Raw genomic sequence first — 144,179 nt, forward strand, 5'->3', positions numbered from 1 at the left:
TGCAAAGTGTATAAGTAATGAAATTTTAATGGTAGCTTGGAGTCATATGATAATGAGAGTTGTGATAGTGAAATATAAGATATGCAGAAAAATGTATGTGAAAGTTTCTATCCAGAATGGTGGAAAGAGACAAGAAACGCTGCAGAGAACTTAGTAAAAACTGGTGTGTCCATGAGAGCCATTCATCTGAAAGTAGAAACACACATAAACAAAGATGAGGTAAGAGATATGGGATTTAAAGAAACTGACAAATATCTTTTGCATAAAGCAGGAAACAAAGATGATTGTGATATGCAAGGAAGTCTATATATATTCATTTTGAAAGGGATAATTGTGACAGTAGCAGCCTGACAAAGGGAGTACGATATGTACTGTGTCTGAAAAATTAAGAAATGGAACTAAACACACTCAACATTTTGTTATCTTTAATAGGTACTAAGATTAGAGGAGCTACTGGATGACATAGTAAAATTGTGAAGTGACAATATTACTGTCAATCTAATACACTCTTGGAAATTGAAATAAGAACACTGTGAATTCATTGTCCCAGGAAGGGGAAACTTTATTGACACATTCCTGGGGTCAGATACATCACATGATCACACTGACAGAACCACAGGCACATAGACACAGGCAACAGAGCATGCACAATGTCGGCACTAGTACAGTGTATATCCACCTTTCGCAGCAATGCAGGCTGCTATCTCCCATGGAGACGATCGTAGAGATGCTGGATGTAGTCCTGTGGAACGGCTTGCCATGCCATTTCCACCTGGCGCCTCAGTTGGACCAGCGTTTGTGCTGGACATGCAGACCGCGTGAGACGACGCTTCATCCAGTCCCAAACATGCTCAATGGGGGACAGATCCGGAGATCTTGCTGGCCATGGTAGTTGACTTACACCTTCTAGAGCACGTTGGGTGGCACGGGATACATGCGGACGTGCATTGTCCTGTTGGAACAGCAAGTTCCCTTGCCGGTCTAGGAATGGTAGAACGATGGATTCGATGACGGTTTGGATGTACCGTGCACTATTCAGTGTCCCCTCGACGATCACCAGAGGTGTACGGCCAGTGTAGGAGATCGCTCCCCACACCATGATGCCGGGTGTTGGTCCTCTGTGCCTCGGTCGTATGCAGTCCTGATTGTGGCGCTCACCTGCACGGCGCCAAACCCGCATATGACCATCATTGGCACCAAGGCAGAAGTGACTCTCATCGCTGAAGATGACACGTCTCTATTCGTCCCTCCATTCATGTCTGTCGCAACACCACTGGAGGCGGGCTGCACGATGTTGGGGCGTGAGCGGAAGACGGCCTAACGGTGTGTGGGACTGTAGCCCAGCTTCATGGAGACGGTTGCGAATGGTCCTCGCCGATACCCCAGGAGCAACAGTATCCCTAATTTGCTGGGAAGTGGTGGTGCGGTCCCCTACGGCACTGCGTAGGATCCTACGGTCTTGGCGTGCATCCGTGCGTCGCTGCGGTCTGGTCCCAGGTCGACGGGCACTGGCGACAACATCGATGTACTGTGGAGACCTCACGCCCCACGTGTTGAGCAATTGGGCGGTATGTCCACCCAGCCTCCCGCATGCCCACTATACGCCCTCGCTCAAAGTCCGTCAACTGCACATACGGTTCACGTCCACGCTGTCGCGGCATGCTACCAGTGTTAAAGACTGCGATGGAGCTCCGTATGCCACGGCAAACTGGTTGACACTGACGGCGGCAGAGCACAAATGCTGCGCAGCTAGCGCCATTCGACGGCCAACACCGCGGTTCCTGGTGTGTCCGCTGTGCCGTGCATGTGATCATTGCTTGTACAGCCCTCTTGCAGTGTCCGGAGCAAGTATGGTGGGTGTGACACACCGGTGTCAATGTGTTCTTTTTTCCATTTCCAGGAGTGTATAATTGGACAGTTAAAAAATCTATTCGCCAAACAGTTACAGGAAAACACACATACAAAGATGTAAAAGTTTTCAGCTTTTGGAGCCTTTGGTTCCTTCTTCTGGCAGAAAGGTTGAAGTGGAAGGGCAAGTGGTGAAGGAAAAGGACTAGTCAGGTTTAGTAAAAGGGGCAAAATTCAGAAAAGTCACCCAGAACCCCAAGTCAGGGGAGACTTACCAGACAGGATGAGAAGGGAGACTGATTGTTGAGGACTGCACCAGATGAGATTTGGAAGCCAAAGAGCTTAAAGATGGAAAACAGGGTAATATGCAAGACAGAGATTATTGTGAAAACATTGTGCATGTGTTAATAAGAGTGGGTGGGGGGAGGAAGCACAAATAAAGGATAGATCAGAAAATGAAAGACATAAAAAACAAAAAGGAAGTGAAGAAAGGAATAGTTACCATGAATAAATGTTGAGACCAAACAAATTAAAGTAAATTATTGCTGAGTGGATGGCGAGAACCAAGGATATGTTGTAGTGCCTCTCCCAGTCTGTGGAGTTCTGAGAAACTGGTATCTTGGGAAGAATCCAGAATGCACATGCAGTGAAACAGGCACCGAGGTCATGACTGTCACAATGTACAGCATGCTCTGCAAAGCGATATTGTCTGCTTCTAGTATACACCCTCTGCTATTCCCATTCATCTTAACTGATAACTTGGTGGTAGTCATGCTACTGTAGAAGGCCGAGCAGTGTTAACATAATAGCTATTATTGAAGTGTTGTTTCACATCTGGCTCATCAGTTACAGGACTGGTATGGTTGGTTGTATGAGAGAGAATAGAGCAGTTCTTACAATGGACACTTTCACAGGGGTAGGAGCCATAGCCTAAGGAAATGGGTGGAAAAGGATCATATGATCTGACAAGTATATTGCAGAGAATTTGAGGGCGAAGGAAAGATAGTCTGTGTGTGGTGGGCAAAATGTCAGGGCATTATTTTGGGAAGTCATAACCTTTTCAAGGTAGCAGGTAAACACATTCAAGAACAGAATACTACTGAGTGACGTTTAGTATACTCAGAAGTTGTTTTTTGGAGGGATCAGAAGTACTAGAATTAGATGTGATGGCTCGGGAAATCTGTTTTTGAACTATGCTTTTGGGGGAATTGTATCTAGCCAAGGCTGAGGTGAGAATGGTATTGTATTCCTGTAAAGAGTCTGCATCTGAGCAAATACATTTGCCTCAAATGCCAAGGCTGTATGGGAGGGAACGTTTGAAATAGAAAGAATTGCAACTGTCAAAATGAAAGTACTCATGTTTGTTAGAAGGTTTAATGTGAACAGAAGTGTGTAGCTCGCTTTCAGTGACTATGAAATCAATGGCTCCTATCCCTGTAACCATCACTGCTGTAAGACTTGCCTATGCACCCACCTACCACCACCTACACCAGCCCTGTAACTTGCAGAAGATATTCTGGGTGTCCCACATGAATCTGGTAAGCCTGACATCCGAGATCAAAGTAACAATGAACTAACCAAAAAAGAATAAATAAGTGTAATAATAATAATATTTAAAAGTGTAGTTCCATGTTTATAAGAGATGCTGGAAATGTTGCCATGGGTATTTTAAAGGCACAATTGCAAGCTGAGCTTTTATTAGCAGGAACCATAATAATAAGTAATGAAATAAAGAAATAATTTGAGCCATAGGTACAGTCCATGTCTGTATAAATATTACATGCAGCTGCTGGAAACATTTGAAGATTTTTGATCATCAGGTTATTGGCAGAATAAGAAGCACCTTTTTGTTTACTAATGGTTGTCCAGATTGGACGAATTTTGTTACACCACCATTAATACTACATTAGTTTATTAATATGTTCACGAGTTGCAGAATGCAATTCTCAATGTGAGTGTCATAATTTAATTGTGCTGGTTGTGGGAGTTTAGTACCAGGATATTTCACTTGAAATATTTCTTTACATTTCTTGATGGAGCCTGTCTTTATACAACACTCCACAATATCACTTCACTATTCTAATGCAAATTGTCCCATCTCTATAACAATTCACTAACATGAACTTTTGACAGCAACTTAAGCACAAACACACAGCTGCACTCATCTTTCTGATAAATTGCAGTGTAACCAACTATCGAGACAGGGTTGTCACTTCGCAAGAAATTTGACAAGAGATGATTCCTAAACCTCACCAGTCCTTTTTATTCATCCCTTGTCCTACTCCTTCAACATTTCTGTCTGAAGAAGGAGCCACTAGCTCCAAAAGCTTGAAAACTTTAGTACCTTTGTATGTGTGTTCTCCTGTGACTGCCTGGTGAGTAGATTTTTTAATGTATCCAATTTCATTATATTTTCATAAACTGATTATTACAGTCCTGTTGAGTTAACAACATACCATTTTTTTTGGTGTTGCCCTGTGATTCCCGAGAGAGGCAAGAAAATTATTTTGGACATGGGCATGGATACAATTGTAAAAGTTAAAGTAGGATTCTGTTGCACAAATATGGAATTGTTTTTCACTGAACCTAGATGAAAAATTTCACAACCAACAACACTTATTACTGCAAATAACATAAACAGTATTAATCGCATCAGGAGGTTTAGGTGACAGAGGATACTTTGAAGAAGGGGATGATTATCTTGAATAGAGGGGAGATCTAGAATATAATAACAGTTTAGTAGAAGCCAAAGTAGAGGGTGCTAAGAAACTTAATCAGATTCAAAAGGAGGATTTAAGTAAATTTTTATGGGTGTACTGTGATGTGTATGATGAGAAACTGGAGAGAGTAAAGAATTACTAGTGCAAAGTTAAGCTAAGAAGCAGAGATTCTTCCACTCTCAGTTCAAAAAGAGAATGTACATATTTCAACAGATAAAAGTTAGTAGAAATTCGTGTGCCAGTAAATAGATCAATACATGAATCATACAACGACTATAACTGTCATAAATAAACAAAAGATCTTGTCGAGAACCCAACATGGGAAAATTCTAGTCCCACATAAAATCATCAAGCAGGTGAAATGTTTCTGTCCAGTCACTCATCAACCAGTGTGTTGTGGCAACAGAAAACAGCAAAGAGAAAGCTGAAATTTTAAATTTTGCATTTAAAATAATCATTCATGCAGGGCGAGCATACAAACATTGTTGTTCTAACCTAGGATAAGTTTTCCTGAGTAGCTACATTACACTGAGGTGACGAAAATCTCAGGATAGCGATATGCACATATACAGATGGCGGCAGCATAATGTACACAACGATAAAAGAGCAGTGCACTGATGGAGCTTACATTTGTACACAGGTGATTCATGTGAAAAGGTTTCCGACATGATTATGCCATACAACAGGAATAAACATACTTTGAATGCAGAATGGCAGTTGGAGCTAGATGCATGGGATATTCCATTTCGGAAATCGCGTGAGAATTCAATGTTCCGAGATCCACAATGTTAAGCGTGTGCCAAGAATACCAAATTTCAGGCATTGTTTTTCACCACGGAGAACTCAGCGGCCGACGGCCTTCATTTAACGACCGAGAGCAGTAGCATCTGCTTACAGATGTCAGTTCTAACAGATAGGCAACACTGCATCAAATAAACGCAGAAATCAGTGTGGGGCTTACAATAAATCCATCCGTTAGGACAGTGTGGCGAGATTTGGCATAATGGGCTATGGCAGCAAGTAACAGGCGCGAGTGCCTTTGCTAGCGGCACGAATCGCCTGCAGCGCCGCTCCTGGGCTTGTGACCATGTCGGTTGCACTCTAGACGAATGGAAAACCGTGGCCTGGTCAGATGAGTCCCTATTTCAGTTGGTCACAGCTGATAGTAGGGTTCAAGTGTAGCGCACACTCACGAAGCCAAGGACCCAAGTTGCCAACGATCAATTTGGAAGCTGGGGGTGGCTCCATAATGGTGTGGGCTGCGTTTACATGGAGTGGACCGTGTCCTCTAGTACAGCTAAAACGATCATTGATTGAAAATGTTTATGTTCTGTTACTTGGAGACATTTGCATGTTCCCAAACATCGATGTCATCTCACTGCGCCACAGTTGTTCGATACTGGTTTAAAGAACATTCTGAACAATTCAGACGAATGATTTTCTCTACCCAGATCGCCTAACATGAATCCCACTGAATATCTATGGGACACAGTGGAGAGGTCAGCTATGGACAACGTCCTTCAGTGGCAACACTATCGCAGTTATGGATTGCTGTAGAGGCAGAACGGCCCAGTATCTCTACAGGGAATTTCCAATACTTGTTTGGTCCATTCCACGTCGATCTGCTGCACCACTCCTGGCGAAAAGACGTCTAACAGAATTTTAAGAGGTATCCCAGAAATGTTTTCACCTCATCGTAGTTTATGATACTGCACCCGATTTCTTGTCATCTATAACAGTTCTAGACAAGCCTTTTCCTCCCTTGTACCCAGCTCTTGTCTAAACCCAAATTGTGAATCACGTATCTCTCTTTAGCCTTCGGTGTATTACATTTAGTTTATGAGTGCTCAAATAAGGTTATAATCTCTGCCTTTGATACGTTAGTCTTCAAAGGCAAGGAAGTAAAAGTGAACTTAACGACTGTTCGGGGTAGCGACCTGTCTCATAAAAGATGTGAAATAGTATATGTATGTATGTAACACATTTTCTTTATACAATGTGCACACACACACACACACACACACACACACACACACACACACACACACACACACACACACACATACACAAAGTAGTATCACAAGCTAAAGACAAATTAAATTAGAGAAAATGATTTAACCGATAATAAGGTACTGAGTCTTACACGAGCCTCATCCTTTCCACGTACAGCTCTTTTAATTGTGATATGTTACACTCAGTCTGTTCCCATGTATCCGCTACTCATACCACTGCGGAATCAGAAGTGTTCTTAACAGGTCGTAGGAGAAGGTCGGGTAGTGCTGGACAGCGCACTGCATCGGACGAGGTCTGTTTCTGAACGACAGCACGAGTGGCGGCACCTGTCGCAACGCCACAATGTGAGCCACGGTGGACCAAGACCGCTGACACGATTTTGAATAAAAACAACAGTGCCTTTCCAAGTGGCAACTTACCTGTTCCTAGCGAGCTTTTCGGTGCACTAACGTAATTAGGTTAGATTAGGTTAATACTTGTTCCAGGGGTCATGAATACGACACTTCGTAATGATGTGGAACGTGTCAGGTTAATAAAAGATGTTACATTACACAAAATACTTCATGACACTAATGTTTAAGGTTTTTTATTTTTTCCCCCTTAATTTATATCTAAACATCAGCCAATGAATAGAAGGAGTTGTCACCTAGAAATTCTTTTAATTTATTTTTAAATGTTAGTTGGCTAACTGTCAGGCTTTTCATGCTGTTTGGTAGGTGACCATAGGCTTTTGTGGCAGCATAATTTACCCTTTTCTTTTCTCCTGGTGTTATAGCTATGCACACTGCTGTTACTTTTGAACTGGGTTGGATTATTAACAACAAATTTCATAAGTGAATATATATATATATATATATATATATATATACATATATATATATATATATATATATATATATATATATATATATATATATATATATATTGTGAGGTTACTGTGAGGATCCCTAGATCCATAAATAGATGTCTGCAGGATGACTGTGGGTGGGCTCCAGCAATTATTCTGATTACATGGTTTCGAGCAATGAATACTTTTCTACTCAACGATGAATTACCCCAGAATATGATGCCATACGAAAGCAGTGACTGAAAGTGGGCGTAGTAAGCTAATTTACTGAGATTCTTATCACCAACATTTGCAATAACCCTAACAGCATACGTAGCTGAACTCAGAATTTTCAGCAGACCATCAATGTGTTGCTTCCAGTTTAACCTCTCATCAATGGACACACCTAAAAATTTTGAAAATTCTACCTTAGCTACAGACTTCTGTTCAAAGTCTATATTTATTACTGGAGTTGTGCCATTTACTGTACGGAACTGTATATATTGTGTTTTATCAAAATTTAAAGAGAGTCTGTTTGCTGAGAACCGCTTAATAATTTTGTGAAAAACATCATTTACAATTACATCACTTAGTTCTTGGTTTTTGGATGTTATTACTATACTTGTATCATCAGCAACAGAACTATCTTTGCATCTTCATCAATGTGGAATGGTAAGTCATTAATGTACATCAAGAACAGTATAGGACCTAAGACCAAACCCTGTGGGACCCTGTTCTTGATAGCCCCCCCCCCCCCCCCCCCAGTTTGAGGAATCAGCTGTTGTTTTAACATTACATGAACCACTTATTTCAACTTTCTGCATTCTTCCAGTTAAGTATGAATTAAACCATTTGTGCACTGCCCCACTGAAACCATAATGATTTAGCTTATCTAAAAGAATCCCATGATTTACATAACCAAAGCCCTTGAGAGATCACAAAACATACTAATGGGTGATATCTGGTTATTCAGAGCATTTAATATGTGATCAGTGAAAGCGTATATAGCATTTCTGCTGAAAAGCGTTTCTGAAAACCAAAATTACATTTTGTTAGTACTTTATTTTTACAAATATGGGAGGCTACTCTTGAATACATTACTTTCTCAAAATATTTTGATAGAGCTGTCAGAAGAGAGATTGGGCGGTAGTTGTTGACATCCGACGTATCCCTTCTTTATGCAATGGTGTTGCAATGGCATAATTCAGTCTATTGGGGAAAACGCTCTGCTCCAAGGGGCTATTACATACGTGGCTGAGGATCCTACTTATCTGTGGGGAACAAGCTTTAAGTACTTTGCTGGAAATGCCATCAATTTCGTAAGTGTTGTGTGTTGTTGCAAGTCTGTAATATTACTTTTTAATTCTATCTTTAGATACAACTGTTATATTCCCTATATTGCGAGCTGTGACAGTGTCTAGGCCAAATAAAAACATTGGGAATGTTAAGCTAAAACGGCGGTATCGGATAAAACAATTTCGGGTTGCATCAGACAAAACAGATTGCAAAAGAACTTAGATTTTTAATATTTGCTTTTAACTAGCAAAAATTCAAAAGTCAAATATAAATGGGGTGAAAACAATATAAAGGAAGCCGTAGAAAAAGAGTTCCTGAAACGACATTCCAGGAGAGATATTCAGATTCAATAATAAGTTGGATGAAAGACTTAAAGCTGATATAATTACATTTTCCGTGGCACATCAGAGTCTTACCTTTATCTATGATAATGATAGAAGCAAAAGAAACGAATTAAAATATTTGGCACACACCTCTCCTTGCTTACTAGGTACGTGGGCTAACCATGACACCAACGCAACGTAGCTAACACACTTGCATGGACTACCTTAGTCTAATGCGCCCCCCCCCCCCCTCCCCCCGACCCAACGTGAAGACAGACGCGAACTGGAGTCTGTGTTGGGGAGGGCATCGGACTAGGGTGGTCCATCCAGCCGTGTTAACTATGCTACCGCGGTGGTGCAATGGCTAGCACACTTGCCTAGTAAGCCAGAAGCACCAGTTGAAGTCCCAGCTGTGGCACAAGCTTTAACTCATTTCTTCAGCTTCTGTCAGTACCGTAGACTTGAAGCTATATGTGAAAACAAAGAGACGCCCACAAACTCTGTTTTATTTACTAATATGCTTTTTTTGATGATGTCCAGTGATGTAGAAGCACCATTGACTGGCCACGCGATTAGGTAGATTAAGTAGTGTATAAGTCTAGGGACCGGTAACCTCACAAGTCTGGTGCCATAGGAATTGACACACACAGAAAACAATGTTGTACGATCATGGTAAAAATTTTGGTAACCAACTTGTGCCTTAGAGTAAACACGAGTTCTTAAATTTAGTGCACAAATATGCAGAGCAACGGAAAATGAAGCACTGTCTATATGACAAAAATGAATACAGGTAAAGACATTCACTAAGTTTGTATGAAAAGACATGGAAACTTAAGGCTGAGAACAGCTGAATCCACGTGTCTGCAGCTGGCAGTAAATGGTTTCAGCTAGGAACAAGCCGACATATTCTTTGACAGACTCAAATTTAGAACCATTCACGATCCAAGTAGTTCCTTTTGCAAAATAAAAATGAGTTTTCTGTACATTCACCTCAATGTACGATATAACCCTCAAAAATTGAAATGTCCGACAGACAAAGTATTCTAAAAACATCAAGTTTCATAATTCTGCTAGCTGAAAAACACCCGCTTCGCTTCAACTTTCTAAAGCATTTTAAAACATTATTGAACCTTCCGTAAGGTTGTATACTTTATGGAACATTCTGTAACATTCTAGGAGGAACATTTTGGCCTGTCAGCCACTTCGGCACTCTATTTCCAACGCGCTTCATCGACTTCCCGTAAGAAATCGAAAGGTGTGATACGCTCTTTTGACACCCATATCCTTAAAACTAACCCCTGCAGTTCCGAAGTATAGTGGATGGAGTAAGGAGGGCTACCAGACCATATGATCCCCATAGGGCTGCGGGGACGGCTTGCAGAGTTATAGTGGCGTGCACAGTCATGTCACACTTACGTTTATTTTATACACTAAATAATCAAAAATATCCAGAGACCACTACGTAATGCTAAACTGATTTCTGGACGTCACAGAGGGCGGAGTGATTAGTGTGAGAAATGTTTCAGTACAACGTTCAGCAAATACTCGTATTATAATTTCGGAAAAGCGTATTCAATACTTCGACCTTCTTCTAAGCCGAAAGATCTTCGTAGCTCCATTGCTAGGCTCGTGTCTCTCTCACCGGATACTGCAGCAAACAGCAGCAGGGCGACCACCAGACTCTTCATCATTGTGGACTGGAGGCGGTAACTTGGCACATACTGTTCCGCAGTCTCCTTTAAACGGTGCTGATACTTCCTGCTTCGGTGGAACAGCATCATCTCTAAAATCTTATCGACAAAATTGGTAGTGAATGTTGCGTACTATATTCGCCCCACCTTCGGATTAGATGTCACATACAGCATTTGCCTTCCTTAAACAAGGCGGAAACTGAAGCCCAGTGCTCGCACTACAATGTGAGGTAAATGACGTAACCACGTTTTCTGATACGCTGTGCAAACTCGGCGATAAGAACAATGCCGCTCTACTATCACCTCCTTTCTGAGAAAAATCGGTAGCGTATCGAGATCGTGACATTTTCTAAAATTAAATGGAATTCACGCAAGTTTACTTTGGCGCTTTCAGAGCAGGACAGTGAACGGTGCTGGCAGGAGGCAAGGGACAAGGTGACGCTCACCAGGGAGTTGGGAGGGGCGGAGAGGGAAGGGTGCTAGGGGGGACTGTGTGGCAGATCTACGTTTCTGAGCAGCGGACGACCGAAAGTGACTTGCCAGAGTGGAAACCAGAAGGCAGACGCAGGTTAAGGGAGGTTGGGGGGGGGGGGGGCGGAGCGTGTGGTCATGAACCCCCTCCTCACCTCCCGCAAGCAACTTTTAATAAAAATGTTCATATTTTTACAGTTGACACTTTCAGATTTTGCATCTAACTTTCGGAGAATACAGTTTTGTGAGAACAACGAGTCTCGTAACTGGCGAAAAATTAAAAAAAAAATGCAAGCTTTCGTTGAGAAAGGATACCTTTAATTTGTGTTCATGAGAGTTTAGTACGCATAGACTGGGTTTCGGCCTTACTTGCTGAAGTGCTCAACATAATGAGGTATCTCGAACGGATTCCAGAAACATCGATCATGTGAAATTAAATTCGCACTCTGACGTACTGATAGCTTTGGTTCAAGACAGTCAGGTATATGCAGTATTTATTGATTTCCGAAAAGCATTTGGCTCAGTACAAGACCTCCGCTTACCGTAAAAAGTATGATCATATGGGGTATCAATTGAAATTTGTGACTGGGTTGACGAGTTTTTGGTAGGGAGGACGCAGCTTATTATCTTGGATGGACAGTTATCGTCAGGTGTAGAGGTAACTTTAGGAGTGTCCCGGGGAAGTGTGTTGGGACCCTTGCTGTTTATGATGGACGCTAATGACTTTTCAGACAATAGTAATACTAATATCACACTTTTTGCAGATGATTCAGTTATCTGTAATAGAGTACTGTCTGAAAGAAGCTGCATAAATATTCAATCAGATCTTGATAAGTTTTCAAGGTGGTAGAATGATTGGCAACTTGCTTTACATGTTCAGCAATTGGAAACTGTACAATTCACAAAGTGAAGAAACGTTCTATCCCATGACTATAACATCAGTGAGTCAGAGATGGAATTGGCCAACTCACACAGGTACCTGATTGTAGCACTCTGTGGGTATATGAAATGAGTATAACAGCTGGGAGACTTAAGTTTATTGGTAGAATACTGGGGAAGTGCAATTAGTCTTAGACATCACTAGTGTGATCAGTTATAGAATATTGCTCAAGTGTGTGGGACACATACCGTATAGGACTAACAGGGGATATTGAAAATACACAGAGAAGTTCAGCACGTTTGTGTGACCTGTGGGAGAGTGCAAGAGGGATGCCAGAAAAACTGAACCGCCGACCTTTGAAATTGACGTGAGTAGTAGGGCGTTGGCATTACAGGTGCAATTTTGATATCAAATTGATATGCAAAATAGTTAAATTGATCAATTAATCATCCCACCCCCGCCACGCTCAACCTAACCCGATGACCTCCGCGTCCGAACACGCCCACATCACCTATATATGATGTTACACATTTTTCTCAGCCTGCAGGTGTGCCCCAGGCCCTCCCCCTCCCCTCCCCCACTTCTCCCCCTTCCCCCTACCTACCCTATTGGTAGAAAATTTGAACTGTGGTGGGAATTGTGAATGTGGTGGAATTTTCGAACTTTGGCGAGAATTTCTTTGTCCCAGGGTTGTGCTGACATCCCACCCTACACCCCACCCGGGAACTGACAGGAAATTAAAATTGGTGGTGCCCTTTCTTAGACTCAAGCCCTCATTCTAGTAGATGGAAAGCCCAAGTGCACCCTCGAACACATGGGAACTGTCCAGATGCGGGAGAGGAAGGTTAGGTTAGTATACTTTGTTTATTGTGGTTGGGAAACTAACGCAAAAATCGTTCCAAATTACGTAATTAATCACAAAGATTGAGCCTAATTACACAACTATATGCATAGCACTACACAAGGACGGCATAAATGCACAATACAACTCAAAAACTGACGATACCATACAACTGGTGTTATCGTGCTGGGAAAAATTTTCGCAATATCACTCTAAACTAGTGACCGACACACTTAAACTCTACCCTACACCTACAAGCTGGCATAAATAAAGCACGGGTGTAAGGCACTATCTTTATTCTTTTTAGCAGGAACAATGTTCAACTGACGAGATGCTGGTGTAGGTCAGAGAGAAGTTTAAGGAGTGCAATATCTGTAACCATACAGTATCTATCGGTGTTTGACATCAGAGTTCGCTACAGACGCCTGCTCAAAAATCACCTACAGCCAAGGTAACCGGTGACAACACACCATACCACAATGGAAGGAAAAAAGAACGTGTTACAGTTGTAAATACACTTCGAAATTGTTGTGAACAAAACCATCACTCGTAATGAATGGGTCATAATGCAGCACATGTTCAGGGGAAAATCGTCGTCCTGAAAGACTGCAAGGGGACGGTAGTTGAACGTACGTTTTCCTCGATAGGCGTCCACAAACTGCCGGAAACCAAGGCCCTCTTCCTCCCTCCACCCCTCCCCCACCGCCCGTGCCACCATCCACTTATGGGGGGGACACAAGCTTCTCGAAACAGCCAGATGCCCCGCCGAGCGTCTCGCGCCCCCGCTACCGCTTCTCTCAGGCTGCTGCCAGCACTAGGCTTTCCACCATCTAGCTGCCACCTGAAGGGAACGCTCCTACGCCAACACAATAAACCGCAACTTGTTCTCCTAAAACATAGCGGCAGAGCCCACAAACACCTCCCCCTAGACAGAGAGCGGCTGTGTAAAGCGACCGCTGACAGCAGACGCAACCCGCTGCCACCCCCTTTGCGTCACTCACGATACGCAGCAGGCCTCGAGCCGGCAGACCTAAACAAAACAAAAGGTAAATTAAGTGGCATAACCCCGCCCATCAGGAGAATGCTCCAGATGGCTGTTTCAAAAGTCGACTGCATGTGAAACAGGAAGCCCCTGCCGCATAAAGCGAGCACATCCTCACGCCGACGAGCACATCTTCACGCTGGCATCCCTCAGGACCATGATAAATGACTGCTATACCGAGCGAGAGAGACAGCCGTGGCCCATTAAGGAATTCGCTAGCAAAAGCCCATCGTTATTTGCTGGACTACTTAACATCATGCCGACTACTATAATAAAGAAACTATTAAAAATGAAAAACACAATTTCGAGCATAATAAATGTCCTCATTCCATGAAAATAGGCAAAGTTCATTCTCATTCAGTTTTATAGGTAAAATCAGTATAGTTTTTACGTTCGACTGCAGTCGCATCTCATTATTTTGTGATGTCCAACGAAGTGGACCGCCACCAATCACAAATGATCAGCAGAGACATGCCCACCCTGCGCAAAATCAGGAGAAAAGAAACTTCACTATTTTGCTGTGAAAACTACTGATCACCACAGAACGTCCTTGGTATTTTGAAACTGTCATCATAGTAAAGAAAAAACGATAATTTAAACTACAAAGAAGAAATTAATAATCTATACTAAGCAATTTCTCTCAGTTTGTTGAACAAATTACATGGCCTGAGAGCGTATCTTGCGTTCAGTGTCTGCAAATAAACTCTCATGCTCGTGAAATGACATTAGAGAATACAATCTTTCGTGCCATTGGCTCACAAGCCGGAAGAAACACTGTCATTTTACATTCGACAACAACAAGCTATAATTCAAGAGAATGTAGCTGTTTTGTACACTATGACTGGTCCCATTTTACCAATGCGATGCTATATCATACTAGCGTTTACGAAACAAATCGTGAGTGTCTGTCTCGTCCTATGTAGGTGGGAGATTGAAATTTCGTTACAAGATATCGCTGCAAAGAAAAAAAAGAAAAAAAGAAACGCTTGTCGAGAATCATACTGTGGCGCCCTAGTCGTTTCTCCCACCTTCCAGGCATGTCATTGATATCAATTTGATAGGCTGATTAAATTGATCATGGGAGTCACTTTGCATGGCAAGCAATTTTTGTTTTCAGCAATCGGATTACACTCGCCAATTAGGACAACTGGGAATCCATGTAGGGAACATAATGTTCTTTTCGAGGTACACTATTGATAACCGACATTTGAAGCTAACCCTACAGGTATTCTACAGCCCACACATACATTTTGCGTAAGAACTGCGCTATTAAAAACACAGTCGTAGCGGCTATATTACCATTACCCTGCATGAAAAACGGTCTTGAGTCTACAGGCACACACGTGAGTCGCTGATAGCGTTACGCTTTCGGGTGGAAATGCTGTCTGCAATTTGGAATCAAGTTTATTCATTCTACCACACATATGTGCTGGATTCTGTAGAGACGTCTTCTAATGATTACAGCCACTGGTGAATCATACTCGTGAAACTCTCGTATCTCGAAACGTGTCACCTTTTTTCGAACCCATCTGTTAAGAATCCTATACACCAAGAACTCCAATGCTGTTTTTAGACAGCCAATCTGCATCTTATAATTGCTCCCAAGTCTCTGCGCTGCCCTCCCTGCAGCTTAGTCTATGTGATCGTCCGAATTGAAGTCTGACCTGTACATCTAAGACCTTCTGCAAACTGTGGGGAAACAGGACGAGCTGAGTTAATGCTACAGCAGCGCGTTTTGGACACTCAGTGGATATGGGAACATGGTGTCATAGCTCCACCATCCGTGTACAGTGTGTAAGGCCAGCGCGAAACGAAGCTTTCCCTTGCAACGCGAGGTAGTAGAAGAGATAGTACAAGCAGGTACGGAGGTGTTTCTTGTTGAGAAAATTAAGAAGACTACACATCATACATGGCATGGAGGAAGGACGAAGATTTTGCTACTGCTTTGCGACACATCTCCAAACTACATACTGGTACTGCAGTCTGAAGGAGATCTGTGTCTCTCAGGGTGCATTCATGTCTATCACCAAAACCTAAGTAGCGAACCTATTAAATATACAGGTATTGTTTCATTGAAACTGGTGGTTCATGATCGAAGTCTCTTCCACAGACCGGTATAAAGTTTCATCACCTGTACTGTAGGATGACCATATCCAACAGGCCATTAATCACACGAGAGGGTTCCTGTATTGTTCTTCATAAGCAGTTTAATTTTTTTTCGGTTGTAACATCAAGTAAGTGTACACCGCCATACACATTGTTTTTTCTACCGTAAGTTAGAGATCCGTGCCAGCTGCTAAACCTACATTGACACGTTTCGATCCTCTGGCTCTCATAGAAAACTGAACATCACATGGCATAAACTATACAGCTACAACAACACAGGCTGGTAGAAATAAAACACAGACACGATGTTTCTCATTGACAAAATGCGGAAGACATTGCAGCAGATGGAAACTGGAAGAGTTTGCAATATTGCAGACGTTTCCAACAGCTATTCGAAGGTGATTACCTGTAAGGTTACTCTCATCTTACCATCGACAGGGTAGTGGATGTCTCAATGCTCCGTTTCGAAAAGCACTGTTGCTTCATTTTGCACGGATGTACATGATTACTGTTCCGCTGCTGACCATCGCCGGAAGGTGCTGTTCGCACTTACTGGTGAAAAAAACAGAAAAATAAAAATAAAAACCTGTGTAGGGTACCTCAGCATATGGAAATAGGACGAGTCTGTAGCAATGAGGAACGCTTCCAAATAATTGTATTAAGGTGATGACCTATATATTTAATCCCATGTTCCACAGCGACAAGTAACAGATATCCGGTGTTCCGTCAAACCTCCCTCCATCTCAACCGAGTGGTGTCTGTCAGTCATTGTGCGGGAATCAACAGTGTACACAATGGACAGTCGGGATGGGAAAGATGCCATTGATATGGGGCGACGTGCTGTAATACTCACTGTAGTTGATAGCGAGATCTATTTTACCCAGAAGTCGGAGAGAGCAATATCTGCCACCTTTTGCAACCTGTGTAGAAACAGAGTGAGCTGAGTTAATGCTATAGACCGCGTTTTCACCACTCAATAGAAATGGGAACATATTGTTGTAGCTCCGCCACCCTTGTATGATGTGTAAGGTCAGCTGCAAACAAAGCCTGTTCCTGCAACACGACATAGCATAAAAGACAGTACGAACGGGTACGGTGGTGTTTCTTGTTGGGAGAAATAGGAATACTCCGCATCATACAGGTACTGCAGTCTGAAGCAGATCCGCATCCCTCAGGGTCCATCCACGTCTATCACCCAGACATTCTATCATCGTTTTTCTGTACTATCCAACAGTGAAAAATTACGAACTATAAAAGCTCCACTAACTTCATCCGATAGATTTTGACCACATCTTTCTCTTCCGATATATCGAAAACGAATACCGACTACGTGCTGGCATCGAACATACGCAGCTATCCTATTAAATATACAGGTGTTTATCCATTGGAGCAGGTGGCCAGTGACCGACGTCACTTGCACAGACCGGTATAAAGTTTCATCGCCTGTGCTGTACGACAACCCTCTCCCACATGTTATCAGTCGCAGGAGAGGGTCACTGTTTCGTTGTTTGATACACAGCTTTTTCTGCTGTATCACGCTTTGTACACTGCCATACATTTTGTTATGTTTTTTCCCGCCACGACTTCGACGTCTGTGTCAGATTCTAAACTGACATTAACACGTTTGGTCCATGGACTCCCCAGATGATTGTCGACCATCATTCACAGTAATTGGGTAGCTAATGGCGCTGTGTGCCGTTTGTTTGCTTCCTCATATTGCTGCCATGCTCATGATCACTGTTTTGGTGTTAACCATTCCCGGAAGGTGTTGCCCCCTCCAATAAGACTCTTTATCTGTCTCAGATAAGTGATGTCAGTCAATCATTATGTGGTAATCAAGGGCATACCAGTGGACTGCTGGGATTGAAAAGACACCGTCGATTTACTGTAATAATAATCATTAGAGTTGATAGTGCGATCAGTTTTAGCAACTTTATCGTAATTTCAACACCAGCCAATGACGTGATAGCATGCTTACCAATTTGTATCATCGCTAAACAGCCCCTCCAATACTTTGCGAGTACCATCGCGAATGTAAGTAGACGACTGTGTAGTGCGTGCATTCATTGTTAATTCTCGAACATACCCAAGAAAGTATACCAGACAGCTACCTACATATGTCGAGTACTTCGATCATAGTGCGTAAATTACGATCTTTCTCATTGTGGGTGGAGTCACAAGGCATTCTCGCATTCTAAGAATAAAGTTAGAGACAAATGTTCAAATGTGTGCGAAATCTTATGGCACTTAACTGCTAAGGTCATCAGTCCCTAAGCTTACGCACTACTTAACCTAAATTATCCTAAGGACAAACACACACACCCATGCCCGAGGAAGTACTCGAACCTCCGCCGGAATCAGCAGCACAGTCCATGATATGAAACTGTTGTGATGATATAACAGATGGTTACGAGCAAGAAATTGGTAGTTTTCAGGCATGAGGGAGCTCCAGAAGGACAGTGTTTGTTGCGTTTTACCCAAATCAACTGCGCTGACCTGTTAGTTGAATGGAAATCAATACTGTTACTATCCCAATGTAAGAAATATTTCCAGCCCATGACCTACATTCTCCTTGCAGGTTTCTCTACGATAAACTATGGTGATAAACTGTAAAATGAAAAACTACTTCCTTAAAACATCGATTCTTTGTGATACACGTACAATATAGCCTTACAGAGTTATATAGCTCCCCACTATTCACATCCTACGACGGTTCCGAAATTATACTGTGTTCTCATCAGCCCTATATAAAATGATTGTTAGTGACGGACAAACCCATAGCAGCGGTGTTTCACATGTGAAATTACCCGTCATCCCGCCATTGACTCCGTAAACAGGACATCTGTCTAGCAAATGTATACACAGGGATTCTAGTCCCTCACAAACACTTGTCGCTAACTGAGAATCACCGCAGTTATGAAATTGAGGACTCTATGTTATGTCCAAGATGCGGCAGGGGTTGGAGAACGTCGTATAAATCTTCGTTAGTCTAGAGGAATGTGTCGAAACAGGATGGAAGTCCTCTGATGACAGAAGGGTTAGCTGTTAACGATCGCAAGTACACAGTGCTCTAAGCCACATACAGAAGACACAGTTGTATGAGAGTAGAACAATATAGACTGAGATTCATTGGAAGAATCCTAAGGAAATGCAATCCGAAAACATAGGAAGTAGGTTACAGTACGCTTGTTCGCCCACTGCTTGAATACTGCTCAGCAGTGTGGGATCCGTACCAGATAGGGTTGATAGAAGAGATAGAAAAGATCCAACGGAGAGCAGCGCGCTTTGTTACAGGATCATTTAGTAATCGCGAAAGCGTTACGGAGATGATAGATAAACTCCAGTGGAAGACTCCGCAGGAGAGACGCTCAGTAGCTCGGTACGGGCTTTTGTTAAAGTTTTGAGAACATACTTTCACCGAAGAGTCAAGCAGTATATTGCTCCCTCCTACGTATATCTCGCGAAGAGGCCATGAGGATAAAATCAGAGAGATTAGAGCCCACATAGAATCATACCGACAATCCTTCTTTCCACGAACAATACGAGACTGGAATAGAAGGGAGAACCGATTGAGGTACTCAGGGTACCCTCCGCCACACACCGTCAGGTGGCTTGCGGAGTATGGATGTAGATGTAGATGTAGATATAGAACGCAGGTATTATCACACAACTGGTGCGTCCCGACAGAACAACGGCAAAAAATGGTCAAATGACCTACAGCGACTTGCCCCTCTCTCTCTAGAATGCATCGTCAGTGTACCATTAAATCCTATCTCATTACAAATCCACCTCAACTGATCACTCCATCCACTCTCTTCATCCTTTAATACATATGCAAGCAACTTTAAGGGCAGATGGTACTTTTTTTTCAGGAAAGCATCAAAGACAGCAGTCAACTCGCGCATGTCACAGACATACAGTAGAATGTTGCCTCGACGAAAAATAAAAGACTGTTTCCCCGGTTCCTGGTGTTTCATCTCAATGATTTCCCGTATTCATCTTGCTGTCGTATACTCGTTCCCGTGTACAAAAATAGTTCTGCTCCAATCAGAAGACATGCAAGTACTTCCTCAATTTCCCCGCATTTCAGCTTATTTTCCCTCAATTTATACGTATTTTCCGTAATTTATCGATCTTATGTCACTTTTATCCATGTGAATACGACATCACTTACCGTTCCGTGTTACAAAAGTGCTTGTAAATGTACTACAGCTGCCAATACCTAACGCAATTGCACTATTTTTCTTGTCGAGCGGCATAGTATAGCACTGTACTCGAATGCAACCAGTCGCCTCCAACAGCAAATTCTACAGTTGCAGCACGTTTCTGTATGTCTGTAACTGTGCATCTGCCGCGGATGGCTCCCAGGTCTCATAGTTGACCCGAGTTAGCGTTCAAGTGTGGATACGCCAAGAGTTATTCCGGAGTGATGTTGGGATGTGGATTCATAATATACCACATCCGGAACAGGATTTGAAGGTGGAATCGCTGAGCATTATTCCCGGAGCTATGTTGGGATGCGGATCCACAACACACCACATGTGGGATTGGGCTCGACGGTGGATCAATCACGTGTTACGTCCGGCGATGTGTTCTGTGTTAGAAGTTGGATCCATGGTGGGAAGAGCACGTCATGCGAATACTGCATTTCCTAACGATTTTCGAAATGGAGTGTCCCGCGAGCCTAGCTCGTTGGCCTAAAGTTCGATGTTAACCTTGTTATGAACCTCTCATATATTATAACTCGGTATTTTCGTCTTTCTTTGGCTTGTATTGGGTTGTATTTTATCTTAACTGGGGAAACAGAAATAATGGAGAGGCTCCATCCCGGCCGCAGCCGCAGTGGTCCACAAACGATGACTACAGCAGTCCCCTTCACCCCCCCCCCCCCCCCCCCGACCCACACGGAACCACACTTTTAGGGTTATTGTGCGGTTCAGCCCCGGTGCCTTCCCCCCTCCCTCTTCCTCTCCCACAAGAAATGCAGGGAACGTCTCACACCAGACGAGTGTAGCTCCTATGTTTGCATGGTAGAGTAATGGTGGTGTACGTGCAAGTGTAGAACTTGTCTGTGCAGCTAACGCCAACATAGCGTTGCTGGGGCGGAGTAAGGGGAACCAGCCCGCATTCGCCGAGGCAGATGGAAAACCGCCTAAAAACTATCCACAGACTGGCCGGCTCACCGGACCTGGACACAAGTCCGCCGGGCGTATCTGTGCCAGGGACCAGGCGCTCCTTCCCAGTCCGGAAAGCCATGCGTTAGATCGCACGGCTAACCGGGCGTGCATCTTTTTTTGGCTAACTCTCAGGCCAAATTTTGTGCTCGTCAAAGTGTTCATTTCATTCAAAAGGTCTTGCAATAGTTCCTCAAGTTCACTGATGATGACAAAGCTAGGATATTATACAAATGAGGCTTTCTGTTGCATTTACGTTTAAATGATACTCATTTGATTTATCACGCAGGTTCTGAACTACGTGTATGAAGGTTGTGGCATGGTTAAATAGATAGATGTTTGCAGACATAACGCACACAGGCGTTACTCAATGAGATCAAATTTAATTAGCCTACTGGCTCTCCATAGTCAGATTTAATTCATACCAGTGAGTCTGAGTGCTGAGTATCCTAAACGTAGCGCAACACTGCGCAAGTTTCACTCGCATGTACGTTCGTTTCTTTTTCCTCCTAAGTAACACATACACACCTTTTCAGTGACTTTTTACCTTCTCATCTGGGGTGTATGTGAGTCGGGAAATGAGCTCATGTATTTGCGTTATGTGTCTTAAGGTGGTCGTTGATTGTCGGCGGTGAACAAAGAACTCACGTAGCTGTGCACCCTCTGGCAGTTCCTGCCCAACGTTAGTATTGAAGGAGATGTAGCAGATTTTCTTTCTTCTCACTGATGTTGCGATACGCGATGAAAGAATTGAATATACACATATCAATAAGAAAAAACATCTTACTATACTCCGTTACTGTGCGTCACATGATTATAACAAAAGCTGTCATCTCGTTTTGAAGGTCTACGTAACCCATTACTTCTCATAACCAAGGGCACTTTGAACTGCTGCATGCAGTGCTTCAGAATCTGAATCACTGAAAGACAAATCACTTACTTCATTGACACCGTTGAAAATATTATCCATAACCTTCAGTAAGCACTCCTCATCATCACCATGAACTAACCTCTTCGTCATGTTAGTTGTTTACTAAGTTAAGCTATCACATGATAAACATGGCCTATGCTTCGTTTTAGAATACCTGTAAGAGCTAACTACAATAGAGGGGGAGAAGGGGCTGTAACAGTTTTAGAGCAGAGGGTCCCATTGTTCTTGTTATGTAAACAAAGTGACCACTTTCTAATTCCCCTTATGTAAGCAAGCCACTTGCTTGGACTCTTGTTTTACTTATTTAGGACATGATTAATGGGCAGTAACAGTCATTATAATTAAAATTCATGGCCTTCAACTGCCGTTATAATTACTGCAATTTATAGGCAGTATGTCACTGTTCACGTTTACCCTTATGTCTGAATGCTTTTAGCGTCAAGTGACAACTGTCATCGTGAAGAAGGCACTTCATGACCCTCAAATGTCGTCTTTCCTCCCCCGCTGTTCCAGCGTCCTCCCACCACACCACCACCTCCTTTAGTGGCTCCAGCATCTTGAGACTGTCATTCATAGTCTGCACCTCGCTCCAGCGACTCCACCACCTCAGCACACTAATTCACCTCAAAGCCTTTTAGCGATTTTTCAAGGAATACAGTAGTAAATACGGAACTTAGCTCCACAGTGCACCAAAATACACTGTTTTTACTCTAATATTACAGTAGATAACGGTCCTTCACAAAAATACAGAATCTAGTAATTAACGTCACATTACACCAAAATATACCATCTTCCTACTTTGACACTATAACATTATAATAAATAACAATGGGATGGGTTAGCTATTTACTTTGTTGGCTCACACTGTACTCGGCTAAGACGAAGGGGGGAGGGGGCGGAAAGATGGGTCATGTCACAGCGCCAGGTGGCTAATGGACTGACCAGCAGTGCCCAATGCAGGCAGGCATACTGTTGGCTGTGGATAGTCGCACCTCACCCTCTGGAGTAAACATGGCCCACCGTCTCTCTATACATGATTTGCATCTTATTCAAAGTGCTTAAAGACATGCTGCTGGTTTAGCACAGTTAGTATGGTACCTGTGAACAGACAAAGAGAATGGCTATTATTAAAACTGGTTGTGTTGAATCAGGCTCACATTTTATATGAAAAAAATAAGAAGACATATTAAAAAACCATTTTTTTAGATCCCATTTGTACAATGTTCTCAACAAAGTTTCATAGGAGGTGGACCAAAAGCATAACAGTCTCCATTCAACTGAAAAAGTTTATCACAATAGTCATAATTGGAAATAAACTCGTCAGTCTGAAACACTAGTGGTACCTTGTGAAATTTATGAGTAATTCTCTAGGAAATAGATAGTAATCTGTTGCATTCAAATTATTGCATCCATCCATAAGAATTTTTTATACATTTCAGGAATCACCTTGCCCTGTCTTATACATTTAGCTATTTCAGTATGTAATATGCGTAACACTCTCCATCTTGTCGGATCCAGACTCTTCTAGTTGCACCATCATCACGTATTTTATTACAATTTGTTCAAATATGTTTATAACGGTTTTAGAATGGCTGTAGACTGCACAGTGTTGAAAGATGCTTCTGTGCTTAGGAGTTGCAGTATGCAATCGTTGCTTGCATTTAAATTAATTACTAATACCACTGCTCACTTCTTATCGCATTTGGCATCTATTGCCATGATCTTATTCATTGTATCAGGGGATAAACTGACTGTGGAGCTCTCTGCACACTTCGTCTTGCACACCTGAAACGAAAGATGATTACATACAGCTCTTTCCTTTTTAATGTTTAATACACTGCTGCATATACAATATATTAACGGCGGTTTAGAATAGCGCTATATCAGTAGAGTAAGACCTCTCAGAGTGAAGATATCAAACCGTGAGTCACAGTTTATCTCTTCATCTTGAGGCAAGTGGCAAGTAAGTATTAGTGGCGGTGGAGATTTACTAAAAGAGTGTGACCACACATATGTGTATCTAACATATTTCTTCATCTTCCCACAGGTGAGGCGAAGCCACCGGATGTTAGAGTTATGTCAATGACACCACCTACAGCTAAAATATCAGGAAGAACAAACGTGTTAGTATTGGGGTGATCGTCGATCGCGAGTTCTACCCAGTGCTGGTTTTCAAAAATTCCTTGATGTAGCGATCCTCAAATGAAATAACCATAGAGTTTCCTCATGGGACTTCCCTGTCATGATCAAGATTTATACCGAAAAGGAGAGCACTCATCTATAGTAGCAGACATTTATAAAATTAATGTATGCTACTTACGCAATTCTGCATGTTCTGGACAGGTGGCTAAGCTTACAATCATACATGGACAGATTCGACGAGAAACTGTGGAATAATTTTATGGAGTTGGCGCACCAAACTCTTAATCTGTCGGAGAAAATAACTGTTCACCTGTATGATGAATGTTGTGCAATAACACATGGGCATATGTGTGAACCAGCCATACATGCTGTGGGCACTGTATTACAAGCATACTTAAGCATGTATAGGATTATAAATGAATAAAAGTGTAAGCGCAATATGTGTTTTTCTTTTCTCTCTATAAAATCCACTGCATGCTAATGTAAACCTGTAGTCTTCGCCATGGCAGAGTGAATGAGACGTCCTCATTACAAGGACTTCGCAGTAACCAGCTGGTTCCACAGTGATGTTGACGCCGAGGAGAAGGAGGGTCAATCCTTCCCAATAGCAAATGCGATTTAACTATCAGGCCTTCCGCCTGCGGGAAGACTAATCTTGTACTGTCACCGCTAACACACCTTGGGGGGGGGGGGGGGGGGGGGGAGGATCCACTTCGGACATGTATATGTATTTTTCAAAAACGTCATTTCAGTCCAAATATCAGAATCTGCAGGTAATTCAGCACAGCATCGAGGGAGTAACACACCAGACGTACAGTGAAAGCAGTGATATTCCGCCACTTGAGAAAGTAAAACCAAACAGCGTATTCAGAACTGACAACGTTTCAATGGAGAACCAGAATGAGATCTAGAAATATATCTACTTTTGCCATCATATGAAAGTTAATGTCTTTTATGTGAGTCAGACATACTGAAGGATTCCAATGCTGTTGATTGGGGATAATGCTTCCAAATAAGTCAGCCTGAATTTATAGCATATTTACCAAGCCACAATACAAACCAAAATGTCATTCAATGCGTTCTTCACCGTATGGGAGGATTGTTGGAGTGACTCCCATATGGCTTCCTACACACATCAAAAAAAAAGTTTTGTATCACTCCGGTTCCCAGAACACCTGAGGAATGACGTTGACTGTGAATATTGTATCACAAACACAGTCCCTTTGACTGTTCAGAGATGTAACTAAATCGACCCAAAGATGTAAACAACCACACATGAGTAGCGTCTATTACACGGAGAGGGTCTGACAGCCGATCAATTCCAGTCATTCCACCCGGAAGGAGGTACATGGCTCGTCTTGCCTGTAGTTCAACGAAGCCTAGATTGTCAATACCGCGGGTCGATCGCGTCCACATTGTTACTTTGTACCAGGAAGGGCTCTCAAAAAGGGAAAGGTCCAGGCGTCTCGGAGTGAACCAAAGCGATTTTGTTCGGACATGAAGGAGATACAGAATGACAGGAACTGTCGCTGCCATGCGTCGCTATTACCGCAGTGGATGACCGCTACCTATGGATTATGGCTCGGAGGAAAACAGACAGCAACGCCACCAAGTTGAATAATAATTTTCGTGCAGCCACAGGACGTCGTGTTGCGACTCGAACTGTGCGTAAAAAGCCGCCTGATAAGCAACTTCACTTCCGACGTCTACGGTGAGGTCCATCTTTGCAACCACGACTCCATACAGCGCGATAGAGACGGGCCAAAACAACATGCCGAATGGACCGCTTAGCATTGGCATCACGTTCTCTTCACCGATGAGTGTCGCATATGCCTTCAGCCAGACAATCGTCGGAGACGGCGATTGGAGGCAACCCAGTCAGGCTGAACGCCTTGGCTTAGAAACACCGTCCAGCGAGTGTAGCAAGGCGGAGGTCCCCTGCTGTTTCGCGGTAGCGTCATTTGGGGCCGACGAACGCCGCTGGTGGTCGTGGAAGGCGCCGTAACGGCTGTACGATACGTGAATGCCATCCTCCGACCGATAGTACAACCATATCGGCAGCATATTGGCGAAGCATTCGTCTTCATGGACGACAATTTGCGCCCCCCATAGAGCACATCTTGTGAATGACTTCCTTCAGGATAACAATAACGCTCCACTAGAGTGGTCGGCATGTTCCTAAGACGTGAACCCTTTCGAACGTTCCTGGAATAGACTGAAAAGGGCTGTTTATGGACGACGTGAACCAACGACCACTCTGAGGGATCTACGCCGAATCGCCGTTGAGGAGTGGGACAATCTGGACCAACAGTGCCTTGATGAACTTGTGGATAGTATGCCACGATGAACACAGGCATGCATCAATGCTGAAGGATATATTACTGGTTATTAGAGGTCCCGGGTGTACAGAAATTTGGACCACCTCCACTGAAGGTCTCGCTGTATGGTGGTACAACATGCAGTGTGTGGTTTTCATGAGCAATTAGAATGGCGAAAATGATGTTTACATTGATCTCTATTCCAGTTATCTGTACCGGTTCCGGAACTCTCGGAACCAAGATGATGCAATTTGTTATGTGTTTAGTTATTGATAAAACTACGAAACTGAATTATGGCCGATACAGAAGAAATTCCCAGGAGTTTTTGTTTAAAAGACGGTGTAGCAATACATTATGCATCAGTGTATTGTTTGCTATGGATAGGTTCAGAAGAATGTCATGCACTCATCTCGATGGTGTGATACGCAGACCAACATCTATACGTTGACACAAAAACTGAAACTTTTAAAAGCTCTACTGAAAAATCACCAAAACTCTTAAACAACATACTGAAATGCAAGCATGGACAAGGAGGAGGAGGAGGAAGAGAGGGAAGGAGATGGTGTCAAAACAGTAACTGCAAAGGACAATGAAACTGAAGAAAAACTAGAAGCTATAAAAAAACTCCTTCTGTGAGTATTGAGGAAAGAAATGCACAGGAAGAAAGCACTAGAACGATTCTATGGTTAATCAGTAGAGTGAAGGTAAATGTTGATGAGACTGAGCGAATTTTATACATACGAAAAGAAAACCCTGTACATTAACATGCATGTGCAAATAAGTTGTGCACCATCTTGAAGCTGGTTTAGTAAGCAGCAGTATTGTTAGCAAAATGAAAAAGTCATCAGCATGGAAGGCTATTCGTCGTAAGTTACGAATTCTAAAATTAGGGGAGTTGGAGCGAGATTATTCCCTTTGAGGCGTTTAGGCCAGTAAGTGAAATTCTTAAATTGGTCTCAGACACGAGGAATGGAGGCAGAAGAAGAAGAAGAAGAAGAGGAGGAGGAGGAGGAGGATATGAACGAACATAAAGGAGAAAGAAAAATGTGAATATTATTAGACGTGAATTATAAATTGAACATGGTGTGGGCAAAGGTATCGACCTCCAGCATAACAGAATAACAATCGACCGTTGGAGCACATACTCTATGACACCCTAACAAAAAGCCGGCCGCGGTGGTCTAGCGGTTCTAGGCGCTCTGTCCGGAACCGCGCGACTGTTACGGTCGCAGGTTCGAATCCCGCCTCGGGCATGGATGTGTGTGATGTCCTTAGGTTAGTTAGGGTTAAGTAGTTCTGCGTTCTAGGGGACTGATAACCACAGATGTTATGTCCCATAGTGCTCAGAGCCATTTGAACCATTGAACCAACAAAAACATAGAACGGTTACAGCTGCTCAGATTATTGTTTGCCGTGGGGAATAGCGCTCACGAGAACGACATCGTATCAGTCATTTCAGAGCTTCAAGAAAGATGCATTATTGAATCATTATGGACATGGTCATCAAAGAGCTCCATAAACCAGCACAAAAACAAAAAGAACATCAATATGCAAGCGTGTTATTACACGTGGTTTGGATGATTTGCGGCAGGCAGACGTGGATATGAGTCAATATTCAAGAGCAAACAAAGGTTTCAAGTATATATTTATGGCTATACATACATATTACAAATTAGCATGCGTTGAACAATTGCTGAAGACAGGGACGAATAACCGCCCAGGCAAACTTCAAACCGACCATGGGAGTGAACTCTACAGTTGGTATTTTAGGGTAGTAATAGATTGGTAGACAATTCACCACTCCTCGACATTACCCACATAAAAGCAAGTATTATGGAATATTTGAATAGAGCAAATAAAAAACTGTAAATGTGACATGAAGCCACGCAGGAAGAATGCGATCATACTGCAAATTAATATGAGTTCTGCAAAATTGCTGAATTGGTAGCTAAATGAACTGCCACTGGATGAAAAACCAATGCCTTTACTTGATGCGTTTCGGGAGATACCCATCATCAGATAGTCTGTAAACCAAAATAAAACTCACAGGGAGTATGCATAAAGACACGTTGTAACTTATACAGTTGTCATGGCAGACTAATTTCAAAACTACATCATGTAGACAATTTACGCCACCAGAGGGCGGTGAAGCCTACATAGGTGGTGCTGCACATCGGCGAAAACAGGATGATTAATTTTAATTTATTTACATAAAAATTGTTGAATATAATCCATAACTTTCAGAAAGGTATAGAAAGCAAGAAAGTTAAATAACATGCCACAAAAAATTTTTACATTGACGTCAAATGTCAACAATAAAGCATTAATTTAAAATAATATGCGTAAGGTATAGAAACCAATTACACAAAATCAAAATTATGCAAAATGCTGTATTGACAAAAAGTGTGAACCATACTGTTTAGCGATATACAATAAAATGTATGAAATTCCAAAGTTGTTCATTTTTTTAAGTAAAGGAAAAGGCTGTCATGGCATATGACACGAGTACAAGCTCTCACAGGATCAGGTAATGGAACTAGTACCATTGAAAGATACCAAAATAAATCAGGGGAGAGGTGCAACACACAAAATATTGCAACAAAGCTCCAGGAATACAAAGCACCAAGGAGGGCGTAACGATACTTTGTAAATGCTTAAAAGTAAACAGTACAAAATATAATGAGAAGTAAACAAAAAATATCTGACATTTAAAGGGTATCTGGAACTCAGTTCCTCCAGAAAACACATCAAATGCGGTATGTACAGAAAGCCTACATCCGTATAATGACACATAAAAATGTTACACACCTTCTAATAAGAGATTTAAATCCCACCCCCACAGGTTAAGGTGAGGGAGATCTTACAAATAATAGGCGCTGTGACGAAGAACAGTCGTTATGAAATGCATGAAATACATTCACAGTTGTGAAGATGAACAACCATCCGTTGTATAATGGAATGATAACAATGAAAATTTGTTCTCCACCGGGACTTGAACCCGTATTTCCCGTTTATTGCGGGTGGCCGGCTTACCTTTTTTCTTATTTTTTGCTCCAGGACTTATTTTACGGACTGGTCACCTTTTTTTCTTTCGTTTGTGGGAAATGGAGTGTCTACTTCAGGCTGGTGGAGACGTTGTGGGCAGGGGTCGAACCCAGAGACCTGGCCACGATGCCTCCCCCTTCCCATGGCTGAAGGCCCCTCTGGTTTTACTTTCATTCATTTTTTATCTTTTTTCAGTTTATTTATTTTGTTCTTCTACTACAAAATTGCAGATACTATTTAATACAAATTGTTTCTGTTAGCAGGAAAGCACTTTAAACAAATTAAAGAACATAAATCATCTTAACATGAAATAAATCTATTGTCACCCACATGTACTACGACCGTCCAACTTCCAGCACACAGGTGACTCTTATTTTTACCCATATTTGCTACGGTCGTCCAGCTTCCAACACACAGACGAACGCTAAACATCCAACAACCACACGGTTAATGATGAAAAACAATACAGCATGCTATTCCACGCCCGCTTCTCATCTGGGTATAAAGTTCATTGGCAGTAAGTTGATAATTATTTCACCTCATGTCAAGGTGAATTACGGGGTGTCGCCTTTTACGCGGTACACCCCAACTGTAAGTGGGTTTATGAAGACACTGTGCAAATAGATTGAGAACAGTTGTTGATAGCAAGGAGTGTGCTCAAGTGTGCTTTGGTTATCTTGGAGATATTGTCCATAGTCAAAAACCTTCTTCTCATCATCGCAGAATAAGTAATAAATGGACATGCCTTTAAATCATGTTATAGCATGAGTCCTCACGATCGGGAAGTAACTATCCTCTGGGCTCAGGAAGAGCTGTGGGTCAATATTGTGAGGTGGAGCATGCAGGTAACAGGTGAGGATCTTCTGTACCAGCATCAATACGTCAAACGCTGTTCTGCACGTAAGATGGTGTTCGTCAGTGTCCAGGAGGTGGCAAGACGGACAGAGGTGTGAATCCATCAGCCCAATAGCTTGTTACCTGTGTCGCGTCAAGTATTTTTCAGTTGACCACATGGTACCACGTTGCTCGAATCCGTGTGTGGAGGAAGCGTTTGGTTGTTGGACTGCTCTCCAGGCCACAGGCCGTAGTGTTCCTAGGCACCCCATATTTGACGAGTAGGCAGGATACAACAGTGTGGGTTGGTGTTTACTCTCAATTACATGGCAAGGGATGTATCTCAGCCTCTCGGCTACAAAGTTCTGGTGGTGGGTATATCAGGATGCACATAGCTATAGTCATGTATGAATGCCGAGATGTGGAAAAGAGAGGGAGCAATGTGCGCAATCGTAACAGGTGGTGGGATGAACGCTGCCATCAGTTCCTCGAACAGACTGTGTTAATGGGTCCACAGTTTCGACATTGCACACAAATATGAGGCTGCTTTCCTCGTCAGTACATTTATAATTCTCAGCCGCCTTCTCACGGAGTGAGGGTGTGAGTGTCGTAGCAGACTTTGAATAGGAATTCAGCAGTAAGGTAACATCGAAATGCCATTTGTAGTCTGTGTGCCATCCGTGTTGGTAATGGAGAACAATGTGTGTCAACTTACTTGATACATAAAGGTTAAGATAATGCTGACACTGTAGGACGTCCATGTGTCGAAGTAGGTTCTGGTGGACTTCTGTGCGTATTGCCTACAGTAGTCGTCTATAGTTCATGATAGTGGCCTTTTGCATGTTGGACTCTCCTTTTTGCGTCGTCTGCTCCTTTGAAAGGGTTAGTGGCAGGACCTTCTTTATGCGCACAGGCAGTAACTGGGCAAAGATCGAACTCTGTAAGGATTGTGTATTGAAATGAGTAGTCCATCACCGAAAATAGGTGGCATGCAAAACCAAGGGAACGTTAACCCTTGGTATATAGTGATCCTACGTGTCATCGTCAGGGTGCACAAAGTGTGACAGATTCGGGCGGTAGGCTATCCGGCCTGGGCGACTTGTTAAGTGCACCCTTATCAAGCCCAGCCTCAATGTCGTCCTGCGTAATCGCCGCTAAAAGCGACGATGTTGCTGAGTAGTCGAGGATGCACGACACCTGCTGCAAATGTCGTTATCCTTCCTCTCCTCTATACTCTCCTCCTAGTAAAAACGTCGATAATGGTCTGCAAAGGCTTCCACAATGGTTGCCTGGGTGGTTAATGTTCGACCAACCAGCGAAGTGAGGTCCGTAATTAGCCATTGTCAGCGTCGACGGCTATCAAGAACGATGTCGTGCATAGGTGAGTTTTTGCCTCTTTCTCGGCCTTGACGCCGCGACCGCAGGACGACCCCTTCAATTTTGTCCATTTAACGGGAAATATGTTGGCTTTAATTAGGCGGCTTACCCTCTGTCCCTCTGGTGAGGGCAGTTGGGATGCGAGGTCGTGAAGAATCGTGCAATAAAAGCCCAAAGCATGACGATGCCATGCGGTGATGTACTTTGGATATTGAATCAGCATCTGCTGGAACGCTGGTTTTGCATATTCTGACCACCATGTCAACATCGAAACGTATCGTGGAAGACTTGTTTTTGCATTCCGCCAACGCGATGCCGATAATCTGACAGCATTCTGGGTCCTGCAGGTGTGCCACAGTTCTCTTCCTCCTACCACGGCTGCGCCATACACGCTATTTGTGGATGGTGACCATGCATAGGAAGGTACTATGGTCTGAGAATGCAAGTGGCCACCATTCGACGCCGAACCCTCCTGACACAAGATCACGCGAGACACAAATATGATCAAGACGACTGGCCGAGTGACTAGCAAGAAATGTGTGTGCAGAGTAGCCACCTTACACTCTGTCCCAAGTATCGAGGGGATGCAGGTGTCGTACCAGTATCTGAAATTCTCACAAATCGTAAAGTGCGAGACCTGGCCGTTGGAGTGGAGCCTACACTTAAAATAGCCGCAGAAGATATACTGAATGTAGTGACCAAGAAATAGGGGCGAGTGGGGAATGGAGGGGGGGGGGGGGTGATTTCCTCTGAGTAGAACTGCGACCTTTCGTGGCGTTTGTCGGTTCCCGATGGAGCATACACTTAATAATACGTGTAACTAGTGCCGTGATCGCCAGCCCCAGGCTGTGGGAAGGAAAATCACATCAATGGGAATACCGTTATGCACTAGTATCGCCGTCAGCTGCCGGCCTGATCACCCTTTATCATATATATCGCATAACCATAGAAGCCGGGGAGGGACACGAAACGCACTCTTACTGACTGTAATTGTGGCTATACGGTAAGCTTTCCGTCGAACTGCAGGTGCCAAGTAATTCATTAGATCGGAAATGTCTATTGAGTGTCGAGCTGCGTAATCGGCATTGGCCATCCCAATACCTCAGCCGGAACCATTCCTCAAGTTACGGTGCCATCGCGCCAGTCCCTGTCGGTGTAACTTGTATGGCGTCATCGTCATCGTCCTCCGCCCACGCCGTTGAAAGCAGAGCAAGACCATCTACCATGGTCTCCCCAGGGCACGGGATGGGTGCCTGCAGTCTAGGAGGAGTGGGGGTATTTGTACGGCAGCACAAATCTCGCCTATCGGTGTCTGATCGTTCAGCTGTGGGTATGTACGAAACTTTCTCAATCCCATTCTGTGCTCCCACGCTGAAGCCGGCGCGGTTTTTCTCTCTGGGAACATCATCTTGGCAGGAGAAGTCCTCGTCCTCCAGCGGCTGGTCCTCAGTCTGCTCTGAAATTGCTCTGCACCTCTGCTTACGGCGCTTTCTTCTGTGCCCTTCCGTTTCAAACGAAGGCAGCGAATGACGACGCTCTTGCACAAAGACCGCAGGTGGCACCATCAACAAGTCAATTACCATTTTACTGTTATGGACATTGTCATCAGCTGATGCGACAGTCGCTGTCGAAGTGGAGTCCGCAACGCGTAGAACGGGCGTTTCATCTTCCCGCTGAGTCAGAGTATGCTTTGTTGGGTCATCAGGGAGTGTCAGATGCCGCCATGCAGCGGTAGCAGTCGTGAGAGAGGCAATGTAAGTGGGGGCAGCCACGGCGGCGCCATGTCGGCAGGCGGTGGGTGCATGATCCGGCGATGGACGCACCTGGATCGGAAGTGGCCCTCCTCCCTACATCCGGAACAGGTTCTTGGTTGTCCGTCGTAAATGACAATGTCACGGCAGCCGCCGATATAGAGATACGAACGGACATGTTTTTCAAGTTCAGTTTAGACCTGCATGTTCAAAGGAACAGACACTGCGCCGACTGCAGCCGTTTTTGAAATACATGAAATGTACTCGCAGTTGCGAAATGGACAACCATCAGCTGTATAATGGAAAGTCGCTTGCCCAGTCTCGCCGGATAAATACGATATTGTATATTCCAAAGGAACATTGCATCGTAATTCGGAATGGCACAGGCATTGTTATATTGTATTTATCTGCAGACATAGGGCAAGCGACTTTCAAGTAAAATTTTTCTCCTGTATGGGAATGTACATAATGGATGTACGAGTACAGGTCGTAGACACATGGTTGAGAAGTATGGAAATATTGGTCTGGCCTTACGTCGTGCTCGGATGGCCTAATGATAACGCGACCGCTGGCGATACGTAGGAAATCCGGGTTTGAATGCCAGTCTGGCACAACTTCTCATTTCCATCACTGCATTTTCGTCACTGCAATTTTGTCATTGCATAATACAGCTGATGGTTGACCAAATTTTCAGTTGCCAATAAATTTCAAGTACATGTTAATGTCATAGAATTACTCAAGAGCCAACGATCACGCTAGAGAGTATACGTGACAATCTACCAAGTTACATTTTAACCTTGAATGTTCCACACACACTTGTCCCAGAGGCGTTGGTGGAGTATCAGTTACGTCGCGACCTCGCAACTTGGTCTCGTGTGTATCCTGCTCCACTGCTAACATCCCTGCGGTTTGGTAGCTCTTGAATGATTATAGATAGGACGCTTTTATTCAGAGGGCATGTACATTAGTATGTTCTGCAGAAATGATTAGCTTTTGAACCATGTCGGCCCGCATGTTCAGGGTAAACATCCGTGTCGCGGCACAACACCACCTACCGGTAAAATGTGGATGCGGCTCTCATTGTCGCTATAGACCGAAGATAATGGATCAGTGTGACCTGAGCAGACGGGCAGGATATCTCGCAGATGTAAGAACGAACCGTATCCTCAGGTGAGTGAGTTTGAAATAGGGCACGTTTTTGGCATGAGGGAATGTGATTCATCCGTCTGGGAAACTGCTGCTCGTGCAAGACGAAGAGCTCTGGCAGTGCAACGGGGGTGAGTAAAATGGATCACGGAAGGCCGTAGCACACAATGTGATGGGTCAGGTTGCACTAACTGGACAGCCCCCCCTCCCAGGAAGATCAACGCCTCATCCGAATGGCATCGCAGGACCGATCTGCATCCTCCGGCTCTAGAGCAACAGTGGAACAGTGTAACTCACCGCACACTATCAGGTGTAACAGTCCGTTGCCGTATGTTACGGCATGGGTTACGTGCTCGTAGGCCACTTCTCCGCCTACCTTTGACGAATGTGCAGACACTTGCTAGACGGCAATGGTTTATCGAACGACGTCACTGGGGACACAAATGGCATCAGACAGAGTTTTTGGACAAATTCAGGGTCTGTTTGTTTGAAAATGGTGGCCGCGTTTTGGTTTGCCGCAGATAAGGGGAGTTGCACAATGACTTCATTCGCGCAAGACATACAGCGCCAACTTAAGGCCTCATGGCATGGGGTTGCTTATTGGGTACACATCACAGTTGGTGCGTGACCAGGGCACTGTGACCAATGTGACCTACGTGAATGACATCCTGCGACCCTGGAATATGGTGACACGACGGGTCCAGTGCTGTGATCCAATGTCAACCACTGCAGATGAACTTTGGAACCAGGTGAATACAGCAAGGACGCCAATCGCGCCTTATATATCCATCACGCATGGAACAAGTTATCAGGGCCCATGGCACACCCTGTACCTACGAGGCAACAGGGTACATGCTGAGCGGAGGTGACTAAAATGCTAATTGCGTCCGTAGAACATATTAATGTACAGTCGTGGACAAAACGAGCGAGACCCCTCGCCTTTTCGTTATGCTGATCCGCACACATTTAATGTCTGCTACACAGCATAACAGGCAAGGCGACGAAGTGCTAGCAACATACTATGCACATGAGTGTAATTGAAAAAACATCCGAATTTTTTCAAACTGTTTTCAATCATGTGTAGGACTATATTAATGCTGATTAGTGAGTTAAACACAACAAGTAAATGTAAGATATAAATGAAAGAAGAAACGCTAATCAGTATGAACTGTACTAACAAAAATGAATTTCAGCTTATCGATATAACATAACTGTTTTAGTAAGAACAAGTACCCAAAATCGATACAAATTAGCAAAATGTTACGCGCATTCCACCGCAAAACGGTCTGTGTCAATGTTCAGACCAGTCATACTGGATTACCGTTGCTGACATTCCACGAAAGTGTGCAAATTTAGCAATGCGTGAAAATTCATAACGAAATTCAGTTAAAAATCATTCAGTATCAACTGCCTCATGCAGGAAGATACTGAAAACGCACCTAGAGGACAGAGAGCTTGTGCGTAAGCGCCTCCAAGTTTTCCTTACTAAATGTGAAACAGTTGCGGCGAGAGATCAACTTCTTCGGTTACCGTGACGCAGATCTCTGAAGGCAGAGGGAAACTGGAGAACTACGCGCACAGTGATCCGTTGTGATACAGAAACTGTGAGAGGGAAAAGCCAGTGCTTCCACGTAGTGTCGAATGTGATGCTTCCTTCAGAGCGGATGCTATTCATTAAAAGAAAAAAATAAAAGTGGGTACGGCATTATTGGCGGAGAAATCACATGTGGGGTGTTCGATCGTCGTTTTACTTGGCGCCACTTCGGCGATTTGGGCGTCGATGATGAGCAAAAGACACAGGCGCACTTACACACACAAGCACACACACACACACAAAGTCCCGAGCCGAAAAATCCTCAACCTTCCCTTGGCCTCGTGATCCAGAGCTATGCTAACCACGTGACCACGAACTGCTTACACAGTGAAGGAGAACTTACGTTACAGGAAGATCCTTCTCCTGTGCATAACTCCACATTCGTTCACCAGCAGCTATCCAAACAACGGCATCAACGCTATGGATTGGCCGCCACAGCCTGTTGATACGAATAAAGAAAAACATAGATGCAAGGAAGTCAAATGTGAAGATACTATGCGTAACAGAAGAAATGCTTCAGTTGATCGACGAAAAAAGGAAGTACAAAAATGTTCAGGGAAATTCAGGAATACAGAAATACAAGCAACTTACGAATAAAATAAATTTAAATTGCACAGAAGCTAAGGCGAAACAGCTGATGGAAAACGTGAAGTCAAGGGCGGTAACATTAAAGAGTGCTGTGGGAATTCCATTGTTCAATGCAGAGGAGAGAATCGATAAGCAGCAAGAGTGCATTGAAGGCTTCTATGAGGAAGAAGACTTTTACGATGACGTAATGGAACAAGAAACAGGAGTCGACAGGCAAAATATACGGGATCCAGTATTAGAATCACAATTTAAAAGAGCTTTCGATGACTTAAGACCAAACAGACAGAAGCGATAGATATGATTCCATTAGAATTCCTGAAATCACTGGTCGGAGTGACAACAAAACGACTATTCAAACTGGTGTGTAGATACTATGAGACTGACGATAGACCATCAGACTTTCGGAAAAACGTCATCCACACAATACCGAAGATAGCAAGAGCCGACAAGGGAAATAATTATCGCATAATCAGGTTAACAGCTCATGGATCCAATCTGCTGACAAGAATAATATACAGAAGAACGGAAAACACAGATCTGTCAGATGACAATAAGCTGCGCTTTAGGAAAGGTAGTCACCAGAGAGGCAATTCTAACGTTAAGTTTGATAATGGAAGCAAGACTCAAGAAATATCAAGATACGTTCATAGGATTTGTAGAGTTTGGAAAAGCGTCAGAGAATGTAAAGTGGTACAAGAAAGACGAAAGTAATGAGAAGTAGCAGAAATAAGAACAGCGAGTAACTTAATAACAGAACTGGGGATCACGAAGTAAACGAAGTTAAGGAATTCTGCTACACAGGCTGGAGGACATAAAAATCAGACTATCACTGGTAAATACGATTACTAGACTAGAAAATTCTACTAGTATCAAACATAAGAATTAATTTTAAGGAGATATTTCCGAGAATGTACGTTTGGAGAACAGCATTGTATGGTAGTGAAACATGGACCGTAGGAAAACCGGAATAGAGATCATCGAAGCATTTGAGATGTGATACTACAGAAGAATGTTGAAAATTAGGTGAACTGATATGGTAATGAATCAGGAGGTCCTCCGAGAAATCGTCGAGGTAATGAACAAATGGAAAATCACTGACCAGGAGAAGAGACAGGATGACAGGACATCTGCTAAGACGTCAGGGAACAGCTTCAATGGTACTAGAGGGAGCTGTAGACGGTAAAATCCGTAGATGAAACAGAGGTCGGAATACATCCAACAAATAATTGTGGACGTAGGTTGCAAGTGCTACTCTGTGATTAAAAGGTTGGCATAGGAGAGAAATTCGTTTCGGGCTGTATCAAACCAGTCACAAGACTGATGACTTGAAAAAAAAGAATCCATTTTAGAATATTTGAGCTGAGGTAGCATGAAAGCTGTCAGATAACCGTCCACGAAACCAACCAGCTACATCTGACGCCCTCCGACACTGTGCTCTTGAAACATGGTAGAAACTTTCCTCTTCTGGCAATTACGTGCGATTCCTCACAGATTCCATGCCAAGACGCATGATTAAATTTAGAAACAATGGGCGATTCTGGACAAGATATGAGAAAACTAAACCAGAGGCAATAAAATATGAATTAGTTTCCTCTAAGTTCCCTTTTTAACTGACATGAATAATTTAAATATTATTCTTCAGTTTCTCCCGGAGCCGCGTGGGATTAGCCGAGAGGTCTAGGGCGCTGCAGTCATGGGCTGTGCGGCTGGTTCCGGCGGATGTTCGAGTCCTCCCTCGGGCATGGGTGTGTGTGTTCATCATTAGGATAATTTAGGTTAAGGTAGTGTGTAAGCTTGTGGACTAACGACCTTGGCAGTTAAGTCCCATAAGATTTCATACACATTTGAATATTTTTTCTTCCGGCGCATTTGTTCATCGAACAGTTCAAGGTTGTAACGCTGGTTCGTAGTGTACAAGGGAAAAATATTCCGGCGGTAAGTATCTTTTAAATATGTTTTTAAACACTACATTTCTCTTTCAGTCGCTCTCTGCGTACATACTTAAAAAGTAATAAATTATGAGGGACTTTTTAAGGCTATTTTTTGTTGTTTCGAATCATCTCTCTCTTGCCTCTATTGTTCCCTCCTGCATTCTCCCAAAAAAAGTAACAGATTTCTTCTAATATTTATTCACCTTTAATATCCCCTCCCATGTCTCACACCTAACGAGCTATGGGCTGAGATTGGTAGGCAAGCTGGATGCCTCCGTTTGTATACAGCTGTTAATCATAGAAACCCACTTTCGTCGGCTCTTCTGGACTCGATGTGCTGGTTTCCCGTGAGGTCATGAGAACGTTTCTGATGTTTGCGGTGAGAGAGTTACTTGAGGTTTGTTCAGAAAGCTTCACGTTGCGGAGTAACACTGTTAGGGGCATAGCACGCTAGACTAGCATATATGATATCCATGGAGAGTGCTCAATCGCATTTCTGATATGAAAAGACTAAAAAAAATACGTTCTGTCTCTGTGTGTGCGTGTTAGTTTCATCACCAGTATCTGACATCCGAGGGCGAGTGTTGTAGTTTAGCGCAGAAGCGCTTGACTTGATGGTACGAGCTTCAGATAAGAAGAAGTTTTGTTCTCCAAAGTACTAGAAGTCTGAAACGGAAATTTCCGAACGTCCTGTAAAACATGTGAGGATCGATAGAAGTTAATATCAAACTGTCAGGCAATAGCTTAGAAGGAACTTCACTGGCTGTGAGATATTACTTTACAAATGTGTCCCACGCTCAATTACATAAACCTTTTATTGCAATTTCCCTCTCTTTGTGTCATAAGCGTAGAGCACACCGAACAGTTTATTCATAAGAACTTTTTCTCTCTTCTGAACATAGCATCAGCGATGATTGTTTTGTATTCGTCGTGGGTAGAAGTTATTTTGCGTTCTTCTGAGTATTATAGACTGTATGACAATTTTACTTTGGAATACCGTATTTCTGTCATCGTATTGTGTTACTTTCTACACTTCCTGCTTCAATTTCTGTGTACCTTTGCATTGTGCTTTTTCGGTAATCTTGATAGTTGCACTTTGTTTCTTTGCACATTTCGCTTGTATGATATGAAGCTTTACATTACTCGTAGCCTACGGAATTTCTTTTTGGATGTTCGCGTTCTGCAGGGAAAACTCTGTGTTTGTCTTCTAATTTGCATTCCTCTGTTTTGAGGGTAGTGCCAATGACAGTGTTCTCCAGAAATATCTTTCGTACGTCCATAAAGATCAACTGTTTAAGTAAGCATAATGTTTACATTACAAGCATGGTAGACGCTCCAAGAATGTTAATCACATTTGGTGAATGAGATTTTCAGTTTCCAGTGCGCTTAGAAAGAAAAACAATAGTGGCTGTGACAGCAATTCATTTATGATTTTCAGGCTGCAGTCAGTGCATCTGAATGTTATTAGTATCTATGCTTTAGCCCATAAGACTAGTTACAGAAATGAAAGTAAGTGTCATTGCTTAATACTGTTCATATTTCGGCTCTGAGTCAACTCGACAATGTACCTTTGAGAAACGAGCTACAGTCTGCATTTCCATGTGTGCTCAGAGAAACCGTTCGCAGTGTAAACGTATTATTCGTGTGGCTAGCAAACTGTCAACATCACATAATATGTTAGGAAACTTTGTGATCAAGTTACTTCCTGGAAAGGCACAGATTTATTCTGGTAAATTCACTTGAATTTTCATGCAGCTGTATTAAACAATCTGAGTGATTTTCATGTAAGATGCGGAATTGGTTCATCAGATTTATGGTTTTCAGTCGGGGAAGAAAGTTCCACAGAGAAATGAAACTACTCTCGTCTTTTGCGCCGCAGATCTCTATGTCAACTATAAGTATGGCATTGATAGAGTTTGAAACATTATTCTGCTTTCAGTAGTCGTGCGGCTAGGACATGTGTTTACATCCCTTCCACAGAGCTTCACGGTCACAAGGTTGTTTACTTCGTGTTAGTCTTCGCCAGTGCTCGCACTTTCGACATAGAATGGCGCAGCAGTACCGACAGTCTACCACCAACATTGTCTTCAGTCCGCAGCTGTGGTCTCGCGATTGCGTTCTCGTTTCCCAAGCCCGGGGTCCCGGGTTCGATTCCCGGAGTGGTCAGGGATTTTTCTCCTGCCCCGAGATGATTGGGTGTTTGTGTTGTCCACGTCATTTCATCATCATTCATGAAAGTGACAAGAGTGGACTGAGCAAACGTTGGAAAATTATACCGCGCAGCTGAGCGTCCCACAAACCAAACATCATTATCAAATGGTTCAAATGGCTCTGAGCACTATGGGGCTTAACATCTGAGGTCATCAGTCCTCTAGAACTTAGAACTACTTGAACCTAACTAACCTAAGGACATCACACACATCCATGCCCGAGGCAGGATTCGAAGCTGCGACCGCAACGGTCGCGCGGTTCCAAGCTGTAGCACCCTGAACCGCTTAGCCAACTCGGTCGGCATCATTATCAACATCGGTTTTAATAATGAATTTGCATGACGGAGGGCGTATGAAGTGAAACAATTTATACGAGAAGAAAAGTAGAATTGAACCACCAGATATGATTGAAATCCACTTCTCCAATATAAGCAGAGTGGTCTACGGTCTACGTCAAAAACACCAAGGATAAGGTGTGTGACAATTTTTTTCTTTTTTTTTTGGGTCATCAGTCTTCTGACTGGTTTGATGTGGCCCACCACGAATTCCTCTCCTGTGACAACCTCTTCATCTCATAGTAGCACTTTCAACCAGCATCCTAAATATTTGCTGGATTTATTCCAATCTCTGTCCTCCTCTACAGTTCTTGCCATCTACAGCTCTCTCTACTACTATGGAAGTCATTGCGTCTGTCTTAACAGGTTTCCAATCATCCTGTCCATTCTTCTTGTCAGTATTCTCCACATATTCCTGTCCTCTCCGATTCTGCGCAGAACCTCAATTCTTACAGTATCAGTCCACCTAAATTTCAACATTCGTCTGTAGCACCACATCTCAAATCCTTCGATTCTCTCCTGTGTGCGGCTGGTCCCGTCTGAGGTTCGAGCCCTCCCTCGGGCATGGGTGTGTGTGTTTGTCCTTAGGATAATTTAGGTTAAGTAGTGTGTAAGCTTAGGGACTGATGACCTTAGCGGTTAAGTCCCATAAGATTTCACACACATTTGAACATTTGATTCTCTTATGTTCAGATTTTCCCACAGTACGTGTTTCACTACTATACAATGCTGTACTCCAGACTTACACTCTCCGAAATTTCTTCCTTAAATTAAGGCCTATGTTTCATACTAGCAGACTTCTTTTGGCCAGGAATGCCCTTTTTGTCAGTGCTAGTCTGCTTTTGATGTCCTCCTTGCCTAGGTAGCAGAATTCATCATCTCCTTCGTGACCATCAGTCCCGATGTTAAGTTTCTCGCTGTTCTTATGTCTGCTACTTCTCATTACTTTCGTCTTTCTTTAATTTACTCTCAATCCATATAATGTACTCTTTAGATTTTTCATTCTATTATGTAATTCTCCTTCACTTTCACTCAGGGTAGCAATGTCATTAGTGAATCGTATCATTGACATCCTTTCACCTCTAATTTTAATACCACTCCTGAACCTTTCTTTTATTTCCATCACTGCTTCTTCGAAGTACAGACTTAACAGTAGGGGCGAAAGACTACATCCCTGTCTTACAACCTTTTTAGTCCGAGTACTTCGTTCTTTCTCATCAGGGGACACCGCTTTAACGTAGCGCTTTCCGTGCGCGCGAGGAGGTTTGGTTGCTCTGGATCTGGAGGGCTTTGCCAGCGACAGCGTAGCTACCAGCCGGGTCCCCCATTCCGGACAGGCCGAAGGGGAGGAACCAGACCCCCTGTGTCCCACAACGACCTATCGATAACCTCACTTCTATCCTTTTCCTAACCCTAGCCCATCCTTGTTCTTTTCCTTTACATTCCCCTCCCCCCCCTCCCCCCTTAACAGATGCTGGCGGTTAAACCACGTATATGGCTGCGGAAGTAATGCCAATCCCATATGCCGAGCATCTGGGCGATAAGGTGACAGCCCCACCAAAGAAGCATTGAGCCAATCACCCGCCCTTCTTAAAAAACCTGAATACTGAAACGATACTTTTTTCTTAGTCGTCCACTCTTATTATTCCGTCTTGTCTCTTGTACATAATGTATATTACTCGTCCCTCACTTTAGTTTACCCCCATTTTTCTCAGAATTTCGAACATTTTGTACCATTTTACATCGTCGAACGCTGTTTCCAGGTCAACAAATCCTATGAACGTGTCTTGATTTTTCTTTAGTCTTGCTTCCATTATCAATCGCAACGTCAGAATTTCCTCTCTGGTCCCTTTACCTTTTCTAAAGTCAAACTGATGGTCATCTAGCATATCGTCAATTTTCTTTTCCATTATTCTTGTCAGCAGCTTGAATGCATGAGCTGTTAAGCTGATTGTGCGATAATTTTCGCACTTGTCAACTCTTGCAGTCTTCGGAATTGTGTGGATGATATTTTTCCGAAAGTCAGACGGTATGTCACCAGACTCATACACTCAACACACCAACGTGAATAGTCATTATGTTGCCACTTCCCCCAACGATTTTAGAAATTCTGATGGAATTTTATCCAGCCCTACTGTCTTATTTGATCTTAAGTCCGCCAAAGCTCTCTTAAATTCTGATTCTAATACTGGATTCCCTACCTCTTCTAAATCGACTCCTGTTTCTTCTTTATCGTATCAGACAAATCTTCCCCCTCATTGAGGCTTTCTACCTATCCGCTCTTCCTCTGCATTTAACAGTGGAATTCCCGTTACACTCCTAATGTAATCCACCTTGCTTTTAATGTCACCGAAGGTTGCTTTCACTTTCCTGTATACTGATTCAGTCTTTCCGACAGACATTTCTTTTTCGATTTCTTCACTTTTTTCAGTTAGCCATTTCGTTTTAGCTTACCTGCACTTCCTATTTATTTAATTACCCGGTGACTTGTATTTCTGTATCCCGGAATTTTTCGGAACATTTTTGTAATTCCTCCTTTCATCGGTCAAATGAAGGGGAAGGAGCAGAAGAAAATATTACAGGAGAATATGGGCTTGCGAAAGGAATGAGAAAGGAGGTAGACTAATTGAGTTCCGTAATAAATTTCAGCTAGTAGTAGTGAATACTCTGTTCAAGATTCACAAGAAGAGGACGTATGCTTGGGAAAGGCCGAGTGATACAGGAAGATTTAAATTAGATTACACCACGGTCAGACAGAGATTACGAAATCAGATACTGCATTGTAAGGCGTAACCAGTCCGCCATGAATATTAGATTTTCATCTGTTATTACGTACTGTATTACCCTTTCAATATCCTCATATACTTCCAGGTTGCAAAGTCGGACATGTATAGCTGTACTATCGTTATCGGTGTTGGTTTGCTGTCGATTCTGATAGGAACAACCCTGTCACTGAACTGTTGACGGTAACTCACTCTCTGTCCAACCTTCCTCTTCATAATGAACAATAATCTCGTTATACTATTCTCTGCTGTGTTGTTCATATTACCCTATACTCATCTGACGAGAAATCCTTGTCTCCTTTCCATTTCACTTTACTGACCCCTACTATATGTAGTGAGCAGTGCTATGGTTCGCGTTGGTGCTGTTTGTAAGTTTCCGCCCTCTGCTGGAGGCCAGACGGTTTTGTTTAGTTCCTTTTCTTCTTCTCGTGTTGACTGGCACCACTCGGTTTCGCAAACGTTGCCTGTCCGCTAGTGGCAGCAGCGGTGTAGATCGATATGTAGTACCAGTTGCCCTACCTTTGGGGCGACGTCATTGTTTTCCGGGTCGTGTGATTGGGCCAGTTCGGTTGGGGACTCAGAAGGAGCCACGTCCGCGCAGTGCCAGAACACTCCGGAACTGCTGGCAGCAGGCATGGACTGCCGGATGGAAGGGCTGTGGTCACGAGGGTGCACGACCTCGTCGTAAACCGGATCCAGCAAGCTTTAAAATGACTGCATTTCAAACCAAGTAGAGAAACCTTCACCATTGTGACATCTCGCGATTCTCCAGTGACTTTGGTTCGTGTTGCTGCTCGTAGTGTCGCCGAGGCGAAAAGAAGCAGATCTGATTAGCTTTCCTCGACTTCTTAAACTGTTTACTGCGTCCAACTTGTTACAATTTGTTAAGTTCAACCAACGGTAATTTTTCTTGCCTGGTGGCCACTAACTTCCCAGTTACCTGACCTGGGGGTTAGTGAATGTAACGGCAGTGTACGTTTCCTCGCTGCTGTCCGATAAGATGTGTAGTTTTGACAGCTTTGTTGACTGTAGGCCGGTTGATGATTCTTCTACTCCGGTGGTAGTGATACCTTTCTCGTTCCGGCGGTCTAAACACAGTATTCTGGGTACATAGTGCAGACCGCTGGTTCCGGCTTTGGCGTATTGTTCCATCGTTGCATTTGGTATATCGGACGTCAGGTATCTTCACCAAGATTATCATTAGTCATTCGCTAGACTGCCACTAGTCTGAGTTACCATCTTGTGAAGTGAATGCTACTCTTGGCTGCCTATCTCATCGCTCGCGGAAAGTGTTTGTTGCCGGACCTTCTCAGGGGTCGATTCCTGGAGCACCGTCTGTAGCCCCTGGGTTCTTGTAAGACATGTGTGCTCTAAAAGGAGGTCTGATGGCTAGTAGTTCTGTATAGCGCTCTTTCAGCCCACGCCTTCTGAGGGGTATAATCTGCCTCAGTACCCTTCAAGGAACTTATATACTGGTCCTAGTCATTTATTATTGCATTATTGATTACAATACCTTGTAATGCCTACATTAAAGGCTACATATGTCTAGTTATTAGTTCTGGTCGCCTTCTGTAATAAATCTGGAGTGTAATGTTCAGTGGATGTTAAGGGTTGTGTTACAAAATTTACCATCATCTTATTTCACCCATTTGGTGATCAGTTGCTTGTTTTTTAATTAACCTTAATTTTGATATTATTCCTGTCGTGTAAGTCCTTCAGCCCAGATCACAGTGGCTTGCTTTTAAAACATTATCTGCTGTATCTGTATTTAATGGTGATTTGCTAAAATGTAACTTACCGAAAACACTATTATTTACACAGTTGTTTATACCTTCATTAATAACGTGTGGTATTTTTATTTATTTTCGAATCTGGAATTACCGGTTTAGAATAAATTTTGTGTAACTGTAATAGGCAACCAATAATTATTGTTTACGGCCCCGTCGACAGTCATAACTGAATCGTGCCGTCCCTTGACTACCAGGTATCATCTAGATTGAGCCTTTGCTTTTCCCTTTTCAGATTTTCCAGTTTTCCTACCACGTTCAAGCTTCTGACACTCCACACCACAGTCTTTTTCTCATGGTCACCTCCCCCTTGGCAGTCCTCTCCCAGAGGTTCGAATGGGGGACTCTTCCGGAATCTTTTGTCGATGGAGAGATCGTCACGACAGTTTTTCAGTTGCAGGGCACGCGTCCTGTGGGCACATTGCATATCTTTAATCCAGTGGTTTTCATTTCCTTCTGCATCGTACGTCACTACAAAGAAGGACTTAAATTTAAACATTCTGTCGGCCATGCCGGAGCAGTGGCTATTGATTAGGCGTGGCTTGGATTAAGAACTGTTGGAGTATTCGAGCTACAATTTGAGATTCAGGCTGATATCGTGCTTGCAGCGCTACAACTCTATGGTAGCAGAAAAATGGACAACCTACACTAAGTACTCGGAGCTTAATGAGGTGCTACAAATACGGATCCAACTATCAAAACATCTGTAGTCTTATCCCACAGTTGGAGGCTGCAGAGCGGTAGTCATTTATGATGGTCAGTCAAAAACTTGCTCGGATTGTGGTCAGCAAGGCCACGTCCGTTCAGCATGTCTTCAACGGAAAATACTACAAGTACCGACAGGTGAAGATGTAGCAACATCTTTGGTGACATCCCTCCCTCTCACATATACAAACGTGTTCCGGAAGGACGCCCCGCTGAACAGTGACCTCACCCAACAGCTGGACAGTCCCGTCAAAGGGCGGATGACGACACGAGCATGGTGGCGGCGGCGACGCCAACCGCCGAGCAGCAGTGACCGATACCTGTAATACAGAGATCGGGACAGAAAATGGTCATCGATAGTTAGGTAGTGTTATCAGCTGTTCCCTTCTCAGACCCAGTGGCAACAAAGACACACGCAAACGTTCTGGTACAGAAACGCACATGCGTAAGCAACGATATTCGAAAGGGCACAAGAACGACGCCTCACCCCGTCGGACGACTGCTTAACATGATGAAGAAAAGGCTGAAGAAGACGGCCACCGTATGGGGGTACCGACACTTCACATCCAGAACACCACAGTCTCGACAGCAGCATACGCCAAGAGCGACCTGAAGAGCTCGAGCGCGACAACGTAGAGCTACCAGCAGTCAGCTGCCAATCCGAGTTGGTAGAAGAAACGACACAGAAAGACGTGGTTGGAAAGACCCAGCCGACGGCAAATCTGCCCAAGGAAACTGGGCTGATGATTGTGAAGTAGTCCCACTTTCGGTCGCAACAGGCGACACGGCGGGGGCGGTGTTCTGTATAAAGTTAGAAATACAGCCAACGCCGGTGGACAAGACGGAGCCACGCACCCTGTCAGTCAAGAGCAGGTGGTGTAAGCTCCCACAGCCGATACACACGCGATGCAACGAAGACCGGGATATCGGCTTGCCTCCATCAACATCAATACAATACGATCTTCAATTAAGATACCTTTACCCAAAGATACGCTACAAGCGGAGAAGATCGACATCGTCCTCCTGTAAAAAGTATGCGCTGACGAATTTCCTGTCATGTACGGGTTCGAATCCAAAGTATAAAAAAAATAATAATTTAAAACTGCTCTGTGCACTATGGGACTTAACATCTGAAGTCATCAGTCCCCTAGAACTTAGAACAACCTAAACCTAACCAACCGAAGGACGACACACACATCCATGCCAGAGGCAGAATTCGAACCTGCGACTGTAGCGGTTGCGCGGTTTCAGACTGAAGCGCCTAGAGCCGCTCGGCCACTGCGGCCGGCCCTACGTATCACACGCCTCTGGAACTGGCAGCGGCATAGTAATACTTCTCAGTCAGAGTATCGCGGCAAAGGATGTACTGTACGTACCGTTGGCGCGGGGATTAGCAATAATGGTGCTTGATGTATGACACATCAACATCTGTGCGCCCTCCGGTACAGACAGGAGATGAGAGTGTTTCCGCTTCTTCGCAGAGGAAATTGCCCCGCTCTTCCAAGGTCGAGACGACCGTTTAATCCTACGAATGTTGGTGCACAATATGCATTGGTTGCCGCCTGCGAACATGTCCATGACCTCCATCCTGAATACTCCCAAACGACGAGTCATTCCGCTAGCCGTCTCGCCCGAATATATGTTGCACGCAGTCTTAACGCTGACCTCATCGAAGCCTGTGGCCTGCAGCCTACGCCGACCATAAGGCATTAATCTGTACGATCTCCGTCCAGCGGTAGCAGATATGGCTGAGGCGCGATCCTTCGAAAATGAACGTCACCCATTTGAGAGATGACATTTAAGTTTGGAGATCTTGCGAACGATTGCTCCAGCCGTATCCTACAATCCTACGTTGGTGGATGGATTGTACCAAACTGGCGCTACGCTGCTCAGTAGTAACATACGTTCGTTAGCTTTCAGTGTGGCGACGTGAGACAACGGAATATTATTTCACTGTGTTACGTAATGCACCGACCAAGTGCCTTCTCCGGAGCGGCAAGCGGTAGTACGACGATCTAAGGCCAGAATTATAGCCATGATGCAACGCCAACCTGAAGATGTTACGGTCAGGGCACGGACACTAGACCGGGTTGCGGGAGAACGCCCAACATGTGTCATATCATCAACGAAAGCAAAAGAAGACGAAGAGCTCTGGTACAAGCTGTGAACACGGATGATGGCAGACGCCTAACAGCATAACAAGAAGTAGGTAATACCCTTGTGGAACATTGCACTCAGCTTTACACTGCAGTGGATACCGATATGGTGGCAATTACCGATATTACACATACGATATTCGGCACCACTGAACCAGAAGCGGAGGCACAACTAATGGAGGAGAATACAGAGGAAGAAGTGATGGAGGCCATTGGTAGGGAAGCGGTGAATAAATCGCCATGACCAGACGGCCTCCCTTTGGTACGTTGTAGAACCTTTAGCTTTCTCATGGCACCCCGATGGATTGCTATCTGCTGTGGATTATAATGTCGCCTGACATGCCCTTCCCGCCGGCTTTTGTCGAGAGGCTAATTATCCCCGATACACAAACCCTTTGGTGGCACACAGATATGGGATTGCGACTTTAAAATATTCACCAGACTATTAGCAGCACTCCTCGAAGAGTATTGCACCAAGTGATCTCACTCGACCAAACGTCGCCCGACGGACCTGCCAACATGCAGAAGGCAGTTTGTGAATATCGCTATTTGATTGCTCTAGCAAACACATGGCGCCTCCATGGAGCACAAAAATCGATAGATTTTAGTCAAGCCTTTGATAGAGTGAGTCATTCAATTTTTGTAGAAGAAGTACAGATGCACATACGGTTTCCACGACCATTTGATGCGGCTACTCCAAAGTGCTCGTCAGTGGACATACGATGAAATCCCTCATCGTAGCGAGATCAGTCAGACAAGAATAGCCCTTATCTACTATAGTATGTGCACTGGCATTCGATGTGTTACTCTGCGGCCATCCTCACCGCTTGACAAGACTGGCCTTGCGAGGATATACTTTCAAGTGTAAGGCGTGTGCGGATAACCTGGTGCTCGTAGCGCCAAATGGAAATTATACGCACGTGGGTCACATATATGGAGCGGCCACTCGCAGCCGCAAAAATGTAGACAAGTCTTCGACGATGGGTATTGGGACTGGACTCACGGAAGAATGTCCAGCAGCTTTATGACTAACGGATACTTTGAAATGCCTTGAAATACCAACGACAGCCACAACATTACGGCCACCTACCCAATGGCCGGCAGGTCCACCTTGACACGGATAACAGCTGCGACGCATCGTAGGATGAAAGCAATGAGGTCTTGGTAGAGCGCTGGAGGAAGCTGCCACCACATCTGCACACACAAGTCACCTAATGCCCAAAATTCCGCGGAAGGGGCATTGAACTCTGACGCCAAGTACGGTCACATCCCAGATGTATTCGGTAGGGTTCAGATCTGCCGAGTTTACGAGGGGGAGGGGGGTGGGGAGCGGCGGCAGTACATCAGTTCCAACTCGCCACTGTGTTCCTAGCAGCACTCCATCACACTCCTGGCCTTATGACATGGCGCGTTATCTTGCTGAAAAATGTCACTGCCATCCGGAAACATGATCATCATGAAGGGGTGAATGTGGTCTGCAAACAGTGTACGGTACTCCTCGGCAATCATAGTGTCTTTCACGATCTCCACTAGAGATATATGCCCACCTGAATGTTCCACAGACCATAATGGAGCCGCCCTCAGCTTGTCTCCGTCTCGTAGTGCAGGTGTCAAGGAGCTGTTCCGCTGGAAAATGACTGATTCGCGCCCTGCCATTGGCATAATGAAGTTATTGGGATTCATCAGACCATACAGCACTGTGCCACTGCGCCAATGTCCAGTGCCGATGGTCACATGCCAGAAGCTGCCGATGTTGTGGCGTTAACCTTGGCACATGCATACGTCGTCGGCTTTGGAGGCCCATCTGGTGCTCTGCTTGTTCAGAAACACTTGTACTCTGGCCAGCATTTAAGTCTGATAAAACTTCCGCCACTGTTCGCCAGCTGTCCTGTTCTACCAGTCTGCCCAGTCTACTCCTCAGATGACGCTGCTATCGCCTGGACGGGTTTATATCGATAGTGGATAGGTGATGATTATGATCTACCTAATCAGTGTACGTCGCACAGCAGCGCATAACCATAACAGAGAATGAGTCCGGACAGCGTCAACGGGGACATCATAAGGGCGTTAGACGCTAACCAGCGGGTCACATACGTAAACACCCACCTAGCGTTACCCATACTGCACTCTGCCCAAGTACATACGATGATGGTGATGACAGAAAGACGCATACTGGCGGCCTACGGTTCCTTCGTTAGTGCAAGCCTACTACTTAGAGCAAGACACGACGCCCTTACCCTCGTTCATCGTAGGTGTGCATTTGATCTTCTGCATTTTCAAGTACATTACTGTTTCCAAAGATGATAAAGCAAAGACAAACATGATGTTAAGGCAAAGACAAACATCTCAACTTCTTAATGTATCGGTCCTTAGTTTATTGTAAAATTTAATCAGTGACTATTTTTTTAAAAAACGAAGGATCTATGTATCAGCACAATGTTAAAACTGTGGATACGACATCAGATATGTCAGAATCTTAATAGAAGAAATTGAACGAGTTTCTCGGACAGTGTCAGTGGCGCTCTTGCTCATTTTCAAGTCATTTAAGCATATAGGCGCTTTATTTATCGAGTACAGCTACGTTCAGATGGCTCTTCCGGAAACCAGACATCCAAAGGAGTCCAAATTAATTGTCATGAAGTATGGCGACGGAAACATCATGTTTCCTTAGAGATAGATACACGTGGAATGTCATACCTAACAGTTAATTGTAAAAACGTCGCCCGGTCCATGCTCCACGCAATTCATAGGACGGGTTCGCCATTATGCCGTCGGTGACAAACCCTGCACAACGATGACACCGCCTCATATGTGGCCCCTAGGCGGAAGTGTGGCGTCTGGTGACAAAAATGATCGTTTATTTTCCTTCGAATGGGACAACAGAACTTTTGACCGGAGACTGTATTCTTCTCGGAGCGATGCACAATCCATGTACTAAAACGTATGCAGTACGTGGCTTCGCGGACGACGACACAAAGAATACGATAGAATTTTGAACTTTTTACAGAAATGGCATCAGATCGTGAGTAGTCTGAAATGCCGACAGTATTTGTCTGTGTTCCTATGGAGTACTTTCACGAACTCCCGCATAGCTAGATCGTCCAGTTACATTATCGATGCGATGAAACAAAGAACGGAAGATAAGAGAGCGGCGGGGAGATTGGAAATCAAATCCTACATTATGCTGCGTCTTTATTTCTTCATGTTGTGCGAGAACGGGGTTACGTTTGTATAGCTTTCAAGCAGTACAGATATATTATTTGTGGTATTACAATGAAGCGGTTGTTACTAATTCGACTTCACTGAACTCTTATATGTGTAACAGGATTTGTTTTTATATATGAAAGTTATTCATTAAAATGTTTAGGATAGTTGGAGAACTATTTTGTGGGAACATAATTTTATTGTGTTTTCCAATTTCTGATGATCCTTTAACTTTCCAAAGTGTACTATTTAAGTACAATGTTAGTTTTAGGTCATTCTGATTATTTGAAATTGTTAATCTCATTCTACAAACTGAAATATAAAGTCAGGTTTTTGTATTTTATTTTGTTCCTGTTAATACGTTGATGTAATGCTCTGAAGAAGGAAAATGAAACTTCCTGCAGATGAGTAAAAATTTGGTCTGTAGTATAGGATTTGAAAGGTGCTCTTCCCATGCAGTGGCATGTGACCATGTAAATATGTGAACATCTAAATAGAATGAGGCTTTCTATCAATAAAAAAGTAGACTGCTGGGACATCAAGCCCGTATACATTGAAAAAAAACATAAAAGAGAAAGAGAAAGAAGCACCACTTGCTCTTAGCGTAGTGGTAATGTGATAGCTGTATTCGCTATAGGTTGGAAGCTCTCCGAAGGACCATTATTTTGCATCCACATTTCTCATATTCTTTAAATTGACAGATCGGAAATCTGCAAGAACATCTTGGAAAAACTCTGTAAACATACTTAGGAACAAAGTCATGCACCAGCCTGTAACTTTCTACGTACTTATGGGCTGAGGCCCAAAGTTTTATCAAGGAGTTGTGATATCACCTAAAAGGGGTGAATAATTTAACTGGATTTGCTCACTAAATAATAGGTGTAGGGATATACACATAGTACAACTGCTTGGTAAAACTTTGGGCCTCGGTCCATGAGTAGATAAAAGGGTCTAAGCTGAAGCACATATACATGTCAGTATCCCCACACCTATTATTAAGTGAGCCACCCAGTTCAGTTATTCACTTCTTTTAGATAATATCACAATTCCTTGACAAATTTTGGGCCTCAGTCCATAAGTATATAAAAACTTCTGGGCTGGTGGATTACTTCATTGGTAGATAAGTTTAGTCATGTTGTGTAATTGCTCAATTGTGTAATTCCATATGTAAGTTGTAAAAAAATAGTCACTGAGTAAATTTTACAATAAACTAAGGACCGATACATTAAGAAGTTGAGATGTTTGTCTTTGCCTTAACATCATGTTTGTCTTTGCTTTATTATCTTTGGAAACAGTAATGTACTTGAAAATTGGTTTATACCCGAAACATAGCTTGTGCATTAACCGTAATAAAATTTGTGGAGCAAGGCAAAAAACAGCGTTGCTTACGTAATTTACAACGTTCCACCAATAACCCACAGTAGAACCAGTTAAAATACATATTTGATTAAATAGTGAGCGGTATTCGACAGTTTGCTAAGTAACTGTACAATTTCGTCAGTGGCAGACTGAGACCTTGCCATGGTAACGATAAAAATAGTTTCAAACAATCAACCCCCAGCCTGTTAATGGAACTTAAATTATGTCCCTGGATGTAATCCAATAATGGGTTACGAAAATATCGTTCTTTGTTTCAGCTAAACCCTCTGTCCAGAGGGGTGTATCTAGAATGCTTAACGGCAGATAAACGAAATCGTTTCATTCAAACCCACGTAGTGCAGTTTGTCTGCAACTACTCATACGCTTGGTCGGTATTATAAAGGTAGAATCTCGGCTTCGAGAGAGGTCCTGGGCACATCAACCTGTCTAGTCTTAATACTGCTCGTCAGCTCTTGCATAAATGAAAAATCGAGGGTCACAAAAATACAACAGAAGGTAACGACAAACAGATGTGGACGCTAGCAATCACACAGTTGGAATCGCCATACAAGAAATTGATAAAGTGCTTAAAAATTCCAAAAATCCTAAACTATGAGTTTTAGATAATACGAGAATGGAACAAATGAAACATTCAGGAAACGAATGAAGTTCATCTACATCTACATCTACATCTACATGACTACTCTGCAATTCACATTTAAGTGCTTGGCAGAGGGTTCATCGAACCACAATCATACTATCTCTCTACAATTCCACTCCCGAACAGCGAGCGGGAAAAACGAACACCTAAACCTTTCTGTTCGAGCTCTGCCGTCTATTACTACGAACTGCGACCTTCCTGACAGGAAATCGCGAATCCAGTCGCACAACTGAGACGATATCCCATAGCTCCGCAGCTTGATTAGAAATCGCTTATGAGGAACGGTGTCAAAAGCTTTCCGGAAATCTAGAAATACGGAATCAACTTGAGATCCCCTGTCGATAGCGACCATTACTTCGTGGGAATAAAGAGCTAGCTGCGTTGAACAAGAGCGATGTTTTCTGAAGCCATGCTGATTACGTGTCAATAGATCGTTCCCTCTTATTTTATTTTGATTATCATTCCTACCTATGTAGGTTGGGCTCAACAAAATATTTTCACATTCGGAAGAGAAAGTTGGTGACTGAAATTTCCTAAAAAGGTCTCGCCGCGACGAAAAACGTCTATGCTGTAATGACTTCGGGGTGATTCATAATGTTTGAATACAGTATATGCTCCAAAACCCTACTGAAAACCGACGTCAATGATATAGGTCTGTAGTTAACTGGATTACTCCTACTACCCTTCTTGAACACTGGTGCGACCTGCGCAATTTTCCAATCTGTACGTACAGATCTATCGGTGAGCGAGCGATTGTATATGAGTGCTAAGTAGGGAGCTATAGTATCAGCGTAATCTGAAAGGAACCTAATCGGTATACAATCTGGACCTGAAGACTTGCCCGTATCAAGCGATTTGAGTTGCTTCGCAACCCCTAAGGTATCTACTTCTAAGAAACTCATGCTAGCAGATGTTCGTGTTTCAAATTCTGGAATATTCCATTCGTCTTCCCTGGTGAAGGAATTTCGGAAAACTGCGTTCAATAACTCCGCTTTAGCGGCACATTCGTCGATAACAGTACCATCGGCACTGCGCAGCGAAGGTATTGACTGCGTCTTGCCGCTTGTGTACTTCACATACGACCAGAATTTCTTCGGATTTTCTACCAAATTTCGAGACAATGTTTCGTTGTGGAACCTATTAAAGGCATCTCGCATCGAAGTACGTGCCAAATTTCGCGCGTCTGTAAATTTTAGCCCATCTTCGGGATTTCGCGTTCTTCTGAACTTCGCATGCTTTTTCCGTTGCCTCTGCAACAGCGTTCGGACCTTTTTTGTGTACCACGGGGGATCCGTTCCATCTCTTACCAATTTATGAGGTATGAATATCTCATTTGCTGTTGCTACTATATCTTTGAATTTGAGCCACATCTCGTCTACATTCGCATAGTCAGTTCGGAAGGAATGGAAATTGTCTTTTAGGAAGGCTTCTAGTGGCACTTTATCCGCTTTTTTAAATAAAATTATTTTGCGTTTGTTTCTGATGGATTTGGAAGAAATGGTGTTAAGCCTAGCTACAATGACCTTGTGATCACTAATCCCTGTATCAGTCATGATGCTCTCTATCAGCTCTGGATTGTTTGTGGCCAAGAGGTCAAGTGTGCTTTCGCAACCATTTACAATTCGCGTGGGTTCGTGGACCAACGGCTCGAAATAATTTTCGGAGAATGCATTTAGGACAATCTCGGAAGACGTTTTCTGCCTACCACCGGTTTTGAACAAGTATTTTTGCCAACATACCGAGGGTAGGTTGAAGTCCCCACCAACTATAACCGTATGAGTGGGGTATTTATTTGTTACGAGACTCAAACTTTCTCTGAACTGTTCCGCAACTGTATCATCGGAGTCTGGGGGTCGGTAGAAGGAGCCCATTATTAACTTAATTCGGCTGTTAAGTATAACCTCCACCCATACCAATTCGCACGGAGTATCTACTTCGACTTCACTACAAGATAAACCACTACTGACAGACACAAACACTCCACCACCAATTCTGCCTAATCTATCTTTCCTGAACACCGTCTGAGACTTCGTAAAAATTTCTGCAGAACTTATTTCAGGCTTTAGCCAGCTTTCTGTACCTATAACGATATCAGCTTCTGTGCTTTCTATTAGCGCTTGAAGCTCAGGGACTTTTCCAGCGCAACTACAACAATTTACAACTATAATTCCGACTGTTCCTTGATCCAAGCACGTCCTGTAATTGCCAAGCACCCTTTGACATTGCAGCCCATCCCGCACTTTCCCGAGGCCTTCTAACCAAAAAAACCGCCCAGTCCACGCCACACAGCCTCCGCTACCCGTGTAGCCGCCAGCTGAGTGTAGTGAACTCCTGACCTATTCAGCGGAACCCGAAACCCCACCACCGTATGGCGCAAGTCAAGGAATCTGCAGCCAATACGGTCGCAAAACCGTCTGAGCCTCTGATTCAGACCCTCCACCCGGCTCTGCACCAAAGGTCCGCAGTCGGTTCTGTAAACGATGCTGCAGATGGTGAGCTCTGCCTTCATCTCGTAAGCAAGATCGGCAGCCTTCACCAAATCAGATAGCCGCTGGAATCCAGAGAGAATTTCCTCAGATCCAAAGCGACACACGTCATTAGTGCCGACATGTGCCACCACCTGCAGCTGGCTGCACCCTGTGCTCTTCATGGCATCCGGAAGGACCCTTTCCACATCATGAATGACTCCTCCCGGAATGCACACGGAGTGCACACTGGATTTCTTCCCCTCCTTAGCCGCCGTATCCCTAAGGGCCCCATTACGCGCCTAACATTGGAGCTCCCAACTACCAGTAAGCCCACCCTCTGCGATTGCCCGGACCTTGAAGGCTGAGAATGATCCTCTGAAACAGGGCAGGCAGCTGTATCTGGCTCAGCCAGAGACAGTGCTTGAAACCGGTTTGTCAGACGCACCGGGGAGGCTTTCTGATCAGCCTCCGGGGACGCCTTTCGCTGCCTGCCACGCCTTGGAACGACCTCCCAATCAACCACAGGCGAGGGCTCAGCCCCACTGCGAGCAGCAACCGGGGCAACCACAGCGGCAGACCGATCTAGGGACAGACGGGACGAGGTTGACATCCCCGTGATACCCAAGTCCGGCTCCCCACAGTGGTGCCCATTGGCAACAGCCTCAAGATGCGCGACCGAAGTCAGCGCCGATTGCAGCTGTGAGCGAAGGGATGCCAAGTCAGCCCTCATCCGAACACAGCAATCGCAGTCCCTGTCCATTCTAGTCGATGTTCAACAACAGTTACTGAAACACGAGTCCGTGCCTAGATAACGCAAGCGGAACACGCAAAGAATGTATCAACTAACCTGTACAAATGCCTAACGACTGCGCTACAATCTGCTGAATTTACGATTACAGTAACTAAAACTCGAAATTGCACCTCCTATACGAAACTCACACGCAATTTAAATAAGAATCTACGAAGTAAACACTAAAGCGCGATGCTACAACTGTCAAATACTATAATACGCCCGAAATATATGAATTAAACAATGCAAGTACCCAAAAACACCCAAAGAAATTAATTAAACTACCTAACAAATAAGTAAGCTAGGGTTATACGACTTGCTGCTGCAGCTGCTTATCCAACGGCGGCAGTGTTTACTTGCTCCGAAAAGACGAAAGAAAAAAAATGGTTCAAATGGCTCTGAGCACTGTGTGATTTAACATCTGAGATCATCAGTCCCCTAGAACTTAGAACTACTTGAACCTAACTAACCTAAGGACATCACACACATCCATGCCCGAGGCAGGATTCGAACCTGCGACCGTATTTAGTTATACCCGTACATGTAGACACTATATGCAAGACTTATTGCAAATAGAGTTAGTAGTAAAGAAGTAATAAATTAAAGCGTGATGCCTAATACAGAAGTCTGACTGTACGGCCGGCGAAAATGTTGTAAGCGATAAAGTTCTTTCCTATCATCATTTTCTGGGGAGGGGGCGGGAGCGGCTATCAGTGAGAAAAAAGTTTCGTAAAGATTTGAAATTATGTAGAAACTTCGTCGAAGTCGTTAACTGCTCTCTTTCTCAAAACCGCATGAATGAAGTCCGTGTACTTGTGCGTCGTTGGATACTGTGCCTCGAGACAAACACATAGTTTGTACCTATAGTATCTGCCTCGAGACAAACACACAGTTTCTAATTGTAGTACTTGTGTTATTGTGTTAAACCTTTAAAATAAGATTATACCCACTAAAAACAGATAATGATAGCATTTTAAATTTTTAAACTCTCTAAATAATTACGCGAAATATCTAAAATCGGATTTTTGTTGTCCCTATGCTACAACTGGTACTAAGTTTCGGCTTCTGGGATGGTGTTTTAGTTATCTTCCATACGACTACATAAAGGCAAGTAGATGTTTATAGTTGTTACCAAAACTCTTGAAAAGTAAATAACTGATTTACTCTAACAATACATAATTCAATAGTACACATATACTCTAAAAAATGGGCAACATTTTTAGCAAAAATATCGAGAAGTTCGTTACCATTTTACTTCAGATTTTATGCAATACTCTAATAAACCTTCGCTGGACATACGCTATAAATTTTTACAACTTTCTAGAATAGATTTTTACAAAAACGAACGAAAGAAAATTGGATTTAACGTCCCGTCGACTTCGAGAACATTAGAGACGGAGCACAAGCTCGGTTTCGTCAAGGATGGGGAAGGAAATCAGCCATGACCCTTGAAAGGAAGCATACCGGAGATTTAGAGAAATCACGGACGGATGGACGCCGGTTCGAATCATTGTCCTCCAGAATGCCAGTCCAGGATGCTGGCCACTGCGTCACCTCACTGGGTCAGATTTTTACACAAAGTCTAATAAACTTTTAGACAAACAGGGGAAAAGTGTTTACCAAAACATATCGAAAAGTTCTTGATAATTTTGCTTCAAATTTTTACTCAGTTATCTAATTAACATTCAGATGGACAAAGGCAATGTAATTTTTTAATATATATAATACATAAATACACATGTGATGTGTAAATGGGAAGACTGTTACCAAACGTCTCGGAAAGTTCTTGACAAATTTAAATTGACAAATTTAAATCCAATTCTTATGCGATACTCTTCGGACGCACATTTGTTACACACAAACACACACACACACACATATGTCGAATGTTGGTGTTGACGGGCCCAGGCGAGGCGTAAAGCTTTTTATCGTGCTGTCATAAAGGATACACAGCGACCTTTCGGCTCCGAAACCCCATATCGGTGATGTTTAGTTGAACGGTTCTCATGTTGACACTTGTCGATGGTCCTGCATTGAAATCTGCAGCAATTTGCGGAAGGGTTGCACTTCTGTCACGTTGAACGATTCTCTTCAGTCCTGGTTGGTTCCGCTCTTTCAGCAGCTTTTTTGGCCGCAGCGGTTTCGGAGATTTGATGTTCTACCGGATTGCAGGTGTTCACGGTACACTCGTTAAATGGTCATATGGGAAAATCCCCACTTCATCGCTACCTCGAAGATGTTGTGTCCCATCGCTCGTGGCTCCGACTATAACACCACATTTAAAGTCACTTAAATCTTGATGACCTGCCATTGTAGCAGCAATAACCGATCTAACAATTGCGCCAGACCCTGGTTGTCGTATATAGGCGTTCTCGACCGCAGCGCCGAGTTCTGCCTGTTTACATGTCTCTATATTTGAATGCCAATGCATATACCAGTTTATTTGGCGCTTCAGTGCAATAATGAGTCACGAGAGATGATAACATGCCCTCTATGTATGTGACAGTTCTAGACACCGAAACCAGGTTTTCGGCAAATGATAGTACGCTAAGACGCATGCACTTTGGTACGTTATAAAGAGTCTTAACTCTTGTATCGGTCGAGGTATTAAAGCAGTAGGATTTTTTAAAGAGAATGATATACCTTTTAACGGGGATTGAAGGCGTTTTAAAAGGCGACTACAATGATATAATGCTTGATATTGTAGAGGCTGAAACGCTTCACAGAAGAATCCGAGAAATATTCTAAAACTGGTAATCGGTCGGTTTCGGCTATTGCGTTGCAAATATGCCTATTCCAGGCTACGTTGTGTTTTTTTCCCTCGTGGCTTTCGGGACATGCCCATACAGCTATCTCAATAGTATAATGTCAACTATGACGATATAAACGTGTTGAAGACAACACAACGCCCAGACCCAGAGTATAGAAAAGTATCAGAATTGGACAAGAACCGAAACCGAGACCCTTAGGTTAGCAATCCGCCACCCTGACCATGCACCTACCGAGGCGTCAGGCTATATCGTCTTATCAAAGCTTTCGACTGTGTATTTGTCTGCTTCATCATTTTTTGCACACAGACATGTACACCATTTAGGAGAAGTTAGACATGCTACTTTTAATTGGCGAATGGTGACAAGAGACGAGTTGCCACAGAATTTGGGTTCAGCCAAAGGAATGTCATTAGCATCTAGCACTGACATTAATTCCACACTTAGCAGCTTTACTATATTAGGCACTCGGAGGGTGCGATTTCGAAAATCGTATGGAATTTTGTTGGTTGCTGTGCATCGCTTGGGAAACGACACTAGGTTTTTCCAACCTGTGCTCTTTAGCTAAGGAGCAATGTTTATCACGATAATGTAAAGTTACGTACAACATGCAGCAGTGCTATACTGAAAATCCACGCTGGCTTCGTTAAGTAGAACAATAATGGCCGTGAAGCTTAAATGTATGATGCGGCATTATAGGAAACACCATTGTGGGACCTTACTTCATCCCAAGAATGTGGAACGGAAATAGGTACTCATACTTCGTTAAGAGCATTCTATATGTTCTTCTACTAGAGGTAACACTGGATAGTCGATAGTGTATGTGTTTCCGTCACGCCGACTGCCCTGCTCACTCTTCCCGTGTTGCAGCGCAAATATTGAATGAAACGTTTCCTGGCAGTTGAACAGGACGGAATGCTGTAGTGCAGTTGTTGGCCAGGTCTCTTGTTTTGAGTTCTCTTGATTTATTTCTGTGGGGAGCACTGAAAAATACAATCTAGCACGCAGCCCCAACTACCCCAGACGATTTCCGCCGTCGAACGGCCATAGCGTACAACGTCATATCATCCAAATCTGTGGCTTGCACTCGATGTAGACGATTTGAGCACGTACTTAAGTAAAGTGTAAAACCATGTTTCGTGAAGAGCTTTTCATGTAACTTTCTATGTAACGATTTCTTTCCTTTTGAATGTAACTCACTAATTTAAAATGTGAACACCCGGGATAGTTGATCCTGCATTGTCCTTCCCGTCAAGAGATGGCAGTACTTTTGGCACCCTGATTTGTCAGTTTGCCGGCAGCTGTGGTCGAGCCGTTCTCGGCGCTTCAGTCCGGAACCGTGTTGCTGCTATAGTCGCAGGTTCGAATGCTGCCTCGGAGATGGATGTGTGTGATGTCCTTAGGTTAGTTAGGTTTAAGTGGTTCTAAGTCTAGGGGACTGATGACCTCTGATGTTAAGTCCCATAGTGTTTAGAGCCATTTGAACCATTTTGTTTGAAAGTTTGCTTCCCCCTTCGTGTTCGCAACTCGGTGCTCTGCACTCGCTGGTGGTACATCGCGTGCTGTCCTCGTGCAGCGCGGCGCTCGGATTCACAGCACAAAGTGTTAAGTGTCCTGACGTTCACTGCATATTTCTTTACCCAGGCAGTCGTCCGTAGTATTGGCTGTGTCGCTTTGCCACTGACTTAGGATTCACCGCACCTACCCCGGCCGTTGTTTCTGAAAATGGAAATTATCGTATGGCATTGTTGGCCGGGAGGTCCCATTCGGAGGAGTTCAGCCGCCGTATTGCAAGTCCTGTGTAGTTGACGCCACTTCGGCGACTTACGAGCCAATGATGATGAAAAGGATGATGAAGGACACACAACACCCAGTCTCCTGCCGGGAATCTAACCCGGGCCCTGTGTGGTAGGCGGTAACGCTACCGCTATGCTGCGAAGCGGACGCTGTTTTTGGGAATTTGTGGTGGTAAGTTCCCATGGGACCAAACTTAACTAAAGTAAACTAACTTACTCAAAGGACAACACACACACCAATATCCGAGGGAGGACTCGAACCTCCAACGGGAGGAGCCGCGCGAACCGTTGCAAGGCGCCTGGGACCACGCGGCCTCAACGTTCGGTGCTGTTGTCTAAAATGTTATATCGAACTTCGTTTTCCCGTTTGTACATGTACTACTGCTTTTAAAAACTATTTTTAGCTCCTATCTCTTGTTTATTTTCAGTATGACACCTGATGATGGGCATGTAAGAACCTGAAAGTAGTCGTGTTTTAACTACTGAAAAATAAAAAGAACCTTACAATTGAAACGGTACTTTCAACCTCTGCTCTAAAGGTGAAGTTGCTACTGTTGCAATCTGGTATAATGCATTAACTCCAGTTCGATTGTTTAATTCTCGTGATTCGAGGCTTCAAGGTCCTCGTGGTACACGACGGGTCACCGAAGACGTGCGTCATCTGCAGTTCCACAGGACACATAAAAAGCGGGTGTCTGCGTGCCAAACCGCAGCGTCAATGAAGCACGAAGAGTAACTAACATACACCCAGGTAGTAGATCCGCCTTCACCAGGCGCAGAGTCGCCAGGGCCGAGTCGAGATCAATGGGGCCACTCGCACTCAACGAGGAGGTAAACAAATTAGCAAGAAACTGCACTCTGGCTACCTCTAGTGAAAATACGAAGTAGGCAGACGGACTAGTCACACAAACAACAATTTTAGAATGAAGACTCAGGCCTATAGCACACCGTACACAGACCTTTGAGCGGAAGGACGTCGATCGCGTACGATGCGTGGCGGTGGGTACCCTAGTCATGCCCCCTCCTGTTCCACACGCCAATAAAGCGAGGGAAAAACGACCGTCTATATGCTCCTGCACGATGCCTAATCTCTCTGACCTTATCTTCGTGGTCCTTACGCGAAATGTACGTTGGCAAACATCCTCACATTGATGCTCACCCTGTCCGCCACATCATTTATGTATACAGAAAATAACGGCGATCCCGTCACACTCCCATAGAGCACTTCTGACGATAGCCTCGTCTCTGATGAACACTGGCTGTCGAGGACAACATACTGGGTCCTGTTACTTAAGAAGTCTTCGAGTCACTCACATACCTGGAAACTTATTCCACAAGCTTGTGCCTTTGCTAACAGTCTGCATTGCGGCACTAGGAATATGAAATCCTCCTGTTGCCCTTTATCTATCGTTTGCACGATCTCATGTGAGGGAATGACAAGCTGATTTTCGCACGATCGGTGCTTTGTAAAACCATGCTAATTTGTGAACAGAAGCTTTTCCCTTATAAGTAAATTTGTTATACTCGAACTCAGAATAAGTTCAAGGATTCTGCAGGAAACTGATGTTAAGGATAACGGTCTGCAAATTTCCCTATATGCTATTTTACCCTTTTTATATACAGGTCGCACCTGCACTTTGACGGCTGGGGTGGCCGAGCGGTTCTAGGTGCAACAGTCTGGAACCGCGTGACTGCTACAGTCGCAGGTTCGAATCCATCCTCGGGCATGGATGTGTGTGACGTCCTTAGGTTAGTTGGGTTCAAGTAGTTCTAAGTTCTAGGGGAGTGATGACATCAGAAGTTATGTCCCATAGTGCTCAGAGCCATTTTTCACCTGCACTTTTTTCCGTTCCCTTGGGTCTTTACGCTGGGCGAGAGATTTGCGATAAATGCAACCAAAATAATGAGTCAATGCTATACTCTGTAAAACCGGGGGAGATCTAATAATTGTAGTTAAATAACGCTTAACCCAAATATTATGAATTCCTTTCTATCAAATGTGGATTATTAAACATTACAATGATTTAGTACAATATAACTATTCCCCCAACTTTAGTGTTCTAGGATTAAGAAAGACAGCACAAGAGTTTCCGACTTAGGAAAACACCGGGGCCGAATTTGTTAAGATGAGCGTAGAAGATAAGACCGATGACTTTATGAACACAGCAAACAACAACCTTCCTAATAGTATAACAGCGTGATCCGATGAGATCGTTGAAGAATAGACGCCTCACATTTATGCAATCATATAATATAGTTACTATTGTTAGAACTGAATGGTGGAATGTCTACGGTAATACTTATGTGTAGCAGATGCGAAAGTAGCAATACTTCAAGAGGTGATCACAAATAAAGTCTCCGACGTTTATGGAACAGTAATAATGTATAAGGTGGGCATATCGTCACTCGAAAGTGGGAGAGGCAGTGCGGCAAAAATACACGACCTCTTCTTGGTAAATATAGGGTTGTATCGATACCTAAACCGGAAAACTGCCTTATGGATACCCAGTTTTACAGGGATTATGTTCAGACTGTGCGCTGCAAGATTTACGTTGTCAATAGTGTCAGTGTCACGACTTGCTGGTAGGTGCTGGTACTGGTACGGCCTTACAGCTGCAGACCGTCAACATGAGTCTGGACATGGCGAGCAGGACTTATTCGCAGTTTTATCAAATTAACAGCAATAGTTCTGCGGCTCTTCGCCGTTATTGACCCTTTCCTCCTGAGGTGGCCACTGCATCACAAGATCTGAACCCTTGTGACTTCTGGCTGTGGGGTTCCCAGAAGGAAACGGTTTATCATCGGAACACTATCACACATCGGAGGTTGAAGCTCAGCTTGGCGAGGAAGGTAGCCAAAATCCCATGTGATATATTTCGGGCAGCAGTAAAGCCATCTCTAGTGCAGTCCCAGACTATCGTGGATGCAGGTGGTCGTCATATTGAGCAACGTTTGTAAGGCTGATAAGCAGCTAGCAAATGTTGCCTCTCGTATGAAAGTCAATATGTGTTTCTTTCATCGTTTACCCGTTATTTCTCTTCCGCACGTCTTTACAAATGTTTCCACAATGTTTCCTTCTCCTACGATCACTCATTTCTCATGTGGGCTCTCTCAAACAGCAAAAGTTTAACTATAATTGGTATGTATGCTGGTAAACGCTGCGACTCGCTCCACAGACAAACATGGCAGAAGCGTTTTGTTTCGCGACGAAATAGTGAATCTATTAACGGAAGTGCGAGATAATGCAATTTTAAAAGGAAATTTTAATTGTGTTTTGCGTCGGTAAGATCTGTGCCCTAATTTTAATTTCTGTGAAGAAATTTTCAGGGCTATCGTGACTACCACATCACGGCTCTCCACTACAAACAACAGCGCCTCCTGGGACTAGAGGTCTAGCAACTAAACATGTCGCTCCTAGATGACGAGGTATTGTACCAAACAGTCGCTGAAACATGGACACGATGTCTCCAGAACCAGTCAAGCCAGTCAAGGCATATTATCGGGTGGATTCAAACTGCAAAACCGCAAAAAAGGTAGTGTATTGCCCAAACTATTGGATGCAATGCTGAAATACTGTTCCTTATGCCTACCCGACCCGTACAATGAACGAACGAATTTGGTAGCAAACAGTTTTCGAATGACACACCAAACCAAAAATTTCTGCTTTGTGACTGCATTCATTGGAAGGCAAAAAAGTGCGAGCACGTCTCACAACTTTTATCAGTCAAGAAAATATTCCGGTATACCAAATTATAACGAACAAGGACATAGCTACGATCACCAAATTGCAATTAAGCTTAATACTGAGCGATAGTATATGAATCTTTATCCTGAATCAGAGACCCAACTATGGACGAAGCTTTCCTCTTTAATATACAACCCATAGTTAATGCGGAGGATAACGAAGGGTTTGTCGAAACATCTCGGAAGAAGAAAGAGAAACAATAGTTACAGAATCTCCACGTAACAGATCAGTTGAGTGTCGTTCAAGATTTTGGAACATTATTGGCTATAAACTGACAATAATTTATAACGAACTGTTGGCAGACGATGCATTGTATAGCTTACATATGCAGTTCTTCTATGGGTCGTGATATCTACATCTGCATCTACATCCATACTCCGCAAGCAACCTGACGGTGTGTGGTGGAGGGAACCTTGAATACCTCTACCGGTTCTCCCTTCTATTCCAGTCTCCTATTATTCGTGGAATGAGAGATTTTCGGTATGCCTCTGTTTGGGCTCTAATCTCTCTGATTTTATCCTTACGGTCTCTTCGCGAGACATATACGTAGGAGGGAGTAATATACTGCTTGATACCTCGGTGAACGTATGTTCTCGAAACTTCAACAAAAGCCCGTACCGAGCTACTGAGCGTCTCTCCTGCAGAGTCTTCCACTGGAGTTTATCTATCATCTCCGTAACGCTTTCGCGATTACTAAATGATCCCGCAACGAAGCGCGCTGCTCTCCGTTGGATCTTCTCTATCTCTTCTATCAACCCTATCTAGTACTGATCCCCCACCGGTGAGCAGTGTTCAAGCAGTGGGCGAACAAGTGTACTGTAACCTACTTAGTTTGTTTTCCGACATCATTTCCTCAGGATTCTTCCAATGAATCTCAGTCTGGCATCTGCTTTACCGAAGATTGATTTTATATGGTCATTCCATTTTAAATCACTCCTAATGCCTACTCCCAGATAATTTCTGGAATTAACTGCTTCCAGTTGCTGACCTGCTATACTGTAGCTAGATGATAAAGGATTTTTCTTTCTATGTATTCGCAGTCCATTACACATGTCTACATTAAGATTCAATTGCCATTCTCTGCACCATGCGTCAATTCGTTGCAGATACTCCTGCATTTCAGTACAATTTTCCACTTTTACAACGTCTCGATATACTACAGTATCATCCAAAAAACGCGTCAGTGAACGTCCGATATTATCCACAAGGTCATTTATATATATTGTGAATAGCAACGGTCCTACGACAATCCCCTGCGCCACACCTGAAATCACTCTTAATTCGGAAGACTTCTCTCCATTGAGAATGACATGCTGCGTTCTGTTATCTAGGAACTCTTCAATCCAATCACACAATTGGTCTCATAGTCCATATGCTCTTACTTTGTACATTAAACGACTGTATCAAACGCCTTGCGGAAGTCAAGAAACACGGCATCTACCTGGGAACCCGCGTCTATGGCCCTCTGAGTCTCGTGGACGAACAGAGCGAGCTGGATTTCACACGATCGTATTTTTAGAAACTCATGCTGATTCCTACAGAGTAGATTTCTAGTCTCCAGAAAAGCTATTATACTCGAACATAATACGTGTTCCAGAATTCTACAACTGATCGACGTTAGAGATATAGGTCTATAGTTCTGCACATCTGTTCGACGTCCCTTCTTGAAAACGGGGAGGACCTGTGCCCTTTCCCAATCTTTTGGAATGCTTCGCTCTTCCAGAGACCTACGGAACACCACTGCAAGAAAGGGGGCAATTTCCTTCGCGTACTCTGTGTCAAACCGAACTGGTATCGCATCAGGTCCAGCGGCCTTTCCTCTTTTGAGAGATTTTAATTGTTTTCCTATCTCTCTGTCATCTATTTTGATATCTACCATTTTGTCATCTGTGCAACAATCTAGAGAAGGAAGCACAGTGCAGTCTTCCTCTGTGAAACAGCTTTGGAAAAATACATTTAGTATTTCGGCCTCCAGTCTGTCATCCTCTGTTTCAGTGCCATTTTGGTCACAGAGTGTCTGGGCATTCAATTTTGATCCACCTACCGGTTTGACATAAGATCAAAATTTCTTAGGATTTTCTGCCAATTTAGTACATAGAACTTTACTTTCGAATTCTTTGAACGCCTCTCGCATAGCCCTCCTCAAACTACATTTCGCTTCGTGTAATTTTTGTTTGTCTGCAAAGCTTTGGCTATGATTAACTTTTCTGTGAAGTTCCCTTTTCTTCCGTAGCCGTTTTCTAACTCGGTTGTTGTACCACGGTGGCTCTTTTCCATCTCTTACGATCTTTCTTGGCACATACTCATCTAATGCATATTGTTCGAAGGTTTTGAACTTTGTCCACTGATCCTCAACACTATCAGTACTTGAGACAAAACTTTTGTGTTGAGCCGTCAAGTACTCTGAAATCAGCATTTTGTCACTTTTGCTAAATACAAAAATCTTCCAACTTTTTTTATATTTCTATTTACGGTTGAAATCACCGATGCTTTAACCGCTTTATGATCGCTGATTCCCTGTTCTGCGTTAATTGTTTCAAGTAGTTCGGTTCTGTTTGTCACCAGAAGGTCTAATATGATATCGCCACGAGACGGTTCTCTGTCTAACCGCTCAATGTAGTTTTCAGATAAATCACTTAAAAACAAGTTCACTATATTCTTTGTCCTCGCCACCCGTTATAAACGTATGAATCTCCCAGTCTATATCTGTTAAATTAAAATCTCCACCCAAAACTATAACATGGTCGGGAAATCTACTCGAAATATTTTCCAAATATTCCTTCAGGTGTTCTGCCACAACAGCTGCTGAGGCAGGGGGCCTATAGAGACATCCAATTACCATGTTTCAGCCGTGACCTTCACCGAAATTATTTCATATTTCGGGTCTCCGTCAATTCCCTTCGATACTATTGCACTTTTTATCGCTATAAACACGCCTCCCCCTTCACTGTCCAGCCTGTCTCTGCGGTATACATTCCAACCTGAGTTTAGAATTTCATTGCTGTTTACATCTTCTTTCAGCCAACTTTCCGTCCCTAGTACTGTGTGGGCATTGTGACCGTTTACTAATGAGAGCAGCTCTGTGACCTTTCTATAGATGCTCCAGCAGTTTAATATTACCACATTAATATTGTCATTCCCTGTTGCGTTTTGCCTACTGCTACCTTGTCACTTCTCAGGAGGCATCTTGTCACGCCTCGGAAGGGAATTCTCTAAGCCAAAAAACCCACTTGTGCACTCCATACGTACTCCGCTACCGTTGTAGCCTGTAGCTGTCCCGCGTATAGTGCACGCCTGACCTATTCAGGGGCTACCTACATTTCTCCAGCCGATAGCGGAGGTCGCGAAATTTGCACCCCAGATCTCCGCAAAACCGTCTGAGCCTCCGGGTTAAGTCTTGCACTGGGCTCCAAACCAGAGGACGGCGATCGGTTCTGGGAACGACACTGCAGATAGTTAGCTCAGATTCCACCCCGCGAGCGAGGCTTTCCACCTTCAACAACTCAGCCAACCGCCTGTATGAACTGAGGATGACCTCTGCACCCAGACGGCAGGAGTCATTGGTGCCGACTTGAGCAACAATATGCAGTCGGGTGCACCCAGTGTCTTCTATACCGCTGCAGTGCTTCCTCCACATCTCGGATGATACCCACCGGCAAGGAGACAGAGTGAACACTGGCCTTCTTTCCCGACCTTTCAGCTGTTCCCCTAAGGGCCTCCATCACCCACCTAACACTGGAGCTCCCAGTCACTAATAAACCACTTCCCCCCACCCATGTGGCTGCTCGGACCTTTCTGAAGGAGCGGCCCGTGGAAACCACAGGAAACAAAACGTTTCTACAGGTGACGCAAAAATGGCAACACTACAAAGTAAGATAGAAGCAATAGGCGAGCATCAGTGGCAACAAAAAGTTCTTTACGAGCAGAAACTAGCCGAGGACTCAATAGAAGTGACATTACCTCCAAGGTAGCTATACCTCCTCAACATCCAAATGATATTTTACTCGAAGACAAGGTAAGCAGTGCTTTTAAAAATTGACATGTTTCCAAACGGAAGTTTGCGACCTTTGTAATGTTTGTACAATAATTTATTACGTCAACGATCGCTTATATATATTCACATTACCGGTTTCGGAAAAAATTGTCATCCTCAGATGTGGTTACCCCACTAAAAGCTTCACACATACAAACAAATATAGTTAGAACTTTCAACGTGATACAGTCATTTAACATTCCACAGACTGTACCTATCGTCACATGACAAAAGACTTGCCATGAAAAAACAGAGAACGTAGTCGCATGTCAGGTGTGTTGTGAGAACGACGTGTTCTGTAATTTCCACCTATGATGGAATTTTAATATGTTTGATATACAATTGGAACAAGGAGCTATGAGTAAAAATGAAGATCACTCAGACCAATTATCTTTTCTTAATTTGTTTCAATTAACATCTCAAGACTCATTACGCAAATTTGTGCAGGATGCGATTAGGTATTGGAAATACTAAGTTGTGACTTGAGATCATCACTGACAAAGCTAAATATATTGTGAGTCCTCATTTTCTTGGGCGAAAAAGGCATCAGACGTGAGAGCACATTCAAATTCTGCTACCGAGATTTCGAAGGAAGAACACAATGTATAAGTGCATTTTCCTTCGTACGACCACAGTCGTAAATTTCAATCCCAGCAGACGGGTTGAAATGTCTGTTGTGTAGAAAGAAACTAGAGGACGATGCCTCGGCCTAACAACATAGACGATTTTACTTTGCGGGCAAACATTTTTGTTTTATTTTGGTGGCAGCAGTAGCGACCTGTCGTTGCCATGGTAACCATGCCACGCTCAACAGCGGACACTATGGTAATGATTGCTGCAATATCATAGTTGATCCAACTGGATCCATGACATACTTTCACCGAACCAATCATTACATTATTGGGCGCTGATGTGCTCGGCGTTTAGCGCCCGTAAGGTCCAAATACACAAACACATTATCGGATTCAAAAACACCAACTACTTTACTAGAATATTTATACAACGGAATAAGTAATTCTGTATGACATACAGCAACTGCTAACTTTGCCAGCCTCTGTCGTAAAAGAGCATTTTATGGCGTTACCTGAACAAAACGATAGTTGAAACTTCCTGTAGGTTTAAACTGTGTGCCGCACCGAGACTAGAACTCGGGTTCCTTTGCCGTATGCGGGCAAGTGCTCTACTATTCTTTTTTTTAATATCTCATTTTGTTCTATACAGTTCGTTGAATTTGTTCGTGGCGGACGTCCGATGACACCCGTTCAGGTTGCTCGTTGATCCGTTCACTCAGTTTTTTTATTATAGAGGGTAGCTGAACCCTCTGACGGAACACACTGAGCTACCGCGCCGGCGATGAAGGATGATGATGAAGACGACACAAGAACACTCAGTCATGGCGGGGCTGGAGAAAAGTAAGCTGAGCTACAACAATCTGGAAACGTTCCATAGTCTGTGGCTAAGCCATGTGTCCGCAATATCCTTCGTTCAGGAGTGCTAGTTATGCAAGGATCGCAGAAGCACTTCTGTGAGGTTTGGAAGGTAGGAAACGAGAAACTGGCAGAAGTAAAGCTGTGTGGAAGGGGCCTCAGTCGTGCTTGGGTAGCCCAGATGGGCCGGAACGGTAGCTCAGCGTGTTCGGTCAGAGGGCTTAGCGACCCACTGTAATAAAAACGCAGTGAGCGGATCAACGAACAACCTGAATTGGTGTCATCGGAAGTCCGCCACAAACAAATTCAACGAACAATGTAGAACAAAATGAGATCATTTAAAAAGAGATGGTAGAACACTTGCCCGCGAAAGGCAAAGGTCCCCGAGTTCGAGTCTCGGTCCGACACACAGTTTTAAACAGCCTGGAAGTTTCATATCAGCGTACACTCCGCTACAGAGTGAAAATCTAATTCTGAAAACGATAGATGTTTTGCCTCAGGGAGGTACTGAAGAAATCCCAGCTACCGATTTCCTTCGAAGGTCGCAGCTTGAGTAAAACAAGTGAGGAGCATAGAATGAGAGCAGTCTTCCAGAAACAGGGCGATATCTTACGCTTAAAGTATAGCCTCCACTACATTGATGTTGCAGGCTCACAACCACCATCGCATACCTCATGGTCAATCACGGATGCTTCTAAAACCACCTGTTCCACATCAGTTTTACATCACACACGATGTGTGCACGTGCTTCGTGAGAAAGAATTCAATCATATCTTCATCAGTTGTATTAATCAATATGATTCCGCGAATTGCAAGACCTTCTAAAACAAAACTGTCACCTGCCAGTTTTCATAACTTCGTTGTTATTGGAGAAAAATTAAACAGTACGAGACAGCTGTGACAAAATCATACACATCCTCATTAACCCAACACTCGCTCAGATACACCAAGGACCGCAGGATTCGTCGAGAGGAAATATCCCTTGCTTGGCTAAAAATCACAGAAATCCAGGCTTAGTTCTTTCGGTCAAAGCAACGTTTGCCATCATGTCCTAGTTCCCACCGAATTCAGCTCTTGGAAGTCTACTGTACCCATAGACTGATCCCAGAATACCAAAGGGATAGAGTAGCATTTACAACGCATGGACTCAGTCATTTGTTGGATATATTCCAATCTCTGTCTCCCTCTACATTGTGTGTCCTCTGCGTATCCCTCTAGTGCCATGGACGCTATTCTACGATATCGTAACACATATCCTGTCACAGTGTTCCTTCTTGTACTGTGTTTATAACATATTTCTATCCTCGTCTATTCTGTAGAGGTATCGTCACTTTTTATCTATGTACACCTAATTTTCAATATCCACCTGTAGCACCACATCTGTGACGATTCGCTTCTCTTCTTTTCTGGTTTTTCCACAGTCAGTGGACGGCTTCTATGCAATGCTGTACTCCAGACGTACATTCCCAGTAACTTCTTCCTCAAGTTAAGGTATATGTTTGTTACTAGCAGACTTCTTTTAGCGACGAATTCCCTCTTTACCTGCACTAGTCTGCTGCATACTACAAGTTGCTCACTCTTATAAACGTACCCCGCTATAAATACAACAACTGCATATATTGTTCTGGTACAATTTTATGATTAGCGCCATAAAATCGTGGTGGACCGCGTCAATCGTGCTATGCAGTCGTCAATGCATGCGTGCCTGAAGTGCGTAAGTAGTTAAGCAGACACCATAGTGTGAACATTTATAACGCTGATTGAGAATCTATAAAAATACGTATGTGTTCAGTAGAGCTGAAGTCTAACTAGGGAGGCGATTAAATTAGCCGTAATTGTTAAAAATACGGCAATCCGTTGACAAAACGTCATACAGGAGTTGAAATGATTACCATTAGTATTGATAGTGTATGCATATTCCTTGCTACCCTGTTAAAAAAAATTTTGTGCTCAGGATTACACAGTTCAGTACCTCAGTATCTGATACAGAACTACACAGCAGCTCTACACTCTATCACTCCCACGGTGAGTGAGTAGGACAAATGATATCATGGAAGTCGTCCTTTGCTGACACCACCATTGACCTCATCGAACCTAACGCGTAATTCTTCTGGCTAGGAGGCTGGGCAACCTATTATGCCGCCCCAATGACTATAATTTTCTATGAACTACACCGCGCGTTGCTGTATGTACTGATCTACAAAGCAGCCAGCGCTGATACGTTCCTGCATTTTAATGACAAGCTACTATTCAAGGGCCTTTCGTTTACTGGTCTGTCATCCACACCACGCGATTCTTTAAGGTGAAAGCACTCGTAATTCTACAAGTCTCAGCTTTTCCCGATAATTCTGCAGACTCCGTTGTCTGCTTACTGTGCGATCCGACGATTACCTGGCGTCCCAGTCTTATTATCAGTTGTAACTTATCACATGCCCTCTACGTGACAAAAGATTCCATTCCGACAGCAGAGCGCGGGATGTAAAAAAAAAAAAAAAAAAAAAAAAAAAAAAAAAAAAAAAAAAAATTGCAGACAAATTCGAGTATTAGAACTCGCTCTCTGAGGGTCCTTTACAAACTTAATTGCGTATATAGATAGCTGTGGTGGTTTCCATTAATAATTAACATTAATGTCAGCAGTGGGCTCAACATGATCCACGTTAGTTCTTCTATATGTTTTGATGAGTCAATTTGCGAATATAAAACAACGTATATTTCGATTGAATTGACTCAGAAGCTTAAATTTTTTACTCTAGTGTCTTTGTAATATTTTTAACGCATTATTAACTCGAATCTCATATCTCTAGAAATATTTTATTCAGTTTAAAAAGTAATAGGATGTTTCGGGGATGGAAGCATTCTTAGTTGACTTACCTAAACTACAGACATTTTCAGAATGATTATAATCTATTCACGGGATCGTCTTTGTCACCTCAGATGTGTGTGACTATTGTTGAAAGATAGCTGTTAGTACCGAGAAAGATAACGCTTCTCCATTTACATGCCTTAAGTTTCGATAAAGGACAAACGCCATTGTTCAGGAATGAACATTCACTGCTTGGAAACATCATATTATATTAACACAGATGACGGTATATAATGTTAAAAGTGGCTAAATGGAACATTAACACAGTAAAAAGAACAGAAAGCTCCTAATGTCCGATTACAGGATTAGTACCCAGCCTGTGGAACACAGAACATATTTTAATATTTAATAGTGTTAAAGAGCGATGGTATATACATAAAACCAGTATTAGTCGGATGGAAGTCTTCTTGGAAGGGTTTGTGGAAAGAGCATACAACGCGCTACTGTTCGAATTTTATAGCAGTGATCCACTGAGGGGAGTCATTATCAGGTAGATATGACTGTAGACGTCGAACGAATTCCGGGACGTTCTCCTAGGATCCTAACATATCGGTATAACGCTTTCGAAAACGTCGCAGGCCCCTTGGGGAAATAACATGTGGATCTTTGGATAAAAACCGGATGATGTTGTTTCGTGGTAAGAAAGACTCCTCCTATTCTGTAGGACGGTTATAAAATCCCCCTACAGCCAACTAGATTTAGGTTTGTCATGATTTCATTAAACAGTTTTGGCGAATTCTGTGATGGTGTCTTTGAAATAGTACGGCCGATTTCCAATTGCAGCCTCGTCCAGTAAACTGAACGTTAAACAGCAATATTCCTTCTTTCTTTTAGAAGAAAGGAATCGTTGTCTCGTGAAACCGCGTTGGATAAATTTTGAGAACCTGTGTTCGAAGAAGGCAGTGCGACAATTCTGTCGCCGTCATCATATATGTCACGTAGTGATAATAAAAATAAGGTGAAAGAGATTAAGGTGCGTTGAGAGGCTGTAGGAATTTCTCCCTCTCCCAACACGCGACTGAAATAGGACAAAAAAATGGCTAATATTGGCACCAAGTACCCTCCGCCATGCACCTTACAGCAGTTTGCGTAATGTATGAGTAAATATAGATATTGCTACAGTACTTGAACATGCACTTACGCGGAAAATTATTGCTAATCTTATAATAATGGACAGAAGCTATATGATGAAACAACAATGAGATAGTCGCTTTCCTAGGAAACGACAGCTCAACAAAGCTGCAGAGGGTATATAAAGAAACACGCTGCGACCACATTCAGTACAGTTCAGCAGAGGGGAGGTCAGCATGGTCGCCTCCCCGTCTCGCCGCCTCCCCGTCTCGCCGCCTCCCCGTATCGCCGCCTCCCCGTCTCGCCGCCTCCACGTATCCCCGCCTCCACGTATCGCCGCCTCCACGCATCGCCACCTCTACTTATCGCCGCTTCCACGTATCGCCGCCTCCACGTATCGCCGCCTCCACGTATCGCCGCCTCCCCGTATCGCCGCCTCCACGTCTTGCCGCCTCCACGTCTCGCCGCCTCCCCGCCTCACCGCCTCCCCGTCTCGCCGCCTCCCCGTCTCGCCGCCTCCCCGTCTCGCCGCCTCCCCGTCTCGCCGCCTCCCCGTCTCGCCGCCTCCACGTCTCGCCGCCTCCACGTATCGCCGCCTCCCCGTATCGCCGCCTCCACGTCTCACCGCCTCCACGTCTCGCCGCCTCCCCGCCTCCCCGCCTCACCGCCTCCCCGTCTCGCCGCCTCCCCGTCTCGCCGCCTCCCCGTCTCGCCGCCTCCACGTATCGCCGCCTCCCCGTATCGCCGCCTCCACGTCTCGCCGCCTCCACGTCTCGCCGCCTCCCCGCCTCACCGCCTCGCCGCCTCACCGCCTCGCCGCCTCCACGTCTCGCCGCCTCCCCGTCACGCCGCCTCCCCGTCTCGCCGCCTCCCCGTCACGCCGCCTCCACGTCTCGCCGCCTCCCCGTCTCGCCGCCTCCACGTAAAGCCGCCTCCATGTATCGCCGCCTCCCCGTATTGCCGCCTCCACGTCTCGCCGCCTCCACGTCTCGCCGCCTCCACGTCTCGCCGCTTCGCCGCCTCCCCGTCACGCCGCCTCCCCGTCTCGCCGCCTCCCCGTCTCGCCGCCTCCCCGTCTCGCCGCCTCCCCGTCTCGCCGCCTCCACGTATCGCCGCCTCCACGTATCGCCGCCTCCACGTATCGCCGCCTCCACGTATCGCCGCCTCCACGTATCGCCGCCTCCACGTATCGCCGCCTCCACGTATCGCCGCTTCCCCGTCTCGTCGCTTCTCCGTCTCGTCGCATCAACTTCCCTGCAGTGCACCGAGCTACAGAGTCCTCAGTTCCAATCAAGGTTTTTGGGAGGTTTTCCTTGATTGTAAGGCGAATGCCGGAACTGTTTACCTCCTCCCATCGATACAGAGATGTAATTCATGTAAATAATAAATTGAGAAATAAATGCTATAAGCGTACTTTGCCTTGTCTTTAATGAATTTTTATGTAAAGGAACTGAATAATAAATGACAGTGTATAGCTGACTGTTGCTCTGAAGCAGAAAGTTTAGTCTGTTCACATAAACCTAATGGTTTTCAATGGGGTAGGGGAAAAGATAGAAATATAACACAGAAACGAAGAGAGAACAAACATTTGCTCACAGAGCACAGAAAAATGTAGTCCTATGTGTTTTCTTTTACATGTAAATGAAAGAGAACTGATGTTTAACTTAGGTGCATGCAAACATTCAGTGTTAATACGTGAAATATACAACGCTAGTTGTATCTCTATCGTTTCACTGCGTAGTGCTCCACGTACACATTAGTTATTAGGTGGACACATTACTGTAGACATTATCAGTTATTCAGCTGTTCAGCATTCGTTAGTCGCAAGCAATATCTCTGGATTAGGGAATCTGTGGCAGGCTGGCTGATTGCGTTCACGATTTATTGCACCTGAAAGATATATGCGTTGCTTTTAGCGTCCACTGTGGTTCTTTATATTTACCAAAAGGCTTAACAACTTATCAGCTAAGCAATATAATCTATGCTGGAACAGTAAGTAGAAAATACCACCAAGATATAACATCGCGGTTAACTGATTAGTGATAGTGATCTGGTAAACTACGTTCGATCCATATCAGTATGCTGTTGATGAAAGTCTGTGCAACTTATATTCAAATGTAGCTTATTTTTTAACGGTAGCAGTAAGAGGAGTCCAAAAATATTGTTAAATGTTGCTCGTTTTAGCTTTTCATTACCTTTGTGAAGATCACGAGATATAATGAGGTACAGGAAGATGTGAAGGATGTTTATTGAGCAGATACTGTGTACAGTGCGAAGAAGGATATTTACTGAGCAGATATTATGTGCAGTGTGAAGACGGCAAACGTATGTTGTACTGTAGTCGTAAAATGGCATTTTAGTAGTCCATATTTCGATCAAATAAGTTATCAACTTTTCAGTGTGCTGCTATGAAGCATTCAGAATGTTGTCCTTCAGTAATAGGGTGTAACACAGCATTTCATTAAGCCCTCATTAAAGAAATTGTTTTTATACTCACATAGTTAGTAGGCTTTCCCACTATATTAAGCCTGAGATTAAGTTGAATCGCAGTACAACTCTGAAAGAGAAAATTACCTAAATTTAAGGGATCGTTATGGACAGAACACATGTAACAGAAATTGATGTGAAACACTGGAATTGTTCTCAAACGCACAAACTGATGCTATGATAAGACTGGTGTAACATAGTGACGCATATTTTCATTAAAAAAGTCAATACATTACGTTGAATTTTGTACAGATCGCTTGCTTATCTTTAGGATTTGCGAAAGCAAATTATCGAGTGTCTACTGTTTTATGTACTTAAGCATATGAGCTAGTCCATGACAGTAAAGACGAAGAGTTTAATTTTTGTTATGGTTTGATTCTCGCGCAGATAAAAAAGTGGTTTCTACAAAGGAAGACCAGACAGCGGGCTGTGCTATGTTACAGGACAGGAAACAATCCTGGCTGTCAAAACTTTCGTGCCTGCTGACAAGATTTTTCAATACTGTAAGTACCAAAGAATTTGAGGCGAACCCACTGCTCGTTACAGAATTCGTAATCCAGAGGAAGTATTTTTAAGATTCTGATAATCCGTAAACGAATGAGTGCAAATATTTTGTAGTTATCATAAATATAACTTAATTTGCAAGGACCTTAGAACATCCGCATTTGTTAATTGAGCTTTTGATTTGTTGCATCGTGTTCATTGGGTCAGGAAAGTAAAATATTTTGTATTCGTAAAAACAACGTGAAGCTATGTTCAGGAGTTAACTTATGAAATCCGTCAACTATATTTAGAATACGTTATTTTATTGTCGAATTAACATTTCGTGTCACAGCTTCATAGTTGACAAAGGATCATCATTGCGGGATCAACCTTTAATATTGTAGTGATTAAGCCGTTCCACTGAACTATGCGGATATTTAGAATACGTTATTTTATTGTCGAATTAACATTTCGTGTCACAGCTTCATAGTTGACAAAGGATCATCATTGCGGGATCAACCTTTAATATTGTAGTGATTAAGCCGCTCCACTGAACTATGCGGATCAGTATCGGATCTATTACAATATTAGTTTCCACAAAGAGAGATTCAGTGACAGCGATACTCTGCAAGCAAAGGTATACTACATGGTGGAGATCACCTTAAACATATTTTCGCCCGCAGATAGAGCGTGGGAAAAATTACTGTAAACCTCCAAATGTACTCTGTTCTCTCTCTTTTTTCTCTTGATCCTTGAGCGATACATATGCAGAAGACAGTAGAGTTACTTCCTAAGAATTCTCGAAAACTGATTCTCTAGACATATTCAGTGAAGTTTCAAAACAACAATGTCTCCTTGGCGCCAAAAATCACGATTCAGTTTCACAAAATAGGTCCCATCTCCGTGTGACCTACAATGCCCCATTTACGATAGAGCTTTGACTTTCTTCGATTTTCTCAGTTAGACAAGCTTTATGAGGGCTTCACACACTGATGTACGACTGCAGAATAACTTGCATTAAGGGGACACGCCCCTGAACTGGCTGCATTTTTAGCATTATCTTCACCCTCATAATGCAGCTGATCTATAAATGAGAGATAGCTGAAAACTCTGAAGTACAATTAGGTCTTTAGTCAAAGCATTTCCCAAAAAATCATTGAGATATTTATTATACTTTGGTACTGACAACAATATTTATAATAGTATAAAACACAGACCACTACCTCACTGCGGTACCATTTTCTTTGGAACCACTGACTGACTGGAAAAAGAGTCGGAGTAAAGACAACATTCACATAAATGTTTTATGCCTCCAGTTTCCTTCCGTAACGCTGACCTGTGAAAAAGACAAGTCATTCATATTACTACAACAAAGATACTTAAAAATATACCTCAAATATCACCGACATCATCATCATGTTATAAATTTTTCAGGAAATAGTAGGCAAGGGAGGTGGCGGGGTCATTCTAAATATCTGTACCAATTTTTGTGAGTTTAACTTAGGTCATTTAGGAGAAAAGTGTACCTGAATGCTGAAAATTCAAGTTTTCGGTAAATCGCAAAAGAAGTTTTACAGATTTGTTAACTTACCACTATGCTCGTTTAGAACATTCCATCTGTATACTCCAGTTGTCCTCCTGTTTCCTTATCCTCCATACTCTTTCTCTTCATTCTTTTCTTTATCCTTGATTCCTTGGTAGCAGCTTCTGCACCTGTCTCTACTTCGATTACCGGCCGCTTATCAATAGCAATTATAGCTGATGTCATATTCCTTTCCGTCTGGATGTTTAATTTCTTCGTAACATTGAACCTTGAAATTGAAAAATTATTGAATGTTGTTATTGCATCCACGACACCAATCTTCAGCACTGTCAGCCCAACTAATACAGTTTTGGATATTCTCTCCCATATATAGCTGTTGAAGCTTTCATTTGCATTCTGAGAGAGATCATGGATACATTTCATAAGTAGATTTTTATTTGCCAGATCCCTATATTAGACCTAACTAACTGCCTCCATTATAGCAAGTGGTAAGACCTGCTTGTGGGTAGCATTGCTCTGCCAGTAATTACACCACGAATCTTCACCTTTTGGACACATAGCATGCTGTGGGGTTTCGTCTGTTGACACTCTGTGAAACCATGTTGCCCAGACAACTCGTCTCATGTTCTCCAAATCTCCTACATTTCTCCTTATTGCTAGTATATAATATTGAGTCAAAGAATCAGTTTCACTTTTGTAAGACGACCTGGACCACCTATGTGTTTTCCGTCAGACAGTTTTCTTCCACTGAAGTCTTTACATAATTTTCCTAGCCGAGCTCCCATTGTTTTTGTACATGCCCAACACATTCAAGCTTTTCTATCAGAGTGTCCCCATTTGGTCTGTCATTAACAACAGTAATGTGTCCTTTACAACCTCCATCTCAAAGGTAGCCTACATACCTCACACTACAACTGATCTCTGATCTTCTAAAAATGTTTAGAACTCCTTTCGTTTCCATGTTTCCACTTGGCCGTTAAATTTTTTTACCCAAATATAGGTTCCAATAAATTTACTTGAACAACCCTGACAGTGGTTTGTTAGACATTCATAATATAGTATCTTACCAGTTTCAATAAAAGTGGCAGTTACTGCCCCATTCGGAGAAGTATGACCTCTCTTCTGCCAAGATCCATCAAATGCTGCCACAATGTCTGTATTCTCAGACAAGATTCCTGTTTCTTCTGCTGCTCTTTTCATTGAATGTTCACTTACACCACAATAAGTATTATGTATTAATTTATAGTATCTGTCGAACTTCAGTGGAGGCAGAGGTAAATCCGTCACTGCACAAAAAGTCTGGGCAGCTCTCCTTCCCCTTCCAATACATCGCATTGCGTAAGCAAGCTGAACATTTACAATGTAATGTCGACTATCAGTTACTGGCGGTGTCATAGTATCACTGTGCATCTTCACACGAGTTACAGGCACTCACTAACCGACTTTAAAGACCCTTCCTTGCTGAAATGTACTCAGAATCGTCAATACTATCTTCACAATCGCAGTACTTACATTTCACAGCACTCTTCAGAAGTGTTGACACCATATTTAGGTTCAGAATAACATTTCCGTCGTTATTTCTGCTCACAATACTACTAGGCTTGTTCTCATTACGTTCAGAAAGTGAAAGTTTACCTCTAGAAGCACTGCCTGTAGACTCAGTTTCCACAGGCGACTTTTGAAGCAACTGATGTGTATTATTCGGTTGTGTTTGGAACTGGGTGACGCGAAGCTTTCGTCTGGGACTAAATTTCTTTACTCTCGGCGTTTGTAGCACAGGAAATACACACACAGAAAGGAAACAATACACAATAACTACAAAACCACACGGTTGTGAATTTCCGAAATCATATATTCTCAGTCTTCTAGACATGGCTGTGCTTTGGTTCTGGGAGTCAATACCTTCTAGCATACACCTGTGTTAACGATCCGTAACTAATGACCGAAAAATCGGAAGAACAAAATAATGCATTACGTATTCTGACGCACTTTAAACTGACAGATGGGCGTAGCCCTGTGCAACATTACGTTCAATCTCAATTTTAGAACGAACGGAAAATGATAATGCCCATAAACTATACATTTTTGAAATCAGCATGAAATATTCTTTTCTACAGAGCAAGAAATTTTTGTTATTTTCTCGAGCATATCCCCTTAAACGCTTTTGTGTGACTTTCTGACCATGTGAACGTCCTCTCCCGAATTTTAATAGTCAGCCACTCAATAATGAACAACTCCTCTCTTGACCGTCTGCCACTGAAGTTTGGTAAGCAACTACGTAACATTCTGGGGTCGACTAAATGATCCTGTAACAAACGCGCAGTTCCTCTTTAGAACTTGTCTGTCTCTTCTATGCATCCAGCCTAGTAACGGTCTAGAACGCGGTCGTCGAAATCAATCAAGTATTCGTGCAGCCCGCTGTTTTCGGCCGTATTTTATGGCAATATGCTTGTGGAAACTAATAGCACCATCCAGAAACGTCAACTAACATTAAGACCTTCTTAAAACTGTATGTTTTTCGCTCAGTAACAAACAAACAACATACAGAAACAGTAAAATTTTAAGAAGTGCTTAATTTGGCCGTGAGCTAAGTAAAGTCTGCCACTTACATCAGGCGCAAAGTGTTATGTACCGAGGTCACTGCAGAGTTAAAAGAAATGAGAGGGGAAAGATTTTATTGCTTTTCTTCCAATGCTGACAACATACAAACGTGCGCAAGTAGCAACGACTAGCTGCTCCGGCATACACTGAACAGTCAAAGAAACTGGTACACCATTCTAATATCGTGTAGGACCCCGGCGGGCCCGCAGATGTGCCGCAACACGACATGACATGGACTTGACTAATTTTAAAAGAGACTCTCCACACAGACAACAAGTTTCCAGTCATCAACAGTCCAATATCGGTGTTGACGGGCCCAGGCAAGGCGTAAAGGTGTGTCGTGCAGTCATGACTATGTGATCTAAAGTATCCGGACACTTAGTTAATTAGTTGCGTGTCCCATTGATCAATTGCATGGTACTGTAGCCGTTATGATGTGGAACCTGTCAAGTGCACAAGAAATGCACATGTGAAACAAGATTTCTTGAAATATAGATATATAATAAGTAATAATATTTCTATTATTTACCCCATTCCCTTAAATAGCACTATATTTATAGATTTATTTATTCCTATTCAAGAATTCATCTTTGGTATACAAGGAGTTGTCAACAAGATATGATTTCAATTTATTTTTGAAGATATTACTACTGTCTGTCAGAGATTTTATTTCATCTGGTAATTTGTCAAAAAATTTTATAGCAGCATGTTTTACGCCATTCTGTGCCAAAGATAGATTCAGTAAAGGATAGTATAAGTCTTTCTTTTTTCTTTTTCTGGTGTTATAATCATGAAATTCACTGTTGTTTTAAACTCGTCCAAGTTGTTGAGTACAAATTTCATTAGTGAGTAAATGTACTGTGAGGCTGTTTTAAGAATTCACAATCTTTTAAAAAGATGCCTACAAGATGTGCAACTATGAACCCCTTTCTTTTGAGCAGTGAATACTTTTTGTCTAAATGTTGAGTTACCCCAAACTATTATTCCCTATGACATCGGAGAGTGAAAGTATGCAAAATATGTTAGCTTACTAATTTCTATATCCTTAAAATTGACAATATTCTAATTTCAAAAGTTGCCGAACCTTGTCGCTTTAGAAGATCCAAAATACAAATTTTCCAATTAAGATTGTCATCTATATGTATACCCAAAAACTTAGTATGCACTACCATGTCTACTGAATTCTGTTGATGTCTTATATTTATTGAAGGAACTGCACTTTTTGCAGCAGATGGTTGGATGTACTATGTTTTTTCAAAGTTTAGAGGAAGCCCATTTGCAGAAAACCAATTAATGACTTATCAAGACACCTCATTTGTACCATATTCAATTGGAGTTTCTTTTACCAGATTAATAACGATGCTTGTATCATCAGCAAACAGTGTCGGTTTAGCTTCCTCTTTCAGATAGGAAGGTAGGTCGTTTTCATATATCAACAACAGAAGGGGACCCATGATTGAACCTTGTGGAACACCCAATGTAGTTTCACTGCAGTTAGGTAAAGTGGCAAACTTATTTAGATCACTTGAGCCATATAAGGAAACATTTTGCTTCCTGTTCTGTATGTATGACTTAAACCACTCCTATGTTATTCCATTTATACCATAGAACTGTAAAATCTGTAACATACTGTAATGGTTCCTAAGATCAAATGCTTTGAACAAGTCACAGAAAATTCCTATTGGTGAAATTTTACTATTTAAAGACTATTATGTGGACAGTGAAATTGTATATTGCTGTCTCAATGGAACAGCATTTTTGAAATCCGAACTGTGATAAACCATGTATCCCATTACTGTTGAGATGGCTAAACGCTCTTGAGTACATTATTTTCTCGAAGATTTTTGAAAATGCTGTAAATGAGGATACTGGCAGTTAATTATTGAAATCTGTGGTGTCCCCATTTTTGTAGAGTAGCCTGACAATGTCATATTTTGACCTGTCTGGGAAAATGCCTTGAGTTCATGACGCATTACATATGTGACTCAAAACATCACCTGTAATTGCTCCACATTGTTTTAATATCTTATTAGAGATGTCATCTACTCCAACAGAACAATTATTTTTCAAGGATTTAATAATTTCACTTATTTCACAAGAGGTTGTTAGGTGAAATTTAATCTGACTAATTTTTTTCAAAACGGACTCTTCCATGTACTGTCTGGCTTCTTCTTTTGCATTGTTCTCACCGATTTCTTCTCCTACACTTAAGAAATGGTTGTTAAATATATTAGCTACTTTTGTACTGTTGGTTAGGTTAGTCCCTTTCTCCTTGATAGAAATACTACCTACCCCAATGGTTAGTTTTCCTGTCTCCCTTCTATCAACATTACATAATGATTTGAATTTATTGCCAGAGTTGTCAATTTCTTCTGTAACATACGTATTTGTTGATTTTTCTCAGTATGTTACAATAATTTTTATAGTATAAAACTACTTCTGCACTTTTACTAGTTCTTGCTGTCTCATAAAGTTTTCTTTTTCTTTCTGAAGACACTATAATACCTGTAGTAATCCAAGGTTTCTTTGAAAAGTGTGTGGTGTTACATTTAGTAATTTTCTTTGGGAAACAATGTTGAAAAAGGGATATAAATTTATCAAGAAGTATGTTGCGTTTATCATTAGCATTTGACTCATTATACACATCTCCCCTATTAACATTTCTTAAGCTTTCTTTGAAGTGCTTTATAGATACCGGGTTGAGCGACCATACACTTTACTTAATGGTTTCCGAACTGTACATTCTGTTAGGTTTTGTAAGTTAAACATTTGTGCATCATGGTCTGACAACCCATTTACCTCAGGGAGAGCATGTGTTTGTTTTACACTCTATCTCTGTACAAATACATTACCTATTAGTGTGCTACTGTCTTGAGCTATACGTGTAGGGAAATTCATCACTGATTCTAAGTAATATGTTGTTAATAACACTTCTAGTTTACTTTTCCTCTCAGAATTATTTAGAAAGTTTACATTGAAATCACCACAGATTAATAACTTCTTCTTTTTGTCTGAGAGACAGCACAAAAGGGGGTCAAACTTTTTTATGAATTGCTCCCAGTCTCCTAATGGCCACCTGTACACTGTTGCTAATATCAATACTATATTATCTGGCTGAAGTTCAAATGCACAAACCTTAAAGTGCTGATCAACACAAAATTTGCTTACATCTACAGTTTTGCATTTATATCCTTGTTTCATGAAAATGGCAACTCCTTTGTTCATCGAAGATTTACAAGTGTAAGATACTAAATTATACCCACTTATACTGTCACTATCCATGCCCAAACGTACATGCTGATCAGACAGAGTATATCAATCTTATTCTTATTTTTGAGATCATCTAAACACATTAATAGCTGATCTACTTTATTTTTTATTCCCCTGATATTTTGATCAGGTAAGTTGACACTAACCTCATCTTTACCCCAATTTACTGTACATAAAGTTTCCTCTATTCTATTTATCTTGATTGTTGTCTGTCTGGACTTTGGCTTTAATCCAAAAAAATCTGTCTGCCTGGATCCATTAACTACAGGGAACACCCGTTGTGTGACTTTGGAGCCCCTTACAGTTTCTGCTAATAGAGAAGCTAACTTATTTTTCCCCACCCTGTTCAGGTGCAGACCATGTGTAGTGTATCCCCACCTACCAATAGCATTTACTGGAACATCACTTATGTGAGATTTTGTCGGTGCCTGGAGCATCCGGTTCAGCTCAGTGTTAACATGCCTTACAGCAGTGTTTACCCAGTGCTGATCACGGCACTGAAAAACCTCCACATACCCCACATATGTGTGCTCAGTTTCTGCTCCTATTTTATCCAGGTCACTTCTAATACTGTATCTTGGATTCATAGCCAATTATAATTACCTGATCTTCCTTCCCAAAATCCCTGCATAGCTGACTTACGTTTTCTGTCATCTGGCTAATGCTAGCACGTGGTTTCACAAAACTTGTGATCTGGTACCATGCACCTAATTTCTCCTGAAGCTGCTGGCCCACACCCCTCCCATGACTGCTGCGTATATGCAGAATTCTTCTTTTCCTGTTCTGGTTTGACCCCGATCTGTCTTTTTTCTTTAAGCTAATATTCTGCTTCAACCTACTTTCAACTACATCTGGATGAGGCCCTTCCTCCACTTCAGATAGCAAGACAAACTGATTTACTAATTGAATTTCTGGAGTTTTTTCAAGTGTTTCCCTGCTTCGCCCTTTGCCTTCTACCTTTTCCTAGTTCCCAGTCTCTTTCTCCTCCCCTAACCTACATAATTCGGAGTTCGCGTTTTCAAATTCAGCCTTAAGCGCACAATTTTTTGCCTCCTTTTCAACTTTCTACATAACCTACACTGCCATGGAATGTATGAAAATTATTTACAAGTTCATATCGCCCTCCATCGGTAGTGCTGGAATTAAATATGCTACTGTCCCACCCTTACACTTGATGAAAGATTTGACTCTCGCAGGCATACGTTCAGTCAGGTGCTGGAAGGTTTCTTGGGGAATGGCAGTCCATTCTTTACGGTGTGTTGCCTTGAGGAGAGGTATCGATGTCGGTCGGTGAGGCCTCACACGAAATCGGCGTTCCAAAACATCTCACAGGTGTTCTATAGGATTCAGGTCAGGACTCTGTGCAGGCCAGTCCATTACAGGGATGTTATTGTCGTGTAATCACTCCGCCACGGGCCGTTCATTATGAACAGGTGCTCGATCGTGTTGAAAGATGCAATCACCATCCCGAAATGCTCCTCAGCCGTGTGAAGCAAGAAGGTGCTTAAAACATCAATGCAGGCCTGTGATAGTGCGAGGCAAAACAACAATGGGTGCAAGGCCCCCCCTCCCCCCCCACCCCCAAAGGAAAACACGGCCACTCCATAACACCACTGCCTCCGAATTTTAATTTTGGCACTACACACCCTCGCAGATGAAGTTGACCAGGCATTCAAAAATGGTTCAAATGGCTCTGAGCACTATGGGACTTAACAGCTGTGGTCATCAGTCCCCTAGAACTTAGAACTACTTAAACCTAACTAACCTAAGGACATCACACACATCCATGCCCGAGGCAGGATTCGAACTTGCGACCGTAGCAGTCGCACGGTTCCGGACTACGCGCCTAGAACCGCGAGACCACCGCGGCCGGCTGACCAGGCATTCGCCATACCCACATCCTGCCATCGAATCGCTACATTGTGTACCGTGATTCGTCACTCCACAAACCTTTTCCTACTGTCCAATCGACCACTGTTTACGTTCTTTACACCAAGCGAGGCGTCGTTTGGAATTTACCGCCGTGATGTGTGGCATATGAACACCCACTCGAACATGAAATCCAAGTATTCTCACCTCCCAACTAACTGTCGTAGTACTTGCGGTGGATCCTGATGCAGTTTGGTATTCCTGTGTGATGGGCAGATGTCAGCCTATTACATATTACGACCCTTTCAACTGTCTGCGGTCTCTGTCTGTCAACAGACGAAGTCGACCTGCACGCCTTTGTGCTGTACGTATCCCTTCACGTTTTAACTTCACTATTACCCAGGAAACAGTGAACCTAGGGATGTTTAGGAGTTTGGAAAATCTCGGGTACAGACGTATGACACAAGTTACACCCAGTCACCTGATCACGTTCGAAGTCCGTGACTTCCGTGAAGCTCCCTATTCTGTACTCTCACGAAGTCTAATGATACCGAGGTCGCTGACATGGGGTAATTGGCAATAGGTGGCACCACAATGCACCTAATATGAAAAACTAATGTTTTTTGGAGTGTCGGTATACTTTTGATCACATAGTGTAAGCCGGCCGCGGTGGTCTCGCGGTTCTAGGCGCGCAGTCCGGAACCGTGAGCGTGCTACGGTCGCAGGTTCGAATCCTGCCTCGGGCATGGATGTGTGTGACGTCCTTAACTTAGTTAGGTTTAAGTAGTTCTAAGTTCTAGGGGACTGATGACCTCAGAAGTTAGGTCCCATAGTGCCCAGAGCCATTTATTTACAAAGCTGCCATTCGACATCCTAACCATTTGTGTTGATTTTCAATTAATTTAGTTACAAAAATAGCCACTGTTGTGTTATATTTGGCCGAATACAAAAGTCCGATTGAAACGGTCCCCTGCAAGCGGTTGGCAATCTTTCAGATGCTAGGGAATCAAGATTCCTAAAAAATGTGCCCGAAAATCTAAAAAACAACATGGGATCCTATTGCGAAGATCCTGTCCACAGTAGCCACTTACGTACGGAAATGTGGTCGCCAATTAAACCTTCAGAAAATTCATGTAATTCCAGTATATTACTTTGTTTTACACTTAAGAACACTTGTGATAGCTTACAATATGTAGATCCAAATGTGTAAGTGGTAGGCTTTTGTCAATAACCATGGTTTAGTGAAATTTGAATTTCTCTTTGTGTGGTCACTTTACTCCCCTCCCTCCCAGCTTCCTATGCAGCCCGATGTGTTGCGTTACAATGTCAGTATTGTCTCCTAAGCAAAAAAACTTGACGTCCACTAATCTAGCCTGTCGAGCAATGCTCGACAATCGGACCAACAGGTGTTTTCTAAGCCACTCATTTCGTGGATAAATTACATTCTCTTAAGATTCACCCAATGAGTCTGTCTGGCATCTGCTTTTCCCACTATTTCTTTTATGTGGTCATTCTGTTTTAGATCTTTCTGGATGTTTACTTCTAGGTAGTTAATATTCCCAGTGATTTGTTGCCAAAAGTGTAATTGTAAAGAAGCAGATTACTTCGCCTTTTGTGCGCATTATGTTATATTTATTTTTCTTCAGCGTCAACTGCCACTTTCTACATCAATCATCGATTGTCTGCAGGTCTTCTTGCAATTTGTTAGTCATCTAGCGCTCCTTCCCTCTTACAGACAACTGCATCATCAGCCAACAGCCTCGTAGAGATTCCGAAGTTACCCACTATATCCTTTGTACATTGTGTAAATAGTACGGTCCTACTACACTCACTTGGGTTATTCCTGAAATTGCCTTCGCATCTTTCGACTTTGTTCCGATAAGAGCGAAGTGTTGACTTCTAACTGCAAGGGAGCCCTGAATCTATTCACAAACCTGAACAGATACTGGGTAAGCTCACTGCAGAACTGTATAAATGCGTTCCTGACGTCAAGGAGATCAGCATCAAATTGGGCGCCTACGTCTACAGGACTCTGTATCTCGTGGACGAACAGAGTGAGCAAGAAATAAAGATGACCACGGCACAGTTCATGCCGCCGCTTGCTCTGGCTGGTGCTTCAGACACTTGGCGGCTGCCAGGGTCAAGCAGATAAGTTGTTCTTATTGCGGCACTCCCTTGTCGCGACACAGCAGGTATGCTGTCGCCTAGACCACACCAAACAGCTTGCCATCATTACGTTCGCTGGGAACTCAACATGAGGTCTGAGTTCATTTGTCGAAATCATTTCGGCTGTTTATAAGATGCAGATGCTTTTTTAATCTGACTCTATGTGGAACCTGGAAATGTTCAGCGACCGCAGTTGTTGGTGAAAGAAGGCACTGCATCAGCCGTAACTGGCGTTTATTGTGCCGGCCGGTGTGGCCGAGCGGTTGTAGGCACTTCAGTCTTGAACCGCACGACCGGTACGATCGCAGGTTCGAATCCTGCCTCGGACACGGATGTGTGTGATGACCTTAGATTGGTTAGGTTTAAGTAGTTCTAAGTTCTAGGGGACTGATGACCTCAGGTGATAAGTCCCGTAGTGCTTAGAGCTATTTGAACCTTTTTTTTTTTTTTTCAGCCACCAGTCACTTCGCCAATGGATCAGCGACGTCAGTGATCAGTTGAATGTGCCGAGCGTAGAATTCTAAAATCTTGAGCACACTTCAGGCGACATAGAGGATTATTCGAAAATATCATGTCACCCCATAGAGGAAGTTTCAAAGTTTTATGTTCGCGCATACTTATCCAAACACTTAATATGAGCTCCATGTTTTGCTCATTTCACTCGTGACTAGACAGGTTCCTGTATACTGACACGACAGCTTGAACAGTTTGACTTCTTAGCTTTCAATAGCAGTATTTTAAGCACCTATACAGAAAAAAATCTCAAGATGTGAGTACTGGTGACCTGCGAGGCCAAAAGCAATGAACAAGATCTTATCGTCCACCTCTTCCAGTTCAACGAGGTCGGATGAAAGAACACGCCAAATCCCAAGGTGAAAATGAAAGGGGGCGCCGTATGAATAAAAATAAATAATTGAAATCATCGGCTGGTTGAGTAAACAACCAATTTTACAGCATGTCTAGGTATGACATTCGTGTCGTTACACTATCGCAGAAGAATCACTGGAAGCAGTTTCTTGTATTAAACATCTAGAAGCTTGCATACGGAGCGATCTGAAGGGGAACGACTACATAAAATTAATCGTGGGTAAGGCGGAGGCCACACTGAGATACATTGGAAGACTCCTCAGTAAACGTGGCCCATCAACGAAGAAAGTGGCTTATAAAACACTCGCTCGGGCAGTACTTACATGCTGGTCGTCTGTTTGGGACCCGTACCAGTTTTGATTAATAGAGTAATATGAGGAGATCCAAAGAATCGTAGCACGTTTCGTTTCAGATTCATTTAGGAAGTACTAAAGCGTCATGGATATGGTCAGTCAGTTCTAATGGCAGAGGCGTCTGCATTACGGTATGGTCTACCGTTCAAATTACGAAGGCCTACGTTCCTAGAACAGTCAGACACTATATTGACTCCTGCGACGTTTATCTCATTAGAAAATCATTAAGATGAAACTAAAGAGATTCAAGCCCATACAGAGGGTTACCAGCAATCGTCGTTCCCGTGAACCATATGCAGCTGGAACAGAAAAAGGAGGAATTGACACTGGAACACAAGGTACCCTCCGCTACACCCCGTAAAGTGGCTTTCACATTACATTTTTAGGCTAAATGTAGAAGTGTTCTTTCACAAGAGAGACGAAATACCTGAAATCGGGAAATTATTTACGTTTTACAATATCTGAATAAAGAAAAGGCCTGCATTGTAGACAAACAAGACGTGCTTGGATACACGTTTTTCAAGAAAATTCTTTCAACAGTGTAAATGCGAGATCTATTTACAGAGGAAAATAATTTTCTACTTTATTTGAAAGCTACGATTACAAGAAAATAACAGACAAAGAATTTTTTTTAAAATGCATCATTGTCTGCCTTGTGAAAATTGTTTAATCTGTTGTAAATACATCACTTTTGTCGAGTAAATAAATATGGAAGTTTCGGAAACGTTTGGACGACATATCTTATATTCTTTTCTCAGTAGTGTAGAGAATTTGTCAAGAACATCCGCTATGAATTTTTCTTTGGTAATCAATAAATTGGACTTTAAGGTAAGCTTTCGTATACAGAGTGATTTTAAAGGCTGCGCGCAAACTGAAGGAGCAGATAGAAGAGTCGGAATACAGCAACGTTGGAATAGAAACTCGTGGCCTTGGAGGTTATTCTAAGCCAGTGAAATGTCAATTGAATGGAGCTAATAGAGGATTATTCTAATCTGTCTAATGTGGAAAAGCTATGCGACGTCAGGATAAGACGGAGGAACGACTTTTGTGACGATTTCTTATAATCATACTGGATACAATACTGGAGAACCAAACACATTAATATATTTCTGAGATCGATCTGTCCTCTAGGTCTCTGTAATATTATTCAAGCTATTACAGTAGGTGAACCGCGCCTTTTTTGTTTCCTTAATAAGTCTCCTAGTGTCTGTGTCTAGTGTTCTCTATTATCGCTCTAGCGTTTGTTCCCTAAGATATAGTACTAGGCTAACCTTCGATAAGTCAAAGATTTGAAACAGTCAGTCCCAACGGAAAACTGGCGGTTTCAGAGAATACAACTATTTTCCGCTAGACTATTAAATTTCTTCTCGCTAGACGTATGCCAAACATAAGAAAGTCGTAAGCTTACCTTGGTGTCCATACAAGAGTTTGTTTCCAGAGTACTTCATGCATTACTTTTGGGTATTTCTTCTACCAGGTATTCAGTATTTTCCATGGACAGTTCGAATAATATCTATTCCCCATACTTAGCTCGACGCTCAATACTACTTTAGTGGGGATGTGGTATGATCGCATGGAACATCATAAGACCTTCAATTTCCAAATTTTGTTAATGTCGAGTGACACCGGACTCAAGTCCCCAGTAGGCAGTCATTTGAGAGCGAGTACAATTGTTAGAGAGCCAACACTCACAATAAGCTAATCTAGATCTTCAGCTGCATTACAAAGGCAACACGTTTCTGGGTCGTTAATAGCAGTAATGAGAACTAAAAGTCTCCATAAATAGCGGACAGTCGATGGAGTTTAATGAACAGTTGATGCCAGACATTGCTACTGATCATGGTCTTAGGGGGTTCATCGAGCGCAATTGTTAGTACACTGGACTCACATTCAGGTGAACGAAGGTTTAAATCCGCGTCCGGAAATCCAGATTATATTTTCTGTGATTTCGCTAAATCTCTCCACGCGAATTCCGGGACGGTTCCCTTGAAAAGGGCACGGCAGGTTTCCTTTCCCATCTTGCATCCTTGACCCACTTCGAGCTTGTGCTCCGTCTCTAATGACATCAATGTCGATAACACGTTATACGCCAATGTCCCTTCCTTCTTTCATAGATTATCTGAATATGGACATAATACTGTAATTTCTCTCCGGGGTTTCTATTTATGCAGCTACCTCAGTTTGTCATTTGAACATTTAAGTTTCGTTTTCTTTATTTGTAATTGATGGTGTTCTTTACTAATAGTGTCGCCCCTCCATTACCCTCTAGCTTACCCAACGTTGCCGGCCAGAGTGGCAGAGCGGTTCTAGGCGCTACAGTTTGGAACAGCGCGACCGCTACGGTCGCAGGTTCGAATCCTGCCTTAGGTTAGTTAGGTTTAAGTAGTTTTAAGTCCTAGAGGACTGATGACCTCAGAAGTCAAGTCCCGTAGTGCTCAGAGCCATTTGAACCATTTGGAACAACTTTTCACAATGCCATCAGCATCACATGATCTGTCATCTTTCAGAATTTTAAGAATTCTGTTAATTTCAATAAAGGTCGCTGGTGCTACTTGTAGTTGCTATATTTAGAACGTCATTGTTGAAAGTACTTGCAATTTGTGAATTATCAGTCACAAAATTGTCATTTAGTGTAACTGTTACGGTATAATGTACACTGATTTGTTGTCTTGTCCCTCGTTTGTCAATATCCCATATAGTTTGAATCTTATTATCAACGTTATTTATTTTTATTAGCACTTGCAGACTTCTGGACCTTCTCATGACTTTCCTTAAAATCCTGCAGTACTTTTTGTAGTATGCAACTAGTGTTGTATCTTGACTTACTTTGGCCTGTATATAAATTTCCCTCTTCCTCTTACTTCAGATTCTTATATTCACGGAATTCACATATGTAACTACCGTGATAATGTCCATTTGTGGCTCACTTGTTTTATAGTTTGAAAATACATTTCTTACCTGTCTGCCATTCATTTCGGTGACTTTATGTTTATCTACACACTGGGACACCCAGTTCAATAGATCTTGACGGTGACATCACTTTACAAACTCTAATTGAAACCAACATTATCGTACTTCATAATGGCTTACGGCAGAAATCGTGACAGTAAAAAAAAAATTATAAATTTTGTACGGTTAAAAGCGTACATATAATTCGGAAATTAGGTGGGTGTTTCACGTTCACTTACAGTTGAGATTGTTTATAGTAAAACTGGTTGGGTATTGGATAGATTCGAGGAGCCATTGCTTACATCATAGGATCAACAGGTTGAAATGGATCTGGAGGAATCTCTGAGATTTCTGGCGGACAGAATAAAGGGGCAGATAAGCGGAGTCAAATGCGCAATGGTGCAGTCAGTTTGATCACATTGTATTGGCACCACCGTTTAAGATACGAAAGTTAGATTCAGTGCAATATTTCTGAGTGCACAAGTTACAGCCAAGCGCAGGCCTGTTGACAGTAAGTTACGCTGACCAGCAGTTGCGAAGTAGAATGGAGGCCACAGGGCCGTCGAACCGCTGAAAAGCGTAAACGCAGCAGTTTGCATGGCGCAAGCTACAGGCACAAGTGGCCCACTTGCCCAATCTAGGTGTTATAAGTACGTGACTCGAAGCGGTGCGTTAGCAAAACAGAGGTTCACAGCTGTGTATAAATAGCTGCCCGTTTTCTAACGAGGGGCATTCAAGTGTGGCAGCTCTCCTCGATGGTGGGGCGTCTCACACCACCAGCTACACGCAGCAGCAGACGGTGCGCCAGCACTCCAGTCCACAGCGAGAAGCTGATTCGACCATCCGAGGCCAACGTGGGGTCTGTAGCCAGCCAGCGGCGGGCCACTCGGCAGCTCGCTACCACGGACAGTCTTGTTGGCTCCCAACACACGCCGGAGACATCCAGAGGCGAGAGCCGCAGATTTGGCTGTCGAATTGCAGGCGCCTGTTGTCGCCCACGATCTTAACCATGACGGAGAAGAAGCACGCACTAGGCCTCTCTGTCCCTCCCAACGAGTAGTGCTGAGGCAATCGAGACAAAGGCCGCTGAGTCATCTACCGGCGCATCCTGATGACATCAAAACTCCGCGGCTGTACATGGCTGGGACACCGCAGTACTTTTCACGGGTCGCTGAGGTAGCCCTTCCGCACCAAGCTGTTTTCCAGATAGCGAAGTGGCGTCCTCGGCCACACAGGACCCTGCGACACAAACGGAGAGGAACGCGGCACTGTAACTGGGAATAATGAAACACTTGAAGATCATATTTAATATGGCGCATCCTGTCAGCTTCCATCCACGTCCAACATTCCTCCACCACTTGCCAACATGTACATTTGGCAGTGACAGCTACAACATTTACATTGATGCTTATTCTGATTACATGACATCAGATGTTGGATGGAAAAGATGCGATAAGGGAGAGCTAGTTCATTAGAAGTAAATAGATAGATATTGGAATTTCAAACACGTTCTTGTATTTTTCTGAGGGCAACGAACAGGAAGTAAAGGAAACGGAAGAGAAGTGCGATATTTGTTTCTTTGTGTGAACTGTTATTACTTGTAAAATCCTCAATAACCGAAACCAGAGAAGCTAGTGATGTTGGAAAGCCGGAGTCTAGAGCGAATTTGACGTTCCAGCTCATTCAAAGTTCTTCCGTTCCGTTCAGGTCGGAACTCTGGCCAGGTCTACCATTTCTGGAATGTTTGTGTCCATAAACCATTGCCACACAGATGCTGCTTTGTAACAGAGTGCATTGTCATTCTGATACTATCATCGCCTCAGAACGTTTCCTCTTTTGCACATAAAACATGATGATATCCTTCCACATTTTGCGTTTTCTTCAGAGCAACAAGCGTATCACGCCCTAACCATGAATAACAGCCCCCACACTCCATGCCGTAACACCACTTTCCCCATACTTCACTGTTCGCTCTACACATGATGCCAGATAGTGTTCTCCAGGTATTCGCCAAACCCAAACCCTTCCATCGGGTTGTCACATGGTATATCGTGATTCATGACTCCAAATCACTCGTTTCCAGTCATCCATTATCTAGTGGGGTCGCTCTGTACACCACCTCAAGTGTGGCTTATCATCGACTACAGAAATGTGTGCCTTATGAGGAGTTAATGACCACTTTACGCCATTCTTTTAAAACCATAAGCACAGTCAGTGTGCTGGCCAGACTTTGGAATTCATGAGTGATTCCTTCTACTGATTTCATGCGGCTTTTAACAACCGCCCTTCGCAATGCTGGGCAGTCCCTGTCTGGGTCTGCCTGGTCTTGGTTTAGCTAAGGTTTTTTTTCTTGGCGCTTCCACTTGACAATCACATCACCGACAGTTGCGTTGGTCAGCTATAGCTGGGGTGATATGTCTCTGGTTGATTTGTTACTCGAGTGATATCCCCTTATTAGTGCATCTTCGAAGTCACGAAGCTCTTCTGAGCCACCCATTTTGCTGTTGCTGCTTATCTATTAACAACACAATACCACCGCCTCCTTTTGTAGTGACTTCTGATGGGTAGCATATTTACGACAGGAATGGAAACAGAATGAACTTGGCTAGACATTTAGTATACAAGTTCTTTACTGGAGTCCTTTATATAAGAAAAGACTAAGAAAGTAGAATGTACGTAAATACTATCACAAAAGATGAAAGGGCAAAAGGAATGCGTATAGTTGAGAACCATAACACATGAGGAGACCTTTATCTGGCCTTAGATTTCAAAGGGATGGTGGTGGTGGTGATGAAGAAGAAGAAAAGAAAAAGAAGATGATGAAGAAAAAGATGATGATGAAGATATAACTGTATGATGATAATGATTTGCCATAAATGTAATACTAGTGACTGAGCTAATATATATTCCGAATTCGGAAAATGGATTAAAAGGAGTACTCACGAGCAGCTATAGCTAGAGATTACTGTTTAATAACGCTGAACAACAAACCTAAATTTAAGAGTATCGTCAAAAAGAATCGACGTGGAGAGAAGTGGGCTACTGAAGCACGGAATCAAGTTTGCTGTAGATAATGCTATGATGAATACCAAAACAATTCAGTCTACGAGAAACAGATATCTCTAATAAGTGGTGTCATCCTTGGGTAACAGAAGAAATAATTCAGTTGAGGCACTGAGAACCATAAGAGCCCAAAACAAGTACACAGACTTTTAAGAAAAATAGATATTTGTGAAAATCAAATTTTTAGAAAAAATGCCAGTCTCGTAGGTTTGACCTTTTTTTTAACCAAGCCACAATTTCCTACATTTCATATGAAAAAATAATATACCCACTTTGATATAAAATAACAATTAATATTTAGGATTGTATGAAGCGCTGAGACACATAAAGTCCTAATGCACACCATCGTTGATTTTGAGATTGTGGCTTGTACACATCCTCCTGACATATTTTGATCCTGTGGTGAGTTAGGTCTGCCTGTGCTATAGACCCACACTGTACACGTGAACATTCACTAAAATCTGTCTAACCGATCTCTCTGACATTCCTTTCTATATGGGCCCGACGATGGTGTGCTTTAGGCCCTTCTGCTTCTCAGTGCCTACATTTATGTTTAATGTAAATTCACAAAATTTCCATATATCTCCTAGTGACAATAGTGTCTTTTTTCAGTTGTAAAGTTTGTCATTAATGTGAAACTAGAATCAGAATATAAGGAACACATACTAATTGCACCACGCATACAGTTGTGTCTTACTACGATGCTTCATGGTCCTCGTTACCATCATTTTCCATTAAGCACGTTCTGTGGTCTGAGGTTCAACTAAAACTACAGATATACCTCCGATTACGAAGTACTACTACTACTACTACTACTAATACTACTACCACTACATAAATGATGTAGACACTGAATTATGTTGGCAATCCCAGATAACTATTGGACACAACAGAGAAACAAAATTATGTATTGCGCTTTGGGACCATGTGAAAACCAGTACCAGAGAAATAGGTAAGACAGTTTGTCTTGATTGTTCATGTATACAATGTGGGCCTACAGCATGGATAAAGCTGTTTCACTATAAGGTCGACAGATGTCAGGAGCAGGCATACATGCTAAAATCTCAAAATCGTGGACGTCGGGCGTTACATCTTCACTGTGCTCAGCGCCTCGATTGATCGACGAGAGAAGGGACTAAAAAGATGTTCTGTAATGTTGGGAATACGACAGTGTAAGTTGCTAGTTAATGAAATAAACAGGAAGTGCAGCAAAGCCAAGGCTAAATGACTACGGAAAAACGAGAAAAAATCGAAAAAGAAATGGTCATCGTAAGGACTTGATTGAATATACAGAAAACCCAAAACAACATTGGTGAAATTAAAAGTAAAGGTGTGAACATCAGAACGCAAGAGTAAACCTACTGTTAAACGGAATAGGAGAGAGTGCATACGTGGAAGGTGTGCAATGAAGTGCTCTGCAAGGGGAAATAACTGTCTGATGACGTGATAGAAGAAGAATTGGTAGTTAATATGGAAGACGAAGGGGATGAAATATTAGCGTGAGAGTTTAGCAGAGATATGGTACACTTGCAGTCTAATATGGTGCAATGTTTAGATAACATTGCTATAGAAATTCAAAATCAATGACGGATGGTGGCAACCATACGACTAATCAGTTTGGTTTGTAGAATCTGAGCCCAGACACATACCGTCAGCCTATCGAAATAATATCATCCACACTTTCCCGAAGATGGCAGCGACAGTGAAGTGCGAGGACTACAATCAGCGTAACAGTTCGTACATCCAAATTGTTAGCAAGAGTAGTGTACAGAAGAATAGAAAAGAAAACTGAAAATCTGTTAGATGACGGTTAGTTTGACCTTAGAAAAGCAAAGCCTCCAGAGAGGTGGTTCTGACGTTGCACTTCATAGTGGAAGCAAGACTTTACAAAAATCAAGGGACATTCGGAGGATATGTCGATTTGGGAAATGCATTCGAAAATATAAAATGGTGCGAGATTGCCAGGAAAATAGGGAACGACAGACAATATACGATATGTACAAGAACCAAGAGGTAATAATAAGAGTGGAAGACGTAGAATTATGTGCTCGCATTAAAAAGGGTGTAAAAGGGTTTTTAATTTATTATTGTTACCATAACTTCCTTCATATTTTATTATTTCATAGAAATGTCAGACAAATATTTCATCTTTAAAAGCAAATGAAGCTTTGTACTCCATTGCTACGTAACTTGGTAAAAGTATTTACAGACTAGTGTTGGTGCCATTCTGCAATACGACGGATGCCCGTCGCCGATAGCGAGAAGCTACCGAATAGATCAGGTTGTGGCAAGTCTTGCACACTGCATGTACGTGCATACGTTAAGCCAGAACACACGACAACACGGACATTATTGTCTCAGCAATGCTGTACCAATTCTTACGCTCTGTGTTTCTGGCTCGCTTCTGTCGGCATTATTACCGAAATAGCACTGGTTACTGTTCGCATTTTCTATACTAACGCAATATTTCAAACCAATATAAATTTCACGAACAAAAATTACTCCCCTTTTAAGAAAGGTTTATTTAAAAATAAAAAATTTTAGCACTGCTGATATGGCTAATTGATATTTCGGATATTTACTCGGCTATTAATAAAAAATAAAAATACACGTTATAGCCGAGACGAAACAAATACCGGTTACTCAGAACTAAACAACCGGTATGTGTTTTAACCGGTCGGTTTCCCTCATGCCTGGCTCCCCATTAGATCTTCTCTGTCATATTAATGCTAAATGGTAAGTGCCCCAGACTGATAATTGGTCTCAAATGTCTTTTCCAAGGCACTTCTTTTGTGGATGAATGGCGTTTCCTTAACATTCTACCAATTAATCTCAGACTGGCATCCGCTTTTCGTACTGTTTGTTTTTATATGGTTATCCACTTTAGGTCGCTCCAAATGGTTACCCCTACGTATTTTACGGTAGATACTGTTTCCATTCATTTGTCGCCAATATTGTAATTGTACAGTAGTGGATTTCTTTTATTATGTGCGCGCAGTGTCTTACATTTATTTACGTTCAGCTCCTGCCCCACTCATCAATCATCTGCAGCTCTTCTCTTATTGTTACCTTCTTACACACAACTACGCTACTGAAAACAGTCTCAGGCGGATTCAGACGTTGTCGATTAGTTCATTAATGTAAATAAAGCGGCATGATACACGCCTTTCGAATACTCCAGAAATTACTTTCAGAATTCAAAATTTTTGGTAACATTTTTGGGAAACAGAGATCTTATGAGCAATATAAAATCAATGAAAAAATAGGCTGGATCGCGATGTTATTTTATTAAAATGGCCGGCTTCGGCCTAGTCTTAGGTCATATTCAGACAGTACCATCAGCTGCGTACAACACTCAGTTGTACTCAGTCGCTGAAATTGATGAGAAGCAATGGTTAAGTGCGCATTCTTTTTATTTGGCGAAAAGGTACGACACCAATCCGTGATCGGTATTTTCAGTTTGGTGATAGTGTGCTCAGGTTTCACGTAACAATTCTGTCCACGAGCCCATTACTTTCGATCTGGAAACGACGCAAAAGTTCCTCACAGGTACCGATGCAACGATCTTTCAGTTCAACAGTCAACTGACGTGGCGCCACCGTTGCGCACGTTGTATTGTTTGCAGCACTTCGTAGACAAATGATGTGCTAACCAGCACTAATATCCAAAACAGCGACTAATTAGTTTAAATTAGTTTACAGTTTTCCTTCACAACAGCGGTAATGTATTCGTTCGTTACTGTGCTGTGTCCCTGAACTGGCCGTGGAACATCTTACACAAAAATTTCTCCTCTTTTACACTTTCTACACCACTCGTACACTTGCTGCAGGGGAAAACATGAAAACCGTACTGTACTTCCATCCTGCGATATATTTCCACGTGTTTAACAGCTTCACCACTCAACGAGGTTTCTCAGATTGCTGTTGCAAGCGGTGCACGTCGATAAGGTGTTGGCCACCTTTATAATGGCACAGTTTTCTTTTCTATGATACAGAAACAGGCTACTAACTGCTCATCATTTGTCGAGATGCAAGGATAACTTCTGACAGCTTCCAAACCAATGGTACAACGTTTAGGAATTTTATGGCTCTCTTAAGGATTTCATTTGGATCGCCCTCGCAAATTGGTTGTTTCTTCTGATCTCAGAGGACAGCCTATGATGATTTGGTTGGCGTCGCCCTTCAGCCACACTCACACGAAGCTATTTCTACCCACTGCAATCGATGATGAACCTATCTAAATTTTCCACGACGGAAACGAAGGATAAACAGTATCACTAGAAAATTCCGTTATGCCCTCTAGAATCGTACAGCGATCGTAACGGTATGTTCGTGCATATTTACAGATTGTGTCGTCCCTCATGGTGGTAAGAAATACGCAAGTTTTTGTTCCATTTTGCACAAATTTGCACCCCCAGATGGTGGTGTAGCTCTGCATACGGATCAGCCATATTTCTTTGTACTTCGCATTGGTATCGACAACTTAATTTCCCATTTCCTCAGACAACATAATACTGTTTATGCGACGTTGCGATTGCACGAGGTGCAGGACACGTAATTTTATCACAAGGTTGTGACTGTGACTTCTTTGATGTTGTCTGGACAATTAAGCACGGCAGCCGGACATAATCTACGTAGAACGCAACGGAACTATAAGATGTGTCGTGGTAGTCAAATGTCCCCTATTCAGTCCCACGTTTCTCATAAGATATTTTTCTGCGAGTTTAGTTGAACCTCACCTCTTGAGATGCTGTATATATTTACGGGGCATGACAGGCTTACATTATCGTATTCCAAAACCCCCGTAAGCAGATTCCTTGAGATAAATAAATGATTAAACGTATATACAAATCTGGGTTAGGATTAGAATTACAAGACGCTCTGATGCATCTTTAGCATAATGCAGCAGCCCCCTCCTCCCCCCCCCCCCCCCCCGTCATTTCGCCCCTCTCCCGCCACCCAAAATCTCAACTGGATGCTTTCGCCACTGTTCAGCAACGGTGGATTCTTCTGAAGAGAATAACCTGTTACATAAACGTCAAACATTAGTTGTACTGACATTTGAGAAACGACAACTGGTAAAATGCCTAAGATATTCCTTAACTTTTAGCTAAAAAGTCTATGATCGCGCCTTGCTAGACACAGTGAACTGATGGAAAAAACACAATAAATAACTTCATGTTGGTTGAAAGCTTAACGTAGTGCTTGTGTGGATGTTTAACGAAAGAAATGATTAAGTACAAGATATAAAGTGATTTTTGCCCTGAAACGGCGCTGACCTGAAATTTGTCACTCAATGATAAATTCGAAACCTCTTGTGATAAAACTCGATAATTTTCATACAGGTAAAAGTCACTATACACCGTGCCACACAATATGGCACTAAGGAGACTGGAACAGGGGTGAACATCCAGAAATTGGTTATAACTTAGGACCGTGGACGAAGCAATTTTACCACGACATGTTAGGAAGCAACATGCATAAAAAAGGCGTCTTCGTGGTAAGCACTAACACTCAGCGTCACCGCTCGAATCAATGATAAGAGTAAGGCCTCAGACAAGGCCAGCCGTTTCGGCACTTGTTTAGTAGGTCATTTGTGTAAATTTGGGGTAAGTTCCTATGGGACCAGACTGCTGAAGTTACCGGTCCCTAGGCTTACACACTATTTAATGTAACTTCAAGGACAACACACACACCCATGCCCGAGGGAGCATTCGAACCTCCGACGGGAGGAGCGACGCGAACCGTTTAGATTAGATTAGATTAGATTAATACTTGTTCCATAGATCATGAATACGACACTTCGTAATGATGTGGAACGTGTCAGGTTAACAAAAGATGTCTGTACAAGAAATTACATTACACAAAATATTGCATGACACTAATGATTAAATTTTTTTTTTACTTAGTTTATATCTAAAAATTCAGCCAATGAGTAGAAGGAGTTGTCATCTAGAAATTCTTTTAATTTATTTTTAAATGTTAGATGGCTATCTGTCAGGCTTTTGATGCTGTTTGGTAGGTGCCCAAAGACTTTTGTGGCAGCATAATTTACCCCTTTCTGTGCCAAAGTCAGATTTAACCCTGCATAGTGAAGATCATCCTTTTTCCTGGTGTTATAGGTATGCACACTGCTATTAGTTTTGAATTGGGTTGGATTATTATCAACAAATTTCATAAGGGAATATATATACTGTGAGGTTACTGTGAGGATCCCTAGATCCTTAAATAGATGTCTGCAGGATGGCTATGGGTGGGCTCCAGCAATTATTCTGATTACACGTTTTTGTGCAATGAATACTTTTCTATTCAACGATGAATTACCCCAGAATATGATGCCATACGAAAGCAGTGAATGAAAGTAGGCATAGTAAGCTAATTTACTGAGATTCTTATCACCAAAATTTGCAATAACCCTAATAGCATACGTAGCTGAACTCAGACGTTTCAGCAGACCATCAGTGTGTTGCTTCCAGTTTAACCTCTCATCAATGGACACACCTAAAAATTTTGAAAATTCTACCTTAGCTACAGACTTCTGTTCAAATTCTATATTTATTACTGGAGTTGTGCCATTTACTGTACGGAACTGTATATACTGTGTTTTATCAAAATTTAAAGAGAGTCCGTTTGCTGAGAACCACTCAATAATTTTGTGAAAAACATCATTTACAATTACATCACTTAGTTCTTGGTTTTTGGATGTTATTACTATACTTGTATCATCAGCAAAAAGAACTAACTTTGCATCTTCATCAATGTGGAATGGTAAGTCATTAATGTATATCAAGAACAGTAAAGGACCTAAGACCGAACCCTGCGGGACCCCGTGCTTGATAGCACCCCAGTTTGAGGAATCAGCTGTTGTTTTAACATTACACTAACCACTTATTTCAACTTTCTGCATTCTTCCAGTTAAGTATGAATTAAACCATTTGTGCACTGCCCCACTCAAACCATAATGATTTAGCTTATCTAAAAGAATTCCATGATTTACACAATCAAAGGCCTTTGAGAGATCACAAAAAATACCAATGGGTGATGTCCGGTTATTCAGAGCATTTAATATTTGATCAGTGAAAGCATATATAGCATTTTCTGTTGAAAAGCCTTTCTGAAAACCAAACTGACATTTTGTTAGTACTTTATTTTTACAAAAATGGGAGGCTACTCTTGAATACATTACTTTCTCAAAAGTTTTTGATAGAGCTGTCAGAAGAGAGATTGGGCGGTAGTTGTTGACATCCGACGTATCCCCCTTTTTATGCAATGGTTTTACAATGGCATATTTCAGTCTATCAGGGAAAACACCCTGCTCCAAAGAGCTATTACATACGTGGCTGAGAATCCTACTTATCTGTGGGGAAGAAGCTTTAAGTATCTTGCTGGAAATGCCATCAATTCCGTAAGAGCTTTTACTTTTCAGTGAGTTTATTATTTTACTGATTTCAGAGGGAGAGGTTGGTGGAATTACAGTTGTTTCAAACTGCGCAGGTATGGCCTCTTCTATTAATAGCCTTGCCTCTTCTAGTGAAGATCGAGATCCTATTTTCTCCACAACTTTTAAAAAATGATTATTCAAAATATTTTCAATTTCTGATTGTTTGTTAGTGCACTTGTCATTCAGTTTTATTGCACTAAAGTCTTCCTGTGCTCTTGGTTGCCCTGTTTCCCTTTCAATAATATTCCAAATTGCTTTAATTTTATTGTCAGAGTTACTGATCTCAGACATGATACACATGCTTCTGGACTTTTCAATAACTTTTCTTAGTACCACACAATAGTTTTTATAATATTGAACAATTTCGGGGTCAGTACTCCCTCTTGCTGTTAGATACAGTTCTCTTTTACGGTTTCAAGATATTCTTATTAATTTAGTTAGCCAAGGTTTTTTATATGTTTTCTTGGAATTATGTTTAACTATTTCCTTGGGAAAACAATTTTCAAATACCCTTAAAATGTATTGTGAAATAAGTTATATTTCAAGTTTGCATCGGGTTCCTTATACACTTCATCCCAGTCTAGCTGCTGTAGGCTTTCCCTAAAGTTTGCAATATTTATATTGTTAATTGAACGCACTGCTTTGAAAGGCGCCTGAGACCACACGGCTATCAGCTAAAACGAAGGACTCTACGATCTACTGGCCAAAAAAGAAAAGAAAAAATCACAGTACCGAAAAATAATTAATGTAGAGTAATGAAATTCGGGAACACATTTCTCTAGATAACATATTTAAGTGATTACCATTGCAAGATCACAGTTCAACGTAAATGCGAGATAAGGCATTGCAAATGTGAAATTCTGGAACAGTAATAACAGGCTTAACCGCCACAATGTTGAACGCAAGAATGCAAACTTGCAGGCATTGTGTAGTAAGGGTGCCAGATGTCAGTTTGTGCGATGGAATTCCACGCCTGTTGCACTTGGTCAGTCAATACCCGAACGGTGGACACTGGTTGTGGATGATGCTCGAGTTGTCGTCCGATAATGTCCCATACGTTATTGATTGGAGACAGATCTGGTAATCGAGCAGGCCGAGACAACATATCGATACTCCTTAGAGCATGTTGGATTACAATAGCGGTATGTGGGCGTGCGTTATCCTCCTGGAAAACACCCCCTGGAATGCTGTTCGTCAGTGGCAGCACAACAGGTCGAATCACCATCATTGGCACTGAGGCTGAAACAACTTTCACCAGAAAACACAACAGACCTCCACCCTGCCTTCCAATGGGCTCTCGCTTGACACAACTGACATCTCCAATGGCGGTGGTTTAGGGTCGGTGGAATGCACGCTACAGGACGTCTAGCTTTTAGCTGTTCTTGAGGTAACCAATTTGTAACAATCTGTTGTGTCATTGTGGTGAGAACCGCTGCTCTAATTGCTGCTGCAGATGAAGTGCGACGCGCCAGAGCCAAACGCCGAACACGACGGTCTTCCCGCTCGGTAGTGGTACGTTGCCGTCTGGAGCCCAGTCTTCTTGCGAGCGTACTTTATCGTGACCACCGTTGTCAGCAGTCATGTACAATGGGTACAATCCTCCCAAGTCTTTCTACAATATCATCAAAGGAACATCCAGATTCTCGTAGCCCTGTTACACGACCTCGTTCAGGGTCAGTGAGGTGTTGATAATGACATCTTTGGCACCTTAAAGGCGTTCTCGGCTAACATCAACTCACTACGTCCAATCTCAAAGCTAAACATCCCGGCATTTGCCTGAAGCGATTTAGAGAAATCACGGAAAACGTAAATCAAAATAGTCGGACGCTGGTTTGAACCGTCGTCGTCCAGAAAGCGGGTCCACTGAGCCACCTCTCTCGGTCGTGAAATTTGAATAGACATAATCTGTCAAACGTTTGTTTATGTCGCACAACTTCATCTACATCTACATCTACATCTACATACATACTTCGCAATCCACGATACGGTGCGTGGTGGAGGGTACCTCGTACCACAACTAGTATCTTCTCTCCCTGTTCCACTCCCAAACAGAACGAGGGAAAAATGACTGCCTATATGCCTCTGTACGAGCCCTAATCTCTCTTATCTTATATTTGTGGTTTTTCCGCAAAATGTAAGTTGGCGGCAGTAAAATTGTACTGCAGTCAGCCTCAAATGCTCGTTCTCTAAATTTCCTCAGTAGCGATTCACGAAAAGAATGCTTCCTTTCCTCTAGACTCCCACCCGAATTCTTGAAGCATTTCCGTAACACTCGCGTGATAATCAAACCTACCAGTAACAAATCTAGCTGCCCGCCTCTGAATTGCTTATATGTCCTCCCTCAATCCGACCTGATAGGGATCCCAAACGCTCGAGCAGTACTCAAGAATAGGTCGTACTCGTGTTTTATAAGCGGTCTCCTTTACAGATGAACCACATCTTCCCAAAATTCTACCAATGAACTGAAGACGACTATCCGCCTTCTCCACAACTGCCATTACATGCTTGTCCCGCTTCATATCACTGTGCAGTGTTACGCTCAAATATTTAATCGACGTGACTGTGTCAAGCGCTACACTACTAATGGAGTATTCAACCATTACGGGATTCTTTTTCCTATTCCTTTAAATTATTTTACATTTATCTATATTTAGAGTTAGCTACCATTCTTTACATCAATCACAAATCTTGTCCGAGCCATCTTCTATCCTCCTACAGTGACTCAACGACGATACCTTCCCGTACACCACAGCATCATCCGCAAACAGTCGCACGTTACTATCCACCCAATCCAAAAGATCATTTATGTAGATAGAAATCAACAGCGGACCTACAACACTTCGCTGGGGAAGTGTTTTTGGTGTTGCGATTTTTTTCCGTCACTTCATTTTTCCCTATGAATCCCTAACCCAGTTTCTTGGAATACCGCCCTCAAGTTCATAAGTGCAATCGATTCATAATTGGCAGCAACAATGGCTAATTGAAATCTGAGAAGTTTTCAATATCATCGTATACGGGACCTGCAACGTCCGAGAAATAGAGAAAAGCAACTTTCATGATTGCAGCCAATGTAAGGAATGGTATCATAAAAGTGATAGTCAAAACTTGCCAAAAAGATGATACCCCAGTATGTCCATAAGAAAACCACACCTATCACAAATGTTCCTGCCGTTAGTTATACTGCCATTGTTTAGAAATAGTTAGTCATCATTTCTTTTTCCATTAGAAACTTCATTTTCCAGATTGAAACACAGTTCTGGAACATTTGTCTCATTTACGCAAGTATTGACTATATGCCAGTCAAATTTGTGTAAGATACATAGAAAATAGTGCTCTGTTTACTAAGTTATTCATTATTGACACATCTGTTATTTGGGTATAATTAATAATCAGTCATTATTTCTTAAATACGAAACGCTCCATTCCAAAATACTGTGTTATACAGATTCCTTAAAGTGATGCACTGTCGCCTACGACCAATCCAACAGGCACACAGCGGTGTAGCGCGGGATGCCGCACCTAACACACGCCAGGAAAACAATATCGGGAAACCACAATCCAGCACTAAACTCACTGCTGAAAAGAAAAGGTGCCAAAAACATATATGTGAGAATAAGTTGTGCACCATCTTGAAGCTAGTTTAGTAAACAGTAGTATTGTTGTTGTTGTTGTTGTTGTTGTTGTTGTGGTCTTCAGTCCTGAGACTGGTTTGATGCGGCTCTCCATGCTAGTCTGTCCTGTGCAAGCTTCTTCATCTCCCAGTACCTACTGCAGCCTACATCCTTCTGAATCTGCTTAGTGTATTTATCTCATGGTCTCTCTCTACGATTTTTACCCTCACGCTGCCCTCAAATAATAAATTGGTGATCCCTTCATGCCTCAGAACATGACCTACCAATCGATCCCTTCTTCTAGTCAAGTTGCGCCACAAACTTCTTCTCATGTCCCTAATCCTATTTAACACCTCCTGATTAGTTATGTGATCTACCCATCTAATCTCCAGCATTCTTCTGTAGCACCACATTTCGAAAGCTTCTATTCTCTTCTTGTCCAAAGTATTTATCGTCCATGTTTCACTTCCATACATGGCTATACCCATACAAATACCTTCAGAAATGACTTCCCGACAAATCTATACACGATGTTAGCAAATTTCTTTTCGTCAGAAACTCTTTCCTTGCCATTGCTACTCTACATTTTATATCCTCTCTACTTCGACCATCATCAGTTATTTTGCTCCCCAAATAGCAAAACTCCTTTACTCCTTGAAGTGTCTCATTTCCTAATCTAATTCCCTCAGCATCACCCGACTTAATTCGTCTACATTCCATTATCCTCGTTTTGCTTTTGTTGATGTTCATCTTATACCCTCCTTTCAAGACACTGTCCATTCCGTTCAACAGCTCTTCCAAGTCCTTTGCTGTCTCTGACAGAATTACAATGTCATCGGCAAACCTCAAAGTTTTTATTTCTTCTCCATGGATTTTCATACCTACTTCGAACTTTTCTTTTGTTTCCTTTACTGCGTGCTCAATATACAAATTGAATAGCATCGTGGAGAGGCTACAACCCTGTCTCACTCCCTTCCCAACCACTGCTTCCCTTTCATGTCCCTCGACTCTTATAACTGCCACCTGGTTTCTGTACAAATTGTAAATAGCCTTTCGCTCCCTGTACGTGACCCCTGCCACCTTCAGAATTTGAAAGAGAGTATTCCAGTCAACATTGTCAAAAGCTTTCTCTAAGTCTACAAATGCTACAAACTTAGGTTTGCCTTTCCTTAATCTAGCTTCGAAGATAAGTCGTAGGGTCTGTATTGCCTCACGTGTTAAAACATTTCTACCGAATCCAAACTGATCTTCCCCGAGGTCGGCTACTACCAGTTTTTCCATTCGTGTGTGAGGAATTCGCATTAGTATTTTGCAACTGTGACTTATTAAACTGATAGTTAGGTAATTTTCACATCTGTCAACACCTGCTTTCTTTGGGACTGGAATTATTATATTGTTCTTGAACTCTGAGGGAATTTCGCTTGTCTCATACAGCTTGCTCACCAGATGGTAGAGTTTTGTTAGGCATGGTTCTCCCAAGGCTGTCAGTAGTTCTAATGGAATTTGGTCTACTCCCGGGGCCTTGTTTCAACTCAGGTCTTTCAGTGCTCTATCAAACTCTTCACGCAGTATCATATCTCCCATTTCATCTTCATCTACATCCTCTTCCATTTCCATAATTATGCGCTCAAGTACATCGCAGTTGTATAGATCCTGTATATACTCCTAGCACCTTTCTGCTTTCCCTTCTTTGCTTAGAACTGGGTTTCCATCTGAGCTCTTGATATTCATGCAAGTGGATCTCTTTTCTCCAAAGGTCTCCCTAATTTTCCTGTAACCAGTATCTATCTTACCCCTCGTTAGATAAGCCTCTACATCCTTACATTTGTCCTCTAGCCATCCCTGCTTAGCGATTTTGCACTTACTGTCGATCTCATTTTTGAGACGTTTGTATTCCTTTTTGCCTGCTTCTCTTACTGAATTTTTGTAATTTATCCTTTCATCAATTAAATTCAGTATCTCTTCTGTTACCCAATGATTTCTACTAGCCCTCGTCTTTTTACCTACTTGATCCTCAGCTGCTTTCGCCATTTCATTCCTCAAAGCAGCCCATTCCTCTTCTACTGTACTTCTTTCCCCCATTCCTGTCGATTCTTCCCTTATGTTCTCCCTGAAACTCTCAACAACCTCAGGTTCTTTCAGTTTATTCAGGTCCCATCACCTTAAATTCACATCTTTTTGCAGTTTCTTCAGTTATAATCTACAGTTCATAACCAGTAGATTGTGGTCAGAGTCCACATCTGCCCTGAAAATGTCTTACAATTCAAAATCTGGTTCCTAAATCTCTGTCTTACCATTATATATCTATCTGAAACCTTTTAGTATCTCCGGGGTTATTCCATGTATGCAACCTTCTTTCATGATTCTTGAACCGAGTGTTAGCTATGATTAAGTTATGCTCTGTGCAAAGTTCTACCTAGTGGCTTCCTCTTTCATTTCTTAGCCCCAATCCATATTCACCTACTACGTTTCCTTCTCTTCCTTTTCCTACTGTCGAATTCCAGTCACCCAAGACTATTAAATTTTCAACTCCCTTCACTACCTGAATAATTTCTTTTATCTCATCACACATTTCATCAATTTCGTCATCATCTCCAGAGGTATTTGACATATAAACTTGTACTACTGTAGTAGGCGTGGGCTTCGTGGCTATCTTGGGCACACTAATGTGTTCACTATGCTGTTTGTCGTAGCTTACCCACACTCCTATTTTTTTATTTATTATTAAACCTACTCCTGCATTACCCCCATTTGATTTTGTATTCATAACCCGGTATTCACCTGACCGAAAGCCTCTTCCTCCTGCCACCGAACTTCACTAATTCCCACTATATCTTACTTTCACCTATCCATTTCCCTTTCTAAATTTTCTAACCTACCTGCCTGATAAAGGGATCTGACATTCCACGCTCCGATCCGTAGAACGCCAGTTTTCTTCTCTTGATAACAACGTCCTCTTGAGTAGTCCCCACCCGGAGATCCGAATGGGGGACTATTTTACCTCCGGAATATTTTACCCAAGAGGACGCCATCATCATTTAATCATACAGTAAAGCTGAATGCCCTGGGGAAAAATTACGGCTGTAGTTTCCCCTTGCTTTCAGCCGTTCGCAGTACCACAACAGCAAGGCCGTTTTGTTTAGTGTTACAGGGCCAGATCAGTCAATCATCCAGACTGTTGCCCCTGTAACTACTGAAAAGGCTGCTGCCCGGCTTCGTGAACCACACGTTTGTCTGTCCTCTCAACAGATACCCCTCTGTTGTGGTTGCACCTATGGTACGGCTATCTGTATCGTTGAGGCACGCAAGCCTCCCCACCAACAGCAAGGTCCATGGTTCATTGGCGGTTGGGGGGGGAGGGGGGTAGGGGGACAACCTCCTCTACCGGAAATGTCACGGTGACAATCTCCTGGGATTGTGATGGCGTCATTCTCGTGGATGTGATGCCAAGAGTGTCAATCATCATATCAGAAACATACGTGAAGGCTCTCAATAAACTCAAGAACTGTTTCCATCGTTTTCGATCGGACAAGAATCCATCAGAAATTACTGTCCATTTTCTAGTTATCAACAAAAAATTTTGGGCAGTACGAATTTTTCTCGGCCGTTTAAGGTACGAAATGGATTTTGCAGCAGTATTTGCCTGTTGATGATATCTTTTTATTCATAGATGTTAAGTGTTACATATTATGTATTGGGTGTTCCATAAAGAATGCAATATTTAATTTAATAATAAAACACATACTTTATTTGAAAACCACTAGTATTATTATGTCAATAGTCAATACGGAACACAAAGACTGAGATTAAACATGAAACAGGCAAATGTGTTCCACCCAGCTTCGTCTGCAGACATCCACAAAATTCTCGACTATAAGAGAGCAAAGTTTCGCTTACATTTTTACCAATGGCGCTTTGGGTTCAGGGATGGTTCGTGGATTGATCATATAAACACGAGATTTGACATGGTGTCAAATTCGGTGGCCAGTACTGATCGCCATTGCGAGAGATGAGACAAGCAGGGACTCTTATTCTAAGCTACCTTGATGTTCAACGGTAGTGTGGCGTGCTTTCCCTCTCCTGGTGGAACTACATGCGTTACATATTCAATTCTTGCAATTGTGTTCATAAAAACTGTGTTATCATATGGCGATAACGATCAAAAGCCACAACTGGAGGCAGATTGTAATACTAACTACACACTGTATGTCATTTTCGTAGCATTATGACGAACGGTAGCCAAAATATCAGTAAATAATATGAAGACAGCACTTTTTAGGGCAACTAACACTCCTAGAAATCACTTGAGACCAGTTAGTGTGAAAGGTTTCATAATTTCATTTGTTCCCGGTTATCCACTCATTGCAGGCTAGCATTCTTACATATTATAGAAAAGTATGTATGCATGTATGTATGTTCCACATCTCCTCCTAAATCACTGGAGCGAATTCAACCAAACTTAGTATACGTATCTTTTATTGTCTGTCAACGATCGCTGTGGTGTTAAGAACCACCTGCCGACTATAGTTCAGTAGATATGGCATCATAAACAATCAGATGCGTGAAAAACTGCCGCATCATGCATGATGTTTAAATTTATTGCTCTTGTGCTACAAAATCTCCCAGACCATACCTACATATGACACTAAATCCACCTACAACATTATATCATGGTACCACACATTAGGACAGGATATATGACGTCATAAACTCTGAGATGCGTGAAAAACTGCGGCATCATAGGTAAAGTTTTAATACATTTATTCTTTACTACGAAGACATTCCCAGAATCGAGTCAGCTTAAGACTGCATTTTTGACAGCTCTCAGGTGCGAAGCGCAAACAGCTGCATGCGAAAACAAGTCATAGAGATGGGAAGCAGCTTCGCCCTTTGGGCGGAAACTGTCTAATTTGGATACTGTGCTTATGCATTTGTACGTTATGCATATTTCCTTCTACGACTGCTTCGTAATGTCAAATATGTTTTCAGAAATACAAGGAAATGAAATTTTTTGATATTACACTAAAAATACAGTTCAATGTTTGTTTTCGTTGCTAATAGATAATTGGAAAATGAGTGCCCTGGCAATGCCTGTTTTTCAGCTACTGTAACAATAGAACACCATGTATAAACATCCTCTTGATTCAGATGGCACATCAAACTCTGTGTCCCCTTATAAGTGGCTGGAAGCACCTGTATTCAGGCCAGAGGGAGAGCGAGGCATTTCCACCTTGATCACGCCATTAAAACAACGATTATTAAAAAGGTACTATTATGTGGAGTACCGTATTAAACAAAATTTGTGACAGGATTGAGGATATTTTGGTGGGGAGGACTTAGCTTGTTATGTGATTTCTGGTTTTCTCGGCGTATTTGATTAAAAGTGTGGTTCTGCACACACAGTCGAGTTGTTTCCATTATACGCACAATATTTCGACGACCTACCTAGTCGTCATCTTCACGTATCACGAATTTTGCTGTTATATGCACTCGCTGCCTAGACTCCAGCCACTCTGGTGGGAGTCCAACCAGCAAGTGCACATAACAGCAAAACTCACAACACATGAAAATAAGTACTGGGCTGATCGACAAAATAATGTGCATACAATAGAAAAAACTCGGATGTGTGCCTGCAAGCACACCATGTTATCTTGGATGGAAAGCCATCGACAGAATTAAAAGTAACCTGAGACTTGCCCCAGAGGTGTGTGCTAGGAGCCTTGTTAGTCAAGGTGATTACAATTTTGACGACTTGTTTTAAATCTTCATAAAAGTAAAAGCGTTAGTTTTGGAAACATTCGACTAGTACAAACAACAGGGTGTAACAATTAGTAGGGATGTAAAATTGAATGACCAAATAGGTTCGGTCGTAGGTAAGGTAGGTGGCAGACTTTGGTGCATTGGCGGAATACAAAGGAAATGCAGTCAGCATACAATGGAGATTCATTATAAATCCCTTGATCCCCATTTTGGATTATTGCTCGATTGTGTGGCATGCATACCAAATAGGACTAACAGAAGACAATGAACGCAAATATAGAAAGGTGACACAAATGGCCTTAGGTCTGTTTGTACGTGAGAGTGACAGAGATATGCTGAAATGGCACTCTTGAAGATAGATGTAAAGCATCCCGACAAAACCTACTTACAAAGTTCCAAGAATTGGCTCTAAATGTTGACTCTAGGAATATGATACAACCCCCTATGTAAAACTCGCAAAGGATCATCAGGACAAAATTAGATTAATTACAGAGACATTTAAACAATCATTCTTCCCACGCTCCACACGTGAACGGAACTGGAAGAAACCCTAACATGTTGTACCATTCTAAGTACCCACTGTCATGCACTGCGCAGTGGTTTGAATGCATATACGTAGATGCAGATGCACTGTAATTCTGAAGTCGAATTTCAGCTCAAGCGCAACAGCACTTAACTCTGAGATTTAGCACAGGGTACTACACTATTTTTAGAGCCAACCGCATGAAATGGGGATCTTAACTTTCTACTTCAAGGAATTTACTCTGGCCTTCTCGGACCAAAAATGTTGACGTGATCCGCCATTTTATACTTACAAATGAAATCACGTAGTTTCAGAGACTTTACTGGTCTCATACAGATATGATATTATGTATATATACTGAAATGGGAAGTGAAAATTTGTAGCAAGGCCGGAACTGGAACCTGGATCTTTGCTTACTAGGCAGTTGTGTTAACCACTAAACCACCTTGGCACAGTGCTTCACACAACTGCACGGATTTCCCTGACATGTCTTGCTCCTCCACACTGCACTAAGGCGTCTTAGTGGCTAACATGTCTGCCTAGCAAGTGGAAGACCCAGATTCGATTCCCAGACTTGGTACAAATTTTCACTCACCACTTCAGTCTGTATACATAAAATTATATCTCTATGAAACCTGTAAAGTCGCTGAAACTGTGTCATTTCGTTTGTATAAGTACATGTTCCAGGGTTACGGGCTAGATGCCCCATTTACGTTCTATGCTGAGGTGCTATTCCAGAACATAGAGGGCCTCTGCAATTTTGTTCGTATGTAAGGGGGAGTTAAAGTAGACTGGGGCAGCAGTGAGAATTTGCGTTGAGGAGAGTGGCATGCCAGGGTAAACGTTGCAGTTGCGTTAATCGCTGTGCCAAGGCGACTTAGTGCCTGACGCACCTACCTAGTTAGCAGGAGACCCAGGTTCGATTCCTGACTTGGGAACAAATTTTCGCAGCCGCTTCAGTCTGTACACATAAAATTTTATGAATGCTCGTTCACTAAGCGTGCAGGGTAGTACTGAATTCTGACATGATTGTGAAACATTTAAGCCCTATGATTTTAACAGTCTGAACCAAACAAAATAAACTATCCGGAATAATCGCGTAGTAACGAAGTTACTTCATGGTGCACTCTTAGCAAGACAATTCTTAAACATGTTTGGTATACATTGTGGTGACAAAAGTCACGAGATAGCGATATGCACGAACACAGAGGGCGGTAGTACCGCGTGCAGAAGGCATAAAATGGCATTGCAATGGCGGAGATGCCATTTGTACTCAGGTGATTCAAGTGAAAAGGTTTCAGACGTGATTATTGCCGCAAGACAGGACTTAACAGACTATGAACGCGGAAAGGTAGTTGGAGATAGACACACGGGACATTCCATTTCAGTATTCCAAGACCCACAAAGGCAAGACTGTGCCGAGAATACCAAATTTCGGGCATTACCACTCACCAAGGAAAACGCAGTAGGCGACAGCCTTCAGTTAACGACCGAGAGCAGTGGCGTTTGCATAGTGTTTCAGTGCTAACAGACAGTCAACACAGCTTGAAATAAATGCACAAATCAATAGTGGACGTACGACGAACGTGTATGTCATGACAAAGCAGCGAAATTTGGCATTAATAGGCTACGGCAGCAGACGACGGATGCGAGTGTCTTTGCATACAGCATGACATCTCCTGCAGCGCTCGTGACCACATCGGTTGGAACCCAGATGACAGAAAAAACGTGGCCTAGTCAGAAAACCCTCGATTTCAGATGGTAAGAGCTAATGTTAGGGATTGAGAGTGGTGCATATCCGATGAAGGCATGGACCAAAGTTGTCAACAAGGCGCTGTGCAAGCTAATTGTACTTCCATGTTGATGGGGGGCTGTGTTTACGTGGAATGGACCGAGTCTTCTGGTCCAACTGAACCGACCGTTGACTGGAAATGGTTATGTTCGGCTGCTTGGAGACCATTTGCAGTCATTCATGGACTTCATGTTCCTAAACAGTAACGGATTTTTTATGGATGACAATGCGCCATGTCACTGGCCCAAAGTTCTTCACGATTGGTTTGGAGTACAAAAAATGGCTCTGAGCACTATGGGACTTAACTGCTGAGGTCATCAGTCCCCTAGAACTTAGAACTACTTAAACCTAACTAACCTAAGGACATCACACACATCCATGCCCGAGGCAGGATTCGATCCTGCAACTGAAGCAGTCGCGCGGTTCCAGACTGAAGCTTCTAGAGCCGCTCGGCCACACTGGCCGGCTTTTGATGAACATTCTGGACAATTCGAGCGAATTATTAGGCCACCCAGATCGCCCGACATGAATTCCACTAACATTTATTGGATATAATCGAGAGGTCAGTTTGTGCACGAATTGTGCACCAGCAACACTTTTGCAATTAGGGATGGCTATAGAGGCAGCGTCGATAAGTATTTCTACAGGGAACTTCCAGCAACTTGTTAAGTCCATTCCATGTCGAGGTGCTGTACTACACTGGGCAAAATGAAGTCTGACACGATATTAGGAGGTATCCTATGACTCGTATCACCTCATTGTATAAAGGAATGGGATTCTGAATAATCTTAATGGTCTAGAGATTTAGCATTCAAGAATCCAGTTATTTAGGGACATTTTTACAACTGAACAGTACATTATCAGCACGACTCATTGTCAAGTTGTAATAGCTGTAGTCCCATACTTCTATAGGTGGTGGAGGAATTAAGTGAAATTGTATGACCATCAGCACTGGTAAGCCTCACTGAAACATAAGGTTTGTAATCTATTTAAGGATAGGTTTCTGTATCATACACTACCTTCGGGCTGTCACATCAACAGTGAAGCATAAGACCATTCACAGTAAAACTTTGCTAGGATCCGTTAAATGGCAAAATGGCTGCCAACTAAATAATACTGGTTGAAGATCACATGCTACTCTGCACATGGTGAGAAATACAATACTCACTCACCATCATGACTATGATACAATGAATTAATGTTACATAATCAAATTGAATTTAGTGTTTTAAATGAGGAGCATGGGTACAAGCCTAATGGTGACTACATGGAGCATGTACACAAACAAAGGCCCTCTAATAAATTGAATTTTTGACACCGAGCTTCGCTCATTGTAACAAATTTCACATGCAAGAAGTTATTTTAATATAAACATAGTTATTCCCTTTGCCTGAAGGTGCCACAGGTTTAAACAGATCCTAACTCATAAAATCCAAGTTAACCTAGAATTACATCTCCACATTTCAATAGAGCATCGATGCTCACAAGCTCCTCTCAGCAGACTCTCCATTCAAAATTTTTTTCTCCCTAAACTTGTCACAACCCTCAGCATCAGTCCTCAATGGAGAGAGTGGCAAACTGAGCAGTTGCCCAGCATGAGATGTTAACGCAGTTAGGGTTGGAAAAAACACAAGTGTCTCTTGCTCTCTTCTTTCTGAACAGAGAAGACTTTGCAAAGATTCTACCCAGCAGGCCACAGGGCCAATCAAATGACACAATTTTAAGCACAGTGTGAAAGTTCTATTCTTCTTCTAAGATGTGATACTGCCAACTAAGTTTGAAAGGAAAACTAAATGACATACTCCTGGCCTCCCATAGGAGGAGGAAAGGAAACCGCCACTGGCTAGCAGCTTTGCTGCCATGGAAATGAACGTACAGCATTGTAAGCCAGGAGTCCCTCATTCGGGGAAGTTAGTCCGCCAAGGGCAAGTACTTGTTTCCGTTTCATGGAGGTTACTACCCTATGATTTAGTAAAAGAGGAGGCACATGGCTACGAATCACAAATCAATGTAAAGAGAAATAAAACAGAGTTCCACAGAAATTTCAGAAGGAGAAGTTTGTGTTATATTCATGAGATTGAATTTTGTGAAAGTTGCTTTTTCAGCATACTGCTGTGATTTTTCTCTTGTACTGTTTGTCCCTGTACTTTCTGATATATTTAAGAAATGATGATTAAATATATTTGGTACCCGTGTCTCATCATTTATAGCCTTTCCATTCAGCTCAATAGTGATGTTATCCTGTTCTGTTGCAGGTTGCCCTGTTTCTCATTTCACTATATTCTATATAGCCTTGCATCTTTTGTTGGAATCATCGATTTCTGACATTTTACAAATGTTCCTTGATTTTTAATAAGTTTTCTTAATAATTCTGAGACGTTTTTGTAGTGTGCAACTACTACAGGATCTCTTCTTCTTTTCACCAATAGATATACTTCTCTTTGCCTTTCACAAGATACTTCACTCCCTCTAGTGATCCATGGTATTGTATATGACTGTTTAATGTCCTCTCTTATTACTTTATGCAGAAATCTATTTTCAAACAATAATATGAATTTATCATGGAGTTGATTAAATTTTATATTGATATTTGGTTAATTATAAATTTTATTCCAGGTTATCTCTTTTAACTATGATTGAAAATATTTGTCCTAGAGTAATTAATTGTTCCAATTTCCAGTGAGGAGTATCTATACTGTAAGGCATTGTCAGGAAGACGAATCACATAATCATTATTCTTAAATAATACAGATAAGTCAGTGAATGGCAATATTATGGAGGAGGTACAAAAATAATATATGTCTTTCATCATTCCAATGCCTGAAGTGAAGTTTCCATAGAGACTCCAGGTTTGATATGAGAGATGAGAAATATGGTGCATGGGAATATATACATGTTTATAGGGGTTTTCACAGAACTCTAGGTCCAAAGTCAATGCTCTTATCTTTCTTTTGTGATGAGTCATAAAATAAATTAAAGTTAATTTATAAACGTATGTAATAAGTTTCAAAATGTTGCCAAGGTTGCCCAGGTGAAGGATACAAGTCCACTCTTCAGGTTATGAGAGTTTATTATTCCAAGATTAACCAACAAATATATTACCTCCTTTTATGCACACATCACATAGAGAGATAGTTGGCTGTACACAGACAGTTATTATTCTTATACACCATATACAAATTAAATAGGTAGGAGAGGAGGGTTATGTACCTCTGCTACACACTTACAGTTTGTTCACTACGTTCTGACTGACATCTCAGGAAGGTGTGGGGAGGGGAGGAAGCAAGCTCCACCTACTGGAGCCCAACACAATGGCAGCTACAGGGACAGTGGTAGTGCAGGAGGAACAAGTTGGACTTTCCTGACAAAGTTTCGGCACTTCACGTGTGTTTACTGGGTTGGCACAGTACGGCCAGCCAGTCACTTCATAATGGCTACAGCACACATAGGTACTGTATTTTAGATCACTGGTGTTGGCAGCAGCCAGGCACAAATCGTTCATGGCCTCTAGTCTGCCGCCTTCTACTGTGCTAAGTCAATCAGTTACTATGAAGGACATTGTGAGACTACTATGCTGGTGCTTGTGGGGACAGATGTATATGTAGACTCTGTGACACATAGGTACACATATGGACTGATTACCACTTTTCGTGATTTGCAGTTCCTTTAACTCCCATCTGATAAGTAATGGTCGATACCTATGTTAGTATAAATTGTCAAAATTGAGCCAAGAATCCTTATTTTGTACTGATAATGTTAGCATCCTTCTCACAATGTTTCGCAGCCCGTTTGGTTAAGATTGCCTAAGAGTTATTCTGTGGATGGTATACACTGCTCCTCCCACATTCTGTGTGTCTCTGAAGGTAAGTGTGTAAAACTTGATTGTTCCGCTATTAACCAATCATTTGTGACCACCAAGCGCAATGAAACAACACTGAGCTTTGCAGAACAAATGTAAAAGTATCCTCTTTCTAATCAACTCAGTTTTAACTACAGCTAATCTCCCTAGTAAAACATTTTTTGAGTTGAACTCAAAACAATTGTTGTGAACCTTATGCCATGAGTAGTTTGTGTAAATAATATTATATATATAATCCCATAAATGTTGAGTGCTGTTAGTTTCACAAGTGTCAGTGCATTTAGGTTATTCATTTCCTAACTATTTGTTTAAGTCACATGTATTTTACAGGAGTTAAACTGGAGGGAAAAGAATCCAGAGGACACTATTTCCACTTCATCGGGGAAGGTATGTGATATGAATCATACTCCTCCTTATTGATCAACAAACTGAACAGTTAAGTTCAAATGTTTAAACGTTTTGTGTCTGAAGCAGTTGCCAAATGTGTCCCTAAGAAGTTAATGTAAATTTAGATGTATGCTATTTGTGATAGTTAAACTGTCTTTCACTAAGTATAGTTAACACTTGTATCTGTTCCAGAAACTCCATTTTTGTTCCTTTGTTTCCTTTTTTAGTTTCTTTCTTGTTGTTGTTGTCTTCAGTCTTGAGACTGGTTTGATGCAGCTCTCCATGCCACTCTGTCCTGTGCAAGCTGCTTCATCTCCCAGTACCTACTGCAACCTACATCCTTCTGAATCTGCTTACTGTATTCATCTCTTGGTCTCCCTCTACGATTTTTACCCTCACGCTGCCCTCCAATGCTAAATTTGTGATCCCTTGATGCCTCAAAACATGTCCTACCAACTGATCCCTTCTTCTAGTCAAGTTGTGCCACAAACTTCTCTTCTCCCCAATCCTAATCAATACCTCCTCATTAGTTACGTGATCTATCCACCTTATCTTCAGTATTCTTCTGTAGCACCACATTTCGAAAGCTTCTATTCTCTTCTTGTCCAAACTAGTTATCGTCCATGTTTCACTTCCATACATGGCTATACTCCAAACAAATACTTTCATAAACGACTTCCTGATACATAAATCTATATTCGATGTTAACAAATTTCTCTTCTTGAGAAACGCTTTCCTTGCCATTGCCAGTCTACATTTTATATCCTCTCTACTTCGACCATCATCAGTTATTTTACTTCCTAAATAGCAAAACTCCTTTACTACTTTAAGTGTCTCACTTCCTAATATAATTCCCTCAGCATCACCCGATTTAATATGACTACATTCCATTATCCTCGTTTTGCTTTTGTTGATGTTCATCTTATATCCTCTTTTCAAGACACTGTCCATTCCGTTCAACTGCTCTTCCAAGTCCTTTGCCGTCTCTGACAGAATTACGATGTCATCGGCGAACCTCAAAGTTTTTATTTCTTCTCCATGAATTTTAATACCTACTCCAAATTTTTCTTTTGTTTCCTTCACTGCTTGCTCAATATACAAATTGAATAACATCGGGGACAGGCTACAACCCTGTCTCACTCCTTTCCCAACCACTGCTTCCCTTTCATGCCCTCGACTCTTATGACTGCCATCTGGTTTCTGTGCAAATTGTAAATAGTCTTTCGCTCCCTGTATTTTACCCCTGCCACCTTCAGAATTTGAAAAAGAGTATTCCAGTCAACTTTGTCAAAAGCTTTCTCTAAGTCTACAAATGCTAGAAACGTAGGTTTGCCTTTTCTTAATCTTTCTTCTAAGATAAGTCGTAAGGTCAGTATTGCCTCACGTGTTCCAACATTTCTACGGAATCCAAACTGATATTCCCCGAGGTCCGCATCTACCAGTTTTTCCATTCGTCTGTAAAGAATTCGCGTTAGTATTTTGCAGCTGTGACTTATTAAACTGATAGTTCGGTAATTTTCACATCTGTCAGCACCTGCTTTCTTTGGGATTGGAATTATTATATTCTTCTTGAAGTCTGAGGGTATTTGGCCTGTCTCATACATCTTGCTCACCAGCTGGTGGAGTTTTGTCATGACTGGCTCTCCCAAGGCCGTCAGTAGTTCTAATGGAATGTTGTCTACTCCGGGGGCCTTGTTTCGACTCAGGTCTTTCAGTGCTCTGTCAAACTCTTCACGCAGTATCTTATCTCCCATTTCGTCTTCACCTACATCCTCTTCCATTTCCATAATATTGTCCTCAACTACATCGCCCTTGTATAAACCTTCTATATACTCGTTCCACCTTTCTGCTTTCCCTTCTTTGCTTAGAAATGGATTGCCATCTGAGCTCTTGATATTCATACACGTGGTTCTCTTCTCTCCAAAGGTCTCTTTAATTTTCCTGTAGGCAGTATCTATCTTACCCCTAGTGAGATAAGCTTGTACATCCTTACATTTGTCCTCTAGCCATCCCTGCTTAGCCATTTTGCACTTCCTGTCGATCTCATTTTTGAGACATTTGTATTACTTTTGGCCTGCTTCATTTACTGCATTTTTGTATTTTCTCCTTTCATCAATTAAATTCAATATTTCTTCTGTTACCCAAGGATTTCTAGCAACCCTCGTCTTTTTACCTACTTTATCCTCTGCTGCCTTCACTACTTTATCCCTCAGAGCTACCCATTCTTCTTCAACTGTGTTTCTTTCCCCCATTGCTGCCAATTGTTCCCTTATGCTCTCCTTGAAACTCTGTACATTCTCTGGTTCTTTCAGCTTATCCAGATCCCATGTCCTTCAACTCCCACCTTTTTTGCAGTTTCTTCAGTTTTAACCTACAGGTCATAACCAATAGATTGTGGTCAGAGTCCACATCTGCCGCTGGAAATGTCCTACAATTTAAAACCTGATTCCTAAATCTCTGTCTTACCATTATATAATCTATATGATACCTTTTAGTATCTCCAGGATTCTTCCATGTATACAACCTTCTTTTATGATTCTTGAACCAAGTGTTAGCTATGATTAAGTTATGCTCTGTGCAAAATTCTACCAGACGGCTTCCTCTTTCATTTCTTAGCCCCAATCCATATTCACCTACTATGTTTCCTTCTCTCCCTTGCCCTACTGACGAATTCCAGTCACCCATGACTATTAAATTTTCGTCTCCCTTCACTACCTGAATAATTTCTTTTATCTCATCATACATTTCATCAATTTCTTCATCTTCTGCAGAGCTAGTTGGCATATAAACTTGTACTACTGTCGTAGGCATGGGCTTTGTGTCTATCTTGGCCACAATAATGCGTTCACTATGCTGTTTGTAGTAGCTTACCTGCATTCCTATTTTCCTATTCATTATTAAACCTACTCCTGCATTACCCCTATTTGATTTTGTATTTATAACCCTGTATTCACCTGACCAAAAGTCTTGTTCCTCCTGCCACCGAACTTCACTAATTCCCACTATATCTAACTTTAACCTATCCATTTCCCTTTTTTAAATTTTCTAACCTACCTGCACGATTAAGGGATCTGACATTCCACCCTCCGATCTGTAGAATGCCAGTTTTCTTTCTCCTGATAACGACGTCCTCCTGAGTAGTCCCCGCCCGGAGATCCGAATGGGGGACTATTTTACCTCCGGAATATTTTACCCAAGAGGATGCCATCGTCATTTAATCATACAGTAAAGCTGCATGTCCTCGGGATAAATTACGGCTGTAGTTTCCCCTTGCTTTCAGCCGTTCACAGTACCAGCACAGCTAGGCCGTTTTGGTTAATGTTGCAAGGCCATATCAGTCAATCATCCAGACTGTTGCCCCTGAAACTACTGAAAAGGCTGCTGCCCCTCTTCAGGAACCACGTGTTTGTCTGGCCTCTCAACAGATACCCCTCCATTGTAGTTGCACCTACGGCACGGCCATCTGTATCGCTGAGGCACGCAAGCCTCCCCACCAACGGCAAGATCCATGGTTCATGGGGGGGTTTCTTTCTTATCTTGAAAAAAACTGTGATGACACTGTGTGCAGCTGTAGTGATGATTATTTATGGGTGTTATTTGCCAGTATTTGATCTTGCAAATTTCTATTGTAGTACCCAAAATGAGGTAAACAGTGCTGTACTATTAAATACACTAACCAATTCAGTAAAGCGGTATATGATACATGGCCTAAAATGACATACACTTCATGGTACACACACAGTGAAGACAGTTTTCTCTGATCTGTGTGCTCTACAGGGGCCCATGACAATGGCAATGTTATGGCCAGAGCAGGTTGTAAAAGGCTAGTGCCCACTCTGTCTGCTTGCCAGGAGGGTCTAGTCTGAGATGTGGAGCAGGCTCTGCCAGCAGTAACTGAGCACATTGGGTGCACTCGGCTGCCAATCATTTTTCATGTCAGCATGACTGATGTCTACTGCCTGGATTCACAGGCCATCCTTACTTCCTATAGGCTGCAGGCTGATTTGGTGAAGACAGCGGGTCATGCTTACAGAGTGAAAACACAGCATCACTCCCACAAATGACCATGGTCTTCTGATTTGGAGGTAATAGGGTGGCTTAAAACAGAGGCTCAGACAATTCCTTGTTAATTGTGGATGTGGATTTCTGACCTCTGCTATTGGGTTGAGAAATGTATAGCCCCTTAGGTCAGATGTGTGCACTACATGCAGGAAGCAGCTACTAGGGCAGCAGAGTATGTGCAGCAGGTACATGTGGATTTCTTAGGATAGAAAAATCCCTCTACACACCTGATAAGACATATTCTGAGTGCACACAGAATAGCATTCACCATAGAAGATTGGAGAAAAAAAATTTTAATAATGTATTACCCTATAGCAAGAGCATATACGGAAAGGTACCAGAACTAGTCTAATTTATAAATAAAAAAATACCCACATAATATTAGGGACAAATAGCTGGCTGAAACTGCATGTAAACAGCAATGAAATCTAGACTCCAAGTGGAATGTATATCACAAAAATATATTGAACACTGTTGGTAAAAGTGTGTTTATAGCAATAAAAAATACAATAATGTCTAGTGAGATGAATACTGACTCAGAATGTGAAATTTTTTTAGTGAAGATAAGTGTTATATGCAGATCAAACATGTACCCTGCATGCTTTTATAGACTCTCTGACTCAGCAGCAGCAGCAGCAATGGTGGAACACCTGAGGGGAAACTTGGAAAACATTTCATGTAATTTTCCTGGCCATGTGGAGATTTTAACTTACCTGCTATAGTCTGGGAGACTCAAGTGATTAGGATTGATGGTAGTGACAGAGAATCATCTGAAATTTCTCTAAGTACTTTACCCAAAAATTATAATGAACAGTTAATTGGAGAACCAACTCACGAAGATAAAATGTTATACCTGCTGGTGACAAAAAGATATCAACTTTTTGAATCAACGCAGAACAGGGAATCAGTGATCATAAGGCCATAACAGTTTCACTGAATATGGCTGTAAATAGTAATACAAAGAAAGGCAGGAAGATCTTTCTGTTTAACAAGGGTAACAATAGACAAATTCCCGATTGCCTGACAGGCAAACACAAAAATTTCATTTCCAGCACTGTTCTGCGTCAGTGGACAGATTTGAAGAGCATCATACAACATGCTTTAGACAAATATGTGCTGAGTAAAACTGTGAAGGCTAGAAAAGACTCACCATGCCTGGACAACCATGTTAGTAACCATAATGGCATTGAAACAGGGAATGCCACAGAAAAGGCTGAAATACTAAAAGTCTTTCTTCAAAACTACTTCACAGAGGAAGATCACAAGGTAGTTCCTCCTTTAAATCATTGCATGGATGGCAAATAACAGTTATCATAACAAGTGACCAAGGAATAGAAAAGCACTTGAAATCACTTACAAGAGGAAAGGGCACTGGACCTGGTTCAATACCAGATCATTTCTACACTCCTGTTGTTGTTGTTGTTGTTGTCTTCAGTCCTGAGACTGGTTTGATGCACCTCTCCATCCTACTCTATCCTGTGCAAGCTGCTTCATCTCCCAGTAACTACTGCAACCTACATCCTTCTGAATCTGCTTAGTGTACTCATCTCTCGGTCTCCCTCTACGATTTTTACCCTCCACGCTGCCCTCCAATGCTAAATTTGTGATCCCTTGATGCCTCAAAACATGTCCTACCAACCGATCCCTTCTTCTAGTCAAGTTGTGCCACAAACTTCTCTTCTCCCCAATCCTATTCAGTACCTCCTCATTAGTTACGTGATCTATCCACCTTATCTTCAGTATTCTTCTGTAGCACCACATTTCGAAAGGTTCTATTCTCTTCTTGTCCAAACTAGTTATCGTCCATGTTTCACTTCCATACATAGCTACACTCCAAACAAATACTTTCAGAAACGACTTCTTGATACATAAATCTATATTCGATGTTAACAAATTTCTCTTCTTCAGAAACGCTTTCCTTGCCATTGCTAGTCTACATTTTATATCCTCTCTACTTCGACCATCATCAGTTATTTTACTTCCTAAATAGCAAAACTCCTTTACTACTTTAAGTGTCTCACTTCCTAATATAATTCCCTCAGCATCACCCGATTTAATATGACTACATTCCATTATCCTCGTTTTGCTTTTGTTGATGTTCATCTTATATCCTCTTTTCAAGACACTGTCCATTCCGTTCAACTGCTCTTCCAAGTCCTTTGCCGTCTCTGACAGAATTACAATGTCATCGGCGAACCTCAAAGTTTTTACTTCGTCTCCATGAATTTTAATACCTACTCCAAATTTTTCTTTTGTTTCCTTTACTGCTTGCTCAATATACAGATTGAATAACATCGGGGAGAGGCTACAACCCTGTCTCACTCCTTTCCCAACCACTGCTTCCCTTTCATGCCCCTCGACTCTTATTACTGCCATCTGGTTTCTGTACAAATTATAAATAGCCTTTCGCTCCCTGTATTTTACCCCTGCCACCTTTAGAATTTGAAAAAGAGTATTCCAGTCAACATTGTCAAAAGCTTTCTCTAAGTCTACAAATGCTAGAAACGTAGGTTTGCCTTTTCTTAATCTTTCTTCTAAGATAAGTCGTAAGGTCAGTATTGCCTCACGTGTTCCAACATTTCGACGGAATCCAAACTGATCCTCCCCGAGGTCTGCATCTACCAGTTTTTCCATTCGTCTGTAAAGAATTCGCGTTAGTATTTTGCAGCCGTGGCTTATTAAACTGATAGTTCGGTAATTTTCACATCTGTCAGCACCTGCTTTCTTTGGGATTGGAATTATTATATTCTTCTTGAAGTCTGAGGGTATTTCACCTGTCTCGTACATCTTGCTCACCAGCTGGTAAAGTTTTGTCATGACTGGCTCTCCCAAGGCCGTCAGTAGTTCTAATGGAATGTTGTCTACTTCGGGGGCCTTGTTTCGACTCAGGTCTTTCAGTGCTCTGTCAAACTCTTCACGCAGTATCTTATCTCCCATTTCGTCTTCATCTACATCCTCTTCTATTTCCATAATATTGTCCTCAAGTACATCGCCCTTGTATAAGCCTTCTATACACTCCTTCCACCTTTCTGCCTTCCCTTCTTTGCTTAGAACTGGGCTGCCATCTGAGCTCTTGATATTCATACACGTGGTTCTCTTCTCTCCAAAGGTCTCTTTAATTTTCCTGTAGGCAGTATCTATCTTATCCCTAGTGAGATAAGCTTGTACATCCTTACATTTGTCCTCTAGCCATCCCTGTTTAGCCATTTTGCACTTCCTGTCAATCTCATTTTTGAGACGTTTGTATTCCTTTTTGCCTGCTTCATTTACTGCATTTTTATATTTTCTCCTTTCATCAATTAAATTCAATATTTCTTCTGTTACTCAAGGATTTCTAGCAGCCCTCGTCTTTGTACCTACTTTATCCTCTGCTGCCTTCACTACTACATCCCTCAGAGCTACCCATTCTTCTTCTACTGTATTTCTTTCCCCTATTCCTGTCAATTGGTCCCTTGTGCTCTCTCTGAAACTCTGTACAACCTCTGGTTCTTTCAGTTTATCCAGGTCCCATCTCCTTAATTTCTCCCAATTTTTGCAGTTTCTTCAGTTTTAATCTACAGGTCATAACCAATAGATTGTGGTCAGAGTCCACATCTGCCCCTGGAAATGTCTTACAACTTAAAACCTGGTTCCTAAATCTCTGTCTTACCATTATATAATCTATCTGATACCTTTTAGTATCTCCAGGGTTCTTCCACGTATACAACCTTCTTTCATGATTTTTAAACCAAGTGTTAGCTATGATTAAGTTGTGCTCTGTGCAAAATTCTACTAGGCGGCTTCCTCTTTCATTTCTTAGCCCCAATCCATATTCACCTACTATGTTTCCTTATCTCCCTTTTCCTACACTCGAATTCCAGTCACCCATTACTATTAAATTTCCGTCTCCCTTCACTATCTGAATAATTTCTTTTATTTCATCGTACATTTCTTCAATTTCTTCATCATCTGCAGAGCTAGTTGGCATATAAACTTGTACTACTGTAGTAGGTGTGGGCTTCGTATCTATCTTGGCCACAATAATGCGTTCACTATGCTGTTTGTAGTAGCTTACCCGCATCCCTATTTTCCTATTCATTATTAAACCTACTCCTGCATTACCCCTATTTGATTTTGTGTTTATAACCCTGTATTCACCTGACCAGAAGTCTAGTTCCTCCTGCCACCGAACCTCACTAATTCTTACTATATCTAACTTTAACCTATCCATTTCCCTTTTTAAATTTTCTAACCTACCTGCCCGATTAAGGGATCTGACATTCCACGCTCCGATCCGTAGAATGCCAGTTTTCTTCCTCCTGATAACGACATCCTCCTGAGTAGTCCCCGCCCGGAGATCCGAATGGGGGACTATTTTACCTCCGGAATATTTTACCCAAGAGGATGCCATCATCATTTAATCATACAGTAAAGCTGCATGTCCTCGGGAAAAATTACGGCTGTAGTTTCCCCTTGCTTTCAGCCGTTCGCAGTACCAGCACAGCTAGGCCGTTTTGGTTAATGTTGCAAGGCCAGATCAGTCAATCATCCAGACTGTTGCCCCTGCTACTACTGAAAAGGCTGCTGCCCCTCTTCAGGAACCACACGTTTGTCTGGCCTCTCAACAGATACCCCTCCGTTGTGGTTGCACCTACGGTACGGCCATCTCTATCGCTGAGGCACGCAAGCCTCCCCACCAACGGCAAGGTCCATGGTTCATTCTACACTCCTAGCAAAAGTAAACCAAAGGTCTCCAGAGGTGTGAAGCATTGCTAATGATTGGACAAAAGCTTAAGTCATTTCCAATTTACAATAAGGGTCGATGAGCAGTTGCATGAAATTATAGGCCTATATCTTTGACATTGATCTATTGTAGAACTTTGGAACATGTTTTATGCTCACATATTATCACATTTCTATAGATCAAACATCTCCTCTGTAGACATCGACATGGGTTCCGAAACCAACAATCATATAAAAGCCAGGTAGATGCTGTGTTGCTTGACATCTACATCTACATGATTACTCTGCAATTCACATTTAAGTGCTTGGCAGAGGGTTCATCGAACCACAATCATACTATCTCCCTACCATTACACCCCCAAACAGCGCGGGAAAACCGAACACCTAATCCTTTCTGTTCAAGCTCTGATTTCTATTATTTTAGTTTGATGATCATTCCTACCTATGTAGGTTGGGCTCAACAAAATATTTTCGCACTCGGAAGAGGAAATTGGTGACTGAAAATTCGTAAATAGATCTCGCCGTGACGAAAAAGTCTTTGCTTTAATGACTTCCATTCCAAATCGCGTATCATATCTGCAACACTCTCTCCCCTATTACGTGATAATACAAAACGAGCTGCCCTTTTTTCCCCCTTACGACGTCCTCCGTCAATCCCACCTGGTAAGGATCCCACACCGCGCACCAATATTCTAACAAAGGACGAACGAGTGTAGTGTAAGCTGTCTCTTTAGTGGACTTGTTGCATCTTCTAAGTGTCCTGTCAATGAAACGCTACCTTTGGCTCGCCTTCCCCACAATATTATCTATGTGGTATCTCCAACTGAAGTTGTTCGTAATTTTCACACCCAGGTACTTAGTTGAATTGACAGCCTTGAGAATTGTACTATTTATCGAGTAATCGAATTACAACGGATTTCTTTTGGAACTCATGTGGATCACCTCACACTTTTCGTTATTTAGCGTCAACTGCCACCTGCCACACCATACAGCAATCTTTTCGAAATCGCTTTGCAACTGATACTGGTCTTCGGATGACCTTACTAGACAGTAAATTACAGCATCATCTGCGAACAACCTAAGAGAACTGCTCAGATTGTCACCCAGGTCATTTATGTAGATCAGGAACAGCAGAGGTCCCAGGACGCTTCCCTGGGGAGCACCTGATATCACTTCAGTTATACTCGATGATTTGCCGTCTATTACTACGAACTGCGACCTTCCTGACAGGAAATCACGAATCCAACCGCACAACTGAGACGATACCCCATGCGCCCGCAGCTTGATTAGAAGTCGCTTGTGAGGAACGGTGTCAAAAGCTTTCCGGAAATCAAAAACTACAGAATCAACTTGAGATCCCCTGTCGACAGCGGCCATTACTTCGTGCGAATAAAGAGCTAGCTGCGTTGCACAAGAACGATGTTTTCTGAAACCATGCTGATTACGTATCAATAGATCGTTCCCATCGAGGTGATTCATAATGTTTGAATACATTATGTGCTCCAAAACCCTACTGCAAACCGACGTCAATGATATAGGTTTGTAGTCCGATGCATTACTCCTACTAACCTTCTTAAACACTGGTGCGACCTGGGCAATTTTCCAATCTGTAGGTACAGATGTATCGGTGAGCGACTGGTTGTATATGATTGCTAAGTAGGGAGCTATTATATCAGCGTAATCTGAAAGGAACCTAATCGGTATACAATCTGGATCTGAAGACTGGCCCGTATCAAGCGATTTGAGTTGCTTCGAAAATGCTAAGGTATCTACTTCTAAGAAACTCATGCTAGCAGCTGTTCGTGTTTCAAATTCTGGAATATTCCATTCGTCTTCCCTGGTGCAGGAATTTCGGAAAACTGCGTTCAATGACTCCGCTTTAGCAGCAAATTCGTCGGTAATAGTACCATCGGCACTGCGCAGCGAAGGTATTGACTGCGTCTTGCCGCTTGTGTACTTTACATACGACCAGAATTTCTTCGGATTTTCTACAAAATTTTGAGCCAATGTTCCGTTGTGGAACCTATAAACGGCATCTCGCATTGAAGTCTGTGCCAAATTTTGCGCGTCTGTAAATTGTAGCCAGTCTTTGGGATTTCGCGTTCTTCTGAACTTCACATTCTTTTCCCGTTGCCTGTTTCGTGTACCATGGGGGATCAGTTCCATGTCTTACCAGTTTATGAGGTATGAACCTCTCAATTGCTGTTACTACTATATCGTTGAATTTGAGCCACATCTCGTCTACATTTACATAGTCAGTTCGGAAGGAATGTCTGTTAGCAAGGCTTCTAGTGACACTTTATCCGCTTTTTTTTAAATAAAATTATTTTGCCTTTGTTTCTGGTGGGTTTGGAAGAAACGGTATTGAGCCTAGCTACAACGACCTTGAGATCACTAATCCTTGTAACAGTCATGATGCTCTCTATTGGCTCTGGATTGTTTGTAGCTAAGAGGTCAAGTGTGTTTTCGCAACCATTTACAATTTGCGTGGGCTCGTGGACTAACTACTCGAAATAATTTTCGGAGAAAGCATTTAGGACAATCTCGGAAGATGTTTTCTCCCTACCACCGGTTTTGAACAGGTATTTTTGCCAACATATCGAGGGAAGGTTGAAGTCTACTATAATCATATGAGTGGGGTATTTATTTGTTCTCTGAACTGTTCAGCAACTGTATCATCGGAGTCTGGGGGTCGGTAGAAGAAGCCAATTATTAACTTAGTTCGGCTGTTAAGTATAACCTCCACCCATACCAATTCGCACGGAGAATCTACTTCGACTTCATTACAAGATAAACCACTACTGACAGACACAAACAGTCCACTACCAATTCTGTCTAAACTATCTTTCCTCAACACCGTCTGAGACTTCTTAAAAATTTCTGCGGAACTTATTTCAGGCTTTAGCCAGCTATCTGTACCTATAACGATTTCTGCTTCTGTGCTTTCTATTAGCACTTGAAGGTCAGGGACTTTCCCAGCGCAACTACAACAATTTACAACCACAATTCCGACTGTTCGTTGATCTAAGCACGTTCTGTATTTGCATGCTCCCTTTGAGATTGCAACCCACCCGTATTTTCCCAAGGCCTGCTAACCTAAAAAACTGCCCAGTCCACGCCACACAGCCTCCGCTACCCGTGTAGCCGCCAGCTGAGTGTAGTGAACTCCTGACCTATTCAGCGGATCCCCACCACCCTATGGCGCAAGTCAAGGAATCTGCCACGAACACGGTCGAAAAACCGACTGAGCCTCTGATTCAGACTCTCCACCCGGGTCTGCACCAAAGGTTCGCAGTCGGTTCTGTCGACGATGCTGCAGATGGTGAGCTCTGCCTTCATCTCGTAAGCAAGACTGACAGCCTTCACCAAATCAGATAGTCGCTCCTCAGATCCAAAGCAACACACGTCATTAGTGCTGACATGAGCCAGCACCTGCAGCTGGCTGCACCCTGTGCTCTTCATGGCATCCGGAAGGACCCTTTCTTTCCCCCCCCCCCCCCCCTGCCGCCATATCCCTAAGGGGCCCCATTACACGCCTAACATTGGAGCTCCCAACTACCAATAAACCCACCCTCTGTGATTGCTCTGACCTTGGAGGCTGAGAATCATCCTCTGAAACAGGGCAGGCAGCTGCATTTGGCTCATCCGGAGACAGTACCTGAAACCGGTTTGTCAGCCGCATCGGGGAGGCTTTCTGATCAGCCTCCAGGGACGTCTTTCGCTGCCTGCCACGCCTTGGAACGACCTCCCAATCAACCACAGGCGAGGGCTCAGCCCCACTGCGGGCAGCAACCGGGGAAACCACAGCAGCAGACCGATCTGGGGACAGACGGGACGAGGTTGACATCCACGTGATACACAAGTCCATCTCCCCACAGTGCTACCCATTGGTAACAGACTCAAGCTGCACGACTGAAGTCAGCGCCACCTGCAGCCCTCATCTGAACACAGAAATCACAGTCCCTGTCCATTCTAATTGATGCTGGACAACAGTTACTGAAACATGAGTACATGCCTAGATAACACAAGGGAAACAGGCAAAGAATGTGTGAACTAACCTGTACAAATGCCTAACGACTTCGCTACAATGTGCCTGAATTTGCGATTACAGTAACTAAAAATTACACCTCCTATACGAAACTATGTAACAAATAAGTGAGCTAGGAGTATACGACTTGCTGCTGCCAGCTGCTTATGGTGGCAGGGAGCACACTGGCTGTGACCAACCGACAATGGCCGTTCAAAACAAAAACAGAAGACAAATGACTACGCAAATTTACACTATTCAGGTACTAAAAGGCGACGCTACAACTCTCAAATACTATAATACTTCCATAAGGTGTTCAATACAGTTCCACACTGCCGCCTAATGAACAAAATACAAGTGTATCACACACACACACACACACACACACACACACACACACACACACACACACACAAGTAGCTACTTCCATAAAATATAAGTGTACATACCAAAGGCTGGAATGTTTTTAGTTTTTAATTTTTGACCTGAGGATGTTTTCCCTAAACTTTGATTATCGCCTTCTCCCAAAGTAACTTCTTAGAAGTGTCAAAACATAGGTAAAGGTGTTAAAGAAATATTTGCCACCAGTTGGCACTGTTATTTCTCCATTGAAAGTTATTTATATTAATACAGAACACAATTTCAAAAACATTGACTCAAGTAATTTTGAGTCATCAGCACACAGAGGTGTGTGCCTGTGTATTAATACTGAAAAATAGATAACTTTTAATTGTAACTGTATATAGTTCCCCACTGGAAAATTTTGAACTGCTTATGAGGAGCCTCCATTCCTTGCTACACTGTCAGTTAGGCAGTAGCAAGCATTTATAGTCTATTGTGACTTCAGTGTAGATTTACTAAGCGATTTTGATAGGAAAAATGATGTGGAAACCTTATTTGGATTCTACAATTTGATCTCAGTAATTAACTTTCCAGTACAGATGAATAAAGACAGAAGAACCCTAACTGATAATATTTTCTTTGGTGACACTCAAAGTAAGAAAATAATTGTTAACCCAGTAACAAATGACCTCACTGATCACGAAGTAAAGTCAGTCAGGATAAATAAGGAAGTGCCTTACAGTCTAGATACCCCTCAATGGAAATCAGAATAATTAGTTACTCCAGGACAAATATTTTCAACCATAGTTTAAAGAGATAACCTGGAATAAAATTTATAATTAACTGAATTTCAACATAAAATTTAATCTAATCCATGATAAATTCGTATTATTATTTGAAAATAGCTTTCTGCATAAGCTAATCAGATAGGACATCAGACACTCATGTATAACACCATGGATCACTAGAGGGAGAAAAGTATCTAGTGAAAGGAAAAGAGAAGTATATCTATTGGTGAAAACAAGAAGAGATCCAGTAGTAGTTGCACACTACAAAAACATCTCAAAATTACTAAGAAAACTTATTAAAAATCAAGGAACATCTGTAAAATGTCAGAAATCGATGATTACAACAACAGATGCAAGGCTATATAGAATATAGTGAAATGAGAAACAGGGCAACCAGCAACAGAACAGGATAACATCACTATTGAGCTGAATGGAAAGGCTATAAATGATGAGACACGGGTACCAAATATATTTAATAATCATTTCTTAAATATAGCAGAAAGTATAGGGACAAACAGTACAGGAGAAAAATCAGAGCAGTATGTTGAAAAAACAACTTCCACAAAATTCAGTCATATGAATATAACACAAACTTCTCCTTCTGAAATTAAGAAAATCATATATCCACTAAAAATTAAAGCTAGTCTGGATTTGATGGTGTTCCCAGTAGAGGATTAAAAATTTGTTCCAATATAATAGGCCCTGTCTTATCTCAAATCTGTAATGCATCACTAACTCAAGGCATCTTTTCAGAGGGACTGAAATATGCCCTTGTCAAACCCCACTTTAAGAAAGGTGTTAGAACAGATGTCAGTAACTACAGAATTGTTTCACTACTGACATCATTTTCCAAATTTTTTGACAAGGTGATGAATTCTAGAATAGCATCTCACCTGAGCAGTTATGATATCATCTGCAAATCATAGTTTGGATTTCAGAAGAGTTGCTCTTCAGAGAATGACATTTACATGTTCAATCACCAAGTATTACAAGAATTAAATAACAAAATAGTGACAATTGGAATTTTCTGCTGCCTATCTAAGGCATTTGACTGTGTGAATCACAATATTCTCATATAATGTATTTGGACAGAAAAAAAATATACGCACCAAGTGGCAACAACACATGTAAATAAGGTACAAATGTGCAAAGCTTTTGGAGCCAGTGGTCCCTCCTTCTGACAGAAAGGCTGAAAGGTAAGGAGAAGGAGTGAAGGAAGAGGACTTGTGAGGTATAGGAAATGGGTAGAGTTTGGAAAAGTTACCCAGAACCCCAAGTCAGGTGCGACTTGCTGAATGGGATGAGAAGGAAAGACAGATTGTTGGGAACTATATTGCATGAGATCTGAAAATCTGAGAGCTGAAAGGTGGAAGATAAGGTAATATGCAAGACAGAGATTACTGCCAGAACATCATGTATTAGTTAATAGGATCAAAAAGCTAAGTGCATTGTTTATGATAGATGGGGGAGGATGAAGGCAAAAACTAGACAGATCAAGAGTGAAAGATGTAGAAAACTAAGTTTCCCAAGGCTCAGGCTTACATCCACTATTTTTCCTCATATATTTAAATTATTTTCCATTTATTGTACAAGAAGCAGAATTAGTTCTCTTTGCAGATGACTATAGTACTGTACTCAATCCAAACATACATGCAGCAACAGAAGAAATGGTAAACAAAGATCTTAAACATATCATTGACTGGTTTTCTGCAAATTGGTCTCACACTCCATTTTAAAAAGCACAACCTATTCAGTTCTGCATATCTAGGGGTACTGCACCAAAAAGTGTAGCTCATGGTGCGAAAATAATAGTCGTGAGCGTGAAAAATTCAAAATTGTTAGGTGCCCACACTGATGTGAATTTAAACTGGAAAAAGCACTTTTGGACCTCCTGAAACAACATAATTCAGCCATATTTGCTCTCAGAATCATTGCAAAACTTGGGGAGAGACAAATCAGTAAGTTGACATATTTGTAGAAATCCGTTTAAGGTGTACAGTTTCCTGACTATTGCTTCACAGTATGTTTATTCCCTCATGAAGTTTGTTGTAAATAATCCACTGCAGTTCAAAAGGAATCATGATGTGCATAACTGCAATACCAGACGTAAAAATTACTTACATACTCAACATTAGTGTTGTCTGTAGCACAAAAGAGGTGCACGGTGCACAACTAAAATTTTTGACAAATTACCAAGTGATATAAAATGTCTGACAAAGAGCAAAGTAAAATATGAAAACAAATTGAAGAAGTTTCTCCTTGACAACTCCATTTAGGCTATAGAAGACATTCTGTTGCTGTAATGTGTAAAAGAAGTTTGGTAAGAATTACTAACTCTCAATTGCATAAGCAATAAAATATAAATAATTAAAAATAAAATAGCTTTAAAATGTTTAGCATGTTTCCATATTTACAAAATTAATTTGCAGTGTAAATCTAAAATAACTCAGTCCATACAATTAAGATTTATTGTGCAAATGATTCATGGAACATGAAACTAAATTACTGAGTTCTTTGTAGCAAATTCACTAAGTTGTTATCAAGATATATTTTGAAAAGAGGGAAGGGATGTTTATATCTCCTGGCTGGAAATTTATATGATGGTCTTGGATAGCTTCAACATTTCTCTTACATCCAAAATCCTGGCCAGAACCATCCATGGGCCTTCTAGCAACTCTTAAACCTAACAATGTTATTATTCACATGAAAGGTATAAATTTAAAAAAAAAATTCTTGTAAGAGATGATTTACGACTATGTGATGTGTGTGTGCACTGTGGTGCTGATAAAGACAATAGATGATTATTTCATTGTTCACTGAGATCTATTAATTATTAAAATGTGCATTCAAGTGACATGTCTAAATTCAGTGTATCAAATAACATAATAAACAAACAGATAACAGCAGTGTGCCATATGAGAACATTGAATTTTCCAATCAACTTTTTGTGATGTTATAAGAATCATGCTAAAATGCATCCAGTTCAAAAACTATTAGTACTTTGTTAGGAACACTATCCCTTAACAGTGATTTACATTATAAACATGTGGGCTATAGTTATTATACATCATATACTATTGTATTAATCATTGTTTGGTACTGAATATGCTCATAGCTATTTAACTAGTCTGGCTTGGTCTCTCTGAGTTTTAAATAGTGATTATTTTATTTGATAGGTCTCCTTTTGTGTGGTTCATATATCACATTCACAATCAGAACTAATATTATTCATTGTGTTTTAATTAATTAAGAGGAGATTTTTTACATGAACTTTTTACCCAATTAACCTCCTCATTGGGAGCTTTGTAAAATATTAATTCTTTATACTGTAACATGCATTGGTGTTATATTTTCATTGTCTCATACTTATTAAGTGCCTTTATATGCTTTACACACTGACTGTAACATGTTCAAATCAACAATAGTTTACAGAAACTCTGGGTGCACTTTGACATCACACCCATGGCCCAACACAAATGACCACTTTTCCCAACAGCATACTTTGCTGAAAGTTCACCTTGCTTTTTTTTTAATTTCTAGTTACAAATAGTCAGCATAGTCTGATAGACAGGTATTGGCATTCGAGCCACAGCAGCAATGAACTCCATTTTTTTTTTAAATGTAAAATCTAGTTAATATGCTCTCTGGCAAAGTTCAAATGTTCTTTACTTGTTTAATTGCTTGATCTGCTACATTACAGGCTCAAGTTCATTGTTAAAATTTTCTTATCTTACAGGTGTGTCAAATGCTGAGATTTATGTAAGACCGGAAGTGCTACAACTGTTACGTCTTAGGAACAGACCCATAAAAAAACATTTCAATACTGTGGCAGCATGGGTGCTAGGAAGTGAACAAGAAAAACCATCAGTGGTAATTCTGCTGCCTGAAGGCTCAGCAGATAATGAACAGGTTTTCTGATGTGCAGATGGACAATAGAGTTTTATCTTCCAAACATTGTGTCAATAGGAAATAAATATCAAGAACAACAGAAATTTACAGTACCTTAAAGAAATAATATGTTGCCATTGAGCAACTATATGTAATAGGAATAATGCACAGAATAACAGAAATCAGACTGAAACTCAGTATAATACATCATAGACTTCTGTTATGAAACCTCATCACTGCTCTTCCAATCCACTTGTATGAGCTTTTGCTTCTGATAGCTTGAAAAGAATGAACTGGCAACACTGATAAATTACATATCTAGTCTGACTGTAACTATTTTTGCATGCAGTCATCACTGTTTTCCTTTTTAGTTATTTATGAATTTCATGTACAAAGCATGGAGTACAAGTGTGAATAACTTTTACACACATGAAAGGGAGTGAGTGAAAGATGCAGTCAAAATATATTGTACGTATGTTGAGTTGACTTCAATTCATTTTTAGCTGGGTTTCTCTGTCACTCTAATAGCCCCTCATTTTCTTCATTATTCAGCCAGTTTGAGCAGTTGTTCCACTTCTGCTGACCTTGTCATCAGTTTCATGTACATATTTCTAAGATACTACTCAAGTAAGAAGAGAAATTTTGGATGAATTATCATGTTATACCGGGCAATAATCTAAGGAAGTGAACTAAGATTCTCCCTCATGTACCTTATTGAAGTTCATATAGCACTTATCTTAAGTTAGATACCTTCATTGGGAATACCAGTTAATTCCCTTCTTTAAGCTGTATAATAATTATTGTAAACAGATGCCTCTTTGTTGTCATTAGTTATTAAACAAATAAGGTTTTGTACTTGCTTGTATATAAGAAAAAAAGATACTGTTACCAGTGTTTGCTGCATTACACCATTGAGGATTGGAAAAAAACTTATAAACATTGCTGTGCCTTACCACTCAGTTCTTAAATTATAATGCAACTAACTGTACTTTCCATTTTTATTTCTCAAAAATGTTTTCCACATATTAAGTAAAGTTCCTCACTTTGCCATGACATCTTGCTCTCACCTTATTCAATGTTCTTATTAATGTGGCTTCCTTACTTTCTGCCTTATTAATTTATTACAGTTACCTGTATAATTTTAATTCCATTCACCTTGAGGAAAAATGTGTTTGCACATCCTTGATCCTACCTTATCTGATACGTTTACCAAAGCATGCCTTGCTGCAAAACTGAGCAAGTATGACTTTTGTGTGAGTGCAGTTTTTTCCTAGTTGTAGTGGACAATAAGGCAAATTTCCTGACATTCACAAGCAATTTTCATCATTTATAGTCTCAACATTATGAAACTGACTTTGTTCTGTTCTAATGGAAATATATATATTTTTTCTGTGACACTTGAAAGAAGCTTTTAAGAGAACTTCAATGACAGAGCATGTGCACGACTTGATAAAATATTAGCAAAATATCAGCACTGCAAACCACTGTCCCACCACCAGGAGAAGAGATTCCATCAACATCTGCCCTGTCATACTGAATGTAAGCAAACACAAAACTCAGGTATGGTTCTTGTTGAGTGCATGAAGACCAACAGTCTGTGTTCTGCCATTGTAGCAGTCAGACAACTTGCTTGTAAAACTATTGAGACACTCACATTGTGCATTGAGCATTGTTTATGGTGAATATAGTGAAACTGTTAGGGAAGTGGTTGCAGTTGTACATTGAAGAGTGTCCAGATTGTGCCAAGCAGTGTCACTCTGTCTTTGTAAACGTTATAAATAAAGTACTAGAAACTTGAAGTGTGGAGAATAAAATATGTGAAGGGAAAAGAAGAGGAACTGATGAGAGCTATTAAAATTAACATTTTAAAGGAGTAACACACAATGTAAATGTCACTTACTGGTAGTTCAAGAGGTATCAATCAAATGAGCGTTCTGCAAACACTGCATTCCGTCATATTTCATCTTCTTCAAATTTCACTAGATCCACAGTTTCATGGCAGTGACTATCTAAATTTGATTAAAGTCTTCTGAATATTATCTACAAGAAGTGCAAAGTGAGGTGGCATACCTAAGCAAAATTTTGTTTAAGGAAGAAGCATCATTTACAAACCATAGGCTAGTCGGCCTTCACATACACTAAACATCAGTTGAAAATCCATGCTGACTCAATGAATTCTCTTGGTCTTTCAATATTTGATGCATGTTTTTAAGACCCACAACACTGGTCTCTGTGTTGTTGATGGAATTTTGAATTCATTCAGGAAATGTGAGTTCCTAAGATATACTGCTGCTACAGTTATTGTAAGACACCCCACTGAACATAAGGCAGTCAGTGTGGTACCATCATGATGGATATCCCTCTCATTCCACACATATGTTGAGAGGCCCTCTTAAGAGCACATCTAGAGAGCATTGGAATAGTTGTTCAGGAAATGCAAAATGGTCTAGAGACTCACCTATCTTAACACTTTTACACCTTTATCTGTGGTGAGATTTAAGACAAGAAGTCTATTATGAAACACTGAATGACTCCGAAAAGGAATGAAATGCTTTATAACACATTGAGTCCAGATGAAATTCAATGCACAGTGCTGTTTCACCAGAGTAATTTATAGGGTGCAGCAATGCTCAATGTCAATATTTTGAGCACATGGTATGATAGCCATGATAATATACATTACAACCATAACCCGAGTCCTGTTCTTGGTGTAATAGCGCACACCTTCATGGTACCTCTTCCCCTAATGGTGAGACAGGTCCATGGTGCTGTTATCTTGATGGTTGGCTGTGATGACCGAGTCGTTCTAGGCACTTCAGTCCAGAACCATGCGACTGTTACAGTCGTAGTTTCGAAACTTGCCTTGGACATGGATTGTGTGATGTCCGTAGGTTAGTTGTGTTAAAGTAGTTCAAAGTTCTAGGGGACAGATGACCTCAGATGTTAAGTCTCATTGTGCTCAGATTCATTTGTTATCTTGATACTGTTTGATCATGTACCATGAATATTATGTCAATAAAAATTACGTGTGAATATTGGGGTATTCAATGTATTGTCTGGACATGTTTGTGATGGCCTGCCTTAGCTGCCTCGATCTATCTAGAGTAAGTTCTGTTGTAGGTGGTGTATAATTGCCTTACTTAAATCCATAGATAATGAATATCAGTTGTGTGGATGAATCATATGGTTTACTGTTATGCTGCTACTGCACAGTAATAGCAAGAAACATGTAAATCTGATACCTGTCTGTTATTTTTATGATATATAAAATTCACTAACATATTTATGAGTGGCGCTCTATACCACTCATACATAATTTCCTTCTACAACATAATTCACACAGCTTATTTTTCTGTTTTTAACTTTCTACCAATTTTTCTTGGTAGAAATACTTGTATAAAGAACAAAAAATAAATATTCCTTTGTTATTTTTATTTTAAATAGCAACAACATAAGATTACTTTTTGGAATTTCAAAGATAACGTACACCTATAAGAAAATACTGTATTCTTGTCACTAATAATACTTTTTGTTTCCAACTACATCTGTATTTTATAATTAATAAACAAATAAATATGTTTTAATTATTTTTGCTTTTACTTCATAATTCAGTTAGTAGATAGTTGTTTATTTTCCATTTCTGGTTGATATTCACTCATTTACACACAGTGTTCCATAGATCCCATACCTTCAGGGATATGGTACAAGTCATGATAAATATTTACAAAAGAAACGATGTACTTCATTTAGTGTGTGGCCATTAATGTCTGCTTATGGCACAACAGATCATTATTGTTCATTATAAATTGCGTAACATAAGTCTTTGTAAGGCTGAGACTTTAACTGTTACCTGTGAACAACTTGTAGGCCTGCTCAGCTAGTATATGATCTGTGTATGCTGAGTTTGAGTTTGGAATCATGCTTGTGTTATCATCAAATATTATAACTTCTGCACTGCACTTCAGAGTCAGTGAAAGATCATTTCTGTAAGTTAAGAACAAGAGGGAGCCCAGTACTGATCCTTGCAGCATGTCATGTATTATGATATCACATTCTGACATTACTTTCAAGCCTATGTCACACAGTTGATAGGCTTACTAGAGACACTATGCATTACATTTATGCAAAGCTTCATTAAATCTTCACTGTTATCTGCATTATGTGATCGATCAGACCTTACTTTCTGAGTAGCCCCCATACAGGTGCAGAAAAAGAAATTAGCACACCTGGAAAGACAACATTTATTCTGGTCTGATTATGGCATATGCTACCTGGGCGATAGTAGACGTACTGATAATGATTTCAACATCATCGTCCCACAGATAGTGTAGTGACCTAGCTACCAGAGTGCCATCTACATCTACTATGAAATAGGGAACGCTCACAGCCAGAAGGCTCAGTGTGGTGCACATTAGTGAAGCAATCAGGTAAACATGTCATGGAGATGCACTCATGTTCCCTTCAGCCAATTGCACAAGTTTGAAAGGGGTCAAACTGTGACCTTCTGAGTGATAAGATGGTCCTTTCAAAGAATTGCCACACAATTCAGACATTCTGTGTTAGATGTGCAATGCTGCTGGTACCAGTGACACATGAAGGTTCTCACACTCATGGATGACAATCTGGATGCCTATGCAGCACAGTTGCCCACCAGGATCACTGTATCATAAGGGCAGCATTTTCAGATTGTACAGCTATCACAGCACAGAGAAGAGGTCTTGTGAACCACAGCCACAGTGAAATATTAACTCTTACCATATTTTGATATGGGCAGCATGATGAACCACTAACCAACATACAGAAACTTGTAAGTGTGAGAGAGCCTCAAGCTGAAAACATGCCGCCGCTCCACAAGTTCTTTAACGCCACTACAGCAACTTGCGAGTGAATGAGGATGATATGATGATGAAAGACATACAACACCCAGTCAACTCAAGGCGGAGAAAACTCCCTGACCCCACCAGGAATCGAACCCGGGGCCCTGTGTGCAGGAAGCAAGAACGTGACAACGAGATCACAAGCATCAGATTAATTGTAGCTAATCATGCAGCAGGTCAAACCAGAATCTAGGATTTATTGGACATTTGTTGAATCTGTATGCGTGACGTGACCAGTGTAATTTCTGCATCTCTTCATTATGGCTTCATTTTGGTTCCCACTCTTTCAGAATAAATGTTTACTAATAGACACTCTTTCTCATATTTCTTACAATTTCCATTGGGGGAAATTGTTCCCATATCATTTTTTATTCTGCATTCATACAACTCCATTTTACTCCCTGAGTATTCTTTGTACAGATAATGTGAATAGAAAAGTAGCATTTCTCCAACAAAGGAAAGTGCAGGATGTTCCCAACATTATAATCCTACCTTCTGACAAAGGCTCTACTACTGTTGTGGATTACTTGGCAGATGGACTCTGCCAGTTGTCAGGTTCATTCACCTACAAACCCTGGCACAGTGACCCCATTTCAGATATCCAGCATGATCTCCAATCTCAACTCAAATCCTTAGGCCCGTCCCAGAACCTCTCCCCAGAGTCCATCTCTCTCCTGACCCCTACCATTTCCCACACTTCTATCTTCTACACGCCTCCCCCCCCCCTCCCCCAAAGACAATCTACAATCTCTGCTGTTGTAGACTAACACCTACAGCCTATTACCAGCAATCTACCCTCCTGCATGAAAGATACTAATCATTTCCTCTACCAACTCTCTATGGTTCCTGTCCCATTGCCACAGAAACCTCCTCGTCACTACTGATGCACCTCCCTTTATACTAACAGACCTAAAGCCCATGGTCTTACCACTACTGAACACTAATTTTCTCAAAACCTGATGAATCCCTAACCAACCACCTCCTTCCTAGTTGTCATGATCAAGTATATCTACACCCGCAATTACTTCTCCTTTGAAGGCATTACCTACAAACAAATCTGAAGTATGTCTATGGGTACCCACGTGCCACCATCCTATGCTAACCTTTTCATGGGCCATCTAGAGGAATCCTTCTTAAATACCCACAATCCCAAACTCCTCATCTTCATCATCTGGATCGAGGCCAAGGGCACCCCATCCACATTCCTCCAGAACCTCGACAATTTCTCCCCCATTCACTTCCCATGGTCCTAGTCAACCCATCTAGTCACTTCCCTCAATATTGACGTTCACCTCAAAAATGGCTATATCAGTACCTCTGTCTATATCAAACCTACCAACCACCAGCAATACCTCCACTTTGACAGCTGCCACCCATTCAATACCAACAAGTTCCTTCCAT

At 42.1% G+C, this 144,179-nt stretch overlaps 2 protein-coding genes across 2 annotated transcripts; both read left to right on the forward strand.

Annotated features, from left to right (window-relative positions):
- The first annotated feature begins 75,285 nt into the window (after positions 1–75,285).
- LOC126336016 (uncharacterized) lies at positions 75,286–75,975 on the forward strand. Its single transcript, XM_049999494.1, has one exon. The coding sequence runs from the start codon at positions 75,286–75,288 to the stop codon at positions 75,973–75,975; it is 690 nt and encodes a 229-aa protein (XP_049855451.1).
- Positions 75,976–75,985: 10 nt separating this feature from the next.
- LOC126336017 (serine/arginine repetitive matrix protein 1-like) lies at positions 75,986–112,986 on the forward strand. The gene is made up of 2 exons (XM_049999495.1): positions 75,986–76,344; positions 112,854–112,986. Exons 1-2 carry the CDS (start codon positions 75,986–75,988, stop codon positions 112,984–112,986), a joined length of 492 nt encoding a protein of 163 aa, XP_049855452.1.
- Positions 112,987–144,179: the final 31,193 nt, after the last annotated feature.

Source organism: Schistocerca gregaria, chromosome 2 (genome assembly GCF_023897955.1).
Source record: "Schistocerca gregaria isolate iqSchGreg1 chromosome 2, iqSchGreg1.2, whole genome shotgun sequence".
NCBI lineage: Eukaryota > Metazoa > Arthropoda > Insecta > Orthoptera > Acrididae > Schistocerca > Schistocerca gregaria.

Coding starts and splice junctions, on each gene's coding strand:
- LOC126336016 (XM_049999494.1), top strand. CDS start 75,286: ATGGTCGCCTCCCCGTCTCGCCGCCTCCCCGTCTCGCCGCCTCCCCGT.
- LOC126336017 (XM_049999495.1), top strand. CDS start 75,986: ATGTATCGCCGCCTCCCCGTATTGCCGCCTCCACGTCTCGCCGCCTCC. Junction 76,345..112,853: donor AGTCCTCAGTTCCAATCAAG/GTTTTTGGGAGG, acceptor CCTGTTTTTCAG/CTACTGTAACAATAGAACAC.